Source organism: Anopheles stephensi, chromosome 2 (assembly GCF_013141755.1).
Source record: "Anopheles stephensi strain Indian chromosome 2, UCI_ANSTEP_V1.0, whole genome shotgun sequence".
Classification (NCBI taxonomy): Eukaryota; Metazoa; Arthropoda; class Insecta; order Diptera; family Culicidae; genus Anopheles; species Anopheles stephensi.
The window spans coordinates 91,809,070-91,918,542 of record NC_050202.1 but is presented as its reverse complement, the minus strand read 5'-3'; the positions used below and the strand labels follow the sequence as shown (position 1 = coordinate 91,918,542).

Here is a 109,473-nt window from a genome sequence, read left to right as displayed (position 1 = left end):
GGGTTTTGGCTGGCACTACACGGAGTGCGTTGAATTTCGGTAATTTCCTACGTCCGGGAATGCGAGCACATTCCAATTCGTGTTTGCTCCGTGGGGGTGGCGGTCAGGTTTTCGGGGACGCGAGGGGCGAAATGAATGCGCTCATAGAATAATTGTAATAATTTGCATTAATCGTTCGAAAGTACATGTGCAACGGTGGATTTCCACCAGCATAATGAGAGCGAGCTTTTGTAATAATCTCCACCCTCTGATCAAAGCGAAACTAACTACATTCCACATTATGCAGAGGCTAATCAGTGGCGAGCGGGGTCCATGGGGTTGGAAAAAACGGGGCCAATTCAATGGATGGGAGGAATGGGGTGGTGTTGGAGGGGTAGAACATATCGATTCTCTGCTCCCTGAGCTCTGGGCCAGGTGTCATGTGCTTATTCGAGCTTGTTCGCGGTGGTAGCAGATACGGATAATCTGTCCGATTAGCTGAGTGAGAGAATGGGAAGTTACTTAAGCAGTATGGACGGTGAATTAATTTAAAGCCTTAGTTTCGGGGGTTTACTGTACGCGAAAATCGAACGTAGGATCGATCAGGTGTAATCGAAACGCTCAATGACATCCGATTCTATTTGATTCGGTACTACACTGAGGATTTTCAGGTGAATTTTATTGAGAACAGTACTATAAAAGCGATGGTGTGTTCGGTGAATCAAAAGGCCTCTCATGTGAGCTAAGAATACCTTGCTCTTCAGATGAATTCAGTGCTACAGGAAAATATCAAAAGAACTCGGCTTAGGTCGGCAGTTTTCAGAAGTTCTCTTTGTTGTTGTTTCTGGATTGCTGCTCAATTCTTATTTGGATTGTTAATTATGACCGTTACAGCATTTAATTTCCCAAGCTTCGTAGAAAAAAAAACTTCAAATGATTGCATTGATTTCATGCACGTGCGAACAACGTTGATGTGATTTTCCAATCGATGTGTTCTAACTAATGATTGTCGTCTTAAACAAAACCTGCGTGAAGGTTGGATGTTGGCACACACATACATCATGTATGTATGCCATCAGTAACTTCCTGTCAACCTTGCACGGTGTAACGCAGCTTGAGACTCTTCTAAGCTGTTTAAGTGCTAGTTAACAAACTCCTGGATCTTGTACGCTGCTTACCTGGTGAATTTTAGTGTTTTGATTTTTTTCTATCCGAATGCGATATGCTTCAAGATCATTACAAACATCAAATCAAAATCATTATTAGTTGAGGGTTTTATTTTTTTCAAACCTTCACGTTATTTCATTAGCAATGTTTTGATGAGTCGTGTTCGGTGGCGATTAGCCTAACGAATCATGTAAAAATTAATTTAAATTTTCCTTTTTCTTTCTTACTTTTCCAATGAAACCACTTACCTGTTCATTCGCACTAGCACCGATTCCAGTTCGTTTCTTTCGATTCTACTATTTTCTCCTTGTGATTCTTGGAAGGAGAAATGGAAAACAAAAAAAAAATTGTTGGTCTCGTTAAAATAATAAAGCGAGAAGGAGAAAAGCGACACGAAGCGTCGTAGAAATAAAATCATCAATTTATTTGAGTCTATGCAACATCATTACAGTTACAGTAAAATCGTATATATGTATTTGCTGCAGGATGAGATGATGACGCGTCTAAAGAGGTGGTCGAACTGTGAACGAATGCGTGAGAGGGACATGCAAAGGAAGAGGTGTGTGTGTGCGCGGTTGGTGTGCTTCCTTTCTGAGAACTGACTTTGTACCTGGGAGGAAACCAAAAATAAAACCCTACAATGAACGTACTGGCCGTAGCTGCAGGATGAAGAAATGAAGGACGCGCTGGCGTACAGACTCTGTATAAAAACGGACAACTGGTTTGATGCTCGGGTTTGGAAAATGATAATATTACCACTTCTTTGGTTGTAGACCATGGGAGGATAGGAGAGGGAAACGGGTGGGGTTTTCAGCTAGTGATAACAAGCCTTATACTACACGCCTTCGTGATCTCCTGGAGTCAATGAACTTCCGTCCATGCACTTTCATCCCATTGCGGAGTTCCCTTGTTACTGTGGAGCCTATTTGTGGAGTATCCTTTTCTGTTTAAACACATCGGACTGTCAGCCATCTTATTTACATCGGGTTCGGGTTTGCTTGTGAGCCACTGTGTCTCAGGAGATGAGATGATGAAGTGGGTTGTAGGATGGTGGCGTAGTTGCAATGCTGATTGCAAACTGCAAGATGTATGGCGTCGTGAGCCCTTCCGGGTATTCCATTATGTGTGTGTTGTAGTTGTGACGGTTAATGGATTATTTACATTTGCAATTCGAGTTTGGAACAGAAGCATCGAGATCGGCGCATTGCACGGTGCATTGTTCTGTGTGTTGACACGGCCATGTTGCAACTGTGGCTGGAGTTTGTGATGGCCAATGGATCCGTCGCCCAGTTCGATTCCTTCGCTAATAGCAAATTTGTGCTATACATCTCAGATCGCGTTGCACCACACATCGCTGTTGTAACCGTGATGTCGTTCTTGCAGTTTTTGTTCTTGGAATGTCGAAAGCTCCAAGGACATTGACATCCTTTGAACGCTTCTCCTCGCATAACTACTCTCTGCAGCAGTTTCTTAGGTCCTAGATTTTGTCTAACTATTCATATTCACATGATATATCCATTCCATCCATCCGAAGGGACGTTGTAGGGACATACGCTCCGAGCGCGCTCGCTTCTCTCTGCATCCTTTCTTAACCACTAGCTCGGTGATGTTTTTACGCCATAAATCACCTGCCATGACCGCTGAACGGAGATCTGATCGATTTGACCAACCAGCACAGCGCGGACGAAGCTAATGATAATATTAAATTTTTACTCCCGCCTACGCTGGCCAACCAGCGGTCCAGTGGCCCGTGCCCGTGGCCACGGTGGCTAAAGCTGCGATTATTTATTAACACGCTATTAGCGCTGCTATTGCCATGCTGCATTGCGGCTGGCTGCTCACCGTTGATGACGTGCACGACGACGCTGGCGGAGTCTGTGGAGCGAGAGAGAGAGAGAGAACACAAAGAGAGAGAGAGAGAGAGACAGGTTATTAATGTGTAAATGGTAACAAATTCGTCCGAACAAATGAAGCGTTTGCTAATAACTCATAATACCGAACCGAAGCGCGTGTTTAGTGGATCGACCTCAAACAGAATCAAATTTAAAGCTCACCGCGAGTCTGAGCTTTGAAGAGATTGGGCCTGGCTGGCCCTTCTGCCGGGAGTGTAAATTGGTTGTCAAATCGGTTCGATTGGTCGATTGGAATTGAAATTTAATAAGCATTCCTACTCACAATGGTTAGAGGGATGTCGTGTGCCCTGGTGGTGGTGGATAAAATTCATTACTCATTATTGCCCCAAGGAAGGCAATAAACGAGGCACACTAATTCGCTATCGCGCGTTGCTCGTTGCTTCACGTCACGACGACGACAACCACGACGGTACGATTTATGCCACATTAACATACTAATTGTTATCGGACTTAACATTCGATGTACGGGAGCTAGATTAAATGCGGGAAACGTTGGATAAATTGGAGACCGGAGCTGTTCCGAGGTTTTTTTTTCCTGCATTCAGACAAACCCTACTCAGCCTCGCAGCCAGTCTGATAGTGGTAATTTAATCACACAGAAAAAGCGATACGCAAATGCATTCAGCTTGCTGCAACACTTGCTGCCACGTTCGTAGAAGAAGGAAAGTAAAAAAAGGTTCCATTTTGTTGTCAGGACCGGATCGAAAGCAAAAGAGCATCATCGGGAAAGTGTTTTATTCATGAGTTTCAAATTCAAATGCACTAGCCTTGGTCCCTGAGTGGTGGTGAAGGCTAGATAGATAGACTTGCAGAGGATGTTGTTTTTTGTTTCTTTCTTCGTCCTCGTTGTCCTCGGGCGTGTATGTGTTTCTTGCCCTTATCACCACCCTCTCAAGCCCCCCTTCCCTCCGTTCCTCTCGCACTTCCTTGGGCAGCATATTTACATTTGCTGCCGTTCATCGGCAATTTAGGATCGGACGAGTTTATTTGCTCGAACTCGAACGGCGGGAGACATACAAAAAACGAGAATGCAAAAAGAAAATGGATGCGTGAAGCGTAATGGAAACGGTTTCCATAGTGGCGTCTAGCCCATTGTGTGTCCATGGCACTATGGGACGGGTGAAGTAAAAAATTTAAAATAAAATGGCAATGGTCTTTGTGATATTTAAGCTTGCATGATGCGTGTTGTTGAAGTTTGTGTAACTGGGTCAGTTTTTTACATCTTCAAAAAACACTCAAATTAATGTGGATTCCGATCCTATCCTTGTGGCTGGAGGCGCCTAGTACTTGGTAAAATGAAATAATAAAATATGTTTTAAAAGCCGATTAAGAGTATCATTGGAAATGATAACTCTTTGAAGAATTTTACGCTTATTGGCACTATTAGATTCTCATCGTTGTCTCCATTATTCTCATCAACTATTCCGACTAGAGGATATATCTAACGAATGCCAGGATTGTATTTGAAAAGCTCTCTTGGATCGAGAAAATGTCATACAAAGTGCAAGCGTCGATACTCGGGGCTCTATTTTTACTCGATCTTTACAAACTTTTGGCATTACGGATGATAGTGGACTCATCATCTCATCTGACATATTTTGGACCCTTAGCCTCCTAGAATTGGAACCGCGTTGAACCTGATATGGAAGTAAAGGATCAGTAAAGGTGGAAGTAAAGGTTTGCAGCAGTGGTTTACTAAATTCTGTTCAAATAAATGCATTAAGTGGCTCTCTCTGGATGTAAAAATTTAATCTAACAAAGTATTTCATACCGCAGTTTTGCTCTGCGCCACTCCATAGTGCCATGATGGTCAGTACCACAGCCAACGGAGAAAAAAGTAAAGAGGCTCGGAATAAATGCGCATCGGACAAATCACCGTCGGCACATGGGATACGCACCACTGTCTCTCACCCTCATACACTTCACAGCACGAAAGATGCAAAACCGATTAAAAAAAGTGGCATCCCTCCGGCACGCGGAACACACTGATTGCGAAATGATCCACAGAGTCCCAGAGCCCGGAGTGGTTATGGTGATGCCAGCTGACACGCGCTTTTTTCTGCATGTTCCAGCTCCACATAAAGGTGGAGCTAGAGAAATAAGGGTCTGGAAGTATAAAAAAAGGAAAGCTGCCCTGGCAGAGCCCTTAAAAGTCCATTACTATTCTCGCACCCAATTCGCCGGTGGGATTATAAAGGTGCAATCGGTCGATCGGTTGGGTCTTCTCATAGAATTGTGGGATATTATGGGGGTGCGTTTTGTTTTTTTTTCGCCCTTCCTACGAAATGCCACGTGTTTGTGTGGTTCACACAAAAATATGTTTTCTTGCATCGTCTCCGGTACGCAGTAAAAAAATCATTATACATCTTAAAATAAGACAGATAAGGCGAAGGGTTTCCCATTTTTGCATAATGGAACGTAGACTCGTTTGTGTTGGAAAATTTGGCCTCGGGCGTAGGTTTCGCTCCCCGAACAGGTCTACAGAATGCTCGTCCCATTATACAGGTGTTTCCAACCCGACGGGTCTCGATGTCAAGGAGGTTTAAAAGCCCATAAGCACGTAAGATACATGCATACATGCAGGCTCAACGTGGTAGCATTCTTGCACACCACGTACTATCCGGAATTACATGCAATTAGATAGGGCTAATGAGAACGGGCAAGAGCGTACTTGAGAGTGCTTAAAAATCATTTAAACTAAGCGATACTCTGCCACTGGGTGCTCCGAAATTCTTCTCTAAGCAACAGTCAGAGGTCTGACGCTCTCCAGTGCCTTCCGTTTCCATGATTCACCAGCCAACCATATTCATACGAATCGACTCATTTCGCTTATCAATTTCATTTTCATTTCGTTTCATTTACATTCTAATTAGCCCGGTTCGGCTCATGCCAAGGACCCGGAGATGCGCACAGCGTCCCGATACTTTCTTCTTGGTACTGCCTTCCATGCTCTGCCACCCGACCAATCCGCTCGACATAAGCCTCACGTTCTTGATCCCTCTTACGCCGATGGAGTACCAAGACCGCCGGGGAATAAAAAACGCAGAATTGGCCACCTTTTATCCGTTCGTGGTGTGTGTGTGTGTGTGGGTCCTTTTTTCCGCACTCTTAATTATTCCACGTCGGGACGACGGGTCATTGGCGGCCGTGTCCAGAGAGATGATGGTTGCGTGCCGGCGAGGTACTGAAAGCTTCCAGATCTCTTACTTCACCGGGAGGCAGGGGGTGGGCTGGTGAGGAGGAGGTCATGTTACTACACCCCTTTAGCGGCCAGCATGTGCTCGTTTGGTGGAGCAGCATCCTTTTTCGCAATTGTCACTGCGGTTGTTGCCGACGTCGTCGAGTTCTCTTCTTCATGATCACCTCCATCGTTCGGCTGTCCCAATGTGGGTTTTGCTTTTTGTTTTCTTTCCACAGCGGTCGCTCTCTCTCTCTGTCTCTCGTTCGGTGGGATTCCGTGGAATGGAACAATTCCCGGAAGGAATGAAGAGCCCAGAAGATGCACGGGAATTAATATTCATCGTTTATACTCCAGTTTTAAATTAAACATTCTACAGAACGTGACACTCGGCAGTTTGTGTGCGCGTGGCCGTGTGTCCACCATGCGTACGTGGGAACGTGCGTCCGGTGGCCTCCACCACCACCTTCTCCTCCTCCAACTCCATGTTAGCTGTGTGTGTGGGCCCGTAAGTGCACGTGTGCCACGGGAAAGAGTGATATGAATAATGAAAGCTGATAGTACTGCGTCGTTCCGGGTCAACTGATCCAGGTGGCTCGCCAAAGCGCCCCGGGAAGGTACCTGGATATATACATAAGGGCAGGCAGCGTACCACTCGTAAAGTAGGTAGGATACAAACAGGTCCAAAAAAACAAAAGCTGCTTGTAGTAGAGGAAGAAAATAAAAGCGGCCAGGCCCATTTTTTTGTGATCTTATTTTCAGGCGGGATGCTTCCAGCGGTTTCTCGCATGTCACGACGGCGTGGCGACCGTGGTGCAGGTGTCGTTTACGAAGCCTGGGAATGCTGCTGCTGCTGCTGCTAGGGCAAACATTGAAATGGAGGCAACACTGACTAGAATGCAACGTACATGTGCGCCCAGTGGATGGGAAATAGAAGGAAAAAACAGAAGTAACATGCTTGAAGGTTAGTGCCGGTGTCGACCAAGCTGCAGCAGCCTCAGGGACACACACAGCAAGTAGCTGCGGATCCTGATAGTACAGGGAGCAGAATTCATGGCAGCCTGCAAGGATCTTTCTTTGCACAACGGCGGGTGCTTAAGACGGGAATGGAACGGATGGACGCCCAGCCAGGGACTGGGACCAAGGCAGAGCGGCAAGCGAAACGGACGCTCAGGCTTTCCCGCAGGCTTTTATCTTTAGCCTTGTTCTTTGCGATGCCGTGCAATGGATGCATGGATTTGCTCGGAGGCTTTGGGCTTTGAAATCTGTGTGTCTCATTTGAATAACCTCCGCCAGTACGTACCACCCCACCGATCCGGGCCAGTCCAAGGTCTTCTACTTCGTCCAAAAAGGAGCGGACCATCCACCACCTTCGCCAAGGGACGTTTTGGGTCGCTTTTGTGCCGGAACTTTTCGCCTCCATTATGTCGAAAGTTTAGCTCTATTTACGCGAAAAAGGTGGCAAGAGGCCCACCGTTTGGCCACGGCCTTGCCTTGAACCAAATATTCTACCTCACGTTTCGCTAATATTTCAGACGGCTAGAATGGGAAACTAATGATGGAACATTGGACGATCTTTTGTGTCCGCGATCTGCCGGAAGTGTGGGTTTTTTTTGTGTGGATGTGTGTTTGTGGTGGAAAAAAATAGATTCCCAACACCGGATAAAGAAAAGATGGCCGCCGGGGAAATGCAACGTAACGGTGGTCACCTCGTTCGTTCGTTGGTGGGATAATGCGGCATTGGCGTTACTAAAAAAACTATTTTGCTTGGTGTGGTGTATGTGAGTGTGTGATGCGCATTGCTGTCGATGTTTTCGTTCCGGGAAGGGCTTTGATGTTTTGAGTCGTTGTTTGCGTCCTGGACGCTTCAATGAAACGGGGTCACCATCAACAAAAAAAGGGCATGCGCTTTTGCTCGTAATGTCTGTTTGTTTTCATTCAGGTGATGTAGGTTTTTTGAAATTCTACGAATCTATATTGTACTTTCAAGGTTTAATTTTTTTGTTGGAAACTCTGCTACTTCATAAGTTCTTAAAGTTAAAGTTCGCTACGTGATGAGCACCAAACGAAACGAGACACTGTTACATGGTGGCAAATTATTAACTTTGGGATGATTGTCGTCATTATGGGAACACTTGTCCGGTGTTGCGCTGTTGCCCATCCTTCAACGTCTAAGCACACACACACACAGAGACACGCCAATACGCAACGCCGGCAGATTATGACGGATCGATGGCAATAACAAATGGTTAACATCCATCAAAGCCGGCACCATAATGGGATGGAATTGTTTCTCTTGGTATTTGTCCGCGCGTTCCTTGTCCAGCCGTCTCCAGCTGCAGCGTCGCCGGCCCCAAATTCCCTCGGATCTCGGAAGCTGTACTTCGGACTTTGGGGGAAATTGAATTCATTCCGATAATACTTCCCATTAACGGCTCGGAGAACTGTCTCGCGCTGTAGTGGTCCAGATTCCGAAAGCAAATAAAACATCGCCTTTATTTCGCGAGGATAAAGTTTTGCATGAATTTTTCGAACATTAACATAAACTTCCTGCGCAATGAAATGGGCGGCAAGCACTTTTCCGCATCTTCGTCGCGTTTTCCCTTCGTGCCCATCCCGGGGAGAGATGGAGTTTGTAAAGCGGACATTCGCTGTGTGCACAAAACAATCCGCGCCTTTCTTAAAAGCTTTGCGAAAGCACGCGTTTTCGTTGGAGCTGTGGGGGCTGAATGCTGAACCTGCAAAATTTTAAACGACCATTTCGGAAATTCCGGCTGCTGCTACAACCTTCAGGAGAGGTTCGGCAGAGTGGGAAAGCTTTCGGAACTAGTGCTGCTACTGCTGCAGGTAACTCATAACTTAATTATTGCCCCAAAATGGCTCCGAGAAGCTAGCGTGCTAGTTCGCACCGAGCGGAGATCCGATACTGACACTCCGTTCATGTGCCAGGTTCACCATTTGCCCCGGTTTTGCAGCGGGAAATATGGAAAACAAACTAGAAACGACTTGATTATAACGATACGATGGATGCGTCACCGTGTGGATCGTAATTGAATTTATCGAAAACTTTTGCACCGGAGAGTTAGGAAAAAAACATGCTTTCCAGCGATCGCGCGTTGCACGAAGTTCGTTTGTAGGATTTCCGGGGATTTTTTTTTTCGTCCCGGCCCCGCAATTGCTGCACTGTTGGCGCGGTGTGATGGTGGGTTCGTTGGAAATTGAATTTAATGGAATAAAACTTTCCATTTTCGCGCACTACAAAACGATGACGTTGAGATCCCGTGGACGAATCGACTTCCTGCCATTAGCCTGGCACTAGGAGGCAGAACTCGGGCCGTCCATTGGGTGAGGATATAAATTTCAGCATTTTCCTTGTTGGAGTTGCGTGCTCACCAGAGTCTTGGCGTGTTGTGGGCTCCGCGAGTGGGTGAGCCAATCGTTGATTGGTGCTAGTATCTATAGTGTCATCACCTGCCAGCCCAGTGCCAGTGCAGTGGAAAACGCATCCAAGGGAGCCAGATTTTACTCGGTCAACATGGCGAGGCAGGCAGCGCCATTAAACAGCGCGAATTTCCTAAGCGGAAACTCAAATGGAAAGTTTCGCTCGTCGTGAGCTGGGTGAGTTATAATCGCTGTGGTGTAGTTTTATAAACGGCTGTGGTATTCCAAGGAACAGGAAGCAGACACGTGGCACGGCTTGACTTGGTCGCGCGGTGGCGCAGGTGGTAAAATTAATTTGAATAATTTCCAGAGCAAATATATTTCAACCCCGTTCTTCATCGTCGGCCTCCTGCCATCTCCTGGTGTCCGCGATACCTCTATTTGCTCATTAAAAAGGACAAGACACTACACACCCATGCACATTAGCGGGACGCGCGATGAGAAGGCAACATTTATCCGCCTGCCTTCTGCGACGTGTTGTGCGTGTGTGCATGTGCCGGAATGTGTCTAGAGCGGCGTTATCAACGTGAAAACACTAACATTCGCGAACTGTCGACAGGTTTGGGGAGGGTTTGTGCGGGTGTTTGCGTACGGGATTTAGTAACCTTCAGCAGAATCGTGGCTCACCACGTACGCAGAAGGCTCATGAATTAACGCGAAACAGGGGAGCAAGTTTTATCTTTCACACTATCTGCTGTGGAAAGGCTGTGGCATTAGGAAGAGTCTTATGACGGTGACGGTGGTGGTTAAGAATCTTAAAATAATTTCTCTCCCAGCACGGGGAGTGTGTTGCAGTGTTGCGAAGTGTTGTAATAATTATTCATCACAAGCACCAAACCACTGACAGCAGCTTATCTTCTTCGCACGCCACTGATGCCACGTTTCGGTAAAAGACCCTCACGAACAAAAAAACGCACAATTTGGTCTATGGTCGCGTAAAAGTGTGTCTTTATTCGTGTGCCTCCCTTCTTCCTGACATTCCTGGCGGTTGATGTGTCGTTGATGGAGTGCGTGTGTTTGTGTATTTTTTTCACTCCCTTTTTTTAGACCGAAAGTGCTAAAACACGTACCGGTGGCGATAACGGGCCCAGTTTTGGTATTCAAAGGGCAGCCGACAAGGACTCGATGAAAGTTTTGGCACATTTTTGATAAGACCGCGGTTGATTCGATCTTGGGTACACAGCAGCAGCAGAGCGAATAGCAGCAGTAATGGCAGCTAATGAATGAATAATAAAAAGTAAATTTATGTTGCGATCTTGGCAGGAGAAAGATGGCCGCAGTTTGGGGCAGCAAAATTACCCTTAGGTATCGTCCATATATGACGTAATTTTTTCGGAAAACCGAAAAATTAACCGAAAAATATAAAGGTTGATTCTGAGTCCTTTTATTGATAGACCACAACGATTTTAGGGTGAGCCCTATGAGTTGAGCAACCAGTATCGACGGTCCTTTCGAAGATGCTAGTGATATCTCAGAAATGAGATCGTCGAGCTCGTGATATAGAAAGCTTCGTACAGCATTGCCTGGTGTACATGATTTTGTGTTGATACTTGATTGGTGAGACCTTTTCGCAATACAAGATCTCTACGGTTGGTGGCACAGCTTCTATCATTTTTTTGTGCTTGCAGACTAAACTCAGAGTCTCTTCGCGGTTGATAAGTGTACTAATCTTTAAAGTCCACGTACGTATAAAATAGGGATCTTGCGAGTTTTTTCAGTCTTGAAGAAACTCACCCTTCCCGGGTGTTACGTAATAAATGGACGTTCCCTTTCGCAGGACGTGAGTGTTGCGTTGTATAGTGCGGTTTTTTTTGCTCGTGGCGCAGCTTGTGCATATTCTAAATGTTCTTGTCGGTAACGGGAACCAGGCTGCTGCTGCCGCGGCTAGTGAGGTTAGAGATTGGCAAAATCGGTTAAATTTATGTAGCGGAAAATGGATGTCCCTCGGTCGTTGGTTGGGGGGCGATCGCCCATTTCATTGGCAAAACCATATCACACCAGCAATCGGGTGAGCATAAATTATGGAGGGCCTATCGGGCGAGGTTTTTTTTTGTACGTATCCGTGTGTGAGTGTGTGAGGGCGAGTGTTTTGATGCAACTTTTAGTGGCCATTAGCGCTACACCCGACCGATATCGGTTTGGTTAGAATGTTTGGAGAGCGCAGAAATTAATTCGTTTCTAATCGTATCGCATCTGTACCGCATCCGATTCGTACGTGTAAACACGAGCCCCGGTAATAACAACAGCATCAGCAACTATTTTGGGCTGTTTGGTAAATATTTTACTCGTGTACAGCGATTGTTGTTGCATCCATTTCCTGCCCGGAGGGATTAAAGTCCACCTTTCGTGGGGTGTCCAGCAGTCCACCAGCAGTGGTGGTGGTTTATTTGTTGCAAAATGAAATTACAGCACGCTCTGCTACGACTTGGGACTACGAGTGAGTGAGGCAATTTGTAGGGTGTGTTAATTTTAAATCGTACTCGTAAGGGTTTTACATTGTGCCTGTTGTTGCTGTTATTGGGGTGCCCGATCGGTATCGGAACATGGTGGAATATATCCTGCGTTCCGTCCGGGTACACTCGTTTGGCCTCGTTCGGTGGCACGCGTACGATTGATGGTTTTAGGCGTCCTTCCGGTGTGCCGACAGACCGCAGACAGTCCCGGCCCGGTCCTGGAACGGTCCGCAACCGGCCGGATGTGGTACTTCGTATCGTACTAATCGTGCTGAAAATGAGTTCCTTTTCGAAGGTATTGTTGCAATTTATGGGTCCTCGGGTACGGCCTCGATTCTCCTGAAGGCAGTTTACCGGATTCATTTCCGGGTTCCCGGAGCTGACGAGCGGCTTTTCCCCTTGCTGATTGCAGTCCGCTGATAAGCGGGGAAATTAATTGCCTTCCACCTTCTTATTTTTTTTGCGTGGCCCAACAGTTTTCAATTCTTCCCTTAGCATTGCTATGCGATAGAGGCTATTTTGCGAACAGTAAGTTTGTTTAACGATTTTTTACGCAGAATTCTGGTGGGAGTCAAGCCCATTGAAAGCAAAAACCTTGCCTCAATCGATCACAGTTTGTGTGGGGGGTTATTTTGAAATAGCCAATATCAGCTTAAGAATCCCACCCCAGCGGAAGTTACAATTTCCAGCAACTCTCGAGACGGAAAATGCGTATAAAATAAGCATTAAGCTGTGTGTGTGTGTGTTCTAAGCAGAGCCCATCAACTTTGGACGTATTTCGTCAATTAACAGATTCGTCGATGAAGTGTCGCAAATGGCGTTTTGTTTCGTTTTAGCGACCTTTCTGTTCAATTTCAACTTTCATCCTCCTATCTTGGGGAGGGAATTGGGTTTCCTTTTTTTTTCTCACCCCAATCAGTTCCACCATTGAAGGACAGTTTGGGGCGCGTCGTTCGCGTAGACCAAACCCGGTGTGCTGCTACTGATGCCGCTGCTACTGTTACTGCTTAACGTTTCGTGACCAAGTGCTATTATTGATGTGAGAAGGTGTGAGGTTCACAAGAAAAACATGCCACACACCACCCGCAATGGGGCTTGTGAGAAAACGCAGAAGTAGCGAACGAATTTAGGTTCGCTTTCGTTTCGGTCTATAAACTTTTATTACAATTCCACTCCTAGTATTCGAAAAAACAGGCACAAGCCTAGAAGTGGGAGGGAATGAATCGTTTTTTTATGTTCGCCCGGTCGACACCGTGTTCCGGGCACCTTCATAGTGCACATAGAGCGAGAGCGAGAGAGAGGAAGAGCACTCGGTAATGGCCAATGAAGGTAAGGGCGAATGATAACACACAAATTAGATTAAACATATTTTACCATTCAATCGATGTGTTGGCCTTTTATCATTGTTGAGCGCCCGGTGCTTATGGGTGTGTGGCGTGCGGTTCTACTTTTTGCGCAACTAGTTACGCTTTGTTAATAGGTTTTGTTTTTTATTGAAACAATTGTACTTGTTTTATGATGTTCCACTTCGCTTATGGAGCGCTCGTTTCTCGTTGGTTGCTTACTGACAGTTTAAAGCCACGTATGAAGATTGTTTTGAAGGATACAAAAACACACCGCAATTCACCCACGACTAACGTCCGAACCATGGGTGTGTGTGTGTGTGTGTCGGCATTAAAATTTTACATTCACACAACTTCGACCCGGCAACGAGCTCCCAGCTAAGTGAGCAGTGTTAAAAGGATGGAATGGGAATCTGCTTGAAACATCGCCACGCTTCGTTTCGTGCGCTCTAGCTCTTTGTCCTTGATGCGTTTTTCCCAGGAAAAACCCGTATTTGAGTTTTCAAGGAAACCAAACACACACACACATGGCCAGGGATGTCGGTTAGCTCGACTTTCGGAGTCGTTCGATTTAGCAGATGAGCAATTTTTAGAAAGTGATTAAAAGGAGCAACTACGTGATTAAACTTTTCACCCGAGGGTTTGCCGTTTTCCGTTATTCGCCCGGACGCACGCTTATGTGGGTTGTGTGTGTGTGTGTGTGTGTGTGTTTGGGAACGAGTTTATCTTTTCATCGGCGGGCAACACCTTACACACCCGAGTGTATGGGATGGAGAAAAACTATCTACCAGGAATGTGCTTTTTCCGGTTTTTGGTCGAGGACAGCTAGTCGTCGTTGATGAGGAGCGAGCGCTCCTGGCCCGTCGTGAAAGAAGTACAAAACTTTCTCGATCGCAAAGTCAGTCAGTGCTTTTCGTGTTTTGTGGTTGAGATTGGTAGGAAATCACGCCAAACAACATCCTTAAAAGAGCTCCCGATCCGTTTGACCGCATTGAGTGTGAGGGAAAGATAACAGGGCACAGATCGGGGCAGCTCCAGCAAACAATTGGCTCACTCGCCCGTTTCTCGTCGAACATGCTAATTAACTTTACACATTGCTCACCAATTATCCTACCGAACCGCATGTTTCGTCGAGTTCGGGGTCTTGCTCTTATCGAGTTACCTAGTTTTGGTATGGCTAAAATGTGGCACAGTTCTTGGATGTTGTTGGTTGCTTCAATCTGGTAAACACCATAAAAGGATTTGCCGGAATGAAAGTTTTGCTTCGGAAAATGGTGCATTTGCATCATTAAACACCTGTTCCAGGTAACGATTTGCTTGTATGACTTGGGAATAAGTGTATATTCTGGTGAAAATATATTGTCCAAGAGCCACCCGACATTTGAAACAATTCGAGGGATTTTATATTTCATTTTCAAAACTTGGTTATATAGGAAATTTTGGAAACACAGTTGTCGAATTTCATTGGAGCTTGCGGTGCCTTAATGAGCAATCAAAACTAATCTATAACTACATAATAACTTCTTCTCTTTTCTTCTTCGCCGTGAGTGGTGCAATTTTAAACGCAATAGTAAGACGATTCATGATATCAAGAATAAAGGGGTTGACTCAATCAGGATAATATTTGTATTCTGGATGGGTCGGCTCGTCCAACAGATCTACATTTCATGGGAAACTAATCAATAATGAAAATTCTTTGAATTCATGCTACAGAAAGAGGATATACTCGAATAAAGTAATAATGTTGATGTCTGGATGTTCTGATGATCAACGTCCATTGTCTGGATATTTCAGTATACTTTATCTTACTAAGACAGTATACTGATCTTACTAAGACTTCGTTCAATGTTACCACAAAAGGCTCATCATTAGTTTGCAAGAAATACCCACCACAGGAATTGAGTGTTACAGTTACAGATATTAATTTATGATTTTCTATGATGTATATGAGTATCAGGATATAGAGTAGTTAGAAGCAAGACAGAATAAATGGATCTGCCCCTTCGTTGAACATGAAATTGGTATATTTTTGGTCGATTTTGTAACCTTAAAATCTGACGACATAGCGCAATGCGTAAGTGCTTAATTTAATACACAGCAAATTAAGAGTTTAGCCCTCTTTTAAAGCGAGAAGCACGCTGCATGAAAAGTTTTTTGTTATATATAACCCTGGAGTTGGAGCTGAAGATGAAAAGCAATCGTGTCTTAATGGTGATGACATTAAAATGAGCATTCCAGGATATAATGGGCAACCGTTTATTCCGAACCTGTTAATCCCTTACCAAACGCAAATTACTCCCTGTTTTTTAGCTCTTCGAAAAATTAATTGGATCACCACCACCACTCGAAACCACGTCAAAGAGAAAAAATAAGGAAAAACAAGGACGGGAAGAAAATTGAAAAACCTCCACCGAAATCGGTCGGTCGGTTGAATTGTGGAAAATCGGAGAAAATTTATGCTCGTTTATCATTCATCAGCGTTGTTCGGTTTCGGGGCTTATGTGTGTATGTGACTCACCGGAGCTGCTCGGCGAGCAGGTGTAGTTGCCGGAATCCGACGGCATGGCGCGTGCAATCACTAATTTACTGGTTTTGGTTTGTCGCTCCGTCAGTACGCTGATGCCACCGCGCTGCGAGTAATTAACGACCCGGCCGCCCTTGTACCAGTAGATGAAGGATGGTGGCGCCGGTGACTGCAGTGCAACACATGTTAGATTGATATCGCTTCCGCTTTTGATAAATAGCTCCGAGTTGCCGAGTATTTTTGCCTTCGAAACTGCAACGAGAGAGAGAGAGAGAGAGATAGAAGAGGAAGAGGAGATGAGAAAATAGAGTAAGAAATGAATAGATGATGAATTCCGGTGCAAACAGCAGCACCAGCAGCCCCAGAACTCGGTCGGTTAGTGCTGCAAATGAATAGACTAACTAACACACACACACTCACGCACACACACGATGGTAGGAAGCCGGAAGTGGAGAGATAAAAATGGCACAACCGAATGGACCTTCTGTTATTCGGTGCCGGTTTCCTACCACTGCTCTGAGGTTCGGAAACATACCAGATTTTGGGGTTGAATCATTTTTCATATTCAGACAGAATCCTAATACGGGAGCCTAGGATAGAACCGTTGGAACAAGGCAGAAAGTGATGCATAGTTATGTGTGTTTGTGGGTACCCGCCATTGCGATTGCCAGATTGTTGCTTTTGGAGTCGCTCGCAGCAGCAATGGAACCTCGAGTTCGAGCTCGAATAGACGAATCATCCGCCCGAGGTTTTGGAGTTCATTTTTCTTCACCCAATGCCACATTTTCGCACTGTCACTGTGTGTGTGAGTGTGTTTGTTTGTCTTTCAATTCAATTTCAATTTCCATCACTCCCATCGCACAGTGCGAGTCGTTCGGTTTATCCCAGGCTGAGGGAAAGCGAAAGAAAAGTTTAATTCCATCTGCACAATGATTCGTTCGGAAAAGCTACCGAGCTGTGCTACTGAGGAAAATCATTCTCCAGATGTTTGCTTTCTTTTGTGGTCAGCGGATCTTTTCATTGCAGTTGCTGCCCAGCGATGGTGGCGACGAACGATCGAACGACGACGGGTGCAAGTGCAACGAACGAATTAGGTAAGCTGAATAGGAGCTGAGCCCTTAAGCCTCGCCCGAGGTTGGTCGTTGTTCTGTTTGACCTGTTCCGTTTACGTTGATGGATGGATCGTTTGTTCATTTGTTTCGTTTGCGTTCGTGATTTTCCACCACAAAACGACGAGACGATTCGTCCTGCCGCGTGTCGTGTGTCAGCTAGAATCTCTTGGTTCGCGTTTGATTTCCTTCAGGTGCTGATTCAGCGCGTTCCGTTCAGGGACGAGCGAAAAGATGATTTAACGGATTTATGATTGGTAGATGACGAGCGTTTTGTGGCTCGTAAATGGCAATCAGTGTGTATGTGTGGAGGGGGGGGGGAGGTAGCGAACGAGACATTGAACTCTGGTAGTCGAAGTCGTAGTTGAAGTCGAAGTCGACCGCTAATGGAGCAAAACTTGGACGGTACGATCGTCCCTACTAGTGGGACATAAGCGCTCGGGATTAGCTAAACGTCGAACGTGAGCAGCAAGAAGCGTTTTTTTATATTTGCGCAAAGTTTATTCTCTTGAGGAGAGTCTCTTTTGCTTTCGTTGGGGTTGAATATTGCATGTAATGGGAGCTAGACAAAAGCTGCATTTATTTGTTGTTTGGAATATTATCGATTCTTATTAGAGTCGATAAAATCAAATTATTTCATGAAATATTGCATTGTGACCAATGAACTTGAAAATTGCTCATTGTGCACCCTCGGAAGCAAGTAACATTTAGCATTGTTCTTCTGGTCTTTTGCATACCCATGAGTAGCCATGATTGGCATACCTAACAAACACGGGCACTCCGGACAGGAAACAACTCTCCTTTCGGTGTTCCCTTTCACTTTACAATGATTATTGTCGTTTTCCGACCCAACCGTACCATCAGCTTAACCGTCTTCTCCTTTCTTCGGAAAAGTGGAAAAGTGTTTTCTTTTTTCTATTTGTATCCCATTTCAGCTCACTTGTTAAAGTCGCTCTTTGTTGGTTTGTGTTTGTGCTCTGTGTCTGTGCTTTTTTTTTGCTTCTCTCTCTCTCCCTCTCTGTCTGTTGGTTAATATGGAAATTTCATCTCGAACCAGTTGACAATAGCCCACGGGGGTGGGGCTTCGGTACGTGTGCACGTGAAAAACTTTTCCCACACAATCGGTCGATTTTCCATGCAGTGTAGTTTCCTTTCGATCGGTCTCCCGGGCGTTCGTGCCCGATACGGATACTCACGAACACAAACACAGATACACAGTGCCGATAAATGTAAACATGAAAAGTTGTCCGTTTGGTATCGGGAGCATGGCTGAACTTTGACCACTCAATGTCCGCCACCAAGAAGCACATGGGTGAAAGCTCTCTAGTGTGGCAGAGTACGAAACGGAGCTCGGTGTTCGATTTTCCTGTGGCACATCGAATTACTCGAGCCATCCGAACCGTGTGCATCGGAAAGAGGGTTGAACTATTTGCGAGCGCCAGAAGAGAATGGCCACGAGAAGGAAACAAAAAGAATGAAGAAAGCAACAAACCCGCAGACATGCACGAATCAAACTGAGCAATGACCAGACAAACAGATAAACTCATTCCAACTCAAAGCGGGTTTCCTTTTGCTGCACACGCAGTGCAAAACTGCATCACCAGAACAAGTGCAAACAGAAATCCTGAAGAGGAAATTGAGCGCTTCTCGGAGTTTGAGCTTGTGGACACAATATACAAAACCCGGCAGCAATCGGACACGTGCCGCCCGGTCGAAAAGCTCTCCAACGCAAGATCAAATATCGAAAGTCACCGGAAGCGTACGGTTCCTTGGCGTAATGTCAGGCTTCGTCCTCCGTGTGTGTGTTGTTTCCGTGATCAAAGAAAGCGGCTGCCCGGGAAACTCGGGACGCCATCAAGCGCCTAAATGATGCACTACGAGTCTTAAGGTCTAGTTTGTTCGTTTGCGCTTCGCCAAGCTTTTGGGGCTCAAGTACGATCACTAATTGATGGGTAGGAAGGAACGGTGGACGGAGTGTTTATCTTCTCAAAGTTGCAACGTTCTATCACAAAAACATTGTAGATTTTTTTTTGCCGGACAGTGGATCGATTGTCTTCGGTAGGCAAACGTATGCATTCATAAAAAGCAGACTGATTCAAAGGACTTTTCATGCGATGAACCTTTGTCCTGGTTGTGTTCTTAATTATTGATCGACTATTGCAAAGTCTGAAGCGTAGCTCGTTTGTAGTTGGCAATTTCGGAAGCTGATGTTGATACAAACAAGAGATCTTCTTCTGTCAACATTAACATATTCCAGGTCGTTGTAAGCCTAATCTGTCTGACAGCATATAACAAGCTTAGTATTAGAAGTCTCAAAAGAGATGAAAGCGATTCGTTCTCGGAAGGCTATGGGTGATGAAGATTCTGGTCTGTAATCTATTTATAATGGTTATTGTGCCCCAAAACAATTTTTAAGCTGTACCACTTGATTTTAAGGATCTTTGACTGTAACATTCCCGCCGGAGCTCGAAAAAAATATTTTTGCGTCTATATTTTTAGAATGCGTCTTGAACGTAGAAATTAATTCTAATTCGTCTTCCAAAATTAATCGATTTTTCTAATGCACTCGTTATCATGCGATATTTTGAGGTAAAACATCAATACTCTTCTAAAGGAAATGTTACTGCTTTTTTTACACATACCAAAAGATCATCTCAGTAACGATGACGAGGATGTATTATTGGACGATAGGCGTGCAAGCGAAGTGAGTGGGCCTTGAAATAGAACAGAACGCTAATGGCACAGCGCGCAACATACGCACATGCTCATTATAATTGTGGTTGGCCATTAAAATTGAATATAGAATCTGCCATCTGCTTTCCAAGTTACAAGAGAGCCACGAATTTCTTGTGCGTCAAAAAGAGTTGTTATTTTTAACCGTCCGATAACTCGTCGGCGATGGTGAGAAAAGAAACGTATCTTTAACAGCGTACGCGTATTATTGATTGCTCCGCATGTGAAACCTCCCTTCCAGCAGCGAACGAACCAAAATTATGTGTCGTTCATTTGTGATTGCCTCCCGTTGGGGCCTAAACGGTAGGGGGTACTTTGCCGCCGGGTGAAACCACTTTGAATGAAACTATTTCGGGTTCTCGTCCACGACGATTGGTGGCTTCCCGTACGGTTAGAAATGGAAAATTGAGGTTCCATTTTTGTGTGGACTAATGTTTGTGCGTCGATATGTCACAGAGCGAGCGGGCACGGGAGGCTCTGGAAGACCTGAAAGGGCTGACCACAACCCAGAGAGCAGCGTCGGAGGTTTTTCGGGAACGAATGACGAGACCAGAACACGATGCATTCGAATGACGAATTCCTGTTGCTAGTTTGTTGAAGGATTGTGGTTTTTCTCCGCCCTGGGCAGCCTCGTACGTAGGTTGTACGGTTGGCAAAAGGGCACACTGATTGTCAGTCCGGGGACAAGCTTCAACCGCACACGTACGTACGGGCAAAAAACGAACCTTCGAGGGATGGACCGACAGTACCTGTCGAAGCGCGGTGCAGTGTCCTGGTGGGCGTGGTGCACTGGGGAATGTTTGGTCAATTTTGGATTGGCTTTTTCAGTGCTACTGACAGCACGGCCACCACCAGGTGGTTTGACCGTTTCGGGTTTTTAGGCCGAGTTTTGGTTCATTGGCCACTATCATTTGCTGATGATGGCATTTGGTGATGGTCAACGTGACCGCAGGGCAGATCATCATTCGATTCCTCCCGACTTGGTGAGGTAATTTTGGTTCGATTTTTGTTCGGCACGCACCCACACACTTCGAAGGGCAATCGGATGCGGTCACCGAATGTGGGTAACTGTGTGGTGCACACACGTTTCTACCACAACGGGGATGATCACAAACCAAAACCCCCCGTTGACGGACCTTTTCCAGCGAGAGTTATGATTTCAGTGCTCGTGGGAAAATGTTTTTGGTTCGCTAATTCTTCGCCATTTTGCAATGTTGCGTATGCTGTTACCTTTTATCCGTTTCTTCGTCTGTGTGTGTGTGTGTGTGTTGAAGCAAATATTAGACGGAAAACTTCAGCCAGAATCCTCTTTCGAAGGGCCCTTGCAAGAGTTATTGTGCAAGGTGCGCACCCGCGTGTCTGTGTGTGTGTGTATTTTTGTGTTTTTGCGGTCGCGGCATGTTTGGTTGGCCGGGAAAAACTTTTTGATGGCTTCAGCCATTCGGAAAACTGACAATTTCAATCCCACCTTCAACCTTCACGGCCACGGTTTCAGCCGGCCTCTTAGGAAACCGCGAGATTGCAGATACCCTTCAGACGAAGCTGGAAGGAATCCAACTTGGTGGGTTGGTGAAGAGTTTTGCGAAATAAATAATAAAATGGTTTACGGCCGTTCCTTAGAGACAAGCGTTTTTGCGAAAGGGCAGCAGTCGTCGAGGGCCGAAGACAGATCGCTAGCTTCTTTAAGGTTCCGTTTATAGAGTGAAGTTTAAGCTGCTTCTGATTTATTAATATTTGTGCTGATCGTAATCTCTGGAGAAGCTATCTAGCTGTGTGGCTGTCTGTGGTTTCGGTGGAACTCTTGCGAAGGACACAGAGTCGAAAGGGTAGTACGACACACTCTGGCGGTACCACCTTGATTGCTTAGCTTGTTATAAATAATTACGACTTTTGGCCAAACTCCGGTGTCCAAGCACGGTACATCCTGCTTTCGGGCTGTTGCTGGCTGGCCTTCGGTATGCGGATGATGAACATTTGGACATTTGGAGGTGAGCTACCGGGCGTCTCCATTTCAGCGATGCCTCGGCGATAAAATTCATTAATATTCCAAGAAAATGCTTCAATTGCGGTACTTGATCGTGTAAACGGTTTCAGCCTAGCCGGCGGACGAAATTGATGGTCGTTGATTACGAACTTGAGCCAAACTTGAAATTGATGATTGCCGGATAAAACTTTGCTCGGTCTTTGATGTTAAATGGATGACGGAGGGACAAGAAACAAAATACAAACTGTCCGTCTTTAATAGACAATTATCTTGAATGTAGCAAAAAACAAAACAACATGTCTTCTGTTATTGTTTCCTGAAACCAGTTAGAATGAAATTAAAAGAGAGCAGAGGAAATCACTGTTCGCATGGTGGTGTAAATGAAATCACCAGCAAGTATCGCTTGAAGTGCACACGGAGCAAAGTACCGAGATTGGCAATCAGTGCTTGAGCATCGTGTAAATGCTCTGTGGCCTTGTGGTAATGGAATTCTGATCTTTTTGCGCTCTCGGTCTCGAGTTTCCGGTACAGGTGGTGTCTGGTGCAAGTGCTAGTTGATAGATAAGTTGCTGTTGAACTTCGACACGACGAGTGCTCTTCTTTTAGGGGTTGAATGTGAGGGTCAGGCCAGTCAAAAAGGAGTGGGGACTGTTGTACTAATTACTTTTGCTTGTTACTCGACCTGTAACTCTTTCTACCCGAGTGTGTATTTCGGCTCTTTTTCTCGCCCTACCATCGCCAAAGAACAAACATGGGACACCACCGACGTGTGACAGTGCGTGGTGTATACGCCTGGCGGCCCTGTGACCGAGATAACAAGGATGTTATGTATGTGCGTGTCCTCTCGACGACCAGCACGCATGGTGCTGGTGTGTGGTTGGTGCAGAAGATAAAAGAAAGTGAAAGGCGCTACTCCTGAAGGGCTGCCCGTCGGGGTGCTAAAGGTGCTGAAAGGGCACACGGTAAAGGGTGCTTGTTTAGGGCACTTGGCGCTGTCGTCCGTACGTACTCTTGTGACCGTTTTCCGATCGTTGACAGAGAGAAAGAGAGAGCGTGTTCGGTCCGCTATTATGAAATACAGCAAAGTTCAAGCTGTGAAAGCGATACGGTGTCAACGACTGGTCCGAGTCCGACTGTCGACCGTATCCGTCCACCGAAAAAGGACCCACACAGTGGTCCCCGTCTTTGAGCATGTACCCGTGCATGGTTGGAAGGTATCAGTCTTGAGGATTACTTTCATTACTTGTTTATATTTATGACGGTTACGTGTCCGGAAAGTTGAAGAAACACAAAGCACCCGAGAGCCCACACGAGCGCCTCGTTGCAAATCCTGGCTAAATGATGCGGCTCCTATTGGTTTGGTCCGGCTTTACTGTCGGATCGGATTTAGCGATCGTGTTTGTTTTCTGCCGGTGAGCAAAAATAAAAAAATGATGTATGTGTTGGTGTGTGTTGGTATAGGGCTTTAGTAGCAGAGCACACCACCAACGGTAAAGAGATTATGTCCAGTTTGCTCCTTCTAAATGTCATACAATACGAATGCTGAGCGCTGCTGCACTATTGAACGTAACACGAACAGCAATTCGACAAGAATTCGCTGCGCTGTGCATTGCTGATGCATAGCACCAGCAACAGCAGTAGAGTGCTGGTAGTAGTAGTAGTAAAAGAGACAGGAATGCTGAGCTGCATAGTCGGCCACGAATGCCAAACGCTCGACATTGCTGGCAATTTGAGCCGGTAAATGGAATGGAAAGCATTACTACACGTGAAACTAGCTGTATGCAGTTTGCCGACTTCGAAGCGTGGAACGCAATCACCTCCCATCCATTCTCCAGCCGCTGCACTAAATGCTCCGTGTGTTTGTAGTACGGTGATGTAAAGTTAATGTAGGGTGGAGAATTAAATTTCAACCGCAGCTTGAACACAAAACTTTACTACATCAAAACCCTCAACGGTGGTAGTTGGTCGAGGGTATTGCAACGGTCAGACTGTTCAAAGTAGCAGAGCTCATATACACACCGACACACACACACACACACACATCGAGACAGTGCTTCCGGTTGTTATGGCCATACGCCGCCTCCACACCAGCACATGGTAACTTTATTACTGTCAGAATTTATTACGCAAAGTACGTTGGCCATTTTTCTTCCCGTACGGTTATTTGCAGTGACAGCTGACTCCGTGGACTCCTGTCCCGGCCCGAAACCGGCGGCCAGGGTTTGTGCAAGCTTATTCTCACGTAATTTGTGCGATGTCTGCCCTGTTTTCGATTGAGTTTGGAAAATGTGAGTGTTTTCCAGTTTGTTTTTGTCGTGGGGGTAGCACGAAAGATTAAACTTTAACGAGCAAAACTTCTAGAAGGGGAGTTGTTTTTTCCTCTGTGGTGAAGGTTAAAGTTTGGACGTGTAAGTACGAGCAGTTAAGTGATGACAATTATTGATTAAATTATCGTGTGGTGAACAGGAACAAAAAGACATCGAAAAGTAAAACACAACTTACTGTTTCTGTTTCTTTTCTTCGGTAGATTGAGTTCCGAGGAAATTGGATGATGACGCTTCATCACTAGCCACTGGCCAACAGCCGAGGTGGAAAAAACAAATCACCAAGCCAACCACCATGCGCTTCACGGCTTAATGTGGCTTGTCGGTGAACAAAATGCATTTCGGATGGATAATTAACTGCATGCAACTGGCGATGATTGCGGACAAATTATTAAATCAATATCTCGTTACGTCCCCCGACAGGAACACGCCACCAGAACGAGGAACAGTGCGGTTGAAACGGGTTGCCGAGATGCCGCTGCCGATGACAATGCGACTGCAGCTAATAACCACCAAGAAGCACAACACGACTGAAAAGGCACCAACAGGAACACCGCACCGCTTGTTATGGGTTCGTGACGCGCTAGCTTCAACCACAACCACTAGCTATGTCTTGAGCGCCTTGTTTAGGCTCTCGTCGATTGGCGTGTCAATGGAGCAGTGGGACACGGGCGTGGAAATTGTTTCCGTTATAAATTAGTGCCTTTCAACGTGTCGCGAGCAGCAGGAACGCGAACACCAGCGCCTCAATCTCGGTTGGTGTTGGTGCTGATGTTGTGGCAACAAGTCATCTAGAATGGTTTTTTATTCTTCACCAAACAATCGCATCGAACAGTGTGTGTGTGTGTGGGCAAGTGGAAGAATCGTTGATTGAGCCTCGGATAAAAAAGGCGGACAAAATTGAATGTGAATCTTTTCGAAAAATAGCGAAAACGGATTTCGTTACGAAATGGGGAAGGAAAAAGGGGATCAAAACTCAACTCCCCATTCCGAAATCAAACCATTACCGTCAATTCCTCTATTATCGGATTTGCCTGTCAATGCACCATCATCATTTTACTACGAGATACGGTCGTAGTAGTACCGCCGACATCGAACCATCGAACGCACACGGTTCGATTCTGCGCTCGGCTTTTTAAAACGATCCTTGATGTTTCCGTTCCGGTGGAGTGCGTCTGATTGAATTCAAATTGGATCCTTCGACGGACAAGCGCTTCTTCTACTTGTCAAATACGAATCGGGCACGAGTACACACGAGATGTCGCTACACCGACTCTCCAAATGTTTCCCCGAAGGCATCAATGCATCCTAAGAATGGCAGGAAGCCCTTTCACCGGAAGTTGTTTAGAGCCGGTGTAGGGAGACGGTTTTATTTATATCGGAACACAAAAACCTTTTCTGGCATTAGTCGGCAGGCCCAAGATAAGCTTCATTTTTCGTGTGGACCGGGGTATCCATTTTTTGTCGGACGCGCACGAAGTAAAAGGGTCCCACATTAAGGGACACAACCACCGGAGGACACCCAGATACATCACATTACGCCTTGATCCAATTGGATTGAGCTTCGGGCTGATCCGTTCCCTCCCCCCCCCCCCCCCTTCGAGAGCCGGTCAGCCGTGATTGTTCGAGATCGATATAATGGCCGGTTCGTGCCAAGGTCAACCAATTAAACTCATCCCTCAACCGCTCTCTCTCTCGCGCCCTCTCTCCAATGCGGGTGGATGAACATTGTCCACAGTTTTGCAAAAGAAAGCCATCCCACTTCGGAGCTTACACACTTCAAACGGGTCCCTTTCTTTGTGCACTTAAAACGGTACCTCTTATTCATGGGGTTCCGTTTTCGATTGATCCTGATGCCGCACAACGCACCGATTGTATGCAAAAAAGGTCCAGTCCCAGACATCGCAGGCTCGCCGAGTGTTGGGGGTGTCGCTCGTATTAAAGATGAGGTCAATTTAACACCTGGCCCGTGCCAGACCGTCTGGTGTCTGGATGGAGAGAAGGCAATGAAGAGCTTTGGCTGTTGCCAGCGATACGGTCCGTCAAGAAATTGGTATTCATGTCGATGCGCCAATGTTTCCAACGTCCGAAGAGCCATTGGTCGAAGCATCAACATTCATCCGTCGTTCGACAGCGATACCGTGCGCCGTTACTACACTTCATGTACTTATGCAAACGATTTGCACGTCCGGCGATCCTTCCGGAATGAAAATAGTAGCCCCGGACGCCACCATCCCGAAGAGCAACACTTGCTCATGGCTAATTATTCGTCGACTAGACCGAACCCGGCTGTGAGCGTGTTGTGAGCCATTCTTAACTACCGTCGCGCCTTACGGAAGGGCAGGATCTATTACGTGCTATTACAGTAGTTGCAAAAGTGTAAACCATACGTTGTTGCTCGTTACTGCTGCATTATTGATTCAACAACAATCGTGTCAAGTGCCAAAGTACGAGCTCCGCCAACGTCAAGCAATTCGGAACGCAGTGGAATACATTCGAAATTGAATGTTAAAGAGGCTGGCTGTTCAGCTGTTATCATAATCGGCAACATTTGCGCCATCTTACCGTCGGCTAGAGCATGCTGTTTGCTGTGTGCCAATCTGCGAAAATCGCAACGGTGGAGCTATGTTTCACTTGTATTTAATCATGTTTTCATTCTCGGAAGATATTTATTAAATCGGTGCTCTTTGCCGTTTGATATGTTTTGTTTGATTAAAAGCGGGTAAATAGATTCATAAAGGAAGAGTCTGAAGAGTACAACACGAACAGTAGGAGCACGCGTACTCGTTGGTGCCCTTTGTGTATCGTCGACAAGGAATACTGATGACGGGAGCGCCTTGGAAACAGCTTAAAGTCGTTAGTGCACTGGCTTGGTACCGTTAGTGCAATGTAGCAAATGTCACCCAGCACAAGTGGGTTATTGTTTGAACAAAGTTCTCGCAAAAGTTATCTTAATTAAATTATCCCATTATCAACTCAGCTCCGGCAACGGCAGCAGCAGCAGCAGCCGCAGCAGCAGCCGCAGCCAGCAGAGCTCGCTCTGGATCCTAGAGGTGATATTAAGCCTGACTCGTCGTAGCATATCAGCACTGGCCGAGCTTTACGAGGATCCGAACTGGTTTGAAGTCTCGAGAGTCGGAAGCCTTTATCTAGCGCAATGCATGTCTCTGTCCGGCACTGTTAGGGTTTGCTGAAGCAGCTGGATACCACAATAAAGGGACGTCCAGCAATCTAACATGGTTAAAGCGAGAAAGCATTGAGGTTTGTTTAAATTATCATTCGGCATTGGGCCGAATACACTGTCACGCACATGCACACGAACCAGTGCCCTGCCGAAACGGGCGGCTCATCCATGGTGGACAATGCCCGGCACAATGCGGACCACCTGGGTCGAAATCTGGCGATTCTCTGGGACTGCCCGCAGAGTGGCTGTGAAAAACAGTGATAGCCATGTAGTGTTGGCCCTGCAATAACGGACGCCCTGGTGGTGGTAAGTTGATGAAGTGAAAGCTGACACATAATTAAACCGATGTCCGCTTTCCTGCCTTCTGGTATGAGTGTGTGTGTGCTGCTAGGACGAACCTCGTTTCGAGTGGGAGACACAGACGCACACACACGTACACACCTAGGCACGTGTTAGTGGACGCGGATTCAGATGCGAATCTCATTGTATGGATTCTGCCCAGTTGGCCGACATTCTTTAGCCGTTTAAGCAAAAGGTGACCCCAGCGTTTTGTGGCTATGGAATGGGAGAAAAGGATACAACAGCGCACACAGATGCACACAGGACACAGGAAATAATGTACTTACCGACTACGTTCAGCCGAAAGGCTTGGGAAATTTTTGGCTCCGTCGATACCTGACACTCGTAGGTGCCGGAATCCCGGGGCTGGGGTGAGGTGATGCGCAGCGTCCACTCGTCGCTGCCCTCGGTGTGCAGCGACTGGAAGCGCTGGTCGTTGGTGTAGGTGAGGATGCCCACGGTGAGGATATGTAAGTCACGTTTCCGTATCCAGGACACCTGCGGAGTGAAACGATGCGATGCGTTAGTGGGGGCCGCTGTGGCGAGTGCGGTGCCGATAATGCCAAACACTTACCGCTCTGTCGCCCAGATTCCGGACTCTGCAGTGCAGCAATGCGGATTGGCCCACGGTGGCGGTGACCTCCCGCTTTGTGCTATTGTCGAAGTAAGGCTGCGCAAAGGGTTGCTCCCAGTAGGATTGTACTTCGCCGCTGATGATGTTAAGCACTGGAAAATGTGAAACACGAACAGTGGTCAGAATGGACACTTGTGAGCATACGTGAGCACAAAGCACACAACGATAATGAGGGTACAATATTTAGGGCAAGATAATTAGTTCATATACATTCGAAGATATGTGGTTGAGCTTGTGATGTCGGCTGTAACGGACACTTCTTGGCAGTCTCATTTGGTGGATTCGAAAATGAAGAGAAACCTATTTACTTCATGTATTTTCTAATATGCACTTTTGTGGTTGTAATGAAATCAGCGGCCTTTTGTTGAAAGACCAGGCGTCTCCATCAGATTTCATGAATGACCATGCGTCTCCTTCGGAATGGTGAAGAGTTCCCGTTAAGAGAGATTGACGCAATGTAGTACAATGATAATTCGAAAGGAAGGAAAAACTTGATAATCTTTTGATTCCTTAAGCATACATATCCATCTTCAATGTATCATCAATCAGACACACACACACACTACGGACCATGCTGCAGATGTTTGAGATCGCATTAACTCCGAGAAAAGCATCGGCTTCCTGCACATCTTGCGGATTTTTGCTCTCCATTGTAAACACAGAATCTCCAGCAAGTGGAACAAGGGCGAGAAAAAACACACTTACTCACACATACACACACACAATTTCTTTGCGGGGTTTCCTTTCAAAATGGGCACACATACGGAACAGATCGCATCTTGTGCAGCACGTGATTGCACTTGACAACGAGCACGAGCCTTTCAATCAAACTGCATCCGGCAATCCGGACGGAACGGCACAATGGCAATGAGCAAAATAGCACACCAGCTTCTTCAGCTAATGCACTTCGCAGGCGGTAAAGGCTGCAGGGTCAGCGCGCGCGTGTGTGTGCGTTTCGTGTGCTTCCGTCTGTGCTGATATGTGCGCGCACACGTCAAAGTCAAAACGAACGTGGGGAGCTTGATCGAATGCAATGTGTCGATGAAATTCAACCCCTCGATTCTACCCCCCCCAAAACCACGGACACCGCGCCAATCGACATCCATGATTGATGAAATGGCGAAGAAAATGCATAGATCGTTATGGCTGCAGGAAATCAGTCGAGTCAATAATCGTCCTCCTGTCGAAGGCTGCATTCTGTGGGTGGTGGTGTGGGAGAGGGTGAGCAAGGAGGGGAGAGTTTTCCGGCAAATGTGACAATGCGGCCCGAAATGGTTACAGGTTGAGGTTAGAATTGATGATCCGTTTGATTGCGTCCGCTTCCGGGGGGAGAATGGTTTTCCCCGCGGGCTGGAAAGGGTGTGCTCAATTGGCGTTGTGGCATTGTATTTGATGAAATTACACATCGTTGTGGCAGCACGGACCGAATGCAGCACTACCTGACTGCCTGCCTGCTTGCTTGCCTGCTCGCACGAGCTCCCCAAAAGGGTGAAGCTATCAGATCAGAGGCGAAATTTGAGGAAAGTTGATGACGACATATCGCTTCAGCCAGATCAGAGGAAGAACCGGCGGGTTAACGATGTGCTACGGAAAAGGGTAGATCATAAAGCATTAAACCAACCTTCACCAGTGTGGCGCTTTGGTTGCTGTTGCCGCCGAAAGGAAACTCCACCGTTCGTTGACCGTGCGAGGTGGACAATTTGGAGCGTTTGGTGATCCCGAAAAACTCACAGCACACTCGCCACTTCCAATTCACTGCAGCTCTTACAGGAGCGCTTTTCCACACCGAACCAAACCCCAGTCCAAATCCATTGGCTTTAATGGCTCAATAATAAAGCATTAAAAAGGTGATTTATTATATTTTCGCTCCCCGAACGCGAGTGGATGATTTGATTGTTGCCAACTGGTTCCACTGGTTCCAGCGCGCCCGGAAGGGTATTATTTTCCCGTTAGTTTCCACCCTCCGAAGTAGTCGAATTTGAGAAACTTCGTTTTTCGCAGGGCAAACACGCTGCCGAGCGATCGATAGAAGAACACAAACGGTACCTCGCTGAAGCTAGCCAGAGTACGGGCTGTGTGCTCCTGTCTGTCAGGAACAATCAATACTGGCAAGCACTTCAAGGTTAATTGCCCGTTGGCGAGTGTGGGTGCGTGTATGCGATTTGAAGTACGGTAGGCAGGCAGGATTGTGTGCGTTTACATCGAACGGTCGAGACTATTCTTCGCCCAATGGAGTGGAAAATAAATCAAAACCATATAAAACCGATCTTCACCGTCAACGGTCGAGATGCGCCGTTTGTGTTCAGTCACTCCAATACGTCAGCGTGGGTCAATCAAGACAATCCGAGTCCATTGTTGAGCTAGACGATTCGAGCTGCTAAATCCCTTTACACCGCCATCCCATCATTATTGAATCTCACGCGTGTGTGTTCGGGTGGAAAATCGTGTTTGGGTGGAAAGTTTTTAAAAAAGTCGCTACGTTGAAAAATGATGATGTACGGCGGCCATTCGTGAGGCTACGATTCAGAAAATGCCCCGGCTTAGGTTTGCACAAAAACGGAAAGTGTAACTGTTATGCCTGATTGCATGTATATGTGTCGTTTGCCAACAGGCAGAAAGTTTCATTTTTCGCAGCCCCCAGGAAACGGCTGATTTATTGAGACTGTCATTCGCCGACTGTCATTGTCATGGCCGTCGGGGGATGAAATTGGGTGGAAGGATTGAAATAAAATAGCTACAGCGTTCAACAATTCCCAACAATATTCCGGCTTCCGACGGTGAGCGATGTACATGGGATCTTTTTTCGTTTCGCTCTTTGGGGTGGTGTGGGTTCGCTCATTCTTTGCAAAGTTCAAAACTTCAAACTGCCTTTCATTTGTATGGATTCGTTCGTTATAAATTCTTGAGGTGAGCGTTCGCATAAGGCGTCAGGGAAAAGGCTTCCGAGCGCGACTTAGCCTACACTTTTATCACATTCCCGAGCCGAACGCCAGCGCCAGGTTACGAGCTGCAGAACGTACCGAGCGGGTGCTGCTATCCTGTGGCGGAAATCGTTGAGTTGAGTTGGCTTTGAAGGTGTAGTAGAACCACTTCATTCGGGAAGCGTGAATACTTTCAGCAACAAGCGTGTTCTTTTGTACAATACTGGTTAGGGTTTCTTCATTCTAATGAAAAGTTCGATAACTTTGCTTCCAAGGCGAGGTTCGCTACAGCTTCTTCGCAACGATGTTTTACGATGCTATACAAAGCGCTTCACGGTAGAATCGAAATGAGAAACTTCATCGCTACTTAGCACCGATGTTGACGTGCCGATCGGTGCAAATTGTACATTTCTCTTTCATAAAGTCAGGAAAACGATTGAAAGCATCGCAAAGACTTCGAGGCAGACCCGTACCGTGGTATCGGTAAACAGACATTTTAAATGATGCGTATCCTCTCGGCGTGGCGTTTACAACCGTACGAGCAACTTTTCCACGCACCGAGCATCATTAGAAGACAAAGCCTGCTTTTATATGCGTGCGTGTGTGTGAGTGTGTTTGTGTTGCGAAGGGAAATTGAATTAATTCACAACCTTTTCTATTTGTGCCATCGTCAATTACTATGACTAATGAGGCTCGGATTTGAGAACCGTACGGTTGACGATTTTGTAATGCTCCGTATGTGTGTGTGTGTGTGTAAGGACGAATTGGAATGAAAAAGAGTGTGTGTGAGTGTGTGAGAAGACCCGTAGATCCTTGCCTTAAGGAGGGTTTCTCTAATTACTCGAATCCTTTCGATGGGGCTCTGGCTGCTAGAACGACTGCTAGAACTTATCTCATTACCCACTACAACGGTTGGATTCATGGTGGCGGATGGTTTTGCATTCTTGCCTACCAACCCAGTCGAACCCTGGGGCGTGTTCTGTTTTCTTTCGCTCTCTGCGTGTGTGTGTGTGTGTGTGTGTGTGTGTGTGTGTGTGTAAGGGAGGATGAATCCCAAAGTGGAGCGGGATCTAAGGATGATTTAGCGGCATGTTGTGACAGTAATTCTTCATTAATTTAATAAACTCCACTCACCACAGTGTTTTGAGGCGAAATGGCAAAGCTTTTCATCACACACACACAGGCAGCACGTGTCGGAGGATGGAAATTCTCACCGTGTCTTGACGCTTCGGTCCAGATTCCGAGACCTCAGCGGCTAAGCCTTTCGAGTAGGTTTCATCCATGGCAGGTGTAATGAAATTTAGCCTTCCGAACGTTAAAGGACTGCATGCAGAGGGGCCAACATTCCATCGGTACATGGTTGAGTGTCTCTTGTTAGAGAGTCGCTGTAGAATTGCCGATTTTTCACACCCATATGCGTCCGGGCCTTTCCTTCGATCCCGGGCTAGAAGGATCTTTCTTTTGTGACGAGAATACATTTCCCGTTGCCAAGTGGTTGTAAAAAAGGCCACAAAAAAGTGAAGCCCTCTCGAAGTGCTTCTTTGTCGTCATAACGATGATCGCTTTGGATGATACGATGACGAGCTGCTGTGTGTGTGTGTGCGATGAGAATCTAGCATGTTTTGGCTGCTGTGAGTGCTGCAAGTCAATCTTCTGGCCGGAGTGTAACACATGATGCCGAGAATGTTCCTCCGAACCGTCGTAACTCATATTACGAGGGAGTTGTTCATCATTATTGCGTTATGAATGATGATGATGATGATGATGGTGGTGGGGGCGATGCTGGGTGCACTGGGTGAAACAAAACAGGGGGGAAATGCGACGACTTGAATTTTCTCCCACCCATCGTCGTAGGAGGACATGTGCCGAAAAACGCAATATCATCGTCAGTTTCTTAAGCAGACGATAGGCGAAAAGGCTGGATATGGCTTATGGCGTTACATGGTCCATGGTAGACCGAACGGTCGGAGATTCTCGCAAGGACCAAGAAGCGTCCTCGGTGGTGTTTTGTGGTGTCCGTGATTGAGAGGCCTTTGCTAAAGGATGATGTTTCGGTGATAAGCCATCATATTTTCACACCCACACCCGAGTGTTTACTTTTCGTGCCGGCAGTTGGAAGCAAGGCTTGACAGCAGCCGTACCAGCACGACCAGCATGTAGCAGACAACACGAATGAGCTTCTGTGGCCGGTTGTGAAATGGAAAGGTTTTTTTTTTCTGTAGCTGTGTTGCACTGTCCCAAATGAGAATGGCATTCTCATGTCGGAAGGGACGACTGTGGATGCGTTCGACAGACATGGCTGAGGCATGTCAGCATGTGAACCGAATAATCGCTCGTTGGTTGATGGATGAGTTCAGTTCGGTCGGTGCATGGGTTGGTCGGTGAGGTAGGTAATTTGCGATTTGGGGAAAAGTTAATTGCTTGATTGTCGTTAGGATTTGAAAGCAAACACACACTCACACGCTCCAGGAAGAGGAACAAAACGATTTTGGAAATTGGTGACAAGCAGGAGCACATGACGGGCAAACAATTACATATAGGGAAAGAAAACTTGGGATAGGGAAGTCCTCATGATTGATGATATGATGATTGATTAGCTGGGTTTTTGTTCCGACCAGTTTGGCTTTGTAAATGATTTTAAATCTTTAATAAATGAAAATCAGATATCAGTGCCTGTTGTGATACTCAAATGCTCGGGAAAAGCTGTCTAAAAAGGCTAATCGGGTTGATGGGGGTTTTTCCTTGGGTATACTATCGAAGGGTCACAGAGCTTTAAACTAAACGAGAGCTTTTACTGTAATATTTGCAGTGTCATTGCCTTATAGAAACTTGTTTTTTTTTAAAGGAAATCTTCCGTGAGCTTTAAGCTGGGTGGAGAAATCTCGTCTTGTGCCCTAGAGAATGAATATCTATTTAAAGATGGATTTCTTCAACTCCATCAGACATAGTACCAATTTGTGTTTTAAGTTATATTCGTAGATTTATTTGAGAATTTTCAATCAGAGAATGACAATGAGGCTTACAACTTCAAATTTCAATCACCCCTTTGACAGTTAGGTTGTGATTTGTTTGAAAGCGGTGTTTTTGACAGAGGTTTTTTCGTTCAATAATAAGCGTGATTGTGGATCTGTTTTAAATCAGTACTTTTTCCCGCCTGTTTTCAGCTAACGAATGTAGGACATGTATGAAGGCTGATAAAGATTGCACACATTTAGTCGGTGGATGGAGATGTGCTTCCATCTGTCCAGACCCGTCGAACAGCCTGACAGGGTTTCCCGGAAACGACACTCGAAGAACCATGTATCAAGATGGCAGCAGTTTGATGCCTCCATTCAACCCCAGGAAGACGCATAATACTAATCCCGACAGTGAAAGTTGAAGCAGCTTCCTGTCATCGGCGGTCGGAAATTGGGAACTTCGGGGGTCGACGAAGAATCCGCGGAATTGTTGATTGTGGAAGGACTGTGAATGGTGTTGGGATGTGTTCGTTCTCTTTTTTTTTCGATGAAAAGGTTTTATAACCTTTCTTCCCGGTAAGGTTAGCGAGTGATTGGGGTGTGCTTTAGCCAGGGAAGAAGCTTCTTGCACGCGGGCATGAAGTAGGCAGATCGTAAATTCCTTACCACCCCGGCAGTACGCAGCAAAAGGGTTACACACCTTCGAAGAATCACGACCCGGATCATGTGTTCGTGCTTCCCGTGTGCATGCTTGTACCGGGTTAAGCACCAAGGCTTCGGAGGGCTCGTTAAAGGTGTGAAGGCACCTCGGGAGGCAGGCTGGTGTAAATGTTGAAGTTTTGCACCGAGTATCGACTGTGGCGCCCCGTACACACGACCGTGTATCGTATCGGTGCCGTAAATAGATACCGTGACGATAGGTGCTCAGCGCCAGGCCTCAACATGCGTGGGATGCCGTAAGCTTGCTGAATGGGGATTTGTTGTATCGTTTGGCACTAATCGAATTTGTGTGTCTGCCAGGTTGGTGGTGTGTGCGGGCTCTGTAGTAAAGATTGGCAGATAAAGGAAAGCTTTACCGTCGACCGGAAACCGGATTAACTTAAGAGTACGCTGGGTCCCTTTCGACGGCGCGTGGTCTTCCCCATTCTCGATTGCTATTAAATATTGATCTGTTCAGGACCTTACTAGGCTGCTAGGTTCAGTGCTCGAGCAAGTAAACTTTGGGCCAACTGTCAAAACCGATCGCTCATAATGAAAGTTTGCCAATTTATTGTTCATGCTACCCGTGTGTCAGAGGTTTCAAGGTTAAAAATCAAATGTTTCAACCCAAAAAACTGCTGGCGATTGTCCCAAGGGGGTGGCCAATTTTTTCATCCCTGTGTGTGTGAGTGTGTGTTAAGCTCCCTTATCGATTAATAATGCTGCACGAAATTAAAACCGGAAGCAACGTTTATGGCCGATTACACTGGGACCATTTCGGCGTGGTGTGAGTGAGCGGAATATAATTCATCGCCCTACCCAAATCCCTTCGGTGTCGTTCCGTCGCTCCGAGCAAAAGCATCCCACTGGGAACAAAGGGAGGGGCAAGATAGAGTATGAGATGATGATGTATTTTTTGCCTTTGCCTTACAACCACTCCATTCCATTCATCATTTGTACAAAGTTGAATATTTCGTTTCATTTTTTTGCTCCCGTAACCGTTCTCGTGTTGGTTCACTCCCAATTCCCAATGATGGCATGTTTCAATAAATCTGTCACTATTGGGAGAGCAATAACAGGAAGGAAAAAAGAAGCTTGAGCAGCTTTCATGGGATTTACTGTGAATAGGACAGGACAAAAAAATAACACGCTAGACAAGAACGGAAAACAAACAAAACCAACCGACAAAACGATCTTCATTTCTTTGCCAACCGTACGGGTGGAGTAATGAGTGATGAAGATGGGGAAAATCAATAAGTTATTACCACAGACAATGTATCGCTGTAGGTGCTTCGCTATCCGCGCTAGGAACGAATCGATAGTACCGTTTTGTGTACCAATTTCCATCGATAGAACGTTCCCCGTTGGAGTTTTGTAATGGAAAAAGCGTTGTGTGTTGTGTTGCAAGCAAAAATGAAAGATCCTACCAATGCCGCAAAGAACGTGGAAAAGAATCTTATTTTTCTGCATACGATGCAATATTTTTCCTGATCACTCAATAAAGCATTTATTTGCACTACTTGTTTGAATCAACACAAACAGCAGCAGAAGCTGCAGGCATGTGGCCTCTTTTCTCTCTCTCTCTCTCTCGCTCTCTCTCGCTCTCGATTTCCTTTGGGAGTGTACCGTTTGACCCGGGCGCGTTTGTTTTCCACCATCCTCCCAGAGCATGTTCGCCGACCGTGGAGAACGATTGCTTATTTGATGAGATACGGACCGTTTGGGTTGATTTTATTCGCTGGTTCTTTTTCTGTGCTTCTTCCGTTTCCGTTTCTGGTCCTGCACCAAGTCGTTTCGCCTGGCAGCAACGAGGGAAAACAAATAACTGAAAGGATTGGTTCGCTGCCATACAGTTGACGGTGAGTGTGTGATTGGAAAATGTAAAATGAAACACGGCGGTTGTCGTCCCCTTGGGGGAACATCGCGACCGGCAGGGGAGGGGAATGGGACAGAGAAATGGGGAGGCAAAGGGTCACAGCTGGGCGATAGTGACCATCCGTGTGTCCAAGCGCCGCTACCGCCATTTCGTTGTTATGCTGCCGATGTTGAACCAAGGCATAATTATTCTCCAGAGTGTCGTAAAAATCCAGCTGCTGTCCGTTGGCGATGGCAGCCTCAAGCTCGTAAAAGCGGATTTCGGGTGGATTTGGTTTTCTTCATTTTGGACATCTCCAACTACCTCCCCTTTCACTCTCCCCACCAAAAGTAAAACCCTTCCATCCACCCATCGTCAGTCTTCGTCAGTTGTTGCCTGTCGAATGTGAGCGACGATCCTCGAGAGGATAATAATAAGATGGTGCACAAGCATTGTTGTGGCAGGATTTTTCTTCTCACAATCGGAAACTGGAACAAATGGACCGGCACCGGTGGATTGTGGACTGTGTTTGCTGAATTGAATTTTAAACTTCTTTTTGTTGGTCGTCGGGATTCAACGCCCGGGTGGGCCAAATACTTGGATCATAAATGATTGATGAAATTTTGTGTCCGAAATTCGTTGGAACGCCGCAGTTGTGCGGGCATTTGGAGATTTGCGAACAGAATGTAGGTGCGGCAGGGACGCCTAGCAGGGCCAATCTAGCGTCGCCCAAAGTCAGCAGGGAAATTACAATAATGCGGGATAATTTTACCACCGAGAGCGATGAAAAAGAGCTTACGGCGCTTCGTGCTTTGGGCGACGTCGCAACTGTCACATCCTCGGAATCGCTCAGATTGATGACGAAGTTTGAGTGAAGGTTCTTAACGTAGAGAAATTTATTATTTAACCACGATCTTTCAATCAGCTTTCGGGTTTGCGAGGGGAAAAAAGTTTATTTCTATTTGCGTGTCTAGTGTTCCGCGAAACTATAAGGGTTTTTTGTTAAAAATAGAATCATCGGGAATTGGTGGGAGGCAAATTAAATTAGCTATGCTTTTAGTGGATCAGCAGAATTTTTGTGCAGTGTGATGGATGATAGCGGAATTCTGTGGAATAAATTTTTATCGCTAAAATTCCGTGTATTTTGTGTTGTTTTGCAATTATTTCCAGAAATTTGATCCAAAGCCTAACAGCACAGCCACGTGTAAAGAGTTTGCAGCGATAAAATAGAATCCCTTAAAAAAGGGGAAGCACAATATGGCTAGTGTTTTATGATTGTGCCAAAACAAAATTTGAGTGGTCAAAGGGATTTTATTACTTGACAGCAGCAGCAGCAGCAGCAGCAGATTGGTCGGGTGGACGGGTGGTATGTAAAGCAGCGTCCGCTCCCGCCGCTTGCCGGTTACAGGGGTAGGAATAAAATGACAATTTTACTACTCAACCATACGCAATGCTCGGCACCTTCCATCCTAACGCCACGCAGCCATTGCTGTGCAGTGAAGTTTACGAGGACGAGTAAAATTAATTTAACCGGCCAGTGGCACCCGGGACAACCGAGCCAGAATCGAAATCGATTCTCTACCCCTCTCGCTATCCTTGGCAGCAGGCAGTCGATGGTGTTTGATGACGCCTCGGTCTCGGTCAAAACTTCTCAGGGGTTCAGCAGTTTTGCATTTTACGGCTGGAAGAACGTGCACCCGTTCCAATTAGAGCGGTGTGTCCTAGAACCGGCAGCGATGGAAAAAAATTTAATATAGTTTAAAAAAGGGATGCTACCGCTCCTTAACCCCGTAACCGGGCCCCAACCGTTGAACGATAAAGTGTGGCGTTGACTATTGAGCGTAAAAACGAATGAGCGAACAAATTACAAACTTGACAAGAGTGTTGTAGAGGAGAGAGCACCAACCGGAACAAAAAAAGGGATTGTATTGCGGCAAACCGGTACATGAGGATGCCGTGTGCCTCAAGGACAAGAAAAAGGCAATAGTCCTTTGGCAGCTTTTAGAAAGCGAGTTATTTTATTTTTGTGTATATAGAAGAAAGGTGGATAATCGAGCTCTAACAGTAATGGTTCGCTTTTTTGCCTCGCCTCTTTTGGGTTCAATTTTAGCGCCAGCAGAATGGAACTCTTGCAACAAAATGTGTCCGTGTCGGTTCACGACAGGTACGAACCATTTTCCACAACAACAGTGAAAGAGCCCGTTGACCCGACGCTCGGCAAGATTTGGTGTGGCTTTAGCCTTCCAGCTTAAACTTCACACCTTTGCTGAGTTTGTGGGAAGCGAAAGCGTGGACTCCCGCAAGGACACAGGACGATTAAGAAGCGTCGCGAATGGGTAAGGCAAAACGGTCTGATGGAAAATGAAAAACTTCTGCATCCCACCCAAGCCATAGGAGGAAGAAGGGTGATTGTGTGTTTTGTGTGCTTTTTAATCATGCCCAGCACTATCCACCGAGCGTTTGCTACAGTTGGGTAAAGTGTACCGTGCTTTCGCATTTACAACGAGTTTGAGATGTGCTGGTTGAATTGGAGAAAGAGAATGGAGCTTTGTGAGACCTCTCGTTGATTTAAAGATACCCTTTTGAACCTCAACGTCTAGCTTGTCGCTACAAAAGAAGAGGAGAATTGTCGCATTACAGTTCGCTTTTCGTTTGTGCTTGAGAAGGGCCGGAAAATAGCTCTCATGGCAATCACATGGCGAGCAAGCGTGGTTTTGATGCAGCAGCAACTGTTTGATTGATTGTCGCTTCAACTCTCATGCCGCAATGCTGAGCTTTTGGACCGTACAATATAACAAAGGAAGAATTGTAACACATACAAACATCAGTAACCGTTCAGCATCAAATTAACTTTACAATACTCCGTGCTGAGAGCCGGCTGTTTTTCTGTACCGGACACTAGATGTACAAAGACTTCCAGGAATCGAATTTCATGTATGATCGACCGGGCCCACACTCATGCCCGAAGTAATTTGTTTAATTAAATGCTCTTCAAACATCGAACTAGCGTGCTTTAACCCTTCCCGTGCTCGACTGCTGCTCCCCACGAATATTCCCTAAGGCTCCACTATGTTTGCTCCTAAATGTAGGCAATCTGTGCATGACAGGCGGATGGTTTTATTTTTGCACGAAATGCACTACCAACCGTTGGCAAGTTCTGCTGGAAGCAATTTTTACCGTCATCATGTTTCATGTCGTCACCAATAACAAGGGGTAATACGTTTCGAACATGTATCCGTCCGTAGCGTGTGTTTAATGGAAGGTGGGTGTAATGTTTTTAAAATCCCATCGGTGTTCTTTGGACGGGTTTTTTCGTTGTTGAAATGCAAATTAATTTTAGTTTGAAGAAACTCCCACAGAAAGTTGCGCTTCTCTTGGGCGTTGGAACACATTTTTGTACGTCCTGTGTGTAAAATCAGTACGATAATACTCTTCCAACTCGCTTATCTCTTTATTAGTTTATCGTAATCCCCGTGACCCGTTACGAGGTGGGGGGCTCTTTTTTGTAGCAAATTCAAAGCGACGAATCTTTCGGTACATTCATCTTACACGCTATTTATCTTGCTGTTTGTGTTGACGCTGATCATATCGGGGCACAACTTTCCCAGCTGCAGTTCAGGCGCCCAAGACTCGTCCAACGCTATTCTGACACGCTCTTGCATTCAGCTTGTTGCCATCCGTGCCAACAAAAGTCGTTCTATCGCTCTTGCTCGCCCTGCCTCCAATTTGTGTCCTTATAGTGTGGTGCATTTTCTTTTCAAAAGCAGTTTTTCTTTCTGCCTCTCACTCTCTCTTTCCTCACTGTATGATATGCAAAAATGAAAAGCGTTCAAACTTGTTCGTACTCCGTCCTGTGAGGAGTCCGCCCGAAAAGGGTGAGTTGGGAAAATGTCTATCAGTCATTGAAATAAGGAGTTTCAAAAATACTGCATCGATACGCGAAACATCGTTCCACCGTGGCTGGCACACGGTACAGGCCCACGACGGGCGCTACTGCTGGTAAGAAACGACTCAAGCGCACAATTCAATTATGCACAGGGAAAAGCCAATATCGTTGCATCGGGAAGACGACGCTGTCTCGTGCCGGTTGCTGTTGTTGCTGTTGGACTTGAGTTGATGTTTCTGGCATTTTTCCAGCTGTCGGTATGCGGTGTTGCTGGTCCCAGTTCTTTCCGTCCTGGACGAGTCCGTCCACACCACGGAGCAGTGAAATCAGTCTAATATATTATGTATTCATAAAATTTATCAGTTTACGAAGGCAAGTGAGGGAATTGAAATTGCAATTTATTAGTTTATTTAAAAGTTGACGTACTTTATCATCGTCGTTGACGGCAGGGCAGGCAGTGTTCGATACCGAACCGAACGAGTGCCGATAGGATTCGAGTAGCGTAAAGAGTTAACTTTGTGTAATGGTGCCCGGCGCTATGGAGCGTACGAGCATAAGCATCGAAAAGCCGTCATGTAGGAACGGTTCATCAAGGCAGAAAGGCAGTAGAAAATTGGTTATTCATAGAGTGAAGCTTCCTGCACCGTCCAGAAAAACAACATTGGGCGATGGGGGGAAAAATACGCTCACTTAAGCCACCAGAGGCACAACACCGTCTGTGGCCGAGACCGAGTGCACAAAGCCTAGGAGCCACTGCGGGAAAAAACACCAGCCTGATTGAGTCGTTTCGGTTTCGGGTAGTGGCGGGCGTTCTTTCTCGTCGTCGCGGCCTTGATGGTATGCGCCCGTTGATGAATAGACGTTATTTGCCGGGTCAATATTGACCTACCGGATTCCTTTCCGCACGAAACAACCGAAACTGGGTTGGGAAAAGTTGGAAAAGTGATAGGCTTAAATCGTTGTGGCCGGTTTTTCTAAAGTAGATTTGAATTTTTATGCTTCGACAGTAAACATTGGATAAAATGGAATCGCTTTCTTGCGCCGAAGTTGCGCTCCGTTCGGTAGACTGTCGACAGTGATTACCATTTGTTTGCCCTTTTGGTTGGCGGCAAACTTTACTTCGGCAGCTTTCAAAATGGCTCTTTTTGTTGCTGAAAGGGGTTTCGAATATAACTGATTAATGGCATAGGAAGGCCCCACGGATCAGGCTGGGTGCTCGTTTTGGTAGAACATTCTAACGACACAAAATGGATGAGTTATTGGAGAGGGAGAGAGAGAGAGAGAGAGAGAGAGAGAGAGAGAGGAAGTGGATTGGCCGTAAAGCAAATGGGTTGTTGATAATGTCTTCGTATGATTAATGTAAAAGCTAGTGAAGATGCTACTAATCGTAGAGCATCCGAAAAATGCATTGAACGCGCTTTGATTGAACGACGTATAGCCACTTCATTCGCTAGATTGTGTTTGTGTTTCACAAGTTTGCGTTTGAAGTTAGTGTTGAACTTCCGCCGCATACCGCGTAATGAACCGCACCGTCTTGTGCAATAACGATAGTCAAAGCAGCATTTCACCGATGCGAGAGGTCATGTAATTGGGCTGTGATCATCAAAGCTAAGTCGAGCGAGCGGGCGGGGCGCAAGAAAACGTTCACGTTCACGTGGAAAGCTCAAAGCAAACTCTCGGGAACGCTAGAACGTTCGCATGCGCAATGCAAATTTCCGTGTCGGCAAATATGTACACAAAATTTATCGACGATGTCAATAAACAGCTTCTCCAGCAAGTAGAAGCTTCCCAGTGTTTGCACTTGCCACCGCCCAAGAATCCCTGGGATTCACATTTTCCGGGTTCCGGGGGAGCTTTTCCCGATATGCATGGCAAAGTTTTCCTCATTGCTGTTGACTCTGGACGGGCGGACATCGATCGTTCGTTGGTCTTTTGCGTCGGATGGGGCGGATGGGTGAACGTCACCTTTCTCGGCACGGTGTTCTTTACTGCACACGATGGGAATTTAAATTTTCACCACCCGACCAACGCGAACGCGATAGTGAAATTCATTTCGAGCGGTGGTTTTAAGTGGATGGTGGGTGGCCAGTGCAGTTGCTAAACTTCCCGGTGCTAATCCACCAACGGATTTCGATTATTCTACTTCAGTTGAGCTAAGCTTCCCGAACGGCTAGTGCTCGCGCTGACGGGGCTGCGAGTTGGCCACCGTCAGCAGCAAAGTTTCTCGGCGACCGCATCTATTCTTGAACCTGACATGATTCCTGATGATATTTGGTCGTAAAACAGGGGGGTGTATGTGTGTGTTGGATGTGCTCGTCAGCATGCAATACGGCGGTTTTTGAGGCAACGACCCGACCGGTACCTCCTCCGTCCTACCCAAGAGTCTATCGAACCGGGTTATGTACGCAACTATCACAGTCAAAGCAATGTAGCATGTTTAACCAACGCCAGTATTGATCGGACTCATCAATGAGCGAATATTTTCATTCAAATCGTTTCGTCGAAGGTGATGGAGACGCCCGGTCGCTGGTGACTAGCCAGGGTCTGGGAAAAGACAGCACATCACTGGCAGGTTGTTGAATAATGTAACAAGCTGTCGGAAATGTGTGTACAGGACCGGCCGTATCGAGTGTATCGATTGAAAATACACAAATCTTAAACGGACCAATTTATGATGTTTGTCATGGAGACGGATGGCACGTAATCCCGTGTAAGCATGAACTTGTTTGAGCTTTCCATCGAAGATCGCTTTCCAACTAGCAAGGCTGTGTGCGTGCGAGTAGCTGTGTGTGTGTGTGCGTGAGTTTGTCGGTACACTCGTGGGACATCATACTTAAGGTCTCTGTGCTTAGTGGGCAAGTGGCATCGGCAAGCATCGATAAACCTCTTACGTGTACCGTGCAACCTCTCTATATTCTTTGACAGACAAACGCACGAGATACATCGAGATCCCTTCCTGGGGTTTGCGTCAAGAGGGCCACCGGTTGGTTTGTCTGCTTACTTAACAACCTTTGATCGGTGAGTGGCAGATTGGTCCGGTTCGGAGATACGGCCCATCGAAAGCGAGAGGGTGCTGGAAGTGATTACGGCCAGATTATCCTCTAGGAATAACAAAGGAATTTGTTCAATATTTACGCAATGGTTTTAACAGGGACCGTGCGTTTCCCTCGGGAAGCAGCTTGAAGACGAGTATGATGACACAAGATAAGAGATTATGTAGCCGGTGTCTTGTTGAAAGCTTAGCTACTTAGTTAAATTCCCGCAATGAAACAACATGGACAGTCGGTGTGACAAACACATCGTTCCGGGTGCCGACGAACGGGAAGCAGCTCGTAATCTCGGCTCGATTTCCTGTGATTGTGTATCCATATTTTAAAGCTAAATGAAATGCACCACAGGAAAGCCTTTCCCGATCGTTCCACATTTGTCAACATCTCATCGCTCGGTCGCTGTTGTACGGCGAATGATTGCGTTCCCATGGTATGACACAACGTCTTCATCCTCCAAACATGTCAATCGTCGTGGGTTGTCGCTTTTGTCACTTTGCTTGCCCGGGCGGAAGAGTTCTCTGTCCTTCCATTGCTGCTCCTCCCCCTTCTCTCTCCTCCACCTGGATGAAAGGAAAGTGACGTACACTCGCCAAGAATAGTACATTTTTAATGCTCGATAGCATTCTCCTTCCATCGCCTGACTCTTTGTCATCGCTATCATCCATACGAGCAAAAAGGAGGCTGGAAAACCAAAATAAAGATTCCCCTGTCCACATGTCCCCCCATGCTCAACAGCACTAACAGGACGATGTCGAGTCGTTGGGAATGTCTGCCATCACTTAGTTGCGCGCACACACACATGCATTGCGCTTGACAAGGGAAACGGGCACTTTTCACGGCACCCAAACGAAGGCCGCTCAGCCCAGTTCCTCGCTATGTTTTATGCAAAACATTATGTAACGATAACGTTGTTCTTCTGTGTGTTTTCACTTTCTCATTTTCCTTCCACGGAAGGCTGACGGCCCGGCACGACATCAAGACGGCAAGACGTTCCGTGTGCATGCACGCACGCACATCATCTGCGGGCTTCGCTTCATGGTTCGAACATCGGTTTTCACAGTGCGCATTTTCACGTGAAAAATTCAATCCTCAAAGCAGAGGCCTCTCTATCTCCGTCCGATTCCATTCGAGAGTACGCACACATAGAGGCTCTGGCAACGACAGCCAGCCCGACGGACGGAGGGCCCATCTGCAAATATTTTTATCCCATTACTGAAAACGAGACAGCGATATGCAGAGGGAGGAGTGAAGTGAGGGTGGATGGGGGAACTCCACCGACTCAGTGAAGCTTCACAAATGGGGTTTTCTTTTGTGGTGCTTCGGCGTGCCTTTTCGGTTTGTCGTGTCTTATCGTTGTGCCGCCGTAGGAATAGCTTTCGATGCAAATCAAGCGTTTGGCTCGGTGTGTGCGACAGTGCTCGTTGCCACAGATTCCTCAGATTCTTGAGCGAGAGATAGAGAGAGAGAGAGGTGGATGGGGGAGGAAGTTACGACACGTGGGGTAAAAATGGTAAACGGTTCGTCTTGGGAGGTATGTTTTGTCGGCTCCTCATTTCGTGGCCATGTCTTCAGATCGTTAAAGAGATAAGAAAATTAACGAATTAATTCCATAATTAGACTTCATCGGTAGAGGATTTGGAGGGCTGTGCGAGTCTGTGCGAGTCCGTTAGGTAATTGGATAGGAGTAACGAGCCGGTTATTTCCGGCCGAGCCGGCTCGTGGTGATGGTTCTTATGCTCGTGCAAGCATAAACGATTTTCCTTCCGAGTGACTAACCGCCTGTCCGCTTGTGGCGCAAGGATGACAATTGTTGATGGAAGCGCCGAACGAGGGTGGAATGTTTTGAAAGTGTTTTTAAAGCATGAGTGGCCATGAGTGCTGTAATTGGGTGTGTTTATGTGGTGCACTTTAAAAACTCGGGCCCTCGGGTGCTGTGGAATGGTGGATCGAAATTCCCTTCGGCTGAGTCAGGCAGATATCTTTGTTATAATGCACGTCCGTGCAATAAAGAGAGCGGTGAAGGGTCTCGGGCTAAAGTGAGCTTCACTGGCATAACACTCATTTCTATCGCGATATGGTAATTTGAACGGTGAAGCACAACAATAGCCTAATGACTAGTCTGATACATCGGGATAAAAAATAATCCGACACAACGCAACGTTTAACTAGCCATTGAAACCCTCGCGTGTTGACAAAACAACTGTTGCGTTACATTTATCCCATTTTAGCCACTCGCTCTTGAAACTGTCTACCGGTTGGACGATAAACGCACATCACAATCAGCTCGTTCAGGCAATTTATGACGTCGTATGTCGGGCTATCTCCACTCAAAAGCGTACTATCGCGTCCGTAACGCCCATCACCGCGAGTCCCAGATCTCGATAATGATGAATGAAGAGACACACAAATAAATTCGCCGATTCCCTCCGATTCTCCGTGCGATGTGGCGATATCGATGTGCATGTAGGTGGGATTAAATCACAGAGTAGAGGGCGCGAAATCCGGCAGATAAGATTACACGTGCACGGTGAAGATGGGCCCGCTGACCACAACCCTATAAATACTGCGGTTCGATAACGTCGCGCATGTGGCACAACAGTGAAACGCTCGCGACGTGATGAAAGCTGCGCCAGGTTTGGTTTGTCTTTTGGTGGGCATCGTGTTGGCCCGGGAGTTACCGCAGCAGGATCGTTCCCAGCGAGTGCTTCGTGCTCAGAACGTATGGGAGCGGCTCCATCGGGAGCCTCCGATTCGTGGAGGTTCCCCCGCGGCGAGGGCTGGCCCAGTGACGACGAAGTACATTATGCAGCGTTTGGATCACTTTGACCCTCAAAACGTGAACAAGTGGTCGATGGTGAGCCTGTTCTGACCACAGCCCAGTGACGAATGGTTAAGCATGTGTGTGATTGGTTTTTCCTTCAAAGCGTTACATGGAAAATGGTGAACACTATGTGGCCGGTGGACCACTTTTCATCTACGTCGGCGGTGAGTGGGAAATCTCCGAGGGAAGCATCTCCCGCGGTCACGTGTACGATATGGCGAGTGAGCTGAAGGGCTACCTGTTCTACACCGAGCATCGTTTCTACGGCAAGAGCCACCCAACGGTGTAAGCTTCTTCCCAATCAACTGCCGTGACTTATCACCAGCCGTGGTTTATCACCTCGTTTGTTGTAATTTTAGCGACACACGCACTGATAAACTGAAGTATTTGAACATCGATCAAGCCCTGGCGGATTTAGCCCACTTTGTGGTGGAGATGCGCAAGACTATTCCTGGGGCAGAGAAGTCCGGTGTTATCATGATTGGAGGCTCGTACTCGGCCACGATGGTGTCCTGGTTCCGGCAGAAGTATCCCCATCTCGTGAATGGAGCGTGGGCCTCAAGTGCACCCGTGTTTGCCAAGGTGGAATTTACCGGTAATATGAAGTGCGGGTAGAAGCTAATACGACCGACGCTAATGCCGGTGCCTTTCGTTTCAGAATACAAGGAAATTGTGTCTGAAAGTATCCGACTGGTGGGAGGTCAGAGTTGTGCCGATCGTATCGAGAGGGCTATTAAGCAAACGGAAGAATTGTTGGAAAAAGGCGAATACGCGATGGTCGCTCAACAGTTCAAACTGTGCAGCGACGTGGATCTGTCCAAGCCGCTCGATAGCATGAACTTCTTCAGCAGTCTTTCGGACGAGTTTGCCGGAGTGGTCCAATATCACGATGCCGGAGATATTGAGGGTTTGTGCCAGGTCATTGAAGACTCCACCATCACGGACGACATGCAGGCGCTGGCTAGGATCGTAACGCAAGGGCTGACGTCGACGAACTGCAACAGCTACGGGTACAAGGCAATGGTTGATTACTACAAAAATACCGCCTGGGACCATGGAGCTTCTCAGAGTTCGAGTAGGTTTATCTCGAAAAGAGTGTTTCAAATGTCCCCAAAAGTAATGTTAACATCCCCCCTTCTTCAACATAGTGCGCCAGTGGCTATACCAGACCTGTGCCGAGTACGGATGGTACCAGATTTCGGGATCGCCCAAACAGATCTTTGGCTCCAACTTCCCGGTCGAACTGTTCGTGAAGCTGTGTGGCGATCTGTACGATGGATTGTAAGTTGTGTTTGCGTGGTTAGCCAAGACATTCTCATCCAGACTAACGACCCATTCGTTTGTAGCTTCGATGAGTCGAGACTCCAGAACAATGCCGACAGAACGAACGTAATCTACGGTGGTTGGAATCCGGAGGTAACGAACGTTTTCTTCACCCACGGTCAGATAGATCCCTGGCGTGCAATGGGAATCCAGCAGGATCTAAACGATCAGTCACCGGCTGTAGTGATTCCAGGTGAGCGGGTATTCTTTGACATTCGAAACTCCATTGAACTATACCGTTTTCCCGTTTCTCCTGTTCACCGTAGGAGCTTCCCACTGTGCCGATTTGAGCTCCATAACTCCGCAAGATTCAGACGAAATGCGTGCAGCCAAGGAGAAGATTCTGGAGTTGGTTAAGAAATGGTTGGCTTAAGATGTTGGTTTTCCGATTAAACTCACACTGGGAGTTTGTGTGTGCGTGCGTGCAAACGTGTCACGAAGAAAAACACATTAGCGTAAGTTCCGGGGAATTTGGATATCACAGATGGCTCGAGCGAAATGTTCCTCCCAGAACGGGAAGTAATGTCGAACGATGAAAATTAAATTTCCACGAATTTCCAGCATCAGTTTTTCCGAGGATTTGTTGGCCGTTGATGTATTGCTGCTGCTGCTGCTAGCGTAACCATGGGAAGCATAATTGAATTACATCCATTAATGTCCCTTTCTGACGGGGTGTGTTCGTCAGCGCGCTGATTTCTCATGAAAGGTTGAAAGATGCGCTTACGAGATTCTTCGGCACGGTCCGAGTAATTCATTAGGGATTGAGCTCTCGCACACGTCGGTGTGGAGTTGGAGTGAGCTCTGGCGTAATGCAAACGACCTCTTTCCACTTAACAATCAGTGAGGGAAATTGTGGTTTGGTTATTTTTCGTTATCGGAATTCACTTCTATGGAATGATAATTGGGAGTTTCGGAGAATACACTTACCCGTAGCAATCACGACGAAGTAATAGAAAAATAATCCTAATAATCCTATTCGTGTTTCCATGTTGGTTTTCCTATCGCTCGGCGGCTGAGTCCTAGTGTGGGGGAGCCTAGTTCCTGGTGATTAAAGTGCGTTGTTGCGTTGGACACACCACCACCACTACTGCAATTACGGGAAGGAAATTGAATCGCCCCCGGAAAAGCCGTCGGTCGTTTGATGGGACAGTATTTCGTTACTGAGCTCAATGGTTGCAGCTTGACGAGCGTCTTGGAAAGCAAATGACCGCAAGTTAAACAATGGCAGCTTATTCTAACACCATCACAACTTTACACACACACACACTAATGGCCCTCGCGTAGGGTGCGAAGGATATTCTTTCCCTTTTTGCTTGTCAGGGACGAAACACCGAACACTGACACTTCACCCTTTCTGAGGCACGCACTGCTGGGGTTTGCACGACGCCAAACACAAAAGCCGCTCGATCGGCATCGGTGGTAGATTAATTTATGATATCCACTTCAAAGGGCTAGGACCGCCAGAAACACTCCGGTTCGGTTTGCCGCACGAACCAACGAACCGTAGTCAGCACATTTTAAATTATTCATCAATCACTTCACTGCACCTAACCGAACGCACATACGCGCGGAGATTTCGCACTTTTCCGACGTACGCGCGTACACGCGGCCAGACCGCACAGCTTTTCGGCGGTTGACGGTTCGAAAGCAATTTTTCCTCGCTTCAAATCAAAGTGAGAATGTGAAAAAAGCACGCTGGGGTTAGGCCGCCACGGACGGACTAAATGATTCAGCAGTGTTTGGATTTAGCGCGAGACCGGCTGGCGGCAGGCCCACTCTATGTCCTCTATTGACTCGCTCGGTGATGATGAAGGACTCGGTGCGCGGATTTTTTGTGCTGCCCAGACCTGACCGTCCAGCGAAGGCTTTTCACCAGCAGCAGCAGCAGCATGATCGAGATGCCGCCGCAAGACGACGGAGACTCCGATGTCCCGGGCAGAATGTGCCATCGTCAGCAGCCTTCATTTGCATACGCGCCCGCATTATTAAATCATTAGTATGTATCGCGTCAGGCCGTGGGAATGGATTGATGCAGTTGATGTTATGCTTCCATTATTTTTGTCCCGGTTTTGTTGCTGCTTCCTCGTCAAGTCGTTGCTGCACACTGCACACCGAGCTTTCGCACCGTGACGCCTGGCCTGTCAGTTCATCATCGCGGTTGAGTTGTGTGCGAGTGAGATTACGTTGCCGTGCTTTTTTTCCTCTATCGCCGGTCTTGCAACTCGTCAACTAAATAACTGTCATCCGTAAACCCCTTAAACCCTAATCCGATAGCCGGCCGTCCTCTTAGTCGTCGGTCGGAAGGAGCGCAAACTAAATATAAAAATTAATTTAATCGTTCACCGCGTGTTGACACTGGTTCAGCAGACGGCGTCAAACCTGTCAGCTGCTTTGTGTGTGTGTGCGAGTGGAGGAGGGCGAATCCCAGCCAGCCAGCAAAGAAAAAACGCCAAATTGGAATTACGGTATAATTTCACTCTTCTTTCACTCTCTCTACACCACGCGCGAAAGCGGAAAATAAACGCGTGTCAAATTGTCAGATCCTTTTGTCGCGCACCCTTTTCACCTTTTTTCGCCGGGTAAATTATTTCCACGTTTCCGGTTGAAGTTGAACCGACAGCGAGAGACGCGCAGGGCAGGACACCTGGGCAGCACCCGCCAGACACGTCTGCAATGGTTTATTTAACTTAATTACACCGGTTCCGAGGAATGTTTGGGCTGAAATGGCAACATTGTTGGGCACGTTTTCACGCCGCGTTACACCGCGTCGATTTGAAACCACTTTGGAGCACACACACACGCCGGACCCGATTTGTCAACTGTGACACCGCTGGGTTGGAAATTATTTTATTTGCTCTAGCTCACACAAGCACGCACATGCACTCACATAATCCATTTGCATAATTGCACGCGGCTGCACACGGTTGACGCGCGAGGACGCTTTCACTTTGCTTGAAGTCTGCGTGCCTGTTGTCCGGTGCACCGTAATTCCCGTGTTCCGATTGGTTTGATTCGCGTGAGAATCTCCACCAAACTGACGATTTTGTGGAAACGGCTTCGCCGATGGCAAACGCGCGCCTTCCGGCCATTTGTTCGGCACGGTTCTGCTGGCTGCGGACCGTGAGTTCCGTGACGTTCGGGCCAGGGCATGCGCACCACGCGGCTGACCCTGTATCGAATCCCCAGAGCTATCTCGTTTCCCCAACTAGCCGAACGCCAAGCTTCGGTTGGAGAAATCGGGACTTTGGTTGAACCGGTTGAACCGGTTCGAAAGTAGGCCTTACGCTTTCGTTGGTGTTTGTTTGGTTCGGCTACAGAACAACTACCAGCAAAGCAGCAAACACCCGATGCCAGGATCGGAGAACCAGCTGATGTGATGTAGCGATGGGAACGATGGCCCATTGCACCAATACCATTCGACCCCACACACGCTTCTCCCTTCTCCTCCCTTTCGCCCTGGAAAAGAAGCCAGTAAAAGGGCCGCATGGAAATTAGCGGAGAAATAAAATAAACGTGCGGTTCATTAATTTTTGAATGTTGTGTTATAATTTAATGCTTAACAGGTAGTCGGATTCCACGCCAAGGGGGTGGTTGATTTATATTTTCTTCTTGGACTGGACTTTCTGCTCCTCCGTCGTTGGGGAGGATGGCGGGCCAGAATTTATCTGTTGATTTTATTCACCCTTAATCGCGGTACGCTTGAAAGGAGAAGGACGCAGCCGGAAACAAAATGGAAGTAAACAAGCAGAGCACAATTTGTGGCGTTTTAAACAAGGAAAAGGAAGGATTTTAGATGGAGTACCGCACGGGTGGTAGTAACGAATGAAGAGATTTAGCTGACATTGACCACTTGAATAGATTTACTGTGATTGCCCACTCCCCGAAAACGCCATGTTTGTGCCAAGCGAGCAGGAAGCACGTGGGTCAGTCAACATGACCGCAGCAATCGACCAGCTCGGGCCAGCTGACCCGACCGTCCAAACAGGGCTGAGCACTTCCTTCCGTTGTGCATGTGGATGGATCCGGACGCTGAGCTCCAATTTCGCTCCCACGCTCGGTCGTCCAGACTTGAGAAACAAGCAGAAACAGCTCATCCCGCGTGCTTAAACCACCGTGTGCGTGGTGACACATGCCGTCGGTGGCCGTCGGCTGAAGTGGACCATTTTCGGGGGGTGTGAAGAAGAACGGCAATTGAGCATCCATCCCGATGTCGAGTTCTTTTCGTGCTCGAGAGCGAGCCGACTCGATGTTATGTGTTGTGTAACAAAATGTGAAGAGTGCTCAGTTAATGGTGCTTCTCGGAAGGCTGAACGCAGATTAATGATAAGCGTCTCCCCTGGTAAGTGGGTCCAGGTTTTGGAGCTTTGTTTTTTTTTTCCTTGTTGCGCTTTTTATTGTGCTGTCATCAGGCGTGATAAAGTCAAAATTAAGATTTTGAGCTACCATTTTGTGAGTGTCATCCTCGTTTCTTTGAGGCAGGGTCGATTGTTTTGCGATTTTCCAATCAAGATGACACTGCTGGGCAAGAATTTGTCGGGGTCCTTCACAATATGGCGATCGTTCTTGCTTTGCTTCAGGCCGATCGTTACATTTTCTCGCTCGCTAATTGAATTCGATGATACGAGGCGAGCACAGGCAATCGCTTTACGGATATTATTTTCATCCTACACCCGTTCGCTCAACTCGCTCATTTACTTCCATCATCAAATGCTTGGAAGGGTGTTTTTTTTTTTGGGTTGTTGGTTGGAAACCCGGAACCGAAAGGCATAAGCAACAATTCAAGCCTTTTTTTTTTGGTGCGCCGTTACGGACGGCGAAAAAGGTCTTCTCACTACACATACTTTTTTATCGCTCAAATTATCGCAACTTTAGCGTCCACTTTCTGGGTCCTCAAAATTTGTTTTCGTAACCTGCTCCTACTACTTCTTGGCAAGCGATTCTTGGCAAAGTTTATCTTCTTTTCTTCGTACTTTCAGATAGATACATGTCGACAATGGAAAGGGAGAGCGAGAGGGAGAGAGAGAGAGAGAGAGAGCGATTTTTTCTTCTTGGTTCCCACACACAGTTACATCGTTTCCACTTTAATCTTCCGATGCTTCCGATCCGAAGCATCCGGCAACGATTGGTCCGTGGGTCATGACGTAGAGTTGTGTTGAAAATGCTTTACTTTCGCCCCGCACGGGCCACCCAACCAAAACCAGTAATGAGCATCCTTTAAGGGCCTCGCCGACAAGCAGGGTATGATATTTTTCCTTATCAGCCGAACTTGTCCTACCGGAGCGAAGAAGGAAACGGTTAGGGATGTTTCATCTTTTTTTTTTGCCACCCTCCGATGTCTCTCCGATGCCGCAATTGTATGGTTCCTGGTTCACTTGCAAACTTTCGTTGGTAGTGGCCGGGGTTTGCTTGGTTTGTCTGTCGGTCCTTCTCCCACGAGTTCTTGAGATTGAAAATTGAGGCTGGGAAAAAAACCCCTCCAGAACATCATTTTTCCGTGATCGGATTGAAAGCAGCAGAAGAAAATTGGGCATTCTGACGGGAGGAATAAATGCGACGGCGAAGAACCGAGGCAGCAGGGCACAAACATTGCACCAACTATACTACTCACTGGTTACATTCAAATGCTCTCAAATGAAGATACCATTTTTCCTGCGTTTCTGGTTGCTTCAACGGACGGACGGAGGGACGGACGGATTGGGAGTGAAGCGATTTTTGCATCAAACTGGTGAACTTGTGCGTTTCTTTTTTTGTTGCCGTGGGTTTGTTTGTGATGGCGTGGCGTGTTCTGCTATCTTTGAAATTTGATCAAGATGCTCAGTTGAACGTGGTGGCCGTTGTTATTGTTGCCGCTTTTGCTGCTTCTACTTCTGCTTCTGCTTCTGCTTCTGCTGCCTCTAAGAGATAAAGTTTTCTATTTCATTTTAATTCATCTTCACGCTTACACGGCTCAAGTGAAAGATTTTCCGCGCGAGGCAGATTTTTTTTTTACTCTCACATTTAATTTTGCCTGTGATACTACCGAAAAGAGGTTTCAGGTTAACTGGGTTTTTCATGCGCTTTTTATGCGTAAATGGACGTTTGGACGGAAAAAAAGTTTAACATCAGCACGTTAAAAACTTGGAACGGGTTCAATAACTGTAGCCTTAAGAGGTGAAAAATGTGGGCCAACAACTAAACATGGCACGTGTCTTGATAAGTTTGAAAATTTGATCAAAATTATGTCTTTAAGCTCAACATTTGCTTTAAATTCGACTGTAAGTGAAGTTTAATATTTTATATCTTATTTCCTTCGAATCATTTCATTTCAGGTTTTAGCGGTGGACAACCCAGAGGGCTTATCTAGCAAGAGACATCTTCTTCCAAGGAGCTCACCGAAACAGTAACTTCTGCCCCATCACCAATCCAGACACCTTCAGATTGCCATTTGTTATGATAGCTCTACTCCAACAGAGCTTGACACGCGGCTGAACAATTGCTGTTTGAGAATTTCAAAAAGTTAACGCTCCAACTCGAAGCGCACTACTGTTACGCTACTACGCTTCTTCCGCCAATGAATAAGTTTAGCTAGAAGCTTTATCGGATGGATTGTCATGATATTCTAGCTGCAACAGTGTTTGGTGATTATAGGATGCTGCAGCACATTGAGCTTTACTTGTCCTTCCAGCAATTCGATTTTGACAATCCTTCTGAGAAATATGCTGTTCCTCATATAGTCCAAGTTTTACAATTAAGTACTGAGGCTAAACAAGTTCTTTTCAAGCCTAATTGAAGTTGCCCGGAGGTATAGTTGTAATGGCGTTGAGGTTTTAGAACACAGGACTGATACGAGGACAGGACAGCTACGTGAGTTCGAGAGGAAATCGGAGCCTAAATGTATGCAATACACACAACATCGAGCTTTGAACGGATGGATCGTTTTCCTGATCGGATTTGCCGGTCTTTGGCGTCTTTCCTGCCAAAGCAGCTTGGCTACTCTAGTGCTAACAGTGCTAGTGTTATAGGCATGTAAGGGTTCGCATTTCGCGTTTATACTTTCGCATGTAATTAAACTTTGCAACTAGTTGGGCAATGCCAAAAAGGTGATTGAGCAAAGTTTATCGTAAGCATTTAAAAGCTGTTTGCGCGTCGCTCTCTCGTGGTGCTGTTTAAGTACGATTCGAGTGCTCTGCACACCACGGGATTTGTTCCGCAAAAGGGGATGGAAATCGTACGCTAAATGCCTGTAGCACAAATATGCAGTTCATGTGACCTTTTTTTGTTTTTGCTTTTTCGGAGCTGTCAAATGCGTCGTCAGATTTAGAAGTGGCCGCTAATTAAGAAATAAATTAAAATTTTGAATTACTGCTAGCGGCCGCGCGAAACACGGAAGCAGCCCCCCGGAAGTCGGAAACTGAAACGAAATGGCACAAAACTTGTCCTTGTGCAACAACGTGCCCTTACCGTGCTTGATGGCGCAGTAGACGGGGCGTTAAAGCGTTGGGCCTTCGGGTTGCAGCGTTGGAGCGGAGCGGCGGCTTTCTGGCAATGACGCGCGACCCTGGCACGACGCAGAGCTCGGTGGGTACTTTTGTGTTGTTTGACATTCCATTATGATTATGGTAATGGGGTTGTTTATCCTTGTTCTCTCTCGCTCGCCTCTGCGATCTGAAAGGCGGTGCACATTCGCCCGGTTGAAATGAGTCTCGGAATGTCCCGAGGAAAACAACCCGCAGCTTGAGGCTTGTGCCGGAGCCATTTTTTGTCCCCAAGTTTGGTGGTGAGTATGAAGAAGTTTCAGCCCGCGCGGATGATGTCTCATGCAAAACTATCGATAAAGCGACCGTAGTGTGGCTTTTGCATTAATTATTTTCTAAAGAACAAACGAAACGCAACGGAACCGGCCGGTCAGTCGGGATAAAGTTTCTCTGAAAGTGGTTTCCCATGACCACTGTGCGACCGGTATTGTGCGGTTTTTGGCAGCACAAAAATGCCGACGAAGGCATTCTGCATTCGGGAAGCCGCGGTCATTTTCAGTGCTCAGCTCAGCTTCAGCGAATTTCCTTTCGAACTGGACACGTTTGTCAGGAAAACTGGAGCGAGTTGGACATTTTCCTTGCTGCCGCAAGGGAAAAGCCGCCTTGCTCGGATTAGCTTCCGGGAAGTCTTGAGCACCGAGAAGAAACAGGACATTTGGAGGGTCTTTGGTTTTTTTGCCCGGCAAGAACGCGACTGCACAGCTCCAAAAAACTTTGACTGTTCTGTTTTCGGCCCTTGCCGGTTAACTTCATTACACGGTCAGGAAAGCTCAGTCGAACGACAGAAGATCGTTAAATGCCTGATTTTGTTTACTTCAGCAAATCAGAATCCGGGGCCCTTGCATTCTTGAAGCTCAAAATAAAAGCAAAACAATGCGATTCCTCGTACTGGGGAGTCGTTTGAAGCTTCGAAGGTTAAATAGCACCGGTTTGCCGAGTGTTTCAAGAAAAAGAGAGAACGATTTAAAGTGAAATCCCGGAATGTGAAGTATTTTCCCTTCAGCCTTCATAAACAACGGGGCCGGGCTAGTCGTTGTGGTGCTATAAATTTTTAATTATTTCCCATAAATTTTTTGAACATCCCCGGCTCAGCCTAGTAGGAAGCGTCAGTGGTTCATGAGGGGATGTTAAAGCGGCAAAGTGAACGGCAAACGGAACGAAACTTCACTCCCAGTAAAACCACAACAGCTTTTCGTCAGAATCAGAGCTAGAGGGGGTAAAAATAACAAAACGAATCAAACGAACGAACGAACGCAGTGCGCGGAAGGATTGGGGCCAGGAAATCTCTCATCCGCTTATCGGTGGAATGTCTGTTGTGTTTCTGTTTTGGCATCCGGAGAACGTTTTTCATTAGGAATCCCCTCCCTTTGTTGGGGCAAACCATTCGCTCGAAGTAAGATCGGCATATTTGACAACGAGATATGCTAGAACGAGTGCGTATGGTTGTTCTCCCGATGATGCAAGGGAGTGAGTGGCAATGCTTTATGCAAGGTAAAGAGGCATCGATTATGAAGTTCATACGAAGGCTCATAAATTTGTAGAACCCAACTGTGGAGAATTGCATAAAAATTCACCTTCCGACGTAGGGTTGAGCTGAGTGCAGAGAGTTGGAGCGATTAAGCAGTGTCTGCAGATGTGAGATAGCGTTCGGCAGTACGATCAATGGATGGTTCGATAGGCGATAACATCGATAACCAGAGGTCCCCATAACCTGTTGGCGATTACATGCGAGGGCTTTAGGAAAGGCGAGCCCCTTTCTCTCTAACCGAACTGTGGTTGTGGCCAACGTGAGGGACCATTTTCCGTATGGGTTGGGAGCCGTCGTGCCACTGCTCAGTGATCTATAGTTTCAATTAATTTTCCGACAAAATGATAAAGAGCCACTTCGGTGGGGCGAAGTACACTGCTCAATTGATTTTGACTAAGTGCTTTTAATGGTGTGAAACTCGGCTTCGCTCGTTGCCAATTCTTTTTCCACTTGGATCCAGCCAACCAGCCGGCCGGCCATTCGAGCAAGGGTAAAAATTTGCAAAAAGAAAGATGTCAGCAGGGAAGGGAATCAGCTGCCCCGAAGGGTCTGGTGTGTCTGGTGCGGTCAAATATGTCGATCGGGATAAAGTTTAAGTATTAATAACGACACATTCCGCTCATGTCCGACCGGTGCGGTCCGGTCTGGGTTTCCGTTCAGCTTTTCGCAACCGGTCGTTTTGCGTTGTTCGTTTGCGGAATTTCGGAAGCACCTGCTATGAACGATTATAAAATGAGTTTCACTCCTAGGAGGGACCATAGCGGGAAGATTTGGCAAAGAAGCAGCTCACAATTTATCGGCTCTGCAGCTGTCAGCTGATAAGGAGAAGGTGGCAGGAAGGAACAATTGATGCGCTAATAATGATTTTGCTCAGTGCCTCAGAGGTGAATAATATTTCTGACTGTGGTAGGAAATTGTAAGAACGCTGGAGAACACTGTTCAGTTTGAAGCAGAAGGATAGTTATACAAACCAGAAGGCTAATACGGATTTAGAGAAAATGTATCAAATTCTGGAAAACTGTTTAAAAGATGCGTATCAAACGCTACGCCTAAAGTTATGCAATCCTAGAAGCAGATGCGCTTAAACCACGGGTTCGAAAAGAGGGGTGTCGTTTTTGACACTTTCCAAGCCACGATCTCTTGAAAGGTCCAGGAAATTCATCCCTTGATGTGTGCAGGCCGAGTAGCATCTAATGCTTTAAACCTATTGGGTGGTGGCGTATGTTGAAATGTCATCGAAGGAAAGGTAAGCGCCTAAATGTATGCAATTCTGTAGTTCAAATAGGAAGCGACAAAGGAAGGTTGAGTGAGCGTTGGTTTACGGTTCGCACGATCGTCACGTTTTTATCGTGTGTTTGTTTATCTGTTTGAGGGACGTATTGTTTTGCAGTCGATTGCAGCATTCCTGGAAACATAATAACAATTACCACTCCAATTGAAGTGTTGGGCTGAGCCATTCCGTTGCGATTGTGCGCCAAAAGAGAAATGAACAATATTCGCTCGCCACGTGGCCCTTTTCACAACACACCGGGTCCATTCGCACTCAATCGCGGACAATGTTCCGCTGCTTGAAAGGATGCAACGGTCAATGCACTCAATTGCATACAAAGCGCTCGGGTGGCGCGGTGTTTGAGAAAGTGTTGGGAAACCTGCATTGTTCGGGGATGTGGCACGTGGCACCACATGGGCCGTTGGCCGGTCCTGTTGTTTCTGACGTGCGTCTGCACAACAATCAACCATTAACCTGGGACATCTGACGCTGTCCGGCGAAATGGCGCATAGAACAAAAACGTGCCACTTTACAACGGGTCCTTAATGAAATTCTCTTTCACTGCGAGCAATAAACGCACGCTGGCCGTTAAGTGGCATCTGGAAGGGGTGGGGAGTGAGTCACCACCTCAGGTGACACGAATGAGGCGCTTCACCAGCATTTACATTCAACCCCGGTGCTGTTTTTTTAAATGGAACTGAAAATCAAATGCGTGTTCCCTTTGTTGGACGATTTATCCGATCGGGGGAAAAAGGTCGAAAAACGCGCCCGCATTTTTATGTAGTTTTGCTGTTCCGTTTTTTGCTTGAATCTTTTACCGCCAGCTTTGATTGGCCCATTCCGGATGAATTGTCTGTTTTGCTGAAGAGATGGTTCGTCGTTCAACTATTCCGTTCCGTTCGTTCCGTTTCGTCGTCCCCCGGCGCGTTACTGGCTAATTTGCATGTTGTGTTGCGCGTTTAATTAATTCCATTCAATATGGCATGTGTTTCTTGTGCGTCATTTCGTGCGGTGTGGCCCCTTTTTCTTGTGTTCGTCGTCGTTTGGCTATGAATGAAAATAACGGTTTAATTTCACCAGGAAAATGAGCAGTTTTTTTTCACGCAGCGCCAGTTGTACCGTTGAACGTTGAGGCAATTTAGCATTCCGTGTCGAGAAAGAGAGAAAGAGAGGGAGGGAGAGAGAGAGAGCACACAAGAGGAACGATCGGGTAATCAATTCGGTTGGACTTTGTCGGAATCGAAATTTGGAATTTTGGGTAGCGCTATTTAAAGCTCCGTGACGCGACACGCACCATTTCGCTGTGGATTTTTCAATTGACGAGCGTCTGTGCGAGTGTGTGTGATGATGGTCTGCTTCTTCTTAATGTGTATTTGCATGCATGCAATCAGGGGTTGGGATGGGTTGACAAAGAAATTGGGAAATCAATTTTCCTGCAGGGAGCGAATGCCGAGGTCTTTTGTTAAGCCGGATATATGTATGGTTTCGTTTCGTGCGTGCGCGTCGACGCTTAATCCGATACATAATTCCGGTTAAGATTCAAACATATCTTTCACCCCGGATGCCACAGGTCAATTAAAGGATAAATGATATGCTTTTCCAATCATCCTCACATTATATCCGCACGTGGTCACCACACACACACGTTCGGTGTCGGACAATCGATATGTGTTTGACTATGGCCAAAACAAGGGCGACCGTATTGAACGGAGCTTTGGGAAAATGGAGCTCACACGAGGGAGCAGATTTTTTCTCATTTTCCCCTGGAGCTTGGCCAGGAAAAACTCGGGACACGAGAACTAATTTCGTATTCACTGTACAAGTTGACATAATAAATAGGAAGGATTTTCTTTTGATGCATACGAGTTGTGGAGGGGTCCCCCAGCAGGGGACCAAGGGAAAGAAGAAGGGGTGGATGGGTACGGGGTAGAGCTTTTACTACTCCTTTTGCGGGAGAAAAACACAGGGTATGGAGAGAAAATGGCTAGCATTCATCTAGATTTTCCACCCCCCTTCCTAGTGCGAAGTATTTTTCTTTTATGTGTTGGAAAAAGCGAACGCCGCCACCGCCGACGACGACGACGTGCCAGAATGGTCATATATTTACTCGAACTTCCGGCATAATTTTTTCCCCGTCCTTTGATTCTTTCTGTTCCGCCTTTGGTGTGGCGTGCACATACACACTCTCTCAGCCAAACACACACACACAGCATCAGCAAGGAATTGTTAGAATCGTTTGTTGGATCGGTCGGTGAAAGAACTGCTTTTTCAGTCTCTTCTTCTTAGAATTTTCCTGGGTGATTTTGCTTGCAGCTTTTGGGATAGCAGAAAAAGGGGAACCACGTGTTTCCTTCGTGTTGTGGGTTGAATGGAGAAGTGATATGGAGAGCTGGGAATGGAATGGGTGGGACGATGATCAGGTGATACGAATATCCATTTCCCTTACACGCTGCAGGAGCAAGATATTCAATTTCCACCCCTTTTTTTTGAAGGTGCAGGAACTGTTCTGTTCCTCAGTGTCCCAGGTCCGACGCTTCGAAATGAGTTCAATTTTCATGCAAAAAGTTTTAGTTTCTCCACTTTACCTTTACTGTGCGGCACCGGAGAAGGTCCGTGGTTTTTTGTCTTAAGTATTTAGATCGCCCCGATCGTGTGTCCGATGAGCGCCATCTTAGCACAAGAACAATACGCAGAACCAGAGCTCCTCAGGGGAAAGAGAAGGTTCGACCTAACCTGGGCCGTTTTTTTTGTTGCGCTTCTTCGTCGAAGCAAAGTTTTTAATGGCTGGTGAAATGCGAATATATTGCACCATGGCTCATTTGGTATTCCGTGGCCATCGGTGATTGCATTTGGCATAGAATATTCGATCCCTCTTACCTAACAAAAAAAAAAAAATCAAAGGTCCACCAAGTCCACCGGCCGGCCATGTTTGGGGAAGGTTTTTTGAAGAAAATTTATCGAATAATCGACACCGAGCCCCTTTGGTTGCTCTGGTTGAGTGAGGTCGGGCAGTGGAAAAGTTGCACTAAAGCAATTGGAACAACATCGCCGGAACTCCCAGACACGCCTGCCCACGATGCTCCTCGAAGCGTGAAGGTTGAGTACGAGACTTAATCTAGCAATTTATTGAACATTTCCTGTTTTTCATTTCAGTTTTCTGTTCATTTTGTTCCTAGTTTAATGTTGCTGCAAGTGCTCCGATCGAGATTGTACGATAAGGTTAATAAATCCACAGCACTTAACTGATTACTACCGATTAGAGCCCGATAGCACGATGACGACGTGTGTGCGTTCTGCAGGGTTAGAAAGTGTTCGTAAGTGGACAACTTAAGATGCAAAACCACGGGGACGGTCCCACACAGGACGCCATTGTTGCAACTCGGTCCTCCACCAGCGTCGACACTGGCAAAAATGGCCACAAAAATAGAACCGTGTTCGTGTGGTGTGTATGATGTCGAGTGCTCCGACGGGCAAGACAACACATGCAGCAGGCTGAACCGAACCACCACCAGTACATGAGGCAGGATTTAAGATTTTATTTACTGCTGTACAAGGCTCAGGGAAGGATCATCTAAGCTGCTGTCTTCCACTTGGCCGCTTGCTCTCTCACCACACGCCACGCGTTAAATGGCCACTGCAGAGAGCCTGCAAGCCTAATCCCCATTTATCATGATTATCAATTTCATGCTGCACCATCATTTCCACCCGTCGGCGGCGGCGTCGGCAGTACTCGGGTTGGTGTGAAAAGCGTTCCTAGAAAAACCGTTCCCAACGAACGGAACGGCTAATGGCGCGGTTTTGTGCCTGTGTGTGTCAGAGAGCTTCGGGTAAAGAGGGCCCAGTTTTACAAGGCCAGCTGCTACCTACGCTGCTTCTCTGGACGAGTTGAGCCTGTTAGGAAAATGCATCGTTCGCCCCAACCGCACCAACACCAGTACGGTACCGAAAGGTATGAAGGATTCGACACGATTTCGTCCGAAAAGATCTCCGTTAATAAACGGTCCACCGAGACCGGCGATTTAATGGACCGCAAAAATAAAGCGAGCGAGCGAGTATTTAAAAAATAATCAACCAGTGCAACGACCGGTTGCGACTGAGGTATTTAAGAAAACACGGTTTTATTGCTCGCTCCCCCCTCCCAGGGTGAACGAGAGTGATTTTTGGGGGATGAAAATACCGTAACAAAAGCGTCCCAACGAAAGCATGGAAATTCTTTTGGTTGTGTGACCGGACCGAATCACTGCTGCTAAAAGTATGGCCGCGAAAATGGTTGCACGTGGCACAATTTTCCTCCCCAATGGGAAGGATAGATAAGGAGAGAGAGAGAGAGAGAGAGAGAGAGAGAGAGAGAGGTGGAGAGCACGGTATGGCACGTATTGTTTGGAAAACCACATGAAAGCACAAAACGCGAACGAGCGAACGAACCGTAGCACCGTATAATGCCAAACGGCGTTGTCTAGCTCGTGGACACGTACCGGGCATGCACTAATTTAGTGGCACGGTTCAATGCTCACGTACGCGCGCGCATCATCAAACAGTGGCACAGTGGTTCAGCTGTGGCCAATTAGATGGACGCTTCACCGTTCGTAAAGTAAACTCAAACTTCAAAATAGAAATATTGATTAAATATTATGTCTAAATTACTTAAAATGAAAATCTAAGAATAAAGAACGTGTGGCCACTTGTGGAGATATGGGAATGCTTACGTTGATCCCGTAGGATTGAGTTGAGGTTCAAGAACAAAGATTGAGTACCTGATTTGCGAAACCTCTGATCGTGACCGTAGTATATAATACCTGCCAATTATGAGGTCCCTAAACTCCTGAAATTAATAATCCGGGTAAAAGTCCTGGAGATCGCTAGTGGAGTTAAGGGGCAGCTAAGGATTATCTTCGGCACTGTGAGCGAGCAGGTCTGAATCAAGAGTCCCGGAGACCGTAAGCAAAATGGAAGTTGGACGCCTCTAACGCATGAAGTCTGATACTAACAGACAATCGCTGCGGAAAGAATCAAGCAGAAGAAGAATTCAAGACGTGGCCTACAATAAATTTTCCAACCAAATGTCCACCCTAGGCCCACCGTCCGGCGTTCTCTCTGTCTGCGCTTTCTCTCTGTCTGGTCCTGTCACACGCGAGTCGAAAGCGTGTCAGCCAGCCAGCCAGCCAGCCAGCCAGTGTGTTGTTTGCATAGGAATTGAATTCTTCCTGCCTTGGTTTGGGGAAAAGATGCACACACGGCGAAGGAAGGGAGGGTGTCGGAGGTGGGACAAAGTTTAGGATCAAAGGCATTCGCCGGTCATAAGCGCGCGTTTGTGATGGGCGATGATGGAGGTCCTCCCGTCCGGTGGATGGTTAAGTTGTTCGAAATGTTTTAAGCTGCATGTGCGCGCGATGTGCACCACGGGAGGCTACACCACACCCATCACCCATATACGTGATCTATGTGATGCAATTAAAATTTTACCACTGCATTACTATAGTTTTTTGGGTTTTGGTCGCTCTCAGCAAGGGACCTGTGCTGTGTGCAGTTTAGTTGATCGATTACACGTTGCGAGAGACTTGGGCTTTGAAGTGGTTTCTCCCTTCCGAGCGGTTGCCCAACAAAATGGTGGATGAAATTAAAATTTTAGCGCACGATAATCAGCGATTCTGTAATCGGCATGAAAATCGTGCTAATGGTGATTAATTTTCTATGCTCAATTCATGTCATTTTAACGCCCAGCAGCACGCGCGATGAGTGTTATGAGTGAAGGCTATTTTTGTAAAAAGTGACACCTACAGCACTACTTTGCCGAATAATGCATCTAATGGGTAGACAAAAATAGCCACGATGAGGTTGAGTGGGATGGAGGAACATTGTTTAACTGTCAACGTGATTCGAATATTGTCCACCGGAAGAATGCCTCTCCAAACGGTTCCAGCTCGGGGGCGATACAGGCATACCGATGACTTATTATACTAGTGTGTGCCTATTTTTACCTCACTCTTGGCTAACATTTCGGCCAAATATCTGCACCTTCCGCCCAAAATGCTCAATATTTATCACCGGTAGCGGTGGAGGAGCAAGTTGGAGATGGGGAGGGCAGTTGATTCAAACTCGAGCAGACACACATCACGAATTCGCTTTCGGTACACGTGCGTTTCACCTGGTCCCCAAGGTTTGCCTTGTCTCTGGCCCTGCGGGCGTTCCGAAAATGAGGCAGCTTGTTTGCGGAGGGAATTAAAGAGAATTCATCACCATGTCGCCGGCATAGGTCGTTGGTGCTTATACCCGCAATCGTGCGCAGTGTGCGTCCCTCGCCATGACTGATGATTTGCTCCGATGACGTATCGGTGCACGGTTTGAGGCTGGGACACAAAAAAGAAACGGGAGTCCGAGAACCGAACCGAACCTTATGCCAACGACAGAATGTGTGACCCGCCCCGTCCGTTCTTCCGTACAGCCACTTCCGAATCACACATCTGACGGGAGACAGTGAGAGTGTATGTGAGAGAGAGAGAGAGAAGCGAGAGTTATGTGGCATGCGTTTGTGTCATCGTTGTTCGCCAGCTGCCATTCGTTTTGCGGGTGATGAGGATCGTCCCCATAAGGACCAGAAACTGGCCGGTACACCGTCACCGACACCGGCACACCGGTCAGCCTATGATCTGGACGTGAAATTTCGGATACTGTTCCTGAAAATGTCATTTCCATGGACGTCCGTCCTCGCAATAAACGGCGTCGGCTGTGCGGTGGCCGTCGGAGGTTGGCCGAGTAGTCCATTCCGGTAACCGGTAATATGTCTGGCTATCACCATCTGACCCAGACGCACCAGCGCTCTGGACATTGCCCAACAAAAACAGGCACACTCGCAGACCCGTGTGGGCAAATATGCAAACCGTGTGTTCCGGTGCAGGCGTAGAGAGTGAAAATTTATGTTTAATTTTAAATCAATTTAATTCAATTAAACTTTTGTTCGGTCGCACCGGCAGAGGGCGCTGTTTCTGTTGGGCCGACACCTTGCCGGAATGTCCCGGAAACATTAGGGTTCCGCAGGCTCGAGAGATCCCGTAATTCCCGGACAATTACCAGCTCCATGTCATTATCCGGTCGATGTGCGTTTGATGCAAACAATTTTCATTAGCGATCGGTGACGCTGTGACATGATGATGCGTGCTCTGGTGCATCGCCAATGCCGTGCACTCTCGAGCAATTGTTTGTAGCATGTGCTGTCGACAACTGCATCCCCGGGTGTGTCCACGCGCCGCGTGTGAGTGCAAGTACCGAACGGAGTCGTCATCGTCGTCGGCGTGTCGCATTATTTATGGGAAAATATGTATGTTGTGTGTTTTTCCGACATCTTTCCGGTGATGTGCAGAGACGGAACGGAACGGGTTTTACTACCATTCGACCAGCGCTTCAATCAAGCTAATTACGGCTAATGTTTTGAGACTGCCAGCTGTGTGGACGGACTCCCGCAGGTCACGAAGTTAAACCGGATGAAATGTCGATTTTTCTCCTGCCGGCCGAGCAGCACGATAGAGTGCCAAACTAGGACAGAGGTATTAATAATTCCTAGTCATCGACCTTGGCCAATTTTCTTAGTGCAGTGTACACAAACGATTCGGGAGAAGCAGAGAGTGAACGTTTTTGGTGTGTGTGTTTGTGTGTGCTAGTAAGTGCTTTTGATAACGTCATTTGTTATTTCTGTTGCCCAATCCCCGATATCCATTGGGGCAGGGTTAATAACTCATCCTCAATCCTAACGGGCGAGTTCTAGGGGATTGGCGAAATCTTTCCCGAAAACAAAACCTTCTCCAGGAGCACCGAGTTTGTGTTGGTCATCGCTTTTGATAAATAGGAGGATTCTCTATTACACCTTTTTCCGGACTTTGCGACACGTCCGTTGGTCCTTGGGCTATTCCAGCGTCAACAAACTAAGCGTCACACTAGCGTTCAGCTGGTAAGCAACTGCAACGCACCAAGCGTAATTCCTTTCACTAGAATAAACGACGACTCGCTTCTCGTTCGCCGATGTAAACCGTGGCACTTTGGAAAGATGAAAGAGTAAAGTTAGCCGGAAGGCTGCAGTTCTGCCTCAGCCTTGTGCTCTCTCTCTCTCTCTCTCTCTCTCTCTCTGTCCTCGAGACCGTGCATTAGAAGTGTTTCTCCATTGCGTAAAGTGCTTTCTGCGCTTACTTCGCACTACACTTTGTGAGTCCTGGCTGGAGTTCTTAACTTCTGGCTCACCGTCTCTCCAACACGCTGGGCGACACTCCCGGCCTGGGCTGGGTAATAAAAGGCTAACCGGATGGATGGTAAGATTTGCGCTTCGCTCCAATCCCAATCCCCCCGCACCAACGAGCTTAACCCATCCGTCCGTCTGCGGGCTGTCAACACACTGGCTGGCTTGTGGCCGGAGGTGATGATGGAGTGTCGTCCACTGCTCGGGCCATTTCTCTCCGGTGGAAAGTTAATTTAAAACCGCACCAAGGACGAACTGGCAGAGGTGCAGAGCTAATGCTTTTCTGGTGCTGTGCGTGTTTTTCTGTCGTTGTGTCGTCTCATTTTCGTTGCTTGTTCTTCTGTACCGGTGTACAATGCGTCCTTTCGGCAGGAGGGTGCAAAACCGGAGCAAAACATCCCCCCTTTTTTGCATGTCTTTTTGGGGTTTTCTGATTGTTGCTGTTATTTTTTGCCCTCAACGCTGGTTAAAGAGCATTGTGTTTTGTGAGGTATTGTAGCAGAGCCTCGTTAACTTGCGTGTGGACAAAGAGATTGTGTGGCTGTGGTTTAGTTCGGCCGTGGAGTTTATCAAACCTGTTAAGTGATGTAAAGTTGTTAATAACGCATCGTCAATCGGTGTTTGTAACATGTTTTCTTATCAATGTAACAACAAAACTGCCTTCAAAGGCCATCGTTCCAACGCCGCCAGTTCCAAGAACATGTTTAACCTAACTCGTGTTATCGTAGTTGCAATAACATGTTGTTGCAGCCTGGGATCAGGGATGGCTGAGTGTGTTAGAGGCAAAGTTTATCGACCAATTAGAAATACACATCCTGCTGCATGTAAATCCATCACACAACGCACGACCTCGCCAGGGTGGAGTTTTTCGCAAATTCGCACATGTACGTAAAACATCCGTACACACGGCCGACAGGGAACTCGGCTGGGAAGTAGGCCAGCAGGAAACGTGACGCAGTATCTTCACGCATCAGCCGTTAGCATCATAAGCGACTGCTATTAGTGAAGGTAACAGGAGTAGCGGTTCCGTTTATCCGAATCCGTTTCCCAAGCTGAGCCGAACGTCTGTGTGTGTGTGTGTGTGCCTTTTCTAAGCGTTACGCTGATTGCTATCCCTGCCTAATTACCATCAATTTCCCGTAACGCATCTAGTTTCTTCATTAAAATTTTCCTCATTACAGTCGAAAGCCGGTGGATTCGAGCCGCGAGGGTTTAGCGTGAACTCTGCCGCACCAGACCGGCCAGGAGGACTGTAAGGACTTAAGAAAGGCTTAGAGTTTCCGGGTTCAAACGAGCGCGCATATTTAGAATCGTGGCCTCCCTCGGCATGGCTGGCACCATCGTTCCGGCAGCTTACACGTCTACTAATCCGTCGCTTCGGCGTGCCGTTCGTGCAAAAATATGCACTCTTACATAGAGAGGAATAGAGAGAGAGGGAGAGAGAAAGAGAGTGAGAGAATCGTTGAACGACGGCGCTGTAATTGAGTTTTAGAACCATTGGCATGCTCTGTAGCAGGCAACATGCTGCTCCGGCTGGGAAGAAACTCGGTCGTGCTGGTCGTGTTAAGTTGCATCGACGTCGGGACTGGTGCACCGGGCTCGGAATGCATTTGGTGATGGGAGGTGGGGTGGCCGGGGGAGAAGGTAAAAATATTGGAGCACAAAATTGCACAATTATCTCATTACGGTGTAGTTGGCACTTTTTATCGGAAGGTCCGGAAGGTTTGCTGATTCGCATCTACTGCGGCGAGAAATTTAATTCCTAACCCGGGCGACTGAACCACCGGATGGACCGCAAGCCAAACATAGGCCAGTTTGTTAAATGGCTCGCTGGGCCGTGGTGGTGTGTAAAGGGTATAATTTGGAAGACAGGAGCTTAGAAGATGTAGACTATGTAGTGAGTAGATTTGTAGCGCATGTTTGCCTATTAGGGTAGGTTAAATGGTTTAACAAACATTGGGATTGAGAAAGTGATTTGAGAGTTCTGTTAAGGGTGGTAGCAAAAGCTCTCTTTTTGTTAATAATTCTAAGAATTTGTAACCTGTTGATGGTACTTCTCTTGTCTCTCGATTATAAAATCGCCCATGAGTATGCAAAACGCGTAGCACAAACACCTATCGAGCTATCTTATAAACAGTTTGTTTGATTCTATCATTGATAGCGACAGTGTATCTCTCCCTTGGGTAGACAGAAAAAAAACACCCCCAGAAAAGCTCTCCAAAATAGATCCATCCTTACAGCAGCGTCGTCTCATAATCTGCAACCGTTATTTTCGCTCGTGTTCTCACGATGCTTTACGTGACACTCTTTTGGGCGAGATCCATAAAGATAACCACCCGCGCGACCGGACCGATAAACCACGCAGACGAAATTTGTTTAGACAATTAATCCACGCCGTTCCGAGCAGCTTCTGCTGCTGCCGCTGGACCGTTTCGTCAGTGAGATCTAATTCGTGCTCCGGAGATACTGCTTGGAACCATTACGTTGTGGCCTCGTTCCTGCTGGTAGTGACCATTTCCAGCACGTCAACGACGTACCCCCGGCTCCCAGTGGCTCAGAATGCGACGCATCGTCGGAAGTCTTCAAGTGGCGGTGGTCTTTGCCATCTGTTGCGCAGATTCAATTTTCGCCTATTGTGAGTTTGAGTGAGCGCGTTTGCCCATGCCATGCCCTAGTGCTTGTGGCGAGTGTGTTTGACTTTCTGCTTTACCGTTCGGTCCTCCTGTTGCAGCGCCCCTTCCACTCGAGGCGGTCCTCGCGAGAGTAAATCGGGTTCCACATTCGCTTTCACGGGGAAGCCAAGAAGCTAACCCTGGAGACGGTTACAGAGGAGCGCGCATCGTTGGCGGAAGCAAGACAACTATCGAGGACGTTCCTTATCAGGTTTCGCTACGGTATTTCAATAATCACATCTGCGGAGGATCCATCATATCGCACTCGTGGGTACTGACGGCTGCCCACTGTCTGGATTGGTATCCCAAAAACAATGAAGTCAGTAGTGTCAGGCGAACGTCCATCCGGCGGATCTGTGCCATGTGTCCTTATGTCCTTTCCCCGTCAGATTTCAGTCCGTGCCGGGAGCACCACCCAGTCGTCGGGAGGATCGCTGCATGCGGTGTTCTATTACCATTTGCACGGGCAGTACGATGCGGTGGAGTTCCAGTGGGATGTGGCCACGATTCGCGTCCGAACGCCTATGGTGGCGGGTCCGGGAAGGGTCGCCATTTCATTGCCATCGACGGACGAGTGGTCGATCGGGACGCCCGTTACGGTGACGGGATGGGGTCATCTGGCATACAGAGGCAAGGTCGTCGAGAACTTGCAGATGGTCCGGCTGGATGTTGTTTCGCGGGAGATTTGCAACCAGAGTTGGACCGGCTACATAACGGCAGAGTGCGTGCGAGGCAGAGCGCGTCTTATCTAATCGTAACATTCTTATCACAGCGCACATCGCTCTCTCGTTGCAGCATGATTTGTGCCGGCGGTGTCGGGAAGGATGCTTGCAATGGGGATAGCGGTGGACCGGCGGCACAGGGTGGAGTGCAGTACGGCATCGTGTCGTGGGGCGCCATCGAGTGTGGGAACGGTCTGCCGGGAGTGTTCACCAATATCGCTCATCCGTCGATTCGGAATTTCATTCGCTGTACCACCATGGTGTAATTGTGTCGAGAAATGATGCGCTTCTCGCGAAGACAGTTGGTGATGGGGACGATGGGACTGTGGAGATGTATGCTAGGGGGATGGTTAATTAAGATAAAGAACATCGCATGCTGTCGGATGGAATCTCATCCTAAAAGTAATAAAAACACGCTCGAAAAAGCACAAGAATCTCTTCACACAGTTCGATGAGGTCAGTCCGTTTGCGAATTCAGAAATGAAAGACAAACTCCTTGCTGTAAAGTAGACATATTCTTCGCACTTTTATAGCAAGTCCTGAGCGAAAAATCGCTCAATGTTAGAATCGCTGATCAAAGTCGCAAATAGAAATGGCATGCACAAGAAGGTCAAACTACCTCCCGAACTGAGCCTTTGTTTTACACAGGGTTTGTCAGGCATTTGAATCTTTGAGATACACCACCTTCTATGGCTATCACTCGTTCACTCGTTTCATTTTCTCCAAGGACACAAACATAACCCAATAAAATAAAAGAAGTTAAGTTGAATACGTAACTAAAATCTTTTGAAAAAATCATCAAAATGGACATTAGCTGTCGTAGTAAAAGTCGACTACTGTGTATCTCGAATCTTGCATTGTTTTAGACAACCGGACGCTCTTCTGACGACCCCTGCACCATTGCAAACGAAACACTCTGCAATGAGTTTGTCACAATTGCCTGTGCTTCACTCGCTTTCAATTTCATTAACGGTGCCACCGAACACTGCTCTTCAACCACTCAGCGATTCGTCGGCGAAAGTAGCAAATATCAAGTCAATTGCACACTTGTGTCAAAATTGGATTTATTCGTCGGTTCCCAGCTCTCCCGGGCGCCGGTAGGCGTCTGCCAGAAAATAAAAAGCAAAACATAAAAAGATGGTGTAATTGGCGATAGTTTGTCGTTTAACGAAGCTTATCAGATTTGGAGGAGACGTCTGCCGAAGCGTCAAACAATTGCCTGCGCCCAATGATTTGTTTGCCCTGGCTGTTGCCGCATGGTAGTCGTATGGTCCGCGCCATTACGTTAATTCAATTGAAGAGCACTCACACTCACGCACCAGTTACATCCGGAGCCAAGAGCGGGATCAGTGTTGTCGAGTCGAGTTTGAAGCAAAAAAAATGGCCGAAACACTTGCGCTAGTTGGTTCCGTGCGTGCGGCTACGTGTGTGCGTGTGAGAAGTGTTGTCGTCAAAAATATTGCAAAAATGCTGCGTAGCGCGTGACAAACAAAAACATCGTTCCACATCTATCGTTTTCAATATTCAGCAGCATCCACACCGAACCGGGCTCCCGAACCTCCCGTTCCGATAGATATGTGGGGTGGATCCGGTGAGGATGGGAGAGAGGAGAGAGATCCTCCCACATAACTAACCCTTAGCAAGTTGATGGAATCGTATCGTCATCGGCTGAAACACTTCACGGTGTGAGTGCTGTCTTAACGACCCGGGAGATAAAACTGTGCCATTCGCATTCGAATGCGCCAGTCAGCCCTTTTTTGCATCGACAGCGGTCCACGGGAAACTGGTTAGGATGGGTTGGGGATGGAATATTCTGTCGAAATAAAAACATACACTCACCGCTTGCTCCCACCAATCCCACTAGCCTCCTCCCTGCCCCCACGTTGGGTGGATTTTTCACAATCCCAATCGACGCAATATGGGAAAGCGATCAGCTTCGGTTGTGATGACAAACACTTACCAGAAAAACACGACACTTCTTCCTGGAAATGGGGCGTGTGGGGGAGTGGAGTGGTGGTGGAAAGGGTTGTCAAAGGTATTCCATTTTCGTGCCCCCTCCCCCCCCTCTCAATCCCCCCTCTCGGTGGATGGAGGGTATGAAAGTTTGCTCAATTTTGGCGAGCAAAACAAATATGTTCGCTTCCGAAGGGCCTGCGAATGTGTTGGGGTAGGAACTGGGGCTGAGCTTTTTTTTTTGTCGTTTGTACTTTACAGTCGTTTCAAGCGGGGTTAGAGCTGGATCCGTTTTCCCGAAGGTGTGCGAAACTAGTGTCGACGATGGAGATTGAGCAGTTGGGGGAGTGGGTGTTTTGATCCTTCAGCGAACGATGACAAAACACGTGAGCAGCATACATGAAACAGAGGGTACTGCCGTATGAACGGGATAAGTACTGCTTCGTGTCAATCTGGTGGAAAAGGGTGGGAGGGGAAGTAACCCTCTCCCTTCCCCCCCCCCCCCCGCCCATCAACCCACACACACCCGGACCCATTGAGTTTTATTTTACACATTTGCGCTCGTTATGAAAATCGACTGTCATCGCACGGTCCTTTCGGTGAACGAACTGAACCGACTTGAAAGGATCGTTGTTTGTGACATTGTTCTGTCCTTTAAGGGTTCGTCCCGGTGTCTTCGCGCACCCCAACACGAATACCACACAAACAGTTCCCCACGTACACCGGTATCCCCTTTGGGGTGGAAGGGATGAAATGTAAATACTCTTGCAACCTGTCGATTACGACCCCGGGACGAAGACTTGGCTTCTAAGCGGAAGGTCGATTGAAATTGTATCCATTGAAAAACATGCTCCAACGCAAACAACGTATGCCCCCGCATTCTTGATACATCCTGGCGACGGGAGTAACATCAGTAGGCAGTGTGTCGCCATATGTTGCTACTTAGTGGCCGAAGAACCCGGTACACACAATAACGGGGAGTGATTAGGACAGATTTCGCAAGAACCCCGGTTACGTTCATTTCCTTACCGAAATCATCATCAAGAAGGACAATGGGTAAAGTTCGACAACGGAGTAATTGGCTAGCACGTCCGTGATAGAGCTAGTGGCGCGAATCGTCGCTCCTCAAGATCGACGCTCAATTGAGAGAGCTTGACTGCTCGACTCAATGGTTTTGGGATCGATTTCAATTAGCAAAACACATCCGGTCCACACAACTTTCGGTTCTGGTTTCCTGTAGCGCCTCTTGGCCAACCAAAGTCACCGAGAACTCCGACAACTCCGAGTGGAGAACCGGTGGTTTCGAAAACAAGCGCAAGCAAAAGTTAGTTTGACGCTTTTCATGTAAATGCAGCTCGCCGAATACTGCTACTGCTGCTGTTGCTGCTGGAACCGCTTTGCGCAACTTTCCAGACAGCGACACCAGCGGCCAAAACACGACATCCGACTCCGCGTACCTGCTGCTGCCCGCTCGCTGTTCCACCAACCTTCTCAACTTGCTCTTTTTAAGTAAATTTCGATTCCGAAACCGAGGTGGCAACTCGGTTGACGTTTGATTTCGGTGGCAGAATGAAAGATAAACAGGCGAGGCAACTTTGGCCACTACTTCACTACTCCGCGTCGTTGGCTTCTTGCCGGAAGCCGTTCGGTGTGCTAGGCACGTGAGTTTTCCACGTGCGAGAGTTTTCCTTGCTTCAATCGCAGTTCGCGTTTGTTTTGCCACACAAACTGGAAGCATGGGGGAGAAACCTGCTTTTCACAATTTTTCATTAATACAAAGTGGATTAAGCAACGTTTTTTTTCTGGGCCCTGCTCCAAGGATTATGTTGCATTACGTTACAGGGAAAATGAGAATATAAGCGCGAAAATTAACGTTTGAAAATATGAATTCTTCGGAAGAATCATTCGCAGTCACGCAGGTAGAGATTCGGGGACTCGGCGTGCGCACTACTGCTTAGCATAATTAAGAACCATTCTTTAATCTCTCCTCCGTAGGTTTCGCGGCTCCCATGCGCGACTCGGGTGGGTGCGAAAATACGTTTTCCCCACAGTTTTGCACTACTAATTGAGTTAGGCCGCCGTTTTTGCCTCCGTGTGAACAACGGGGCCACACTTAATGTACTATTCTCGGGCCATCAACGACCAAGACGGCCTGCTTCCGTGCATCAAGAGAGAGGGAGAGAGACAGAGAGAGAGAGAGACTGCCCGTGGGAACTACTACTGCTACCGGGACTGTACAGTCAGTCAGGCCGGTTTTGAGCTGCATGACGAAATGGTTCTCGTTCCGGGAGGGGGGAGGGAAAAACCACCGGGGAAGGACAAGAACCGTTCGGGGTTGCCGTTTGGTAGGAATTTGATTAAATTCTTGAACTTATTTTTTGTTCTCCTTGCTCTCGCTTTCCTTATGCTTTGATTGTCACAGCGATGAAATCGTATCACCAGATGCGAGGGCAAAGCAATGCCTCTAAGCGCAGCGCAGATGAAGAAACACTGGGGAAAACGGAAAAGCTCCCGGCCTTTCCCGGAGGGATATAACGAAGGGAGCGAAAAACGGAATAGGATTTTTTCCCGAGGTTTTTCTTCGGTGGATTCCGGGCACGCGGGTGGTAAAAGTTTATTTAAGCTCTTTAAATTAATATTCCGTCAGTCGCTCGTACTGCTACTGCTGCTGCTGCTACGACTGCTTGTACGGCTGCGACTACTGGTGGTGATGATGAAGTTGGGACAACCGCGAGCAAATCGTCATCGCAGCCCTGTCCGAGCGAGCATGGCGTCGTTGTTTGCAGTAGTAGTGGGGGTGATGGTGGTGGTGTTGGTGGTGGTAGTTGTGGCACAACAATCCACCACAGATGAGCACAAGTCAATGCCATTTATTTGAGAAGATAATAAACGAAGCGGTTTTTTGTTGTATCTTCTTTCTCTTGTGTGTGTGTTTGTGTCTTGGATGGCAACCAAGCTGACGGAGATTGGTGGGGTTATCTGAGGCCACTAAGTCCCAGCAAAGCTGCATTAGCCTAGGTGCGGCGTTTGCGCTACGGATCGGTGCGGGAAATGCGATGCGCGATTAGCTGCGGTCGATCAGATTCCAGCACGCTTAGAATGATGAAAGGAAACCCCACGATTACTGCTTACCTTAACGAGGAGTCAACACGACGACACAGATCGGGGCACGGTTGGGCAGAACCGGGTGGTGGCTTTTCGTTGCCAAGCTTCATGGACCGAAATGAAAAGAGCCCCACGGAAAGCAGTGTGTTTATTGAATATTCGGATCAATTGCGTACGGTGTTTGGAAAAAGGAAAGCACTGATTTCCTGCGAATGATAAACTCTCGAGGTCGATGGAGAAACAATTTCGCTTTTTGGGGTGAGGGAGGAACAAACAGCGACACTCCGGCCAACTGTCAAATAAGCTGTAAAGAGATGAAAAGACATCTTGATAATCGCATTTCTTTGATCGTATGGGTTGCCATGGTGATGATGATGATGATGGTTGTCACGAGGAGTAACGAGATAAAGAGAGAGAGCGGGAGAGAGAGTTGTGGTTTATTTGAGGTGAACGAGTTCTGCCTTTGGTAATAAACTGCTTATAAAGCCCCGTAGTACTGGACCTGGATTTTCAATTCACGTCAAGCATCGAAATTGGGTAAGTAAGCTCCCAAGTACAAACAGCTATTCATTTAGACGACTTAGACGTAAAGCCTTCCGAACCCGGGTCATCGTCGAAGGCGTTAATCTGAAACTATTAGCGAAATTCTCGACGCGCCAAAGGACCGGAACAGTTGAAGCAGTGCTGGCAGTTCATGAAGCACCTCATAAAGTCTGGCTAATGCAGTGTGCCCTTATCAGTACTTTCGGCAATGTACTTCGTCGTATCGAATCTGGCAGAGCGAGAGGCCGTTTGGAGGGCAATTTGAGCACGGTTGTTGCGCTTGAAAGACGTATCCCACGACGTATCTCCATTCGCTTCAGGCTTCGTTCCGGTTGTCATCCTCGTTATTGGACATTGTTGTACCTTGGCCCACGTGTTTACACAGCTTCGTCGTCAGAAAAGCCAGAAATGTGTCACTTTGCAATGCGAACACGCTTATTTCATGTCGTTACCGAGCGTGGCGGGCTGCTCAAATGGCACCACGAGCATAGGGAAAGGTGGTGTTCGAGAGGTTGACGGGTGGCATTCTTTCTTTTTTTTTCTGTTGTGTCAGAAAAGGCCAACCAGCCGGTGCAGGCGGCCTCATCACCACAATACGCACACGCACGCACACACGCACTTTCTATTTGAGATGCAAGCAAAGGGGCAAAATGGTGCACAAAACGTACAACGACCATAATCATTGCCACTTTCGGCACGACCAAAAACGCGGCTTTACGAGCCGGCAGCTTCATGCGGCAATGGGGCGTGGGGGCGTACACAAAATGGCGTAAGGAATTTTTGCTTCCTTGCCGTCTTCATGCCACGCAAACTGGCACCAGCCTGATGGTGGCTGATTTTCGCTGCCTTTTTCCTGGTTCGGTCGTGTAAGATTTAAAATTACGATAATGATAATGTATTATGATTACTTTTACGATCACCATCATCCCATATTTTATGCGTTGTGTACCATTTCAGTGTGCTGGCAGCGTGTTTTTTCTTTTCGTTCCTCTGCATTCGTGGAGTACTTTCACTTGTACACACGCACAACCATGCCGGAAAAACGATGGATAAACGCATGACGAGTGGCTTTTACTGGAATTAAACTCGACTGTCTTCGGATCGGCGAAAGAAAACCACACAGAACACCATAAGGAGTGGGGAGTCACATTTGAAGTCATCTTAACGTACTTTGCTGTCTAATGATGGGACAGTTTTGTTGAGAAAAATCGACCTCCATTTTGTTAAACGCTTGTGGGTAGCAGTGTCGACTTGACAAGAAAACGATGTGCACCATGTGCTTATCCGCATTGATACACATGCTGTATGAAGTCGTTAGTACTTTACGGTTGGCATTGATTCGGTCTAGACATAATTCCGTCGGATTCAATCCTTTTAAATTCATGAGTAGCAACTTTTGCGAGTGGCGAGGTACTCGGGGACAGTACAGACAGTTGACAGTAACAAAATTTTTACTGCAACTTCAGGAGGACTTGAAATAAGCCTGACTTCGATCTCTCAAGTCGAAGTATAAACGATGGGAATTGCTCCGATATTCGAGATACGCTGATTACTTCGGAACACGCCAAACGCGTGCCTCGGCAACTTACCGTACATCAAAAACTACAAATTGTGAAGAAATTTGTTTGAAATCTTGTTTCAAGAGAGACTATTTGGCTCCCCACCTACTGTAAAGTGCTGATAGTTTAGTTTTATTCGCCCATTTGTCCCGGTAGCCACCGTCGCTGCCGCCGGGGACATCGAGGAACAAAAATTCAAGTGTCTATTAGGTTCATGGCATCCATTTCAAGGATCGTTAGCACCGATTCTGTTCCTTATTACCTTTTTCACATCAGCCGCCAGGGCTTTGACAAGCGGGAAGCAGCAAAAAATGCATACACACACACACATACACATGCAGAGGGGGAAAGAAAAGCGCTTGGAGGACATCAACGTTCGCTTATGGTTCGGGTCGTTTGTTCGATCTTTGACCTGCCCGTTTGACTTTATGCCTTTCACACAGGGCCAGGTTTCCGGTGCTGCTTTTCAGGTGGATGTCCTGCGCTCTCCAGTTCTCTCTCGTCCCATTAGCACCGGGGACACTGAGGGTGTCCAAGCCAAAAAAGGAAAAAGGGTTTGGAAATGAACTTTTGAGCAGCCCCGGCAGAACGTCATGTGAGGGCTATCGTGTCGATAAGGATATCAAACATAATGCCGCTGACGAAGGTGTGCGCAGCACAGCAGCACCATGATGAAGTCGTTTCGCGATTTCCGTCTCTTGTAATGACATTTCGCTACATTTGTGCACGGCACCCGGCCACGATCACATTTTAAAACAACTCGGCTGTGTACCTTTGAGGTTAGACGTTCCTCGCTCCAAAGTCAACATGCGCCACGAAGTAATGGCGTGAAGCTCTCGACAGCATCAGCCCTTCTCTTTACGACCACTAGAGCGTGTGTGTGTGTGTGTGTGTGTTTTTGTTGTAAAAGATTAGACGACCCGGTGGTTTTTCTTGGAAACAAGCCACAAAACCTTTCCCAGCGCTTACGCGACCGCTCCAACGCCCAAACAGACACCGTGCCATGAGCCGAGAGAAAAGGAAAGAAAACGAAACGGATTTTCTGGTGCGGCAGGAAATGAAAACGATACCGTTCCTGATACGAAACGGCGAGCTCGTCCTGCCGGGCCGCGTCCTGTAAAATGATTGAATTTCGATTTTCCTACCGCCCCAAAACCTCCTTCAACCAGCTGCAAAACTGCCCGCTCGGAACGATTTTCCGACAGCATCCGTTTCGGAGGCCCAGAACAGCCCAGTCGTCCCGATGTCGTAGACCGGATCTGCAAAATCAAAGGGGTTTTTATGGTATTTTTTGCACCCGATCAACCGACGGAATCGCATCCTAGTTGGGAAGCTCGTTGGTGTTGTTTGGTGTTTTTGTTTTTTTTTTTTCGGGTGTTCACCCAGAGCGCGTCTTGCGGGCAAACATCTTTCCTGCTTTGCTCCGGTTGCCTTTCGCTTCCGGTCAATCGTTATCGGTAAAAAAAGCCGGGCACGGGAGGGTACCCCTAGGCAGCGTGGAACAGAGTGGAGGGAAATGAAAAATGGCACGATGGGATTATAAGGAAATGAATCCTGTGTTTGATTGAAAACTTTCGATTTCGGTTCTGCCCGTCCTCCCAGGTTTCCTTGGAACACTTCGCCTCGCTGGCAGTCAGGCAGTCAGGCGTCAAACAGTCCTCGTCCTAGATTTACCTGTCCGTCTTTTGATTTCTCTCGCTCGGTATGCAGAGCATCGACCAACAAGATGGATGCGGGTGAGTCAGGTTTTATTAGTCTAACGTACTTGAGGGCATGTGGCTTGTTTTCTTCCTGCCCTAAAAGACGGCTTATTGAGGTGTGTGTGAGTGTGTGTGCATGTGTGTTCTGGTTCGGGCACAGCATCAAGCCAAATCAAGCTCCTTTGGCAGGTCGGGAGCGTGAATGAATTCCGATTGAATGATTTCTTTCATTTCCTTCCTTGGGCCGTCGCAAGTCAATCCAGGTATGTACACGTACCCTGCACGGGAGTCTTTGGCATCAAATTCGATGAATAGAAAGCACGAACGGTACATGTGATCCGTCTATAAAATTTCTCGTTTGCAATAAAAGCTTAGTGGGAGATTAAGTAAAATGTGGAAATGTTCTCGTGTGTGTGTGAAGCAGAGGCTTGTTAGTGCGGACACTTGAGGTCATTCAGAAAGAGGAGTTGAACCACCTCACTCCCACAAAAAAACGTTCAAGAATTCTTTCTCTGATGATGAGAAAATACAGGTTTAGCGTCTCTTCTTAATAAAAGAAAAAATAAAGTCCCATTTCTTTAAACAAATTCTTCTGCATGCACAGCAAAAGAATTCAATAGCTGCAATCATATACGGAGCTATAACTCTTCCCGATGCAATCGAAAAAATCTAATTGAAAACTCGAACGGCTTGCTCCGATCCATCCGATCTGGGAGGGGAAGCTGGGGTTTCAGGAAAAATTAATATCCGTAAACTTACGAATTTTAGTGTGTGTGTGCATGCGTGTGTGTGTGTGTGCAACCCCGGAAACCCACGCTAACACAATGATGTTGAATTTTGCTCAAATGAAAGTCACAAGAAATAGGAGGCGATTCATAAAATACTCGGCCCTTTGGGGAGGGCTTGATAGGAAGCCAATGTGTGTGTGTGTGTGTGTGTGTGTGTGTGTGTGTGTGTGTGTGTGTGTGTGTGTGTGTGTGTGTGTGTGTGTGCCTATGTGTTTGCTTGCTCCCAGGCTTAGCCCGAGCTCGCACCGGTAAAGTTTCGAACAAAGGAGCAAAATATTTCACCAATAATCGAGGAAAGCTTTGTCCTGTTTTCTCCCACTCCCGATAGGCAAAGGTTTGGCAAAGGCAAAGAGCCCGGAATCCAAATATTGCACTCAACGACGGGTCGCACAAGGTCGCATAAAATACAGCGCCTTCGCGCTCGCGAGCCTTTTGTTTTCGTCTGCCCCGGAGAAGACCTGAGACACACAGTTGCCCCGGTTGAGAAGGGCTGGTGCACTTTCGATCGAGCAAACCGTTGGAGCTGCTCCTTTGAAAAGGTGCCTTTCATGTCCTCGCAGCTCGGTGTGGTTTTGTAATGCACAACGGAAAATGGAAAAGTGGCAAATAGAAATCTGCCTTTGAATACCCGCCCCCGAGACTGCATGCCCGCTGCAACCGATCGGCTAGGAACACTGTTTGAGGTTAGAAACTCCCATTTAGCAGGGGCGGCCATGGCACCGGGCGGAGAAAAACCGAGAGGCCCAAGAAGCTTGTATGAAAAATGAACCTTTTTCCTTTGCCCCTGTTTCGGTGCCGACGGACGCACCCAACCCACCCAGAACAAAGCACTTTTCCTTGTGTGTGTGTGTGTGTGCGTTGTGGTGGAGCAAGAATAATTACTCCTTCACTTCCGGGGTTTCCTAAAGCTGCCCAAAGAGACCGCAGTAACGAGGTTGGTGAAGCGTACATATTTTTTAATTTCTGCTCATGCAAAACCTGCTCATGCTCCCCAAAAAAAACGGGGATTCATTACTCATACTTCCGACCCACAAAACTTCTCAACCGAGCGGGGTTATAAACAACCGCTTCGTCATCGTGCTCCACGATGATGGGGGGGGGGGTTGGCCACGTAACCGATTACGAAAGATGGTGCGAAAAAGTTTGCTTCCTTGCAAGAAATTCTCACTCACGTGGCTAACACAATTCCACATGAATAGATGGCAATAAATTTCCAGCGCCACAAACAATCTCGTGCCCGGGAGAAACAAGAAAAGAAAAAGTGTAGCACAGAAAAATGGCTGTTTTGTCTATTCTTTTCGGCAGGATGCATTCAACCAGCTGGTGCACTAGAACGCCAGCTTTTAACCGTTTTTTGATGCTAGAAAGCTAGAACACACACAGCACTCGCCTACTCTATTGATCCTACCCGAACAGGGACAGTATCGGCAGGAAATAGTAATTAAGTAATTATTAATGGCCGACACTCGATCGAATACAGATTGCGGTTCCTTCTGTCTCCCCCTCCCCCCTCCGTCCAAGCGAAAGGATTAAAACTCCGTCCTACGCAGAAAGCCATCTTCTCGGCGGAAAGCGATGAACAGCTTAAGAAATCGACTTTACCCAACCAATAACCACTTATCACAGGGTATCAAGGGCGAATGGAGGAGATTAAGCGAGGCAGCGAGATTTCCCCCCCCCCCCCCCCCCAGCTAGATGTTGTTGACCGACCGACCGACCATCCCCGTTTCTTGTCCTTCCTTCCGTTCTTCGTCTCCTTTTCTTCGGCTTAAAAGCTCCATTCAACCGAAAGTGGTAAACATGCGCTCGCTTTTGTAGTGCGTTTGCCAGGGCTGCACGAGCAAAAATATATTTCACGCATTTTATCAGTGCGAGCAGTGGAAAAAGGGAACCCCTCGAAGAGGGAAAAGAAAGAACGGTCCTCCTTACCTTGTGGCTCATCATTTGCTTTTAGCTCCCTCGCCATTTCTATCGCCCTTCTTCCAGCGGACCAGCGTCTTTGTTGGCCTAGATTATGGAAAATTTCATTTGAGTTTTATTGAGCCCCAAGTTCCTATGCAAATTGAACCAATTCAATATATTTTGCTCGCGCGCGCTCGTTCGCATGTGAGCAAAAAGGGCCTGGAGTTGCGTGGGCAAACGCATTCACTGTACGAAATTCGGGGTATTTGGTGGCCCGGCTTTCCTTTTTCGCCCTCTTTTTCGTACCCGGGGTACACAAAACTCTTGATGCTTTTAGCAAATGGACTATTTTCGTTCCAAGCGGTGCGGGACGGTGGTGGGCCAGGGATATCCGTCCATTGGCAGTTGACCGTGCCCTTTTTTGCTTTGGGTTGCATAGATTGTGTGCGCCGCCGTTACTCATATTTCCTCGGCTTGGCCACCCGCGAAACCCACGTATGGCCATTGTGAAAAAATTGTGAAAGGAAAAACGGGAAAACCGTTTGTTGGTCACAGTCGCATGCGCGCACTTACACACTCCCGACGACGGCTCGGCTGGGAACTTTCGGCATGCATTTGCATATCTTGATGACTGGGTTTTTGCACTGGTAAATTGCAGTACAGTGTGGTGTGAAGGAGGTGCGAGCGAGGAAGGGTGTGGGGTGGTAGGAAAAATGCAGCTTTAAGGATGCACAACAAACAATGGGTTTTGCAGGAATTTCACTAGCATGGAACGGATTGTGTAGGAGCTACAATGTAACCGAGCTGCACTATTTAAGGAAAGGGAATTGAGTTGGCGAGGTTTACGTAGGAAACAAGTAAGATCCTTAATCATGAAAAACAATTCGATTGTGTAGTACCGGAATCTATGATTTAATGAAAAGCCTTTGTTGGGTGGCTCTCGGAAGGAACCTGTGCAAAGACTAATTGAAAAAATATTAGGTTAAGAACCAATAATTTCACTAACAACCAAAGGCTTTCAGAAACCTCCCAGCTAGTATATTTGTGTCATGAGGACTTTGGAGTACAATTCTGTGATCCAATTATCCGTAGCTTGCTAGTAATTTCTGCATATGGAGGAACGCTCTAGATATGATTGGAAGCTCAATAGTTGAAGTGATCATCACAAATGTCATACTCTGAGTCATACTAATGCCATTTGAATCAAGCACTGAACTACTTCCCAAAATGCTTGGGTAAGTGAATGGATTTTACAAGTACTATACGAACAACATCATAATATTTCGCAAACCTCTGATCTGATGAGATCGTCTAAGAATCCTTGACCGTGAGCAACTTCTAAGAGACACCGAAAATTGATGACCTGGGACTGTACTAAGCAAGAACATCCGGTAAAATATACAAAAAGCCATGACATGAGTCGATCATCCTTCTGTCTTACGCTGAAACACCTTATTCTGCCGGTTTTACTCGGTATTACGGGTTTACTCCAGCGGGTTTTACTCCAGTCCGATAGTTGAAAGTTCAGGATAGAATGTTTCAGGAGACAGACGGTACTCTACTTTTGGATCTAACTAAATGCAAAGTTGGCACGTTCCATGATTTCAACCCGACCATATTTTTATAAGTTACTCCTTTGAACCGGTGCAGAGAAGCAGGTAGAATTGACTTGGTTTTGATTCCCGTTGCTACACTTTATTTGACACGATTTTCATACACCATAACATAACCGAACTCAAAATTCGACTCCCGGTCCTGTTAGCATGAGCTTCGACTGGGGAAACAATCTTTCATGTCTTTGCTTTCCCTCAATTGGGCCACACAAAAAGTAGCTCAACAAATAATGTATTCACCTGGGTGAACAGCTTCCCAACATATTGCCCACAGTCACGCAACACTCGACGGAAGCAAGAAGAACGTCTCACACACACACACACACACACACACACACAGCACAGTTTCCTAGCGCGAAGTGAAAAATAAGCAACTGTGTTCATTAACACCGATGTCAAGGAAAATGACCATAAAACCGAGTGAAAACTGTGTACGGCGCGAAATGGCTGTACAACATGTCCATTATATAGCGCCATTAATCATTTTCCTTTTTGTATTTTTACAAAATAGGGGACAGTTTTAAAGTGACTTTAAAGTTAAACCGGACGCACAATATTACATCTGGTTCATCATGTGCAGGTCACTAACGGGTGTACATAAATCAAAATGCGGTCTCCCGTGCTCCCGTGGTCTGCAACTCGAGCGCTGGATGGTTTCTGAGTTCCATTATTGATTACCGTACCTTGACCAATTCCCACCCAATAATGGGTTCGATTTTCGACTGCTGTTAAGCCTCCTCCGTTCGGTCACCCTTCTACGCTAAGCCTGTGTGAAGAACACACACACACACACACCCACCCACCCAACGGAGTGATAAATCGAAATCTACCCACCAATAATGCAGACAATTTATCCAGTGCAGATTGTCCGCTTCACGAGGCAGTGCGAACGTGAACGGCGAGGGAGAGGAAAAATTTGTTCCCAGAGCATGCCAAAACTAGCCGCATCGTTTAACATAATGCGGAAAAAGTAAGGATGCTTGAGTATGGCCCTGCGTGTATGTGTGTGTTTGTGTTTGGGATTTTCTCGGATTACAAATGATGGCCAATGTTTTCTTGCATCAATCGTCCAATCAGGGCGTAATATTCTTCCCCCTGGAGATGTAAAAATTAAAGAGGTCGAGAAAATGGGGTTCAGCAACTATAAATCGGTCGTGTGTCGAAAGGTCGCATGACATATTGAAGTGTGACAGGTTGATCCGTGCTGTCGATGATACAACAAACGTCACAAGCCATCTCCGGTCGGATCTGCTATCGACATCCGGATCTACAAACATAACACGGAGCTGCATCGAGAATGCGCTGCTCCATACAAAAAAGGGAGACTTCCGATAGAGCCTGTGGGCTAGTGTGTCATTCCCAGAAAACACTATCCCTCCAGAGGAAGCACTGGAAGAAAAAGTTATCCAAACAACACAGAAAGTGAGAGAAAACGGCCACAAAAAAAAACTGCGAGCGATCGACAAAAAACCGGGTGGTGAGCGAGTCAGAAATAGGATGATTTAGAAGTGAAGCTTTACCAAACTCAATCTTATTATGCACAGGAGATAATCCTGTTTTCCCGATAAAGAAGCCATCGATCGGGAGCCCGGAAGCGGTGCCGAGCGTTCCCGGAAACGAGTTGAAGGGATTGTGCTATCGATCGATCGCATTTAGAGTCACCAATGGCGCACGGGCAAAATCCCAAGACCCGTACTAGAATGAAGCAATTATGCGAAGTTTCACCGGTGAGGCACATTTTCCGCAGCTTTTGGGCACACAGTAGTCACGGACACGGCGAGCGAAGCGATGCCACCATCAACATCTTGCAGCCGTCTGTGTTTGTCGAAGGAATCGTTTTTGAAGCAACCGTGCCTGGGGGAGGGAGGGATAAGAGGCAAGGTGCAAGACGTTGATTTCATTCTGCAAGAAGATGTATCCGAAATGGCATTAAACTAAATGGGACCAGAGACTGTGCCTGCCTGTTTGCTGTGCGGCGCTTGTCTGGTTTGCTGGTGACTTTCAAATTTGATGTTTGACACCGCCAGACACCGGCGAGCCCGACAGCTGTCCGTCCTTTACGGTACAATTACGCTTTGTTTGCGCACTTAACTAGACAGCCGGCGAGCGCCAGTGCCGGGCGTAGGCAGCAGCAGCAGCAGCAGAAGTAGAAGCCCAAGCCCCGGCCCAATGACAGTCATTAGCAAATTGAACAACTGATCCATAATTAAGATGAAACGATTGTGAGCAATAGTCAACAGTGCTTTCGAGATGTGGCTGGCGCTGCAGTTGATATCATAATGCATGCTCAGCAAACGCCTGTGACCGTTTTAAGAGGTGCACGGAGCGAAAGAAAGCGATGCTGCATCTTGCGAGAGTGTTTTAAAACTTCAAACGTCAATATTTGGCAGACGCATCTGCCCTGCTTGATTGACAGGCGGTTGGGATGTATGGAAGGCTTTAAGTTCAAAGAAGCGTTCCACCCAGCCTACTGGACCACGGATCGGAAAAGATGTTCATTTCAATGTACGTGTGTGCGTGTTGTTTGGTGGTTGTAAATGAATTGTGTGCTCAACGGGATGGAGGCGCCTGGTGCTTCATGTTTGCCCGAGTGCTGACGCGGGACTCGGTGGGAGATTACACCGAGGGATGACGTGTTCGATAGCAGACTATCTTTAATTAGCATCGGAACGACTGACAGTGTCTGTAATGGCAGTGATTTAACATAATTAATCAAAAGGACAGAGAGAGAGGGAGAGAGAGAGAGCGAGGCGTCATAAGAGGTGTCGTGAGTGGTCTGACACGCCGTGTTGCCCGTGGTTTTGATACGCTCCGTCACTCTCGTTCATCGTTTCCTTGGCTCCGTTAGCGTGTTTTTTATTTGTGTGTGTGTTTCGTTTTTTTGCCGTGGCCACTCGTGTCAGCTCATCTCTCCATCCCTGGGGAGCGACATGAATATTGACACTCGAGCCTTCGACACCACAGGTCCTGGGGTGGTGAGAAAACTAGCAGGGATTGGTTACCGAGTCCGTGTGGGTGTGTGAAACTAATACTCACACGCCCGGAAGTGCCATCGGGCGCACTGGCCACATGTGTGTGGATATGTGTGTTTGTGTGGAGGGATAGATCGTTTGCAATTCCCACGACAATACGCCCCGGTCTGGCCTGTGCCTGGTGGAGTTGTTTGACACGATGAGTTAGCCGTGTGCTAATTATGCAAATTACATGATCACCATGCGACACGGGTCAACTGGTTCTGCTCGGCTGTCGGACTGTGAACGGGGGACTTAACGAACGGTTGATGCTCCCACTACCATATAATCAACCGTTCAATACCGTTTGGCGAAATGGTCAGTGGCGAAAAAGGTCAATGCCGATCGTGTTCAGGATTTCCAACGCCAAGCAATGGTCGGGAAATCGATCGGGAACACAAAGCGATTACCGGACCACCGGGTTTACGGGATTCTCTCAACGGTGAATTACTGGGTTTCCGGTGAAAAGGCACATTAAAAGCATACTGCCCACCACACTCGGTGGAGGTTGTCCGTTAACGCGTGCTCAATGGCGTCAATGGGATTGATAATTGATAAAACCTTCGGCAGCGATTGTTTGAGTGATTTTATAACGCAACCACATCCCGTCGTAGCCCATCGCGTTTTCTCGCTTTATCGATTTAATAGCGCGGTCACATCAGCTCCCCACATCCCGGGCGTTCGTCCGTGGCACACACACACACAAAAAAGCCCACGGATATGAGTCCGCTTGAATGGCGCGCTAAAAGGATACTTGATTCCGAGAACGGCCGAGCCAATGGTATGGTACTTATCGCGTTCTGGGCGAGATAAGAAGGATTCCCACATAACCAGTCACCAGTCGGCTTCCGGTTATTGATTTGTCACTGGGTTGCGCCGCTGCGTCCAGCATGTTGGCGGGAAGTTGTCACCGTTTGCGCCGAGAGTGAGTGATGTTCGAGCTCATTAAATACGATTTATGGACACTTTGGATGACATCGCTGTCATTAGCAAAAGTGTTTTCGTCTGGGCGCGAACGGCCCGGGAGGTGGTGCAGTCCGAATGGACCTCAAACCGGGTTCGGTAGAATCCCCCGGTCTTCCCGGCTGGATTGATTTATGGTTATGAGTGACGAGAAGAGAGACATGGTGTTTGGGGGGAGGAGGGAGGGAGGACGGGCGCCATTAATAGCGATAATTTGTTGAGCGATTTTTCTCTCATCTCACAATCGATCCATCCATCCATCCATCCGTTCTGGGCTAGGCATTGTTTCGTGCCACTGTCAACGGGGCCGACTTTTCCGACTTCCGTAGCCAGAGAAAGGGGTAGCGTGAGATTAGAGTAGAGAAGGAGGGAGAGAGACAGAGGGAAACCCGTGGAATGCTTGTACAGTTTCGCGCTTGACAGACGAGCGCTATTTGCATAACACCGACCGGATATGCCCACTGAATGACTAATTGTTTAGTGAGCAGTTTCCAAACTCGGTGCATGATTTGTGTGTGTGTGGTGCACAGGATTCTTTTACCCCACAAGCTGTCCTGTTACTCTGGGTCCGTTTCGCCATATTAGCATTAAATGTAAATAACGTTTAAATTAACACAATTGACCTGTCACAGTGCCCCCGTTTCGGGATGGAAAATGAACTCAGCTCACACTCAGCAGAAGAAATCGATATCTTGACAACTTTGGAGTCCGCAAATCTGAAACCCCCTGATGGATCGTTTGGGGGTGAAAATCTTGATTGAATGCAGTTTGCTGTTTGCTTAATAGAGTTTCATGCAACCTTTTGGGAAGGAGGTTTGCTTTTTCTTTTGTTTCGGTTGGCGATGGCTCTTTGGGCACAGTGAAGTAGGTGCCACAGCAGGAAACAACCAATTGAAACGACGGCAACGGATTGTGTTTCACGGTCGTGATCAACTTTGAAGCCCTTGTTGAAGAAATGCGTCAATGTATCATTCATTTCGTGGCACATTCATAAGGCGAAAATGGAGCGAGTCTTCCAAGGTGAGCATGAAGAAACACTTGAACTTAAATGCACTTTCCAGCGTCAGGTTGAATGAACGGCGGTGAAACTGGTAGCCAAGATGAAGTAGATGCTCCGTTGTATGGGTACGATCGTACGATACTAATACTTCACGCTATGTCTTCGGGATAAACTGCACTGCTCTGGTGATGACGGTGGTGCATAACTTGCACCTTGTCCAATGCACAGGCTGAGGCTGTGCGTGTGTGAGCGAGAAAGAAGTCTCTGAACTGCTTTTCCGCACTCGGGAACGTATCTGAAACGATGGAAGAAGAAAAAAACTATTGCAGGATATTTTAGGCTTTCAGATAGTCTTTCATTCTCGGCTCGACGCATAAGGAACGGAGTCGATGTCCGTGCACAGGGAAAAGTGTGCCTGCGAGCCAGTTGCGGAACGTGCGCCTGCGAATGGAAATTCCATTCTTCGGAATCCCCACCACCGACAACCTGGACCCATATCTCTGGCCCCCTTGTCCGTGTGGAGAATAAAAGGACAGGAATATTTCTTGCATGAAGCACCTGGGTAAGAGCCTTCAGGTTGCGGCATGTTGCCATTACGTTTATGTTCGTGTTCCTCCCCACGCCCGATCGGTTATTGTTGGCACTTTTCAAGATTTTTTCCGGAAGTGCTGTCGGCCGGAATCTATTGTTCGGTTGTTTCATTTGCCGCGCCCTGCCGCACTCCACAGCCCTCAGCCTTTATCGAAATTGTGGTCTACGGATTGCGATTCATCGAACTGCATCGTGTTTGCGGCAATGCTCAAGCGCATCCACACAAACGCGCAGTGGGCCGTGTGGAGAGATGGCACTTGGTACGGTTGTTTCACACTTTCAACTACCATGTTGAGTCACGTTCAGTCCGTACAATTCAATAATAAACTGGAGTTGAATAATTTTACTACCTTTTGTTCGGCGGGCAGGAGTTTCTCCCCGGTTGGGGCCCTGGGCCTGGGAGGAATGCAACAATTTATCGACTACTGCCTCGTTTGTTCATGGCTCCGTGCATTCCAATAGTGGTTCATGTGATAGAACTGAACTTTGCGAAACACTGATCAACAGCTCATATTAGCCGTGAATGAAAAATGGTTCCGGTCTGCAAAAAGGAGCGTCGTGGGCTAAATGCAGTTATTAGTTGAGATGTATTAGGGGTTAGCGATAATGATGTGCCGGGGTTCGATAAATCAATGCCAGTAATTATGGTACTTGATGAATTTTCACCTGTACTTCGTGGAAATGGTTTCGTGTGTGTGTGTGTGTGTGTGTGTGTGTGTGTGTGACAAAAGGAATTTTTAGATAATCATCTCAAATAGTTTCGTTGAAATTGGATTGAATTGTAGTGATTGAATTAGTTCGTAGAAGCGAGCACTTTAGCACCCGCCAAATCGTTCATCAATTCGGTGGTCACAATATTGCTCACCCTACAGCCAAACACAATTGCTCCACGTGACGCATCACGTGGCCTAAGCGATTAATCGTTCACGATCAATCGACTCAACAGGCGGCAACGACTGTGGCAACGGCTCGTCAACGTGCTCAATTTTAATCACTTAAATCCAATCGCTCTTGCGTGACGGTGTATTCGGCATAAGTAAGAGTCCTTGTAGCCGCTGTCGCTGGTCTAAATGCTAAAGGACACTCACACAACTACCAACCAATGGAAGTGAAGGCGTGTGTGTGTGTGTGGATGATAGAGGACGATAGAGCAGGAAAATCAAGATGATGAATCCACACACTTGACACCTACATGGAAATATTCCTCCTAATCCGGCTTTCTGCCGACATCTGCACCGAATGGAGACGCATGGTCGTTCACGAAGCGTTGCCTCGGGTCGGGCTGGAATGTTTCGTTTTCCACCCTTCCGCGCTGCTCCACTGCGACCCTTAAGCAAAGACAACTAAATTGCAACTGACTTTTCGTGCAGGATTGTCGGGGACCTGGAGCTTACTGACTAGTGCTCCATCAGTGGATGGCGCGTCCTACGAATAGTCGTCGCTGTCGTCGTCGTCGTCGTCGAAGAGCTGTACATCCGTCATTGTTGACTGGCTTTACGGGATTCGCTCGACTCGGTTGCGTTGTTAGCCACGGGTGTGTGGAAAAAAACCCCGTCAAAAAGAGTCAAAAACCAATGCAAACCTCGTCGAGTGGAGCGCTTGCTTGCTGGAAGGCCTCACAGACGAACGATACCCATCTCCCGTTGTTGTTGTTGTTGTGTGTGACATCGCCGAAAAGCGATGAAAATAAATCTTACCCATGAACAGGCAAAATTCACCATGGGAGGGAACTTAATTGTGTTTTTTGGGTTTTCCTTTTTCAATTTAGTAGAAACGATCAAAGGCTTAAAAATGGGGATTTTTGGAATTCTATTTAAATTATTCGGCTTTCAAAAATGTCTCAAATTTTGCTCATTCTACTAAATACTCATGTTAGAGCTTTTGTGTGAAAAAGTTCTGCAGTGAAACATAATTTTCGCCCAATAAACAGGAATCCCAAACCAAACCCCGTTTCGATGCACTCGTCACAGTGTAGCAGCAGCAGCAGAAGTAGGAGTTGATGTATGAGCGAGACAGACACGATTTATCGATCTGTTATGGGTTTTATTAAAAAGTTTCCTACGGTGGTCTTTGCGTTGACGTTGCCCCGAACCCAGGAAACACCAGCATTCGCCAACTAACGGAACAACGAAACGGATTGTAAATAAAAATGTGAATGAACAAGTGTGTGTGTGTGCGTGTGTGTGCAGAACCGGAACTGTGTCGAAAACCCTTGGAAAACCCACCTTTCCCCGAGCAACTGGTCCAACCCCTAAAATTGGCCCCGTTTCCACTGCATTCCGGGCGGCCCTTTTCAAACAGCAACGCCAAATAACACACATACAAAAATGGCCAATGATGGAGATGGATGGAGATTTGTAGTAAAATTATGGCCATCCACCCTCGAAAACACGGCCCACCCAGTTCCGGCACTCGAGCGCTCGAAAAAGGGCTGAATTGTTGTTTCGCCCCGTAACCGACAAGGAAAACTCTTTTTTGCGGTGCGGTGCGATACGTTTGCCCAGCTTCGAGTGGCCTCCATCAATGACTCCATCGAGAGTGGATCAGCGCGCCCTGCGGATGGATTTATACGGGGCAAATAAATTATGCGACTCCCAATCGAGCGATCGAACAAGGGTTAGGTAGTAGCGGGGTCTGCAGCGATCGAAAAACTTTCGATCTGCTCGATTAGAGCGACCGGATTAGAGCCCGGTGTTCGTTGCTCGTCACGAGAGTTATGGGCAGGGATATGTAAATTATGATACGCTTTGGTCGGTGTGTAGGTCCTGACCGGGGAGTTTTCTCCCCTGGACTGTGATCCACTCTCGGGCGGCCGTGATTGAGAATGATGAGCTAAGTTGTGAGCGCTGTGCATGTTGTTGAACAACTTGAGCAATCTTTCTAATAGCAACATTTCACCACAACAACAGTGTTTGTTTGTGTTCGCTGATGGAGTGGAGAAAATGCGAACAAGCAATGCGGCCATTGGTTCGATGGTTTTTAAAATTGAAAACAACCTCCCAACTGCTCAAAATTGCCGACGATCATCGACTCGTGATCATTGCCCGTCTCTTGAGCAACAAACAGGACCTCACAGCTGCTGCTTTGCTACGAGGCGGTCAGTTCGATGATTCATTCATATAACTTATGTTTCGCTAAACAGCGTTCACCATTAATAAACTTTTGCACTGTCATTTGCAATTAGTCGCATACTTTTTCATCCAATTCCCGCGTGCCTCTGTACTCCTCCTGTAACTCCAAAACTCCAGCTCGTGCATTAATCACAACGTAATTTGCTAATCCTTCGCGGCTATCCGGGGCCGATTATCGCCACCGAGTCGTAATACTGTCGTGCGGGTGGGCCATCGATCACCGATCTGGGTGGAGGCGCGTCAATTATTCCGCGAACTCCGCTTGGCCGGTTTTGAGCAACAGTTTGATAAATAAATTCCCCAAAACACGGTGAAACATGATGGAAACGGTTTGAACGGTTTCGGGGAAGAAAAATAATGTGGTTCGATCAACTCGGAAAACCCAGCACAACCACACACACACATGCACACACACACACACACACACACACACACACACACACACACACACACACACACACACACACACACACATATATATACACGATTGATTTTGTTTCCTTGTGAAATGTGGCCATTTTTCAGCGCAACCACACAGCATCGATAGAACCCGGTCCCGACCAACCCTTTTCGAGCTCATCCATCATGGAGTGGGGTGGCGAACATACTTGTTTGTGTTACATCAATTCACATTTCAGCACCTCGGAGCCGGCAGCCTCGTGGGGATACAGAATTTATGGTCAACTCAACTCCGTGCGCTGTCTTGGAACGTTTTAAAGGCACACTGTCTTCGGAAGAAAATCGCCCCTATCGCCCCGCGCGAAAGGGTCAATCGGTTTATCGATTTTGGTGTCGCCTTCTCAACAACAACAACAACAACCTGGCCGGAAGGAAGTAAGGGCGGGCGGAAACGGGCAAACACCCCGCTTCCGATTAGTTGCGAGTAATTTTATTATTTCACGCCAAATTGCTACAAATGCACCGCAGCGAAGTGGCCTCTTCGCTCGAGGCAAAACAACCCGTTGAAACGAACCGCGGAATGTAATCGACCACGAAAATATGTTTTCCACACACACACACACACACTTGGTGGCGTACGATGGCCACTGTGCTCCGTTCCGTAGCGGCAACAAACATCAGCCAACGTGAGCCAGTGCTTCCGAAAGGGGAAGCCCCGTTGCGAACATATGCGCCCACCGCGTTTTCCCATAGCAGAGATGCAGCGTATTGCAACTCGGAAATGAAAAGCTGATTCCATTTCCCACACCACTCACACGTACAGATGGTCAGTAGTAAAGCCTTCGGGTGGGTCGGTCGGTCGGTCGGACGGTCGGTCGATTGCAACACTGAACGAAGGAAAAATTGGCCAAATATTTTCCCATAACCGGTGTGGGAGAGACAGGGAGGCTGGTGCCGGGCCGGTGCAAAGTGCACTTTGTTGCAACAAAATGTGAGTGCCAATGAGGATGGTGATTGGGAGAGTATTTTTTCCCCACACGCGGCATCACAAATGGGAAAAGGCCCGGGAAAAGCTAGGTTGGTTGGTTGATTGATGAAATGCTCCTCTAACTTTTCCCCGAGCGTTCGTCGCCCGTTTCCTTATTTCCACCATTTTTCCGCATTTCTAACAACCACCGGCCCGAAAAGAGTTACAAAATGTGGATCTGTGTCTATGTGTGTGTGTGAGGAGGCAGCTTCATTTTTAATGCATGACGCAATTGAGGGATCGGTGGGCAGAAATGTTTTTCCAACTTTTCTACCCATTTTGACGCGTGTGTTTGTTTTTTTTTGTTGCTCGCTTTGTTTGCACTAACGATGAAGTTGCAATTTGTATGCATTTAAAAGAAGCTTAGCTGATGTTGAAACTTCCAAAACGGGCGAAACAAAATGGAGAAATGGGCTGTAATTCTTTGAAGCGAAAAGGGGGGATTGTGAAAAGAAACAAAAGAAAATTGATTGTGCCACGGTGAAAGTCGCTACAGTCGCTTGAGTTGGTACGATTTTATGAGCTTCGCACTCCGGAACAACCGGAAAATGCTGACACGTTCTAGATACGAACCACCGGAAAATGCTGAAAAGGCGATACGTTCTAGGAATCAGCAAAATAGCGGAAGTTTCCATACATTTTCGTGGAAAAATTAATCATCGGTAGCTAATTGCATTCATTCCTCTCTAAATTCAATTGAAGGTGCTTTTTTGCAAAACAAACACACAGGAATTCGTTTAAATTAAAGCACCAGTCGTTGGTTGGTTACGGTCTAAAGGGGGGAAGTACCTATGCACAAGCCTTTGGTTTTGGACCCTAACGTTATTTTTTTGTGGCTTCGCGTTTGCGGTGTATCGTGGGTTATTGAAGTTACGTCAAAGCCACATTAGAGGGAACGGCCCCATTTGATCATAATGCAAAACCAAAAACTGACCCAAAACCGTTATGACCTCATAGCGGTGTGATTATTAACGTACGGCGAGGGAAATAAATGTGTTCCATGTAGACCGCGTACCCACACACACACATTCACACACGCGCACACGTGACCCCCACGCACACCCAACAAAAAAGCCCTTCGACGACACTAATCAGCACGAATTGTAATAAATGAATTTTAGTGTTGACTTTGCGCTTGTTGTCGTTGGTGATGCTGCTGCTGCTGCTGCTGCTGCACCCGGTGCTGCTGTCCCGCTGTTTTGGTGGATAACATAACACAAATTAAACGCGCCACGGAGCCCGGCGAACCCGAAACCCGCTCCGGAGCAACAAATAAAAGTAATGCTCCTAACCACGCTGGCTGGGGTGATGGGGGTGGCGATGGGGTGGCAGGGTGCAGAAAAATGACCACAGAAAAGCCACGTTTTGCGCCCACTGCCACAAACAATTCGCATTCGCTTGTTTTCGATTATAATTCTCATTTATTTCATACTGGAAGTAATTTATTGTACAATAAATAACCAATGCCAGCGACGCGTACAGCACCCCCCACACACACAACACACACACAGAGCGTTGGTGTAGGAAAAAAGGGGTTTTAGGATTCAGAGAGGGTGGAAAGGACACCCCACTGGGAGAACGGAAGCAGATTCAAACGAGGCAAATGAAGAGAGCTGGGAAAAAATCCATTAAGCATAGTCTCACTGCCGGGTGTAATTGGTCAAAAATAGAGAACCACAATAAATTAAATGAGAGACAAGTTTAATAAAATTGTCTTGTACAGCTTAGTTTTACAGACATGGGCCATCAAACCAAAAACAATGGTAATTCGCATCTATATTAGCGCCTCTATTTCAATTTTAAAACTTTGTCATCGCTCGAAATATTTAAAGAAGCTGTACACTCGATTCATTTTTCGGCAATGATCTTGAGCAGATACGAAACAGTTCCCAAAATCTGGTACAAATCATATTAGAATAAGATTATACTTTAACTGCAGAATGAGTAATCCCACGCAAATTTAGATAATTGTCATCTAACTCATCACGGGGAAAAATGAAGCCCAGTGAGAGAAAGGATGATCCTTAATATTTAGTGTATTATGTGTAGTGTTTCTGCGTTTTTTACGAATAGATGTACTAATTCAAGCTACTGGCGTTTAAAAAATTCTTAAAAGAAAATTAGTGTTGATGTTTTGTTAATATAAACGATGATGGAGTAGCTCAACGATTTCGATCTTTTAATATATGGCAAAAATTCATAATCATTATTTTGTCCTCGGTTAGCTCATGGCCAACCCATAGTGGCACCCCGGCAGTGTCCACGCAACGGCGACCAAATGCAACCGCCAAATGTCTCATTCTGCCAGGATGCTACTCAGTCTTTCCCGTTGGGTTCCGGAAATTATATTATTTGCTAAAGACGACCAGCGTTTTGTTTCGACGCCATGAGCTGAGACAAACTTTTTTTTCATCATTCCAGATTGGGGTCAAATAATTCAACACCCAGAAATGGAGTAAGGAAGCTGCTTCTTAAAGTAACGCTCCAATCCAGTTGCAACCAGATGCACCTTTCCTCACGTCGAGAGAACCTTCCTTGCCTAAAGCTTGCTTCACATTCGCAAGTTAAGATGTAAGGAAGATTTGGTACATTTAAAGCTCAAACCTGCCTACAGACCTACACGTGCTGAAAGTAAAGCTATCTCCACTTTCGTTCCTGAGTTTCTGCAACCCCCTTCAGCAGACACCGAACCGCAATGAGTGTGGCTCTTTATGGGAGATTCGGCTGCTGCTCGAGTTTTGCTCTCAATTTATGGGCTTGCTAAAATTATACGCTCGATAAAAGCCTTTTTCGGATGGGTATAAATCTCCTACCGTTTGGTGTTCCGTGCGGCGCACAGGGTGCCATCCAGACGTTGGTGGTTTTCCGGAGGTGGTTGAGGTTAAAACAAATAAATTTTATCTACATTTGCTTGTCTGCTGACGTGGGGAGTATGTTGTTGAACTAAACAAGGATATCATAAAACGTCAAATCAGAACAAAGCTCCCAGTGAGGGCTAGATATTAGCGTTTGGGGATATTTGATTGCCATTTACTTTGGAGCGTGCAGATTAGAACCATCTTTGCACATTATTAAAAAGCAATTTGGAGTAGTTTTGGTGGTCATTCTACAACATCGAAAAATAGAAGGTTAGTTGCTGGAGCCGCGAATTAAATATTAATCCTTCAAATATACCCATCCTCACGGTGCGTGGTGGCTTAATAATTCGCCATTTAGAAACCCGACCGCCGGATACTCGTGCCACGAAATGCCCTCATCATGCTGGCTTTCGATCGATCTGTTTGCAATTATACTGCTCTTCAACGCAGCTTGGCGAGGCACTCGAATGTCCGCAAAAGTGACCTAAAAACCCGAGGGTTGTCCGACCGGTCGCACTGACACGAGCGAACGGGGACACTGATTGGATTATATTTATGTGCTTTCGATGAATCATTTATGAAATCTTCTTGGCCTCACACACACACATACAGGTAGCGAGGGATTACTCGATTCGATCTAAAGTACATTTAGTGTGGTTTAGGGGTTAGAAATTCGAGAGCAAACGAGAAAAAAAGGCATCCAGCTCCAGTGAGATGTCCCGAGGGACCCGAGTTCATCAAATTGCGGAAGGAGTCATCCCGGCAAGGTGCTCCTTATCGATCGACATTAAAGCGTGCGGTAATGTGATATATGTGTGTGTGTGTGTTTTGTACGGTTACACAAAGATTGTTACAAAGCCATCTTCAGAATCGCACGCTTAGCACGCGTCCAGCTCCAAAGCAAATGCGCCACACATGTTCCCGATCCCGATAATCGCTACCGAGAATCGGCCTTGGCAAGTTGAAGGGGCAACCGATTTTGGGCAACCGAGTCACGTCCGAAACGGATGTTATTGACGAGTGCAAACAGGGCCAATACGGTGCTGGCGCGAGATTATTTGTATGTCTAATTTATCCACCTTTTTGGCCACCCCAAAACTCGAGGATGGTAAATACACCTGGCCCCTGGGTCGGCCTCGGTATGAAAACATTTCCATTTCCACCAGCCGAACCTGATGCCCCGTACAACGCAATGATGTAGCCGTCAATGTTCTTTTTTGCGCCACTTCTCGAAAACTTCTCAATTATTTCCGAATCCAAGAAATCTGCTCCGATCGCATTTTGTTCCGAGAGTTTTGTTCGCTTTCACATCAAGTAGATTACAATGCGAACTTTCTGTGCCCCAATCTAGATTGCACTGGCCGTTGTTACTTTCAATCGAAGCAAACACAGAGAATTTCTTGTTTTTTCTCTCCTTCCTGCTTGCCTGCTAGCTGTTTGGCGTTTGTCCCGCAGACAAAAATGCCGAAGGTGGGTCGAAACTTTGCATCATAAATCCTAATCCTAGTTGGCAACCAACTTTCCCAGGCTGGCCTCCATATCTTGTTCGTTTTTGTCTTTTTTTTGTTCTCAAACACTTTTATGACCTTTCTTCACGTCGTCCTGCTTCGGTGCCCTCTCGTTTCAGAAAGCCAAAAGTCCGAAAATCTCTCCGGAAGAATTGCTGTAATTATTTCTCGCGATACTTTTTGGCCGCTGGCCATGTTTGTTATGATTTGAATTATCACTGATTTTTTGTTATTGCTCTGTTTTCGGCCATTCTGTTTTTGCAGCGAAGCTCTCCGGCAGGCGGAAGCGGAACGATGGGCCGAACAGCAGGAGCAGTTCCGCGAGAAGGTTGCCCTAGAGCAGAAGGAATACAACCAGCGCCGAATGCTGCTCGTCGAGAGCGTTAAGTTATTTCGCAGTGAGCAGATAGGCCTTATTTTAATGGCCCAATGGGTCTAACATCCCTTCGGTCAGCAAAAAAGCAACCGTCTGATGCACACTTTTCCTTTGCAGGGCTCGAGAAAGCCGCTCACGACCACGGGCGACAGTTGGCCGACCGGAAAGAGTGGACCGATTTCCTGTCCTGCCGAACAGCGCCCAACCCGACCAGTCCGCCTGAGCTGCGAGAGTGTCTGTTCCGGTGGGTCTTTCAGCAGGAAGCGCAGGAAAAGAGTTCGGTCAGCTGGACGCTGGCAGCCGATGAACGGAGCCCACTGACGCAAGACCCGGCCCGGAAACGAAACACGAGAAAAGATCTGAGAGAAACCTTCCGGAACATAGGCGAAATTTACTTGCCAACGATCTGTGAGGCGCTGGCCGTGCTGGAATCGATCCAAGACAGTGGTGCGGTGCAGAAGGCGGACTACGCAGTGGCTGAAGAAGTCGCCACGGTGCGGGACGAAATCCGGAAGTTCATTAGCGATTCGCTGGACAGGATGACCTTTCGCATCGGGAGCAACATTACGCGGGATATGGAGTGAGTGCGGTTGAGTGAGGACTTTTGGGGGTTGGTCACAATCGGTTGGTTTGTCGGTGTGCTCTCTCAAGCTAAACCGCTCGTTGTTGTGTACTTTCAAAGGACGCTGGATCCCGTGATGAGTGACTTCCAGTTTCAGGCGGACAATGTGCTTGCGATGTATCTTTGGAGCTTTCGTCCGGTTCCACTCGCACCCGATTAGTGAGTATCGCGAGCGAAAGTGCTTCTCTGCAACTGTAACCTATTCATCTTTGTGTGTCTTCCGCGTGCAAGTAATCTGCTTATGAAAGTTATCGACATGGTCCCATTGCGCCTTGTGCTGCATCGTCCACCAGCGCTGGAGCTGAAGGACTGTCTGATACGGGGCCTGTGGCAAGAGTTCGATCACTACAGCAATATGGACCCGACGCACACCATTCCACCCCTGGATCCCACTCCGGAGCTGATCGCTGCACAGGAAGCGGAGTGGAACGAACGGCAGGAAGTGAGACGGAAGCGTCTGACAGCGTTGCGGAAACTACGGGAAGGTTACGAAAGCGAGGAACGCCGTAAACAGGCCGAAGCGGAAGCGCTCGAAGCTCAAAAAGGTGGCCCCGGAGCAGGGAAGGACGCGAAAGCAGCTGCCCCAAAACCGGCAAAGCCAGCCAAAGGAAAAACGGGAAAAGCTCCCAAACAACCACCGGTCCCGGACGCGGTTCCAGCGGTGATTACGGACGAGACCGAGGTTGACATTGACGGGGAGTTCGAGCAGCAGGAAGGCGATCGATTTTGGGCCACGCTCGCCGTGGTGTCACCGAAATCGCTTCCCCTCAGGCAGGGATACATAAACCTGCGCGAGTATGCCATCGTCGGTGGCGTGTTCAAGCTGGCACGCTTTGACAAGCTTCCGCAGCCGGTAGAGCTGAGGCCCGATTTCATCTACACCAACGTTCCGGTTGGTTTGAAGTTGACAGAAAAGGGGTTTCGTGCGTGTGCTGAGAGCGACGAGTTGATTAAAATTGAGCTTCAGCTCCCGGGCCACTGTCACTGGTGGGAAGAGCCGACCGTTTGCTGCTGGGAACCGTGGGAAGAGAGTGAACCGTTCACCCAACTCCAGCCGGAAGTTCAACAGTTTCACCTAAAGTATGACGAAACCGAGGCACACAAGGCGACACTTCTGTTTGCCGCACCCGACCACCGAAGGGCGCGGACGCTCATGATGGAGCCGAAACTGCTTCAAGACTTTAGCCTTACGGAGGTTCCGATGGAGCTGAGACTACACTACCTCATCCGGGAACACCTACTGCCGCGCGTCCCGCAAGGATATCGATTCCGGGCGGAGTTGAAGCGCTTGTACACGCTACTGACGGAGCGAGCCGCACGGCGGAAGGCACGTGACCGGGAGCAGATGGCACGCGACGGGATGATGCAGAAGTACGACCAATTTCTCACCAAGTGCCATCAAGCTCACGGGGGGCCATCGATGTTGCTGTCGGAAATGCGCCTCCCAATCGATTCCGACATTGACATCGGGGAAGATAGTGATGCGGACGGCCGACACTCGACGGTGGAGGGTGCCAGCGAGGACCAATTGCAGGAAATGGATGAAAAATTGCAACAATTTTCATTGGCTCCTCTGGATGGTGCGAGATACCTGCATCCACCCGTCCCGCTCTGTCAACCGCTCATTATCGGCAGGTACGACGGGTCCGAGACGAGCATTACCGAGCTGGAACAGGAAATGGAGGCACTCGTGCAGAGAATGGAATCGCCCAACGCAATGCTGGACAGCGATTCCAACGAGCGATTGTGTCGAATGTTTTCCACCTTCCTAGCGCTGCTTGAGTATCTGCGGGAGAAGGAACGGCCTCACTTTCCAGCGCTCCGTCCGGATGAGGATGAAGCGGTCGGACATCCGTCGTCCGCTCGGCCCACCCTGGACCTCGAGAAGCAACGCAAGCGGCGTCAGTTTGAGATTCGTACGACGAAAAAGTATCCGCTCGGTCTGGGCACTGCACGAACGCGCACACTATCCGGTGCGAGTGATGCTTCCTGCCCGTTGGAGGACAAAAAGAAGCGCAAGCGAAAAAAGTCGCTCGACAGTGGCAAGGCTCAGCGGGGCGAACTCGCGTTGGCGTTGGCGGGAACATCGGAACAAGGAAGTTCCCAGGAATCGCACCTCTCGCTGATCGAGCATGAACCGGGCCGATGGTCAACGATGCCCATTCACAGCCAATCGTTCGATCCGGACCGACGGCTGCTAACTTTCTACACCGATCGGTTGGGTGTGTATGGGTTGGCCGCGCGGAAGTACTGCAATATCCCGTTCGTGCACTGGGACATTCGACGCCACGGGAGAGTGTAAGTATGGCGTCGCTCATGCTGTTTCAATTTGTGTCCTCTCCGCACCATTGTCCTTGTTCCGCTTTCCTCCTACTCTAGTGCTGGCCTCACTACCGCCGTAACTCTCTCCACCAAGTTCTTGCGAATCGTTTTCTACGTCACCTCGCAAGGCTTTCGAGTGGAGCTCCAGGAGCACGGTAAACGCGACGCGAAAAAGCTCACCGAAGATGCGCCACCCGCCCCGGTGTTCCCGACCGACGGGACGTTTACGCTGGAGGAGCTTGAAAAGTTTCTTCACCGAATCAACGTCCACGTGTTTCCGCAGGTGGACACCTGTTTCTACGTCGCCGGGCTGGAGCCCACGGCGAGTCCCAAGCATCCTTCAATGGAAACGCACAATTTGCGGTGCCTGGGTGTGTTTTGTCTGACGCACAACTTCCAGCAGTGTCTGTGGAACCGGTACGCCAATCGACGCACTTCACTCGTACTCAGCCGCGAGCTGATCGAGGGACGGAACGAGCCCGAATTCGGAACCGTCATGATAACGCCACTTAAGTCACAGCACGTCGAGGTGGAGGAACTGTGCTCCGATTCGCTGGAGGAGATCCTGCTGGCGTTTCATCCACGCCCCGAGGAGCAAAGTGTGAGTGTTGGTGAGCCGAGGGAGAATCGGTCGGTCGAGTGTATGCGTCCGCTATAACGGGGTGGATTTTTCCGTTTCTTCTCTCCGCTCCGTGCTAGCAGTACAATGCGGATTGTTATGGCTTGCTGAAGGATGGTCTGGAAGAACCGTCGCGCAAGGTGCTGGCCAAAACGCCACCCCTGCTACAATGGAACGTGGGCCAGCTCCTGCAGAAGCTACGTCTGCTTAGCTACTCGTGAGCATACACTTCGGCCTCAATTGTAGTGATTGTAGGGCTGAGCATGGGCACACCGCGCAATTCGACATCCGACCCAGTCATCATCATCATCACCATCATCGTTCGTCGATTCGAATGGCCTATCATTAATGTATTACAAAATCACGCCAATTGCAGTGAACATGATGTTCGTACACGCCATTTCGGAAACCGTCGACCGGGCACGAGACACTGCGAGCATTACAATTGTGAATCACTTTCCGGTTCCGAGCCTGGCATTCCGTTTTTGAAACTGTGGACCAAATGGGCTGTGGTCAGTTTTAGCGTTTTTAGCCGTGGCTTTGGCCGGCTGCCGTATCGAAGCGGGCGTTCATTCGAAACCACCGACCAAAGCATTAATCATCGTCATGGCGGCTGTCGGACTCGTTTTCAATCCAATTACCAATTGACTTGCTGCCACCAATACTCGCACACCTTCACTGCCTACGCCTGTGGACGATGGAGGGCCTAAAAAAAGAATTGCGCCATTCCGGCCATTCTGTTTTTCTTCTCGCTTGTTTTGTTTCTTTGTTTATCATCCTGGTCCGGCAGCTACCATTAGCGTCGAATGACATGCACAGCAAATAGAGCGGCAAAAAACGACGGTGTACAATGCTGTAGTACTTCCTTGGAAATAGTCGGCCGCGGCAGCGTATAGAAATCTAAATTATCCGTTTGGGTTAAAGCATCTGATGTATTTTTGATGTTCTTTCCAGCAATCGGAAACAGTGCATTGTGGGGCACGCTCGCGAAGGGCACCGAAATAATGGCAGCTGGTGAACTGATTCCCGGCCCCGATGGCAGTGACAGTGGTCCGACGGATGCACTTTGTTAAACATGGCTAAATATGAACCCATTACTCAACCTTTCACGGTGGATTGATTGATATTTGGTGATGGAAGGGCTATGAATGATTTAATGTCGGCGAGGTAGTGTAAATCCTCGTATCTATCAATTCTGAATTTTTATTAACGTGCTGAAAGCGAGCGCGGAGGAACGGAGCTGAGGCTCAAATTTGATGACTGAGCTGACGGCATTTTTTATGGCGGCGTAGTCGGGAAGTGGTGATTGGAAAAATCAATTCACCTTTTCGATCGTGGCAATTCTTTATGTTTTCAATTGCTCAATCGAGCACAACTGATGGAGTTTTTTTTTAAATAACATTTTATATGCATGTAAAGGATGATATTACACATACAAACACAGATGCGCACAAAAACATATTATCAAAACACAAATATTGTTGAACGAAAGCTTGTCCAAAAACAAACAAACAAACAGACCAAAAACTGCATCGTTCAATCGCGTTCTTCCCATCTCGGCTCTGCTCTACTTTCACCTTGTATTATCGCTTTAAAGAACAATCGATTGGATGGATAAACAAAGGAATTAGCAATATCCATGCACACACACACATACACACACACACACACACACATATCTACAGCAACACAAAGTTTATTTTCGTGAATTGTTCCCTCGTTAGCTCATGCTCCAGTGCTCTCGTTTTACTTCAATGTTATTCGTGCCGGGTTCCTCCAACTCTCCACCCTCTCACCCTCTATGAACGATCCCGTTTCCTGTTTGCCGATATACCGCCACGCACCAATCCATCGATAGCCATCCGATTGGGTTTGGGCGTTCATGTTGGTCAAATTTGTTCGATCAGATATGTTGATTTATGCGCCAAACTCTTTGCGGGGTAGTAAGTTAGTTGTGATGGTTTTATTTCTGCTTTGCTGTTTTCTTTCACCGTCCGTGTCCTGTCCTGACCATCTCTCGCCTCCCAGGCACACTTCCGGCATTGGCGAAAATAAAAAGGGGATATTCCACCCCTGGTCGAACGCCGCGAGCATGAGATGACAATCATCAACACCAGCGATTGTGGAGAGGGAAAGTCGACTCCCTCAGCATGCGCCTACCCCACATCGGGACTGGATCAGCAAAAGGAGGGAGTGACTGAGAGGGGGTGAAGAGGAAACCAATACCCGGAAGAAGGTGTCCCGGGAGTTGGAGCAACACAACCGGAAGAAAAGCATGCTCCCGATCTCTCTATTCAAACAGGGTGCGCGCATAAAAATATATGTCTCGCTCAATTCCGTTGTGTGCGTACGAGTAAAACAGGACCGACAGCAGCGGATCGAAACACCGCACAGAAAAAACGATGTAGCCAAAATCGGTCCCGAAAATAACACGATCGAAAAAGTTTTCACATTTAATATCGATTAAAATTTGTTTTTGTTTAACTTTCGCCTTTGCCTCAACTGCCTGGACTCCTGGACGCCGGGGCCGGGAGAATCAACGCACCAAACGCTCGAATGCTGTTCAATTGCTGTCCCCATTTTCCCGAACGCCCCTTTCGACGGGAAATTGATTGCGATAGCGCGGGAGAGAAAGGCCCGTGTACCATTATTATCTTGTACAGTGGGACCTGTTCCCTTTGCAAATGATTTTTTTTTTCGTTTCGATATTGTACACCCCAATGGCGAGCAGAAAACCTTTAACCATCAGGATTTCGGGGCAGGGCCCGTCCCCATCGAAACAATGGATGGGCTGTAATAAATTTGATCAGTAAAAATTATATTGATAAATTCAATAAATTTCCTTATCGCAGCGGTCTGGAATGAAATCGAAATCGATTGTTCCCGCCGAGCAGTGGCTGGCTGGCTGGCTGGATGTACTACCGCCAGGATGAACCTATTATGCGCACGTTACCGTTGTCCGGTCACCATTTTCGCGGTGTGGGAAAGCGAAAAAGAATGCGGCCCAGTCAGTACATCCTTCCGCCGGTTCGGTATTCATTGACTTTCGGGCTGAAATTTGACCGTGTGGCCGCTGCCATAAAACCACGCGCTGAGTTATGGATGCGGTTGGCTGAGTGGTGAGAAGAGCCTGACCGGGTCTGCTGGCATAGGTCAGGCCGTTTGTCTTGTGTGTGGCCAGGTCGATATACGAGCAGTGGCAGCCCTACCCGTTTTTCAACCGATTGCCGCTAGGCTGTGGTGTTTTTTGTTGTGCCTTGCTGCTTGACGTATCACATAATTAAGTTATCAACAGGCCAGAAATGAAATTTACCGCTACATAATTAGAGAAAATCAATAAATCACCTCACGCCCTACCGGTCGGCTCCATTCGGCGTCGGGAGCCACCAGGCGTCTCCATTCGCTATTTGAACCACCAGGCGCCTCCATTGCAAAAGCGTACGCGAATCGATTTTTGAGGCGAAAGCTTTTGCCCGTTTTAATGCAATAAAGTGTTTTCTCAGGAAGTTTTTCTCAGGGGCTGAGATGATTCGTTTTCCAAGAAGATGACAGTTCTGCTGCTCCCCCTTTATTGGATAGTTCAACTTTCCACTTTAACCTGGCGAGATAGTTCAATGCAAGCAAGCAGCAAGAACTGTCGCGCTTCTTGGCAAACGGAAGAGCAAAAGTAATCACTTTTTGGCACCATTATGTCAGCCAGCAACCACGCGATCACGGTTTCTATAGACGCAAGAATGTGTCGTCTGACTGTCGTCCGCGCGCGCTTAGAATGACCCTTCGCAGTTAGTTGCAGCAGCTCGTCCACACACATACACGCTCCATCCATCATATTCCATCGCCACCGCCTTTTTCTGGTGCCGGGGCTTTGATCGATAAAAATTAATGGCAGCCAAGACGGACTTTGATAAATGAAGCGGCAAAGGTAGCGATGCCGGAGTGAGTGGCCGACACCTGCCAAAGCATCGATCAATGCTGGGCGTCGTCGTTCGTCCGCCAGCACGGAGATAAGCCAAGTCACTTGCCCGCGGCGTGAGATATGTTTCAAAAATTAAACATCATTCCCCTGCTGCCACGTGGACGGATCATCGCCGGACTAGTGGAGAGCTCAACGGGGAAAAAAAGAGACGCGAACACGCTTCAAAAATGTATATCAATCGCATCTCATGAATAAATTTATCCTTGGCAGTATATTTTCGAATTTGCAAATTTAATTAAAATTACATTAATTATCATCGTCACTCGGCGTGGGGGAGCAGGGGTGACAATAAAGCCCAACGCTGGGGTGGCGCGTCACGCGATGGCCACGTGTGACTGATGTTCGAAATTGATGCAATTAATATTGGCGAATGTCATACGGGAAATGGGACCAGCATACACACATTGCGCTCTGTTAGCACTAGTGTCCGTGTGTGTGTGCGAGTTGTTTTCTGTGCTTTTTTCGTTCATCTCGCTTCGGTTCACATTCCATTGATGCTTTTTTTTGGCAAGGGTGAACCACCTAGAACGAACTGATTTGCCAGTTGCGTGTCAGTGTCTCGGGTGGGTTGAACTCGTGAGGCAGATTGCTATGCAGTGAAGGACATGCAATTGCCAGCATATATTTGGTTTGGTTGGGCCCAGCTGTCCACGCCTGCCATCGATCGGAAATGGATGAGTGGACCGGAGAATGGATGCAACGAGCGATTCGAGAAAAAAAACTCCACCGAACAAGGCTATAATCTCATTTCACCCGACCCCACAGTTGGTGGCCACATGGGTCTGAAGCGGATCACAATCACCGGACGTGCCTGGCAGATGGAAGCCGGCCCGTGTGACCGTGCTGAACCGCTTGACGCGAAGAAGTGTATCCGGTTTCCGGTCGCCTCCAGTGAACCAGCGAACCGGTTGCGTCAATGCGCTGGTCGAAATTAATGGAAGTCATCGATTACGATTTGATGCATCGATCACAGGTCCTCGACGTGAGCGCGCGCGCCTAGGTGGGTGTGTGTGTCGATAAACGACGACAGGCACCGTCGACAGTAGCCGGGGATCTCGGGACAGGCTCGCACGATTGGGCTCATAAATGAATTCCACTTTTGGACACCGGGATCTGTCCACCCGTGGCCCGTACCTGTAGCACTTTTTTTTCGGAGGGCGTTGGGTAAGGTCGAGCGTCAAGAGTGCGGGAAGCATTTTTGAACGTTAATTTCATGTGCGAGTCACCCGAACCAACGAACTCGCCTGGTGAAACCTGTCTCGACACAATAAATAATGAATATCGAAAAAGTTAATTAGTTTATGATCGGTCACAGCTGTTTGGGACGGGAAAAATTGGGAGAAAATTGCTTCACACACGAGCGCGATGGCAAGTGGAACACCAACACCAAGACCAAAAGGCAGCGGGAAAAACGGATCGGTCACTCTCAAGAGCCGCTTTTAAAGCGCAATGCATACGAAACTTTAAGCTGCGCTGGATTTGACCAATTTTCAACTAACTGAAAGCGGGATGGTTAAAAAGAAAGTTCCTTTATTGCCATCTCACTATGGAAATTGTAGTTTGATAAAATCTCTGTCAAAAAAGTGTCCTCTCGCCCAAAAATAAAAAAAGGAACAGGATAATAATATCATGATGAATGATAATCGGTATAATTTATAGCATTAGCGAGCTGGTCCGTTAACGAGCCCCTGTCGGCGGGGTGTGTGAGAACGTTTGATCTGCCAAAAGCAAGCCGAGGCACGCTTGTGTATTATTATGCGGACCGCTGAGTTCATCTGACCAGGGCTATAATTCTTTCCAATTACAAGCCACATTTAGAAATTAATTTCTGCAACCATCGGCATACGCTGCTGGGAAACGGTCCTTAAAAGCATATGTCAGCAGTTTTGATGCGACTAAATGTGATGTTTTTGTGTGCCGAACGGAACACGGATGGAAGAGAAAAGGAGAGAGAGAGAGAGAGAGAGAGAGAGAGAGAGAGAGAGGAGGAAAGCCAGTAAGGCAGACTCGGAGGATAAAATGTAACCATTTTATGCAAATCCACACAAATCGCTACCTGAACCGAAAAGTTTCATAAATCTGCCAACGATAAGCCCCACCGTCGCGCGTCCGTCTTCGCGTCCCATGGAAGGTTTTTCCACCTGAGCGCATTTTGTAGTTTTCTGCGAATGATTTTTCTTTCATTAGTCAGGTGTGTGTGAGTGCTGCGATGGTGTCCGCATTTGGCAGCGTACCGCAGAGCACGAAATTACCGGCACACGCTTAATAAAACAAAAATCGCGTTCTCTTGCGGCTGTGGCAAAATATGGATATTTATACAGCGCTGTGAGGTTGTGAGGTTGTGGCGCCAGGTTTACCGTGTCTTCTCATCACATCCCTTGTGACAGAGTTCGTCACATTCTGGCATTGTTCTACCACCGGTGAGTGTTACGTCGGTTTGTTGACTCGCGTTGGGCGAATTTTCTTCAGCTTTTTTCTCTCTCTCCCTCTCTCATGGCACACTCGTTTGTTCACGTACGATCGTTCATGTTTGCTTGAGGTGGAATACAGATTTACGTCGAGAGAGAGAGAGAGAGAGAGAGAGAGAGAGAGAGGGAGAGAGAGTGTGGAATGCTGGAGAGCGCCCGTTATTGTCAACAGTCGAGTCGAGGCTTAGAAGGGAAATTGAATTGAATTCAATTAAATCAGCGCAACATTTTCCGCTCTAATTTACACTTAATCCTTGGATCTGCGTTTGCTCAACTTACCGCGCATATACATACACACACACACGCGTATTCGTGAGAAATTATAACACGACTCACTCACACAGCGCTCACTCCATCTTGTACACATTCAGCCCCGTATTTTCCTGTGTGCTGTGAACAGTGGGGAGGAAAACGGGGTGGTTGACCGGACAGAGAAAGGTACTTTTAAGGGGATTTATTTTCCACATTTTTATCACATCTCGTTCTGCACACACACGCAGCCACAGTTCGAGCGTTACACAATTTACAATCTTTCTTGGCCGAGGAGGATCTTCTCGAGCATGTCATCGAGTGCTTCTGGTGCGTTTAGTTGTTTCTTTTTTTCTTCGTATGGTCTCGTGAAGCTAATGGATGGACGCTTGGTAAAAGGGCCTGTGCAGCGTCAGCAGTTCGCGAAACAATCATGACAACGACGCAACGAGCACGGGCACGAGTAACGCCAAGACGATCTTACTCGACCAAGACACTGGCATATCCCGTGAGCATTGGGCGAAGAAAAATCAGAGCGCAAAGCAAACGGACAAAACAGTGATGCTTCGACGACCAGTTCCCAGGTTCCCGGGGCTCAGTGTCCCGGGGAAAAAATAGTTTTCTTTCTCACACACACTCGAAAAGTGATGAAGTTGTTATAGAACTTCGGTGAATCCTTCTGAGCGCAGGAGGAGCATGGGAAGACAGGAAGAGCATAATGGTCGCCACCAACGGGCGGGAACGATTGTCCAACCGGGCCAGCATTATCACCCACAAGATGGCCAGATGGTACCGGGCACCCGGGAACCGAACCAACCAACGCTCGGCCGGACCGGAATGTCCGGGAGTGGACTGAAGAAAATAAATAAAATTAATTATGTCAATTACCACAGTGCCATGATAAAGTGTGGGGCCATTTATAAACGTCCGGAATGTTGCTTTTTACAGGATCATTCCTGCGTATCGCCCTAGATCCCCGGCACCATACCGGGTGGGGGGGAGGAACAAATTTAAAAATTAGGTGTTGACTAAGCGACATCGGGAAATCCATATCGTTTTCGCACAGGGAGAGCCATCAAGAATGATATGTTGTTTTAATGCATTCCTGTACCGTGGAAGCGCTTAACAAGCAAACCGAACGTCACATTATGACCGCCACGTTATCCGATTTTAATTAGTTTTATCTATTCGCGCTCTCTGCGGTGGTCATTGAGCTTGAGAGAGTGAGACAGAGAGAGAGAGAGCTGTACTACCAAGAATATTGAAGTGCTGTTGGTCTGGACCGGTGGCCACCTGCGCCCCGTGAACGATTTGTAGGGCGCGCAACACTTGGCGGCACTGACCTACCACGTCATCGCACCGTCAACCCCAAGAGGTAATGCACGTATCCGGCTCACTCACGCGGCTCACAGCTTCGATGGTGTGAGTCCACATGGGAATGGA

The 109,473-nt window shown here is 47.4% G+C and overlaps 4 protein-coding genes across 4 annotated transcripts; 3 read left to right on the top strand and 1 right to left on the bottom strand.

The window, feature by feature from the left end:
- Window positions 1–1,546: 1,546 nt before the first annotated feature.
- On the bottom strand, window positions 1,547–50,944 carry LOC118508436 (protein sidekick-1-like). The gene is made up of 5 exons (XM_036048215.1): window positions 48,745–50,944; window positions 28,246–28,397; window positions 27,959–28,169; window positions 15,993–16,250; window positions 1,547–3,021 (listed from the first exon to the last, which is right to left on the bottom strand). Exons 1-5 carry the CDS (start codon window positions 48,803–48,805, stop codon window positions 2,771–2,773), a joined length of 933 nt encoding a protein of 310 aa, XP_035904108.1. The 5' UTR covers window positions 48,806–50,944; the 3' UTR covers window positions 1,547–2,770.
- Window positions 46,180–48,265, top strand: LOC118508428 (putative serine protease K12H4.7). Its single transcript, XM_036048205.1, has 7 exons — window positions 46,180–46,527; window positions 46,598–46,779; window positions 46,854–47,089; window positions 47,153–47,569; window positions 47,643–47,775; window positions 47,841–48,010; window positions 48,084–48,265. The coding sequence occupies exons 1-7, from the start codon at window positions 46,291–46,293 to the stop codon at window positions 48,188–48,190; spliced, it is 1,482 nt and encodes a 493-aa protein (XP_035904098.1). The 5' UTR covers window positions 46,180–46,290; the 3' UTR covers window positions 48,191–48,265.
- Window positions 50,945–68,758: 17,814 nt separating the features above from the next.
- Window positions 68,759–70,500, top strand: LOC118503611 (trypsin delta-like). Its single transcript, XM_036037086.1, has 4 exons — window positions 68,759–68,988; window positions 69,085–69,344; window positions 69,415–69,746; window positions 69,821–70,500. Exons 1-4 carry the CDS (start codon window positions 68,913–68,915, stop codon window positions 70,011–70,013), a joined length of 861 nt encoding a protein of 286 aa, XP_035892979.1. The 5' UTR covers window positions 68,759–68,912; the 3' UTR covers window positions 70,014–70,500.
- Window positions 70,501–97,668: 27,168 nt separating this feature from the next.
- On the top strand, window positions 97,669–102,184 carry LOC118507963. The gene is made up of 6 exons (XM_036047292.1): window positions 97,669–97,796; window positions 97,892–98,354; window positions 98,457–98,555; window positions 98,628–100,694; window positions 100,776–101,319; window positions 101,421–102,184. The coding sequence occupies exons 1-6, from the start codon at window positions 97,763–97,765 to the stop codon at window positions 101,556–101,558; spliced, it is 3,345 nt and encodes a 1,114-aa protein (XP_035903185.1). The 5' UTR covers window positions 97,669–97,762; the 3' UTR covers window positions 101,559–102,184.
- Window positions 102,185–109,473: the final 7,289 nt, after the last annotated feature.

Coding starts and splice junctions, on each gene's coding strand:
- LOC118508428 (XM_036048205.1), top strand. CDS start 46,291: ATGAAAGCTGCGCCAGGTTTGGTTTGTCTTTTGGTGGGCATCGTGTTG. Junction 46,780..46,853: donor GGCAAGAGCCACCCAACGGT/GTAAGCTTCTTC, acceptor TTGTAATTTTAG/CGACACACGCACTGATAAAC. Junction 47,570..47,642: donor TGGAGCTTCTCAGAGTTCGA/GTAGGTTTATCT, acceptor TCTTCAACATAG/TGCGCCAGTGGCTATACCAG.
- LOC118507963 (XM_036047292.1), top strand. CDS start 97,763: ATGCTGCTCGTCGAGAGCGTTAAGTTATTTCGCA. Junction 98,355..98,456: donor AACATTACGCGGGATATGGA/GTGAGTGCGGTT, acceptor GTACTTTCAAAG/GACGCTGGATCCCGTGATGA. Junction 100,695..100,775: donor ATTCGACGCCACGGGAGAGT/GTAAGTATGGCG, acceptor CTCCTACTCTAG/TGCTGGCCTCACTACCGCCG.
- LOC118508436 (XM_036048215.1), bottom strand. CDS start 48,805: ATGGAAACACGAATAGGATTATTAGGATTATTTTTCTATTACTTCGTC. Junction 28,398..48,744: donor CTTCGTCGTGATTGCTACGG/GTAAGTGTATTC, acceptor CACATTTTCCAG/TGCTTAACATCATCAGCGGC. Junction 3,022..15,992: donor CTGCTCGCCGAGCAGCTCCG/GTGAGTCACATA, acceptor CTCGCTCCACAG/ACTCCGCCAGCGTCGTCGTG.
- LOC118503611 (XM_036037086.1), top strand. CDS start 68,913: ATGCGACGCATCGTCGGAAGTCTTCAAGTGGCGGTGGTCTTTGCCATC. Junction 68,989..69,084: donor AGATTCAATTTTCGCCTATT/GTGAGTTTGAGT, acceptor CTCCTGTTGCAG/CGCCCCTTCCACTCGAGGCG. Junction 69,345..69,414: donor GGTATCCCAAAAACAATGAA/GTCAGTAGTGTC, acceptor TTTCCCCGTCAG/ATTTCAGTCCGTGCCGGGAG.